At 41.2% G+C, this 144,179-nt stretch overlaps 3 protein-coding genes and 1 pseudogene across 4 annotated transcripts; 1 reads left to right on the forward strand and 3 right to left on the reverse strand.

Moving 5' to 3' along the window:
* Positions 1-18,080: 18,080 nt before the first annotated feature.
* On the reverse strand, positions 18,081-46,280 carry LOC121317854 (annotated as a pseudogene).
* Positions 46,281-60,809: 14,529 nt separating this feature from the next.
* On the reverse strand, positions 60,810-69,922 carry LOC121318642 (lys-63-specific deubiquitinase BRCC36). Its single transcript, XM_041255538.1, has 8 exons — positions 69,715-69,922; positions 69,137-69,256; positions 68,617-68,704; positions 67,306-67,394; positions 66,985-67,040; positions 66,493-66,624; positions 62,977-63,020; positions 60,810-62,265 (listed from the first exon to the last, which is right to left on the reverse strand). Exons 1-8 carry the CDS (start codon positions 69,817-69,819, stop codon positions 62,114-62,116), a joined length of 786 nt encoding a protein of 261 aa, XP_041111472.1. The 5' UTR covers positions 69,820-69,922; the 3' UTR covers positions 60,810-62,113.
* A 261-nt stretch (positions 69,923-70,183) lies between these two features.
* On the forward strand, positions 70,184-72,328 carry LOC121318645 (cx9C motif-containing protein 4-like). Of its 2 annotated transcripts, none has more exons than XM_041255540.1 (3): positions 70,184-70,209; positions 70,906-70,976; positions 71,677-72,328. In XM_041255540.1, the coding sequence occupies exons 2-3, from the start codon at positions 70,919-70,921 to the stop codon at positions 71,847-71,849; spliced, it is 231 nt and encodes a 76-aa protein (XP_041111474.1). In that variant the 5' UTR covers positions 70,184-70,209; positions 70,906-70,918; the 3' UTR covers positions 71,850-72,328. The 2 variants fall into 2 exon arrangements, with proteins under 2 accessions (XP_041111474.1, XP_041111475.1); XM_041255541.1 differs by lacking the exon at positions 70,184-70,209 and adding an exon at positions 70,210-70,291.
* Positions 72,329-72,417: 89 nt separating this feature from the next.
* On the reverse strand, positions 72,418-82,296 carry LOC121318644 (FUN14 domain-containing protein 1-like). Its single transcript, XM_041255539.1, has 5 exons — positions 82,027-82,296; positions 75,951-76,101; positions 75,519-75,594; positions 74,725-74,853; positions 72,418-73,619 (listed from the first exon to the last, which is right to left on the reverse strand). Exons 1-5 carry the CDS (start codon positions 82,043-82,045, stop codon positions 73,542-73,544), a joined length of 453 nt encoding a protein of 150 aa, XP_041111473.1. The 5' UTR covers positions 82,046-82,296; the 3' UTR covers positions 72,418-73,541.
* Between the last annotated feature and the right edge of the window lie 61,883 nt (positions 82,297-144,179).

Below are 144,179 nucleotides of genomic sequence, written 5' to 3' on the forward strand. Positions count from 1 at the left end.
TGGGAGCTCCATGCAACCCGAAGGGTATGGTCCAGAAATGGAACAAGCCATCTGGGGTAGAGAAAGCAGTTTTCTCTCTTGAGCTCTGAATGAGTGGAATCTGCCAGTATCCCTTCGTCAAATCCAGGGTCGAGATTAACCACGCCTTACCCAGTTGGTTGAGGAGGGCATCGGATAAGCATTAAACTTGGAGATGGCATTAACCTTACAGAAATCCAGACAGAACTGAGTGGATCTGTCCTTATTGCCATCTTCATGATCGGACTGCACCACTCGCTCCAGGAAGGTTCAATGACTCAAAGCCCGAACATTCTACCTCCCTGCTGACGGGACCCCTGCGACTCTCCAGGATCCGGTACGGTCTCTCTCTCAGACCCTGACACCTGATGGAGTAATAATACCATGTGAATAACATTAGTTCTGCCGGACAAGTCAGAAAAAACATGATTAACCCTTAGCGGTCAGTTTATTCAGCACTAGTCAGACACGTCAGGTCCAATTTATTTTCACACATGCTGTTTATTTTACATGCGCTGTTTAAAAATTTTTTTTCAGAGTAAAACAGCTTCAAAAGGCAATGAATCACAAAAAAACACTCACTACTGTATCTGCAGCCAAGCCCCACCCCTTGTTCGCTGTATTTTTCACATACCTCTTTATAGATATGCATATTGATAAATCCTTTCCTGATCACTCGTTTTATCACCACACTCCTCAATAATGTAATCTGAGTCATTATTACTATACCATCTCAAAAAGCTCTGCATATGTCCGTGATGTTCTTTGAGCACTGGATGCGGAAGCAGCTATCTCCTTTGTTATGTCCGTGTTATCTCTTTAATGCATGGGCTATGAGAAAATACCTTTTTTTTTGGTTTCATTCGGTAATAAATTTCTGTCTTATTTCGGCGATCGGATTGTCTAATTTCATAATTCACATTACCAATTCCCCGTATCACCTCATATGGCCCTTGCCACTTAGCATACAAATTAGACTCGATGTGGGAAGTAGCAACAGCACTTTATCACCTGGTTGAAAAGTCTGAATTTGTGCTAGTTATTGTACTGCTGCTCCTGGTGATGCTGAGCTAGTTTTAGATTTTCTTGTGCCAACCAATACTAGGTGGTCTCTTAACATTATTACATACTTAACTATGTTTTTGGAAGCTTCTGTTTGCTCCTCCCACCCTTTTTTCACAAGATCAAGGATACCCTGTGGTTGCCTCCCATACAGCAGCTCAACGGGAGAGAATCCGGTCAAGAACTGAGGCACGAACTGCCTTTGGATATCTGGTTGCGTAGTCCACCATTACTAAAATGCGCATATATCCAGAGTCAGACTGGCTCAATGGACCCACTGTGTCCATATTAATGTGTTCAAAGGGAACTGAAATCAGGGGCAGTGGGACCAGCAGGGCCGGGCAAACCCGCCCCGGCGCTACTTGCTGGAATTCCGGACACTCTGCTACAAATCGCATCACTTCACTAAAAACTCTTATTCAATAAAACCGAGCCAATATTCGTTCCCAAGTCTTATCGCTACATAAATTGCCCACACATGGGACATCGGGAGCCAACCGCATGATCTCATGTCGAAAAGACTGGGGAACAAGTAATTGTGTTACAATCTAACTTGTGGTCATGGGCTTGGGATACCCTAAATAGCAAATGCCCAACAATAATGTAGTGATGATATGTAATTCGCTGGCTATCCTCTACATTCTTCCCATTGATAGACCAAACCTGCCCCCAGATGTGTGCCAGTGAAGGATAGTTCTTTTCTTCCAATGCTAGGTCCACATCTCACTCCCAGAATTTCAGGATATCGAGCAGAGCTAAAGTAGCCTTGGCACTAGGGGGCTCAATAACCTGGCCCCGCAGGTCACATTGAGTCCCGATCCCCTTTCCCTTATATTTTCCCAATAGTTTCTCTCGCTGCTCCCATGGTCTTACCGGAGACTGGCTTTACCGTTTTGTTAATCATTTTAAAATACAGCCAGCCTTGATCTAAAATAACTGGATATGGAAACTTTGCAGCCACTGCCACGATTACATGGCGGGTATGACATCCAATAGTCAAATCTAATTTAGGTACCCCCGTCAATAGAGCTTTTTCAATTAAATGCGTGGGTACTCACATCACCAATCACTCAATCAATCATTCTTTATTTTATATAGCGTTATAGTGGAACACCACCACAAAGCTCTTGACACATACATCAGCAATGCAAGGCCCCTCCCAATCATTACCCCTGGACTTGCCTGGTGTGGTTAGTACAAAATGGGAGGCTGCGCCACATTCCATCGCCACCGGACAATTCCGGGCAAGTTGTCAGACCTCATGGCACCGGTAACACGTGGGTTGAAAGGGCACCCATGGAACTTGTATGTCCTGCTGATAGCTTGGCAATGGGGAGGGGTTCTCTGTTCTCTCGACCTTGCCCTCCATTGTTGCGGATAAAGGCTGCCCGTGGGGTGCCGATGAGAAGTGGATCCATGGGGGGAAGAGGTGAAGTGCAGTTGGTCGGTTGGAGGGAGGAGCGGGGGTGACGACCGACGGAGTTGAGCACAGCGCATCCTCATGGCCCTCAGCCAATCGGACTGCTGCATCCAGCGTGGTGTGCCGATGCCGGTTGACCCAATTCTGGGTGTCTGGACCCAGCACCTTCATGAACTGTTCAATAGCGATCAACTCCATGATTTACAGGCTCTTAGGCTAAATATTGATTTGAAGCTATTTATACAGTTCCAGGAATCAATATTTGAATCAGTTTTTAAGCAGATCAAAGAAAGAAAACCTCACAGAGGGTCCTCTCCTTTTATGACAGAACCCTTATACTGGCCCCTTCTCTCATCAGAACCCTTATACATGTTCCCTTCTCTCATCAGAACCCTTATACTGGCTCCCTTCTCTCATTAGAACCCTCATACTGGCTCCCTTCTGTCATCAGAACCATTATACTGGCTCCCTTCTCTCATCAGAATCCTTATACTGGCTCCCTTCTCTCATCAGAACCCTTATACTGGCTTCTTCTCTCATCAAAACCCTCATACTGGCTTCCTTCACTCATCTATATGCCTATTTTCTATTAAAAATTAACTACAATTCCACGCACCAAGCTCCAGATCTCTACTTAACACCCCCCAGCTACAGATCTCCACTTAACCACTGAATCCTAAAATAATAGTTCTTCCATTGATGTTAGACCGGATTAGACACATTAAACAAAGATGACATCGCAAGTACATTTCAACATTATTGATGACGTTCTTTGCATAAGCAAGCCTTAACAAGGATATTATTTTGAATGAGTGTACATTATAAATATCATAATTTGGTTCTAATGGCAGTTGTTTAGTCATTTTTAAAACCAGCTGTCACTCTAGGCCCCCTTGTGACTAAAAAACACAAGTTTGAATCATTTCAAATAAAAACTTGACTGCTTATTTCACTGGTCTAAAAATCATAATACCTCTGCTCTTAAAGCAGTAGGCCTGCACTAATGTAGTCCTTGTTCCACTGTTCTATTGTTATTGTGTTCAGTGGGGGGAATGCCAGCAGGATTAATATGGTGATCTTCCTCTCTGTCTACATTATTAAATGCAGCAGACCCCAATGGGAGTGTATTTTTACCTGTATGAATGAAAGGTGGAAATCTATTGTCCCCTGGTTGTTCCATTTTCTCAAAGCATAGATCGAAATAGTGTTACTGTGTGTGTTTCACAGCTTATAAATAATAATAATAATAATAATAATAATAATAATAATAATAATAATAATAATAATCAGACAGAAAAACAAAACATGCAATATGCAATATTGTGATGAGGTGTAGAATTGGTGTTAAAGTAAACAGCAAGCTCTAGTGGTTAAAAGTGAAATTGACACAGTTTTTGACCCATTAAATATGAAACTGTCATAGATTCCAGAATAAAAGATGACGAGAATGATTACTAGCATCGTTAACTTTGCTAATTATACACTTCAGAATACAGATATTTTCCACATTCACTGATCACACCATTCTGGCATTGTTTGGATGAAACACAGATTTAAGGACATCTATCTAACAAACTTATTTTCTTGATCGTACCCTTTTGTTGTAAACACATTCAATAGTTGCACACAGGTAGTTAATTTACCAGTATTTCAAAGTATATCCTGTATTAATACAGTTTTAATAGATAACCATATGTAAATTTAAATATAATAAATACTTTATAATAATGCTAGCACTCGATTTAAATGTGTTTTATCAGTTTGAAAGCTTGTGAATGAACCTAATTAATTGATTTAAAAAATATTGATGTTTAGTCTCCAATATTATTATTATTATTATTATTATTATTATTATTATTATTATTATTATTATTCTGAATCACTAACTCCCCATAATACCAGGGGTCCTAGTCACAAAACTGTTTAAGGAATGTTTCGTTGAGGACTGTATAATTAAATTAAGTTTAAAGTTTAAAATCCTTTTTCGAGTGTTTCAGAGAAAGTTAGAAGTTTATTGTATCGAAGCGCTGTTTAACCTCAGAGAAGAAAAACAGGCCTTTAAACAGTTAAAGGTGTTTATCACATTTACTTCAAGCAAACGTGTGGCAATGAAAACAGTGGTTGTATTAAGTGATCATGTTTGTACACGTTTGTGCTCAAATAATAAATGCATTATAATGTTTTCAGTGACCACTGCTATATTTCTATAAGTGGAAAGTGGAAACATATTGAAACTGTATGAAGTAGTGAATGTGCCTTGGTTAGAAATGCAGTCCCACTCCAGTTTTGATACACACGGCTCTCTATAAAGAAACCTTGAAAGCGTTCAGTTTCTGGAGTTTCAATTCATCTTGTTAGCTTTGAATCCATCTTGTTGACTTCACTACTTATTTTTTCATGAACACCACAAGATTTGCATTGAAGGCACTGAACCTTAAAAACCTTCAGATGTAAGAAACAAAAAGCAGCTGTCAGTTCAGTAGTTTTCAGAGTGCCCTACTTCAGCAGCTTTACAATAAAGCTTCCTTTCTTTCATGCTATGAGTGAGTCAGCTATGGTCTGATCTGGCAGAATCATAGACTGCTCTTAATAAAATTAGATCTGTTTTTTGAGACAAAAATAAACCTAAGTAATGGAAAGATACAATGCCTGTTAGATATTTTTCAATGAATATTTGGTACATATTCACATATATATGTTCTGATCTATTTCTTACATCACAGTGTTGGGGGGGGGGGGGGGGGGGGGCTGGTTAATGGTTACACTCTGGTGTACCAGCTGTGCTAAGAGAGAAGGCCCCATTGAAGCCTTAGGCTGTGATTGCTGAAACTGAGACTGATATAAGAAGTGACTCTAAACAGAAGAGGAATACATTCAAGATACTGTAACTGATGATGCTGAAATCTACCAAGACTTTTAACAACCACCTCCATTAAACACCCTCAGTGATGTGCTGCTGTTCTTACACATTGGGTGCTGCAGACTGGCGTCAACCTGCCTCTGCAGCTCATTTGTATTGAAAACACAAAATATTGTCTGGAGTTTAGTGTCTGGTAAACACCGGTGATAACATAGATGTAATTTTTACTGTATTTGAATACCTTGTAGTACAAATTATTTTTTTAAAAAGGCTTGCAAATCATCCTTTTTATTGCAGCCTGAAAACATGTCTCAATACGTACCATTATTTCCAGCAGCTGATTTAGAGTCTTATCATAAATGAATTTATTGACACGGGAAAGATTACAATACAAAATCCAATCTAAATTCTGCTGATTTCTGTAGCTGCAATAAATCACATTATCCAAACCTGTGACATGGATCTTCCACTTGGTTCCCCAGTCAGCACTATGCACATTGCTCAGACTGATCCCACAGATAAATTGCTCTCTGCATACACCAGTTAGAAACGCAGAGCTTTTATCTGCAGTATTAAACCTTTTATTAGCACAATGCCGTTCTGTTTCTTAAATATTGCATTAGACTACAAAGTGGAACAAAAAGTAATGAAACAAGATTGTATTTGTGTCCCTTTTTTTACGCAATTGCATTCCAAAATGTCTTTTTGATAAATGAAACTCGTTTTAAACACAGTGCTTTTAATCTCACCTGTGTGCAGCGGCTCTAGGCTGATTGTTTCGGGGGCTGTCGAGCCATTTGTCAAGTGGCAGTTGATAACGGAAACCTACAAAATGGGAGGGACTGAGAGGGAGGCAGAGTTCAGGGTTTGGGTCAAGCTTGTAATTTTATGAGATTGAAGCTCAACTGAAGGCAGATCAGTTTGGATCAATAGTGCTCCTGTAAGTAAGCAGCTCCAAGGAGTTCTTTTTTGTTCTTATGATGTTTCCAGTCATTGTGCTTCCTATTCTGATCACTTGTATGTTGTATTGTTGGATGTGTTGAGGTGCTTTCACTATAGATTCAAGTGCTGCTCTTCTGTTCTAGTGGTCTGCCATAGGCTACATCAGCCAAAGTGTCTGTATATTACTAAGCACCATCGCCATCTACTGTATAGCAGAGGTGTGTATTGCCAGAAAAACAAAACTGGATCCTTATATAGCCCTAGCTTTTCATTATTTTAACAGCAGGTTACTTCTATTGAGGCGAGCAGGTACAGTAAATCTTCATCCCACTATACAATACAGTGTCAGAGAATATATGTTCCCCCCGAATATTTGTTCCCCCTAGCTATCAATATTCAGGAATATTCCAAATATTTATGTTTTTGTAACAAAGTGATCTTTCTTTGCATATAAGTCTATATCCATTCAATTTCAACTAAAACTTTCCTTTTACAGTAAGTCCACTTTCTAAACTTATTTGTGAAACAGTTGCTTAATTTGCTTTGAATATAGTTTTACTGTTTGGTCCTATCCAATATACTGTAGATTTGCTTTCTACCTAACCCTAATCCAAAAACTAGCCCCTAACCCTAAAGTGGCACATTTGTTCCTCCACATTTAGTTGTTAATGAAAACACATTTATAATTCATTCTATATGTGTTGCATGTTATTACATGTACCTAACATGTACCATCCAGTCCTCTCTGACAGGCCCAGTCTCATCTACCATAATACTTGATAACAGCCTGCAAACATCGCTCCCTTTCACTAGCATTACACATACATCATTTATATGAAAATAGGAGAAATGGCAAACATGCATGTGGGGTGAAAAGTTGTTTGCTGGTGGGAACAAATATTTGTTCCTAGGGGGTGGTGGTGTGGGGTGGTGGTTGAGGGGACAAATTCAGGGGGAACATATATTCTCTGACATCAGCACAACTTCAAAGTGCTCAGTCATGTATTTTTTTTTTTTTTTTTCCCCCCACAGGATACAAAACACTTGTTCAGCAAATAGTCTGGACCCACATTCCAGTTGATAAAACTTGGGACCTATGATAATTCCAGATTGCTGAAAAGATTAATTAAAGCTTAGTTGTTCAGTGTACAACTGTCATTTCTGCTCCCTCTGCAACAACTGTGGCAATTTTGAGGTAGAATGGAAAATCCTTGTTTCCTGCAGTATTCTTTTTCATGTAAGTGTGCAATAACAAAACTCTGGGTGCTTTAGACAGTGATTAGCTGAATTACAATATCAATGTTAAAACATCCATTTCAATTTTTCAATTTTAATTAACTATTGATTCACTTAAAAAAGAAAAAAAAAAACTTTCAAAGTCAGCCAGGGCACACTGCTCTGGTTAGCTGAAAAAAAATCAACGTTCTGTTTGAGAAATAATATTTCATGCACAGGCTTAGTAATTTAAAACTTCAAGGCCTAAATCTGTCTCTTTCGGTAACATAAAGTTAGAGGTTAATCTATAAAAAGTAAAGAGGCTCAATCACTTTGTGAAGCATACATTATTATTTCACTAGCAATCAGTCAGAGGACTACCTTGGGAGGCTGGGCTCCATTCTTTTGTCAGTTATATAGTACTCTGGGCACAGGAGACTAGTGAAAGGTTTATTCAAATTATTCAGGATGATTCTGATAGATGGATGTTTTGCTTACAGGCTGACCTCCCAGGGATCGGGACGATGAGCAAGGCTGGATAGGAGGCCTCCAAAGAAGACAGTTCCAGCAATTCATGTGTTTATTTATTTAGAAAGGTGAAGGGATAAGAACGCATTGATAGTTACCCCTACACCTCAACCCTGACATCAACACCCCCTTTCTCAACAGCCCCTGCCTGCCATTCAGTTATGAGCCTGCCTGAGATTGGACAGGTGTAACAAACTGGGTGGTGTTTTGATTTGTGATGTGGACTGCACTCACGTCCACTGTCTGGGTGTAATGTTCACCCCACTGACACTGACACTGACTCTTACAGTTACAATGTAATTACCTGGCTATGAATACTCTGCATGCACTTCACACATAATTCTGAGATTGCTTTACTGCATGCACTTCACACACAATTCTGAGATTACTGTACTGCATGCACTTCACACACAATTCTGAGATTACTGTACTGCATGCACTTCACACACAATTCTGAGATTACTGTATTGCATGCACTTCAAACACAATTCTGAGATTACTATACTGCATGCACTTCACACACAATTCTGAGATTACTGTACTGCATGCACTTCACACACAATTCTGAGATTACTGTACTGCATGCACTTCACACACAATTCTGAGATTACTGTACTGCATGCACTTCACACACAATTCTGAGATTGCTTTTGTATGCACTTCACACACAGTTCTGAGATTGCTTTACTACATGCACTTCATACACAATTCTAAGATTGTTTGGATGGAACTTTATTAACAGAATGTATTTCCCAGTTATATAATGTTATTGTAAGTACACATATTAAATAGTATAACAAAGCTGTACAGGGCACTTACTCTAGTTACATTTTTAGTATATCCAAATCTTGAGTGATTTCTTTCAAACCCTGTACATAGAAATTAAGGTATTAGACTGTCCATTTGGGTAGAGTTCAAGACATCCCTGGGTCTCCAGTTTGAATCAAACCATCCAGTTTGAATGTGTGTTTATAACTTGCAGTACAACATTTCTTCTTTGTCACAGCATGTTGGGTAACTGATCCCAAATGAAAAGGATGTTCAGACATCTCGCTGTGGTGTCTAGCACTTAGAGGCCATCAATAAGTGAGGCAAAAAAAGGGGGATTTCAGAAGCACTTTGAATTACAAATGACAGCCTGCTTTTATTGATGTAACATTCGTATTTGAAACAGTTTTTTAAATAATAAAACAATTCAAGTTTGCAGCTCAAAGTAAAGAGCGAAAGGGAATTTCATGGTGATTAAATTAATTAATTCTCCTCACAGGTCAGGAGGGAGATTTATAAGCAAGATTCATTATTTTTCTGTCATATATCCCACCGCTCAGAGTGGAGCTGAAGGAACACTGAGCTAAATCTACTTTTCCTATTACACCTCCCCCGGGGAAAAAAAAAATCCTCAATTTTGGTGGTTTCCCTGCACTGTGAATCATATGATACATGAAGGGCTGCAATGCCAAATACCACGAGTTATCCGGGCATTGCTGTCCTTCATTGTGGTTAACCACTTGAATGGGGCATGGTCTATGACGGGATCAAATGAATGTCCCAGCAGGTAGTATCATAAAGAGAGAGTAGCCCATTGAATGGCCAAACACTCTTTTTCGACTATGGAGTAGTTACGCTCCCAGGGGGAGCTTCTTTTTACTGAGGTACATGATGGGGTGTTCTCCTCCATCTACCTTTTGGAACAAAACCACACCCAGACCAACATCGGTGAAGCATCGGTGTGGAGGATTAATCTTTTGTTGATGAGGGCGGGGGCCTGATAAAGCCTCTGCTTGACAGTGTCAAATGCCCCCTGACATTCTACTGACCATTTTGAGTGCACTTTCTAATGAGGTTTACTAAGGAATTGACGACAGTGGCATACTCAGAGATGAATCTTCGGTAATAATCAGCCAACCCCAATATAGACCTCACTTGGGACTTGGTTTTGGGGATTGCCGAGTTCATCAAAGCCTGGACTTTGGTGATAACAGGTTTCACTCGTCCATTTCTCATAATAGTTTCTACTTTGGCAAATGCACATTTTCGCAAGTTGGGTGTCAGCCGGGCTACCCTTAGAGACTGAAGGACAGCTGTGATCATATACAGATGCTCTCGTCAGGTGGAGCTGTAGATTACCACATCGTCAACATATGCTGCTGCATACTCACAATGTCGGTGTTCCAACAGTCTCTGAAAGGCATTAGGCGCACCATGTAGCCCAAACGGCATGGTTATAAAATGGAACAGCCCATCAGGAATAGAAAATGCAGTTTTCTCTCTACAGCTGCAAGTTAATGGGATCTGCCAGTATCCCTTCGTCAGGTCCAAAGTTGAGATGAACCTGGCCATTCCCAGTCTGTCGAGAATCTTGTCGACCCTAGGCATAGGGTACACATCGAACTTGGCAATAGCGTTTACCTTACGGAAATCAACGCAGAAGCAGTTGGTGCCATCCTTTTTTTGGCGACTATCACAGACTCCACCACTCGCTCCTGGAAGGTTCAATCACCCCAAGTTCGAGCATCGCCCGTACCTCTTTACTAATGCCACCTCGTCTACTTTCTGTGATCTTGTAAGGTCTCTCTCGAACCATGACACCTGGGGGAGTGATAATAGCATATTCAACAAGGTTAGTTCTACCAGGCAAGTCAGAAAAAACATAATTGAACTCCTCAGTTAATTTATGCAGCTCTCTTTGCTAATCTGGAAGTAACTATTCCTATATTGTCTCTGGTGCTAGGGGCCCCTATACAGGGTCCTAAATCATCCTCTACTTCACCTGGGACTATAACTAAGGCCTACCTTGCCTGCCAGGGCTTCAACAAATTAACGTAATAAATGTTGCGCTCATTTGGGCGATCTGGATGCTTAATTTCATTATTTACCTTTCCTATATCCAGAACCACCTCATATGACCCCTGCCATTTAGCACACAGTTTCGATTCCGACGTGGGGAGGTGCAACAGTACTTTTTCTCCTGGGTGAAAGGTTTGAATATGTGCATTTTTATTGTACTGTTGCTCTTGCTGATGCTGAGCCGATTTTAGATTGTCCTTTGCCAATCGATCAATCAAATCCAAGCAATCTCACTTTTTGGACAAGCCTCTGTGCTCCTCCCACCCCTGTCTCACCAGATCGAGGATGCCATGAGGCTGTCGGCCGTACAAGAGCTCGAAGGGGGAGAACCCTGTCGAACTCTGCAGCACCTCTCTAACTGCAAAAAGGAGGGAGGGAAGAAGCATTGCCCAATGTTTTCGCTCTTGAATCACAAAATGTCTCAGCATCTGCTTTAAAGTCTGATTTAAACATTCCACCAAACAGTCTGTCTGTGGAGGCTCAGATGGGACGTATTTTGAGTATTTTGTATACTTGCTGTAATCTTTGAGACAAGACATTCGTTCCATGATCACTCGGTATCTCTTTGGGGATCTCTACTCTGGCTATAATCTGTACTAGTTCTTTGGCTATCGCAGACGCACTTGTAGACTTAAATGGAACTGCTTCCGGGTATCGAGTTGCATAATTTACCACCACTAATATATACGTATACCAGGAATCAGAAGGTAGCAAAGGGCCTACAATGTCCTTAGCAATGCGTTCAAAGGGGGAGGAAGTAAAATTGGGTCAATATGTGTTCCCTAGTTTTATCGACTCCGAGGTGTCCCATGAAAGCAATGTTGTGTGCAAGCCTTATGACCTCGGTCCAATAAGACTAGGGAATCATTAATTGTGTTATAGGCTATCCTGTGCCCGTGGCAGGGTTCACCCAATATAACAATTGCCCTTTTATAATGAAATGTGGATATACTAGCCACCCAGTGCTTCAACATCCTTACCTTCAATAGACCAGACCTGCTCCCAAGTGTGCACAAGTGTGTGGAATTGTTTTTCTGGTCCCACACTAGGTCGGTGCTTCAGTCCCACATGTCCGGTATAATGAGAGGGGCTGGAGTAGCCTCTGCCCTGGATGGCCCCGTAACCTCGCCCACTTGGTCACACACCGTACCAACTCCCTTTGTTTGGCGTTTGCTACTATCAGAGCGTTCTCCCACCAGACTCCAGCCTCGTCTTATTGATGCTCCCTCCCATCTTTTGATCCATGTCTCTTTTTTTGTTTTTCTAGGACATACAATGTCCTAGAAAAACAATCGTTGTGCGACTACTCTGGGGCATGTATCCAACGATCATAAGTACTCCCTGAATCATACACTGTGTGTTTCCCCCGTGATGTTCAGGCGATAGAGAATGGCTTGTATTAGGTGGCTTCGGCGTTAGTCATGGCTTGGTATGCTGCCTGGGCCTCCCCGATCAGGCAGGGCCTTAACTGGCTAGCCCAGAACTCCCATGGCCATGATGCAGTTGTAGCCAACCGCTCAAATGATAAAAAAGTATGCCTCAGGATCAAACACAAACAAAGACACACACACAATCACAGTTCCAGATACAATTTATTAGTGCACAGTGGTGAAGTGTTGTCCGGGTTGGTGACGGCCTTAAGCGACAGCTCCCAGTACGTGTTAGCTGTCAAATAAGAACAAATTAGTACAATTAGAAACAACAAAACAAACAAACACTAAACACTCACAGTTACTTTTTATTTTCCTTCAGAGGCTCTCTCTCTCTCAACCATAACAAAGGAACAGACCACTTAGCCATGTTCCCTTTTGTACCGTCAGTCATACTCCCTTGGTAAGCGAGTGCAACCATTTCTCCTCCAATCCGCGGTTGCCACTTCGCTTCCCATCTGGGGCGATGACTTGGTGTACCATAGCTCCGCCCCCTTTCTAGATGGCCAACCTCCACCTTTCCGTGGAATGAATTGTCAAATCATCAAGTCCGGGGCATACTGTTCCCTTTATATAGCATCCTCACAGGTTGGGAGGGATATTTATAACCAAGATTCATTATTCCTCTGTGTGACAGAAATATAATGATTGTTCGTTGTAAATCACCCTACTGACCTGTGAGGGCACTAAGCAGCAAGAACAGAGTTCTTTGGATGGGCTGGCTTGACAGTTCTTTCCCAGGCTTCAAGGGAAGTCGGCCAGCCAGGAAGGGGGCGAGACTCTGTTGCAATAACGCAGTGACCTGAAGGGAAACAACATGGCAGCCCGCAGATTGGAGAGGTTTTTGCATTTGTTTACCAAGGGGTCATGTGTGATAGCATTAAAGGGGACAGAGAATTGTAATCTGTTCGCTCACTTTGGTTTAATGTGAATAGAACCAAGAAGGACAGTGAAAGTAATACAGAAACTGAAATCGTGAGTGTTGTGTTTTGTTTGTTTGTAATTGTCTTGTTTTGTACGTTACTAGACAGCTAACACAGTTCCAGAGCTGTTGCCAAGGACTAGGACTAAACCAGACAACACTGCTTCATTGTCACAAATATAAGCTTAATTATAATCCGGGTCTGGTGACCAAAAAGTGTAATGCGCGGAGCCAAACAAACGGGTTTACAGACCCAAACAATAAACGTTATCGGCCCCACAATACTAAAACACAGTCAACAGTCCCAAGTGCATGTAGTAGTGCTCGTGGTAGGTGATAACAGGCTATTTGGTGACAGTTAGTGCAGTGCAGTTCTGGCTTGTGCTGGCCCAAAAGCGACAGCTCCGGAATGTGTTTAGCCATCTGGTGATACAATAAACAAGACAATTACTAACACACAAAAACAAACAAACACTCAAGAATATTCTTCGGCAATTCCCTTGGCTAAACGATTCCAGCTGCATCTATAGTTTGCAGCTGCTACCTCGTTTACCTTCCGGGTCAATACTTTCCTGCAACAGAGTCTCGCTTCCATCCAGACTGACTGACTTACCGACCTCGAAAACGAACTTTCAGGCCAGCCCGTCCAGATACTTTTCCTTTCACTATTTAGCACCCTCACAGGTCGAGAGGGAAATTTACAATCAGAACTCATTGTATTTCTGTCACAGGCATATCGTTTATTATTTGGGACTGTCTGTTCTTGTTATACACCCTGTGCTGTACACATTGGTGTGTTTTGCCAGGAAATTATTGTTTGGTCGCCAGACCTGAAATCTCCAAAATAAAACATTTCCAAACCGGATTACAATTATCTCTGTCTGCTTCTTTCATGCACTGCATCACTCCTGCACCTGTTTCCAATCAGCCACTTTGTCACACTTTGTCACACAATTCTCTTGCCAAAATGTTCTTCTTCAACAGATGTTTGAAATAATTACCTAATTTTCTGGCTACTGACTTTATAATGCAGCTTAGTTACTGTGTAATGGTTTTAAATCAATGAATATATTGTTTAATTAGTTCTATTGCATTGCTACATCTATTATTTTCCAGAAATTGTGTTTTTTGGTTTTTTGTCATATTAATTTGTGGCTAATGTTCACTAAATGCTTATATTTTCTTATATCTTATATTAAGCGTAGGGGAGGCAGTACGTTTGTCTGCAACTGTATATTTAGAGCTACACAGGGTAAAATGACAAGCATTTCACCTGCAGGCAGCTAACTCTCAATATGGGCATGTAAAGGAGAGCATTACTGTGACAACTCCCACAGTCCTAGAGTAGAATACCTCTGTTTACTTCACTCATGTGTGTCTCTGAATGTTATTTAACTGACAGAGAAACCAAAAGCAGTAATGGCCTGCATACAGGTCAAATAAGGCACACTAAAAGCATAAGCGAGCACGCACCATTACACTGTCAAAAAACATCAAAGTCCTCAAAACAGTGGACAATGTCTTATAGATGAATGAAAAACTCCAACGAAACAAACGAAGAACAAAGAAAATCCGTAATTGAGGGAAACTAGGGAACAAAACACAAACTGCCTGCTTGTGTTTAAAGAGTGGAACATTGATTTATTTATCTAGCATTCTTTATTTATTTGGACTGAAGGGAATACTGTAGATTTTACTCAGCGGATCCCTTCAGTTAAAGAAAACATTGCCTTGATGGATATAGTATATACCCTGGCATGCTTTAAAATACATTGAGATACAGCAACAAAATAATTCCATTAAATCTTACTAATATGTATAACACCCACGTATAGATTGTGTTCCTTCATGAATGCATTGTAGTTTGTGGGTTCAATATTGACTGTGTTCCTTCATGAATGCGTTGCAACTTGTGGGTTCAGTATTGACTGCGTTCCTTCATGAATGTGCTGCAGCTTGTGGGTTCAATATTGACTGTGTTATTTCATGAATGCGTTGCAGCTTTAACTGAAGCACTGGTTGGTGAGGAAGTAAGCATGCCCCCCCCCCCTCCCCCGTAGGCTAGTAAGGTAACAGCAAAGCTATCAAAGAAACAGCAATGTGTTTCGAGTGCAAACAGCTCTAAAGGAATAGCTCTGCAGACAGACTGCAGATACACCTGCTCTCAATCCCCCTCCTTTTGGAAATAAACTCTTGCATATGTAATTTATTCCTAGCCTAGCATCTGTGGGATACAATAAGAAATGATAGCAATTTTAGTAGTACATTTTTATGATACAGCCCGAACTGCATTGAGCATTGCAAAGCACCTGTGTTCAGTGGGGTTCAGAGTGGCGGCTCGGGTGTTTGTAATGCAGCTGCAGTACTGAGACGGGAACATCCCTGCCTCGTGTTATTCAATGCTTTGCTCAGGCCTCTTGAGAGCTGTGAGGCTTTGCAAGGGGTTGTTACGCTGTATTGAGTTTAATTTGATGAAAGTGCTTGACACAGCAACATGTCTGCCATTTATGTGCTTCGTAAATCCCCTATCAAGTGAAGCTAAACCCTGGCTCAGCCTGTAAATGCTCTAGACGTCATCCTCATATAGCTGTGAGTCGTTTTGTTGTACTTCTGCAAAAATACAAATAACACAAAAATTGATTTCTAATTTCATAAAAGTATGCATCTGTTTTTTAATAACAATACCAGTTGTAAAATGATAAATACATTAAAAAAAAAAAAAAACAGAAATAAATGGATAAGAAGAATGGCTTTCTATTTGAACTTCAGTCAAATTTAATGACATGGTTTCCAGGCATTTTTTATTTTATTTGTTTTGCTATTTTATCCCTAACTCTAACCCAAGAGTGTCCAGTTATTTTACTTCAGTTTTCTCCCTAAATTAGAATGCCCTAAGCAATCCCACAACAGGTCAGGAGAACTGAAGGTTAGTGGGCACGCTCTTTAGTGGGTGCTGGCAAGCTACCGGCCTCTAGAGGACAGAGGCCAGCATGACTTATATCTGAAATAAAGGTGTCGGTGTCACTTAGATAGGATTGTGAATTAAACAATGTCACAACTTATAGAGCAGCACAGGAGAGTTTTGTTTTTTATGGTGTGTAACAGTATGTTTTATTTTGCATTGTATATTCTGTTGATCTACAGTTAACTAAATATTTATCTTAATAATTTTAAAAAGGTAAATTCAAATAATGGTGGTTAAAATCTAAATTATTTATTCGTTTATGTAGAAAAAGTTAAACTGCATTATCATTTTTTTTTAACTGCTCACTTTATGCCGGTATAATATTTGAATATTTGCAAACAGATAACTTTGATAACTTCGAACTTGCTTGGTTTTGATATTCAGCCTCACCTTTCGGGGGACTAGGGCCTCAAAATGTTGATTGACAGCAATCAGCTTTTAAAGAAAATGTAAAAAATATGACAATGCAGTTGTAAGTGCGGGTCTCTGGTTGGTGTAATAAAGACAACGTTTAAACAAGCTTTGCATTAGCGGCAAGTACACATCAATAACATTAACTGCAGCAAATATTTTTCTCAGGAACTAAATCGGAAACAAAACAACATAACAACATCCTGTTGGTTTATGTCAGTGATAACTCTTAATCATACATTAATAATAATAACTATGTGCTTCCAATATAGAATACGTTATCTAGAGTTATTGCACAGATATAGTTTCTTACCGAAATAGAAACTGACTGGAACCCTTGCATCGCCCTGAATCAATACAAGTACAATAGTCCATTAACAACAACAACAGCTGAATATGGCCAATGCCACAAAGAATAAAGCATATTTAACACAACTGTATTCAAACTAAGATGATTATTATTATTATTATTATTATTATTAGTAGTAGTAGTAGTAGTAGTAGTAGTAGTATTATAATGAAGGTTCAGTGGGCGTCCTCCAATCCCACGACCCAGCCACCCTCTTCTACAGCCAGGAACTCGAGAGCAGATGTCAGCGAGCTCCCGGCCTCTGGGAGACAAATGCCAGCCCTGCGGGTGTTCGCTTGAGCTCACTCGGTGTCAGCCAGTAGGGGCTGCTTAGCATGATGAGGAGAAACTGTCCCTGCCCATTTCCAATGCGACATTCCCTCCTGAATCCTTGATGACCGGCAAATTCGCACAGCCAGAACGCAAACCTGCATCCCGCATCTCACATGCATATACAATTGTGATACTGAAGCATATTATCTCACATACATATACAATTGTAATATTGAAGCTTATCATCTCACATGCATATACAATTGTGATATTGAAACTTATCATCTCACATGCATATGCAATTGTAATATTGAAGCTTATCAGCCTGCATTTCATTCTGGTGACATTGTTCACAGACTATAGGACTGCCTGGGTTGGGATTAGTGAGAACCTGCTGTGTATTGGGATTTTTTGGCATATCTGCTTCCACATGACTTTTAAATACATTTTCAGACATGTATAAAACTGTGAGATACAGTTTTGAAAATGTGCCAGCACCATCAAACCATCTTCATTGAGGGATAATTAATGATTTTTTGTTTTTCAAATTTCACAACTCAGTGCTGCTGTTTCACTGGTTAACCTTGCAAATTATTCAAAAATATGTATTATCTACTGATCCTGTTGGGTGCTGTGAAGACTGGGTCAACTGAACTCAACATCATATAAGCAAAACAACGGAAATCAACTTTGAGATGAATGAAAAAGAGATATTCTTGTTGATAATCACTTTATTTTCAGCACAAACTCACTCATCTTACATGACAGCTAGACAGTAACAGTTCAGTCAATATTGGCATTTAGCACAGACATTACATGGCATTGTGACAATACTGAGGCAAGGACATTTGTAGTTTTCTTTCCACACAATACAAACATGTATTTTTATGAATCACAGTAAATATATACTGTTAATATGTTATTTTAGGAGGGCATAATACCTTCACATCAAATAGCTATTCAATAAAATGACCATATTATTGATAAAAGCAGTTTTATATGATTAAAATGATAGTACACTGTACTGGACACTATGCATTATTCTGTTGTGATTACCTTGACTTTGAACGGCGGCAGGTGTATAAGTGTAGAGACGACATGCTGTGATAGCTTTTTTTGAAGTCGTTGCACTATTAATTGTACAATTTACAATAATTCATAGTGATTTGCTGTGCCAGTATAATGGTCAGTTAATGCACTTCATGGAAGTAATAGTGTAGAGTTCTAGAACATTATTTAGAAGTGTCCCAAACCTTGCCTGCATGCTTCATGATCTCAAGCGACCCTTAGAAGACACAAAGATTTCAAGTTCCAAAGAACTCAATTTCTCAGTAGCCTTTTCAAGCAACAAGCAATCACTGTGTTTTCTTACAGCTGTGTGATTATGTGACTGTTTTCTAGTAACCAGTAAATTGATGTGCTTAATTTTAGATTTATTTTCTAGCTTTGTAAAGTAGTAACAGGCTTGGTTCTCCTTTAAAAAGATCAGAGTAAAAATTTGAAAGCATGCTCACCATTGCTAAAAAATAAGAAAATATCCAACTCGTCCCCACGAACTGTGAATCACACTGCAATTTGTCCTCAAGCATTAAGAAGATTCATTAGTGTACCACAAACATCACAAATGTATTTTGTGGAGCATTTTATTTTTGTGGGGACATGCTAATTTCTACTACAGTTCAGAAAATGTTATCCTTAGGTGAAACAGACAGTAAACAAAACTATTTTTATGGCACATTATAAGCCAACTTGTATGTATGCTCCAGTTTAATGGCAGTACATATCAGGTGTAATAACTTATTTGGTCCCTGTTGTTTAATGTAAAAGATGTGCTTATAAAACCAGGAGATTACTGAAGACATCTAGAACCACTTGTGAATCTGCTGGCCAGTTCACTTTAACCTGATGCAGCATGGGTAAAAAGTGTGTCTCAGGCATTATGTACTTTTATAGCTTGAGAGAAAGAGAGGCAAGTACACAGTGATGCATGTGCTTCGAGGAGAGTGTGAATTAAGTCACAGACAGGAACTAAATAGTAGAATTAAACATAACCTAGTTTGAGGGTTGCTGGAATGTAACTGAAATAAAGATAACATGTTAATCTTGCTGGACATGATATTCCAATACATTACAACACAATCAGTGCACATGATGTGGTAAAATCAGATCCAATTAAATAGATGTAAATGTTGGTGCTTCTTGAATACAGACATGCCAAGAGCGGTGACTGTAGCAATGAGAATCATGGAGATGCCCATCACTGCAAGGAACGCTGGGACAGAGAGCAGGTGCTCCTCCAGAAAACTTGTTGTGATTGGCTGAGATGGAGCTTCCTGTGCAACAAAACAAACAGGGTTACAAGGTAATGATTCCCCCGGTGGTAAGAGCACCTTACTCTGGCATGCTATGTGACTGTTTTAGGACAGTCACTGTTTAGAAGTCAGCACTCACCTCCAGTGTGTAGTAATGCCTATATTGCGTGGTCTTGGCAGGGACAGAGTAAAAAACAATCTCTGCAATGAAAATTGATGTGTTCTCTCCTTCCAATTGAGTGAGACAACCAGACATGTACCACTATGTTTGTTTGGATGGGAATGACTGTGTTAGTTCAGTGGAGGGACCCATAGGGAGAGGATAACTGCTGCTGGTCTCTCATTGCTCTGTTACAAAGAGCTAGCTTGCTTGCCTGCCTGCCTGCTTAAAATGTTTTTGTTCATCAGGTTATACCAAACAATCTATGAGAGGCTAGCAGTGTTCAGACAGACAGGCATGATAGTGTATACGGTTTCACATTTTTGATTGAGGACCCTAACTAGTGAGAAACAATACTGCAGTATTTTAAGATGAAGAATTAGCTACAACAATATTAGCTAGTAGACACTGCCCTCTAGTGGGCATTTTTGTACAGCCGGGCACACCAAAATGAAGTAATTCATTTGTTATTCTTGCCAGTGTGCTTGAAAGAGAAAAGACCAGAGGAGTTTGCCATTACTTACTGTTCTCTATTAGAAGCTGATTGTACTTAATAATTGAGAAATGCCTGAGTCCAGACAGGTTGCCACCTAGCATTATGTCTAGACTCTTTCATACGTTCTTTACATGCAAATAATGAATAAGTGTACAATTTGAATAAATGGGAAGGAAACCATAACTGTAACCTAATGGATATCCATTTAAAAAGCAATTTTGTATATCTGGATTGAATTCTCCAGTTTGATTGATAACACAATATTTTATTTTAGCAATATACATACAGTAAGACGGTAAGTAAAATGGTAAGGAAGTGAGAGGTTGATTTTATCAATCTGCGTCCTGCCAGGATAAACCACAGCTGGATTTCTTAAGAGCATTTTACAGCACCAGGGAATCCACATGGATTGAATCTACCACCTACAAGGGTTAATAAACATGGATTGCATCTATCACTTACCTGAGGGGTTAATCCACATGGATTGCATCTACTGCCTACCCGAAGGGTTAATCCACATGGACTGCATCTACCACCTACCCGAAGGGTTAATCTACATGCATTGCATCTACCACCTACATGAAGGGTTAATCCCGGGGATATCCAAAAATAAGTGGTTCATGCAATTCTGTCTGAATTCCTAGTGCTGCAAGATGCTATTCAGAAATCCAGCTCTGGTTTATCCCGGCTGAGTAAAGTGGGTCTAATAGACAAACCCTTATGCACTGATGAGATCCGTCTGAACACTGAGTTTAGAAACATGAGTTTGGGACAAGGGTGTGAAAAAAAAATTAAAGAAATTATGTTATAATCCCTGGACTGGACTCTGTAGAAAGGAAGTAACACAGAATACCTTGGATTCAGGATCTTCAATCCAGATTTCAGCTTTTGGGATTTTTCCCATAGAATGTAGCACCTGAGAAACAGATATACTGAAATTTAGAGATATAAAGATTAGGGTGGATGTGGAGTAAGTTTTAAGACGCTGTTTGCTGTAATTGCCCTTCATGCAGATGGGATGAGTGTCATTGTGGAAATGTTGATCTGAGTCCCAGGGCTCTACAATGCCCCTTAACTGTGTTTCTGCTCTTGAGATGGTTGCAGGTTTTGAGACAGTGTGGTCAGCATGTCTGGACACATGCGTTCGAATCCCAATGTGTTATCAGTCCAGAAACAGAATATAAAGATATAGATAAATCTGGGATATCTACAAAAGGGGCCAAGCTGGGCCATAGTGTAAAAGTGGCTAAACTGAACAAGACAATTGGAGCAAACTTGCCCCCTCCCTTACTGTTGCAGTAGGAACTAGTAACGACATGAATAAAAAGTGGGGGCATGTTTACCCATTGTTTGAAAGTTACTTTTGTAAGCAGCCACGGGATGGTATAGAGTGTATGTCTCGTTACCTCTCTGGCAGCCCTCTCCCCTGCCTGCACCGCCCGTCCATGTTTCTACTCCACCTCGTCGCTGTCTCTGTGCTGGCAAAGTACAGTCTGCCAAATGGCTCTCGAAGAGGGGAAAACAAGAATACAGACACAACAAGTCTTATTCTGTATCTCATTAACCTTGAGAAAAAAACGAGAGAGGTCCCAATACAATGAAAAGTAGACGCTTTTTAGACAGCTGAGTAAGCAACTTCAAAGGTCATTTTAGTTGTCTGGCCTTTTTATGTTTTATCACATATTAATAATATTACATTGTTGTTCTCTGTATGGGAGGACCTGACAGATGCAGTATCATAGCAATATAACTGATTTAAAAGTCCTTGTTGCTTTGTTTGCTGAAAGTTAATCAGATACAACCAGAAAATAAATCTTTGGAGTGATGCCTGATTGAAAAAAAATATATATAACTTGATTCTATCCAGATTTAGACTTCCAAAAATAAAACCCAATTATATAAAAAAAAACCCTGCAGTTAAAATCCCACAGATTGTGATGCTCCGGGACAGAGACACTGGGAGGTGTCAGCTGAGCACAATGAGGTGTCCCGTCTGCTTGCAAGGCTTTCCCGGGGATAGGAGCCCAGCAGATCCTTTACTACTAGCCGAGCAAGCTGCTTAACAGAGAGCAAGATGACAAGATGTATCATGCACCTGACTACCAGTGATCTGACCAAACATGGAGCATCGCACCAAACTGATCTGAGCAAGCCTGGAGCATCGCACTCAACTCATCTGAGCAAACCTGGAGCATTGCACCTAACTGATCTGAGCAAACCTGGAGCATTGCACCCAACTGATCTGAGCAAACCTGGAGCATCGCACCCAACTGATCTGAGCAAACCTGGAGCATTGCACCCAACTGATCTGAGCAAACCTGGAGCATCGCACCCAACTGATCTGAGCAAACCTGGAGCATTGCACCCAACTGATCTGAGCAAACCTGGAGCATCGCGCCTAACTGATCTGAGCAAACCTGGAGCATCGCACCCAACTGGTTTGCTCAGACTACCAGTGATCTGAGCAAACATGAAATTTCATTTTTTTAATAAAATGTCCATTTGAGGTGCCTAACATAACATCAGTTATTTTTTGGTGTAAAGCAAAGGCTGCTATTTGCTTCATTTGGTGGTAAAGGTTTGTTGAATTGTGGTCCAAACACAGTATACATGAGATCTAGGAACTAACCTGCTGATCTGACTGAAGGTTCCTGGGGGGAGGCAGGCACTGTAGCACACCCCTGAGTATTGCTCTTCACACCAGTCCTTCTCTTCATAGTGCACAGGCTGTGGGTACATGTACAATGAAATAAGCAGAGCATTGCATGCAAACAACACAGCTTCTGTAAAGTGTGAAGTATTACATTGCTGTTAAAGACATTTTATTACATCTACATTTTCATAATATTTCATATTTCCTGATACTTATTTCATATGTGATCATTCTCTCCTGATTCTGGTTACATCAGTACATTCCGTGCTTATTAACTATTCCAGTAACTGATCGAATGGCTCACAGTGCGTATGTTACTGGTATCATTTCTGCTTCTCCGTCATTACATATCATAGCATGAAAATGTGAAACAGAAAACTATTGAAAATCACTGTATGAGTGGTAAGTAATATACTTACATGAAGTGCTTCTTTAGTGCCAAGAACTTGTGCATAAATCTGACAGAATCTTTCTTTTCTGTTAAAACATGTTTAATAAATGATACACTGTACATATATCAGCTTTTTGTTAAAGGTTAAACAATGTGTTGAAGAACGAGAATAAACTCGAATAAATGGGTTTCATAAAACTGCACATTTTATTTAAAAAGAGGCTTGAAAAACCCTTTTCATGTACAGCGACCTCATATGGAGACGGATAAAAACTTCTAGTTTTTATATGGCGACCTATGGCAGACCCAAATGCATGATGTTCTCATAAGGATGTCATTTTTCCCCATATAAAAGGAATGGAAATAAACTCAAAAACAACTATATGGAAAATATATTCATTATGTGTCCAAAACTCCTTTTTTCCAGGGATTTTCAATATTTCATGCATCAAAGTGTTAATAAAACAGTCCTTGTTATTTTCAGGCTGTTAAATATGTAAAGATGTTTTCGATTTTCTTGAAGGTCATTTGGAAAATAAATGATTACTTACACATAACTGTAATGTTATTATGCATAGTTACAATGTACTTAATGTGTACATGTTTTTGAATGATGTAATCCTAAATCTAACCCTAATTCTAACCCTAACCCTTTTCTGATACAATTGTGTACTTACATATATCATGCAAAAATATTTACACATTAGGGACATTGTAACTATACATAATAACATTGTAATTGTGTATAATTACATGTGTATTTATTATGTAACATCTATGTAAATACACAGTAATTAGAGGAGAAAAAAGCTAAACTAAAGCCCATGTATACCTCTCATCTTTGCTTAGGTGGATGAGATGCCTTGCCTTTCTGGCCAAAATAAATCTGCAAAAGAAGACACAGTACAAGTCTTGCAGCTCAATCTCATTTGCCCTGACAAACCACATCATTGTGCCTTCCCCAGCTTGCATAGAGTGAAGCCTCATCCTCTATGCTTCCACACAGGCAGAGACAGACTGACAGACTGACAGACTGACAACACTCCCTGAATGCTCTCAACACTTAGCAGACACAGGTGTCTTTTTTAATGATCTGTATGCTGCAGTGGATTATCAGACTACCTGACATTGTGCAAACCTTGTTTCCTTGTGGGTTTTTTTGCAGTAATATTTGTAAGTGGCTCTTTAAATGAACACACAGCAGGTTTAAGAGACATTAGAGGTAACAGCAGCAATGACTAGATCTGCCTCTGTTTAGATCATTAAAACAGAGCACACATGCAGGAAAGGCAAGTGTACTGTTTATTAACACATCATGAATCAAATGCAGGCGTACCACCATAATGTTACTCTATATGGGAGAGTCCTGTTTTTATATTTACCCCATGATACAAGGAAAAGATCCATCGGGTTTGGTGTCATCCAGTGTCACTGAAATGGGTGATTCCTTATCTTCAATCATCACTGTTCCACAGTACCCTGCACACAGACCATTCAAAAGGCATTACACCCACAGTGTGTGTGATGGGCCATTTGTTGAGTCGTTTGCTATGCAAGCTGAATCCCTGACAGACATTCTATAATGAAAAGCTGTATCTCCCTTGTTCAAGATGTTAGAGAAACACATGGGGTACATAGAGCACATGGCAGTGGACTTTTAGTCCACTCCCTTTAAAACTATGAATACAGCAGGCTCCTGTTCATCAGAACCCTGTAGTCCGAACTGATCTGTAATCCAAACCACACTATAATAATGAAATACAGTCTGCAATGTCTGGATTGTATCATGCATGTGTGAAGCATTAACAGCTGTGACAGGGACTGGTCCCAACTGGGACGGATTAGTGAGTTGCTCCTGCATTATTGTATTATTAGTGAGAGACTACTGAATTATTGTACATTTGTGAGAGTATCCTGTATTATTGTACAATTAGTGAGAGTCTCTTGTATTATTGTACAATTAGTGAGAGTCTCCTGTACTACTGTACTATTAGTGAGTCTCCTCTACACAAGGTTTTTCTATGGATTTACCATAATTTACCCTGGCTTGTCATGATTTTGAATATGCTTTACAAACCTCTCTGGGCTTTACCATGCTTTAGTCCACTTTACTATGGGAAACTCTTATATGGCAGTATAGGCTGCATGGCATCACAGTGCATGGCTCCTATACTGTTAGCAGTATGAACATGAGATCTGTTACCCTTCTCCCTCCAGAAGGTATGCTTGTAATACATTATGCATTTGATGATGGACCCCATTTGGACTCACTGGATCAGCTGGTTCCGCACAGGGGGCAGCGGAGGGTCGTAGTGGATATTCATGCTCAAGCCTGGAGGGATGGCACTAATGACATAGGCATCCTGGAGAGAAACAGCAAGCAGGTCAGACACAGCCATCCCCCACCACAGCTGAGATGCATCAATGACACGAATAAGCAAAACTGCATGACCTGCCTCCACTGTGTGCACAACGAAACAAGTTCATCATACAGACAGAGGGACAGTAGCCTTAACATACAACCGGACAAATGGTTCTCTAGCTATGTGCAAAACCTCCATTCTGTACCCTGACAGGCATTCCCATGTGGGGATATTAAGAGACATACTACATAAAACACATTGATTTATCATTAATTCTAAAAACTGGGTTTGCTGTTTCAGTACGATCGTCTTGCTAATGTATTCAGTCCAGGACCAGGCAGCTGACCTCGTCACTGTTCCTGTAGAATGTGTGAGGAGCGTGAAAGCACTCTATTGGGTTTTATACATGCTTGATTTCTGTGAGATTTTCTTCCAAATTATGTCAGGGAGGGTGTGAGGCGAGAGTGTATTAAATGGAATGTCCAGACAGTAATCTATGTGTACAGAAATAAAATAATTTATTTTTATCATCTATACACAACAAAATAATTAAATAACAAAAGAAAACAAAATGGTGTGAGGGAAGGAGTGCAGGGGTGAAATCCAAAACCGATCGTGATAACTCGTCTTTAATCGTCTTCGTAGTAAACCATACATAAACAAAAAAAGACAAAAGAAATGTTAGTGTTTTTTTTTTTTAAAAAGCCCGCTGCACCAAACTAGTCTCTCCCTCCACCCGTTACTCCTCCTATTTCACTTTCGGACCAACCCCGAACACAGTAGTACGTTCCCTTTAGTATGTAATGTCCCGCCTCTGTAGTCAGTGGAACACCAATCCCCAACCGACACGTGTCCTTCTCCTTCACTTGACTCCAGTGGCTGGAAGTTACATACTCGTACTTCCGCCCCTCACCAAGGTGCCGCCCCTCAAAAGATGACTTTTGCCATGGTCACGAGATCTTGGTAAGGGAAGTCCCGAGTTGGTTTGATGCCATCTACTGTCGGGAGGCTGAATCACAGACCGAAATCCCTTTGACGCATCACAGAGGGTCATAAAAATAGAAACCACGACTGAAGGTTTGTGCTTTAAGCTGTGAATAGATCACAGGACCCTGCTACCAAAGCTGTAATGTCACTAGCAGTGTCTGTCACATGATCAGATGTGTTCTCTATACTGCACAGTGTGATTGCGTAGCCTGCAGACAAACAAATTATACTTTTCAATACTTTTGACACATTTTCCTTAACCAAATCTAAGGTTTTAGAAAACACATTTTTAATTATGCTTTAAATGTCAATATTTCTCTGTGTGTGGGAGTCAAGGATTCTGCCACCTATACTTTCTGTCTGTGTGGGAGAGCAGGATTCTGCCACCTATACCTTCTATTCAACTGTAGTGTGCTGTGCGTGGGATAACAACTGTACACAGGACCAGACGTAGAGGAATCAGTAGCTGCTGACACAACGTCGGGTAAAAGACTTATAAAATACAGTCTAAAGCCAGTACTGGAAGAAGATTCAAACTCTGCAGTTTATTGAAAAATAAAAGGATTATATACATTAATAAACATGCATTTATCTTTGTGTTTACTTTTTTATGTATTTCTTTAAGCATGTATGTGTTTAATTATTTACAGAACTGGAATAATAACTCATATTCATCTGGGTCCCAAGGCAAGACAAACACAACCATTTGCATTGAACATAAAATCCTAAAAACCTAGACAAAAAAAAATACATGGTTTCATTAGCTCATATACGGTATGTAATGTAAATTAATCTGTGTTACTACTACTGGCAGAGATACATTCATACAGCTAAGATCTTAGATGTGGTTATCGTTGTGATTTAATAGTTGGAGAGTTTTTGAAACACCAATAAAGAGTCATGATTGTGTTTACCTGACAATATACACTTCCAGATGTAAGTGCCACCAATGATTCTTTATGGGATCATAACTGTCAGTAATATATAAACACGCCTCCAAGGAAACAAACCAGACCAATAGGAGGTAACCCTGATCTCCACACAGAGAACCCTCAAGAGCTTATGCTAAAGAATGGTTATTTCCGGGGTCTGCACACAATAGCATCTACAGTCGCTGGGAGACTGAGACTTCAAGGTTAAGATTAAGTAAAAGGTTTGGGATAGAATTGTGATTTAAAGTTATGATGACGTGTAGACATGCGTGTGTGGCCTAACTTCTTAATAAGGTAGCACACGTGTATGCAGTTCCAAACAGCTCAGCAAATCAGGTGTAAAAAAAAAAGACTAAGCTCCAACAAACCTGGATGAGTGGTTCTCAAACCATATCTAAAACATGTGTGCCTGGCAATGTGTGGTTAGAGTGGACCTGGAAACACAAGCAATACAAACTGTAGGGTGTAAGCCCCTCTCTTGCACCTACCTCATATTTGTCTCCATGTAGTTTCCACACAGACGACTGCATTGGTCTGAGTCAGTCTAACTGCAGGCTGGTTCAGCCTCACCCAATCCCCGAGCTGCTCTGCCATTCAATCACTGATCTGCCCCGATCTACCAACAAATTTTCTCTCCTGAGGATACAGAGCCACAACAAGAACGCTTTCATTAAGAAAGTCTGAGGATCCACAACAACTGCCATGGCAAATCCATTCTTAAAGGGCTACTTTAAATCACTGACATCTTCCTAATATGTAATTTGTTACCTGTAAGTTACCCTATTATGTGTGTTCTGTATGATTGTCTATGCTTAGATCAGTATTTGCCATAGCTATTAGGGTGTGCTTCTGAACTGTTCCAGCAAAACAGCTTAGGAAAAGATTTCTTGAGGCTGACAGTGGGGAAGCATAAAAGCGTTGTACAGGATTGAGTGCACAATACTTCACAGGACCATGCATGATGTTATAGGGTTATACAGGTTGGTTTAGGTCTGTGTATGAGGGGATATCAGAACAAATAGGACTGAACCAAGGCTGAAACACTAAGAGTGTTGTTATAACCTATGCGCAGATCCTCAGTCCTATAACTTAGTCACATACTGTTATTGTTAATATACCAGCTACATTGGTTTTCTGTTCCTGACCAACCTTTATTTAGTCCATTGTGATTTTCACTGAAAGAAGGGAAAAGACTGATTGAAGAGGATACACGAATGCCCTAGTATTTTAATTCACACTAGTATTTTAATACCGGTGTCACAGGAAATAAGTTAGCTGTGAAATAAGTTTGCTCTTTGCCTTTTTCAGCCTTTCTGCGCACGCGTGAATTTTAGAACTTAAAGGCAAGGTTCTGTGGAGCTTTATCCAAGATTTTACAGATGCCATTTGTATTTTTTACAGATGCCATTTGTATTTTTTTAAGAAATAAAAACAGGTATTGCAGACAATATTTTTCTGTCTTATTTATTTAAGTGTAAATGTACGTTTAAGTTTTTTTTTTATAAATACATTTTATTTATTATTTTATTATTTTGTCAGTATAATTTATGTTTTTATGCAGAGTTAAAATCACTACTTGCCAAATGTTTATTTCCTTTAAAAAATATTGTGTCATATCATACTGTGGCGTAAGCAAATATAAGCATTTATTCTATGTAGGCTCAAGTTTAACTAAGTTATTATTTTCGCGGTAAAATGTTAGGTTGTTTTTTTTTTTTTTTTTTAATAATAAATGTTATGGGGAAGTAGGTACAAACACTTTTATTGATACAGAGAATACCGTTTTTGATGTTTTAATCAAATCTACGTGTGGGAATATCTAAAGCTGTTTTAATATATACAGAAAACATACGTTATTAGTGAAAGATGTTTTAAGAGATAGATAGATAGATAGATAGATAGATAGATAGATAGATAGATAGATAGATCATTTGAGAAACGCACAAAACCATTAGCTGCCTATACATACTTTCATAAGATCATACCAAGAAATACCCTTCATATATATGGACGTGTATATACACACCTGTATTATGAATGATAAATACAAGTGCAGTACTTACAGATCGATGCTTGTGATGCGGTCTGGTTTTGTTTTTTGTATATTTTATAAAAATTAATTGTTTTAGATTTTGCGCCTTTTTTGGGGTGGGCCTGGGGAGTATACATTATTATAGAGGGGAGGGGTTTGTGACTTGACAGCTGTAATAATCTAATTGCACATAAAAATAAATCTTAATGCTTAATTGTTTCTGATATGTCATAACCAATATACAGAATATCATATTTACTTATCTTTCTGTAATATTTGTACAAAGAAAACCTATAAATATCCGGTGATTACAAACTTAAAATGACCACTCTGATGATGATTTAACTGGGAATGTTAAATAATAGATATTGTCATGTTATTTAAAAAGTGTTATTATAACGATTTAACACAAATATAATTGCAAATAAAAATAAATCGCACGACCACGTCTTTGTAGTAGCTTAAAGTTAACCACTATTAATAAATAAAATAGAACATGATACAATAAACGTCCTCCACAGGTTGTTGCAGTCCATGTAGACAATGGGGTTCCACATGGGTGAGAAGGCCCCCCGGAAAGGGTACGTCTTGCCCTGAAAGGAGACAGAGCAGCAGGTCACTCACTGACTAGCCAGACACACGGGGTTAACATTACAAACTCATTAGAGGAGTTGCATACAGTGTGTTTTCAATGTACACTATTTCCAAATATCTCAAAACCAGTTTAAAGGGCTTTTGCTTCTCCTGTTACTTTAGCAGGCCTTACACTCTAGATACAGCATACTTCAAGAGAAGTGCACTTATTTAACCTGGAACCTTTAACCCACCCCCTTCACTCCTGCTATTATTTTAGCAGGTTTTATACTCTGATTACAACATTGTTCCCACCCCCCCCCCCCTTTAATTTAAAGTGGTTGTAGCTAACAGAATAATTCCATAGATGGTAGATATTGTGCACTCTCTACATACTGTATGTCTATATTGGCAGTTTTGAAAGAAACACATGGTACAACAATCATATTTCCCTTTTCATGCTGGGAAACAGTAGTGGATCTACATACAGCTTCATGCAATAATTAAAATAAGTGGGCTTTGTAAAAACAAAGTAACAAAATAATCATTTCCATTACTTGGACCTACCTTAATACAACGATGGGCAGCATAAATAGATGTCTGTAGGTATATAGCCACATAAATTCTAATATTTGCCATAATATCTGTCATAGTTTATCTTGACCTTTACATCTGAGCAGATTTATATTTCAAAGTCCTTGTCTGTGTATAGAGAAGCACAACTAAATGGAGATGACAGGCTGGCTTCAGGGTTCTTTCTTTGGTTTCCATGGAAACAGAGGCGAAGGGAGAAGATACAAAACCTTGATAACTGGGGCAGCAACCAATTATCCTGGTATTTATAAAAACAAGCACAGAACTGGATAGCAAAAAACAAAGAATGCAACAAACATACATTTCGATTCAATTACAGTATCTTGCTAGTTAAGTAAGAGTAACAATGGCTGAAGCAACAAAGTATAAAGGGGTGCTGTCGCTGGTATCCATGTTTGGCGGTATCTAGCACAGACTCTTGTCAGTTTCCCTGACCCCAATGGATTGGCACAAGTTTTGGGTTCCACTGTCTCTTGGTTTTACCTCTGTTTTTTCTAATATGCAGCACCACCCCTCTTCCCCTTCTGTCTTGTCTGTCCCTCCTAAACACCCTAAACCCACAAATTGAGTATTCCTTTCTGTCGCTTGGGGCATAGTAAGCCAAGTTTCCGTAATCCCAATGATATCCTAGTTTTGGGCACCTGAAGTCTGAACTCTTAGTAAATGCTATACTCTCACCTTCACGTGATGGATGAGCTGCTTCTTCTCATTGACAAGGTAGGTCTGCACCCCCAGTTCCTTGGCAAGCCGCAGGATTCCATTCTGGGTGGGCCCAATATAGGCACCCTCAAGATCCACATACTGGAACTGAGGACAGAACAGAACACAGAACAAACATCGCAGTTCCATTCCAGAGCCTTTCACAGCTCCTATTTAACTTAAAACAGAACCAAACCAGAAACACTGGCACTGCAGAACAAAGTGGCTCTGATACCTAACACTCAATGCAAACAGAATGGAGATCTCAAATGACAGGTATCACTCAGCGCATCAGTCCCAAAAGGGGACTGAGGGGAAATGGGCAAGAGAAAGAGAACCCCCAGAAACAGAAAACAGCCGTGTGGCTGTGAAGGAGGAGGCTTCTATACAGCGGCATCCTCCTGCACTGGAGTCAGTCTGCTTCTCACTGCACTACTCAACTATGTTGAGTGTGAGTGAAGTCACTCCTATGCTCTTACCTTCACAGTGAGGGTTCTTCCACCCACACTTTCTCTGACTTCGAGCACCATCACACTCACCCCAGCCTCTTTCAGCAGCTTGGCAGCAGACAACCCTAAAAGAACAGCAATGAAAAAACACACAGGCTGTTAAAAAGTAATAAACAAAATGACCAAAGCAACCAACCTGAAAGAGTTATACCACTGTGTGGCAAAGTGCCCACCCCTGTGCTATTTATTTGTGTTTTATGCTGTATGTAGTGTGTTAATGTTGGTGTATAAGCATTGGTACACGATATATAATATGGGTTACAAGCACGAGTGTTTAAAATGTTTATTTGTATTTAGGCACAGGGATTGCACAGCACTTTACGTGCAGGTAAAATGTAATAATATGTGAGCACGGGAAATTGCACTTAATTGACGTGCAGTTGTACCGAGACTCCAATGGAATGACTGATTAGCAATCGAGTCTCGGTACAGCTGCTTAAAAGCAGCATGTTTTCACTCACTCAGGGTTGTGTGTTCATGAGTGGAGAATGGGTGGAGAAAAATAAAGGAGAGAAATAGTAATTGCTAAGGCGTGCCTGAGGGTCAGCAGGGTACTTGTTTGTTTAGTGTTCATCCACTTGTTTTGTCTGTTAGTACATTTTGTTTGTCTATTTATTTTGGCTGCAAGTGCCGTGTCCGGTTTTGGTATCATTGTTTTGTTGCAGCCTTTTTATTTTCTGTCTGTTTACCTATTAGATGGTGAGCGCAACCAAGCACTCAGCTTTACCAAACTCCACGTCTCTGTCTGTCTTGTGTGTTACTGTTCCGGTCTGACGTCATCCCACTACAGCCGTCTTTGTGACACATGGTCAATTGAGGACAGAGGAAAATGCAATATATATATATATATATATATATATATATATATATATATATATATATATATATATATATATAAAGTATATGTAATCACTTAATAAACGTTAAATTATTGCAATTTCAACATAATATAAAACGAAAAATTAATTGAGAAGTCTGTGTTGTCAAGGTGCTTTCAGCTGAGTTCAGGAGCTGCTCTTCAGTTATGTGTAACACAGGCTAGATCAGCCAACAGTGTCTTTATATCACCCTCTAGTGATTTGATACTTTGGATTAAGTATCTTTTTGTTTTTCTGTCAAATGTATAGCAGGCAAGCTGAACTGAAGAGCAGCTCTTGAGCTCATAATCAAAGCACAATAACACAGACTTCTATACAAACACAAATAAAACACTGAAATAATGCAAACAATATAAAAAGGTGACAGGACCAGAACACCAAGGGCTTCTACAATAGAGATAAAGTATGTGGCAAGTAAACTTGAATATAGAAATAATTCATGCATGTTGGTCTTTTGTAATAATTGCCCTGCAGTTGGTTTAGAAAGTATTATTGGTAAGTGCTGGACTTGTTTATTGATGCCAGTTTGCATAGTACATTATATTACTGTGTATAGTCTCCTACAGCAAATTAGCAAAGCTGCCTCCCACACAGCACTGATGTCTAAACACAAGTGTACACACACCTCTCAGTAGAATGGAAATCTGTTTTTCAGGAAATTGTTTTTCAATGAAGAACTATAAAAGCAGCTTGGTGACTCAACAGGATTATCGAAGAGAGGATCCGAAACAGGTGGGCACTGTGTTTCTATGGTAAAGTGGCGTTTCCAGGCAGCTGCTCCTATACTTTCTGCTGTATTTCAAATAACAAGAGAAAATCATAGTTTACTTTCATTTGTACTCTGCCTGCGATTTTTGTGCTGCCAATAAAACCACTCTGACAATTCTGGCTATTATCGTTTTAAATGTTTTAAACCAATTGTGAAAGGGCTTTACAACAGCTTTTTTGAGCACAGTTGTTACTAAAACCTTATATATATATATATACACACACACACACACACACACACACACACACACACAGTGCCTATAGAAAGTGTAACCCCCTTGAACTTTTTTCACATTTTGTTAGTGTCAGTGCCTCAGAGTTTCATGCATTTAAATGAGGATTTTTTTTTTCACTCATTTAAAACACCATACTCCACACTGTTAAGGGAAAAAAAAGTTTTTATTGAGAAAAAAATGTATATATTAAAAATACAAAATTGAAAGATCATAATTGGATAAGTCACCACCACCCTACTTGGTAGAAGCACCTTTGGCAGCAATTACAGCTGTGAGTCTGTTGGGATAGGTCTTGGGGAGTGTTGGGGAGTGTTGATGGACAGCAATCTTCAAGTGATGCCACACATTTTCGATTGGATTCGATTGGGTCTGACTGGGCCACTCAAGGACATTTACCTTTTTGTTCCTTAGCCACTCTAGTGTAGCTTTGGCTGTGTGCTTTGGGTCATTGTCATGCTAAAAGGTGAACCTCCGTACCAGTTTCAGCTTTCTTGCAGAGGGCAGCAGGTTTTCCTCAAGGACTTCTCTGTACTTTGTTCCATTCATTTTCCCTTCTATCCTTACAAGTGCCCCAGTCCCTGTCGATGAGAAACATCCCCATAATAAGATGCTGCCACCACCATGTTTCACAGTAGGGATGGTGTTCTTTGGGTGATGTGCTGTGTTGGGTTTGCGCCAAACATAATGCTTTGCATTTAGACCAAAAAGTTCCATTTTAGTTTCGTCAGACCACAAACTTTTTGCCACATGGCTACAGAATCTCCTGAGTGTTTTTTTGCATACTTCAAATGGGATTCAAGGTGGGCTTACTTGAGTAATGGCTTCCTTCTTGCCACCCTGTCATACAGGCCAGATTTGTGGAGTAATTGTTGTCACACGCACACTTTGACCAGTCTTGGCCATAAGCCTGTTGCTCTTGCAAAGTTGCCATTGACCTTTTTGTAGCATCTCTGATCAGTCTCCTTCTTGCTCGGTCATCCAGTTTGGAGGAACGGCCTGATATAGGCAGGGTGTTGGTGGTGCCGTACACCTTCCACTTCTTAATCGTCTTGACCGTGCTCCAAGGGATATTGAAGGCCTTTGATATTTTTTTTATACCCATCCCCTGATCTGTGCCTTTCAACAACTTTGGCCCGGAGTTTTTCTGAAAGCACCTTGGTGCTCATGGTTGAGTCTTTGCTTTAAAATGCACTACCCAGCAGAGAACTACAGGAACTGCTGAATTTATCCTGAAATCATGTGAATCACTACATTTAACACAGTTGGAGGCCACTTAACTTGATGTGTGATTTTGAAAGCGATTGGTTACACCTGAGCTAATTTAGGATTGCTATTACAAGAGGGTGGACATTTATTCAACCAAGCTATTTCAGTTTCAGTCACACACTGAGACACACAAACACACATTGAGACACACACAGACACACTGAAACATACACACACACACACACAAAGTGACATACACACACATTGAGACACACATACACTGAGAAACACACACACTGAGACAGACACACACACTCTGAGACACACTGACACACACACACACACAGATATACACACATTGACACACAGACACACACACACCGAGACACACCCACTACAACACAGTCTCAGTGTGTGTGTGTGTCTCAGTGTTTGAGTGTGTCTCAGTCACTTTCAAGTCATACAAAGAGCATTTCAAGTGGAGTGATAAAGTGGAGCGAAGCGATCAAAAAAAGGCGCCAAGTTAGAAGCAAGAATTGGGCCCCAGCACCGTTCCAATTGTGCCTATTTGCTTGATGTTTGACATAATTGGTCTAAATGCTTCTCCTAACTTGGACTTCTGTGTTTGATATCACCCCTTTAAACGTCTGTTACATTTTTCTAACTTGTTTTTTTTTTTTTTACATTGATAATGTTTTTGTTAAAGATATCACTTCTTTTTTTACTTGATCAAATAACACTGTGTAACAATTTTTTTTTTTTTTTTTTTTTTTTTGTTCCTGGGTAGTAAGTGTTATTTCCTAATTGCTTATGCCTCAAAAGTATAGAAAATGGCTATTATTCCCCACAAACTTTGCTTTTGTGACCAGGACAGTGATATTTCAAAATATCACTATTTCCAATGGGAAAATGGGCAAATGTGTATCTTTTCGTTCACATAAAGTCAGAAAAAAACAACATATGAATCCAAATTAACATGTATTTATACTAAAGTAATACAAAAATGACTACAAAAGATTTAGAAGTGAGTAGTTTTTCGAGATTTACGATTACACTGTATTTAGTAGTGAGAAACCAACAGGAAAAGGTGGTAATGCAATACAAGTTTAGGTGGAATGTCATGTTCCTTTTGTCCCACCACCCACAGTTTGGTTCCCAGCTACACATCTGCAGTTTAATACATTTACTTTATTTCTATAAACTTAATAGATCACAAACTCAAAAGATTTTAAAGTATATAATTCAGTGAATATATGTAGTACAGGGTAGCAACAAACAGGTACAGGAATGGTTCTATGCAATTATTCCCCTACACTGTTTAGAGTCTTATTCTGGCATTTGTGAATGATGACTGAATGAGCACCAATGACTGGGAAGTGCTCTCTAAACAATATAGACTCTGTCAATGATTCCAAACTTTGTGCGTAAACGTTCAAAGGTATGGGTGTCTCCATTGTTAAATTAGATAGTTATGGTTTTGACCATACTTGTGTTTTCCAGATAGTAGTAAACAGCTTCAAGCTTCCCTGGTTCCCATTGATGAGACCAGTGGCAATGTCAACGTTCTTGTGAAGAGCCAGTTTGCAGCCTATTTTGACTCGTATGGTAGTTTCCAGTCCAGCTTTATGACTGCAGTCAGCCATATAGGCGTTCATTTTTGTCAGCATATTTCTCTGGAAGTTAAAAGGGCAGTCCACAGTCCATAAGATGAATGTCCTCTCCAGGCATACGATCAAGCATGGCAGTCTGGATCTGGTTACAGGCATCAATAGTAGGCATGAAGCAGGTTGAGCCCTCGGGTTGAAATAGTTAGGTGGTTATTTTTTTTTATTCAGCAGTGGGAGAAAACCACTTCAGCAAGTACAATGGAATCTGCCAGAACTGATGGACGCTGTACCTACTATAGATACTAATGAGAGCAAAACAAATACAAAAGAAAAACAAGGGAAACGCAGATCTCTTCTAGAAAGCTGGGAGTCTTTATATAAATAGATTTTATATTTTTAAATGCTGCAATAAGAGTTCTGCTTGTGAAGCATTTGACAGAACAGGTGATTTATTTGCACTGTGAAGAAACTTATTTTCTCCCATTGGTGCTTGAGGCCTGCAACATTCACAGAATCGCCGCCTGTGCACCTATTATCAGTGATTAAAGGATGGTTTTCAAACAAACTGATTATTGCTTACCAATGCTGTATTGCTATAAGAAAAGTGTGTTTTTAAAAAAGTAATTTCAGCTTTCAATCACTTAAAATATGCTGAAGGCAATGTAAACAACATCAAGCTACAGACAGTCTCAAGCTTTAAACGTGTTACTGTTTATGAATAAGAACGCAACTTTATTATGAATATTGTGTTATTAAGTTTTAAGCAACATACGACGATAGTGTTCATTATGGTAATTATTTGTTTATTAGTTTTAAAATGTTTAGTAAAATGTGACCTATTTTTTGACCTCGTTAGTACAACAATTTCTAAAGATGCAACGTGTTTCTGTAAATAAAAACGATAATCTTCTCATTCCACACAGAAGGAGAACACAAACAGAAAACACTATTAAGTGGGGTTGGCATTGGAAGGGAGACGACGGGAAGTTTAACAGTTCAGATTGAGTGACAGTTTTCTAAGCGTTATTTGTGAATGTTTATTCACCATTGCTGCACCCTGTTAGAAAATTGACTTCTCTGCAATTTTTTTAATTATTCATCGCTTAATCATAAAATCACAATTTGCAAGATTAAATATGCTCCTGTATTCCTCCTGGGCTCTGCATGACAGGGTCACAAGACTGTGATACTGCATGCCGATTGACTCCGTGGATATGTCAGATTTTGCTAAATTAGAAGCCGTATAGCGAGTTATGGAAAGAAACGATCATTTGAGTTGTATTTATCTCAAATGTATATAGTGTTCTGAGGACAAATGACACTGAACATCTGAAAGTAAGCATTGTGAGATGAATGATCCTGCTTTTAGCTCAGTTTTGGTGCAAATAGCGTATATCACATTTTGCATCTAAACTCTTCATATACCTTGTGTGTGTGTCCATCTGTCTGTGGTTATTGGTCTTATACAGTTCTACGTTTATGCAGCATACAGCGCTATGAACAGTTTATATTTTCTGCACTCTTAGATTAAGGATTGTTCATACATTAGTACAGCCAGGGTGGTCCATCAGCCCTGTAGACTCACTAATATGTGTTTGTGGGTTGCTTTGAGCTCCATTTGAGATATATGGATACAAATAAGCCCTGTATGAAGCTAATTTGATACAAATCATATGCAAAATTTCAAATGTACGTATTTTTTAAGTACCCAACAATAGTGTCATCGAATTCAATTAGATAAATTTGTAACACCTCCCTGTCTGTGCCAATATTCTCTTTACCGTTAAACCTATAATATGACATCAGGTGTGTTATTCTATTTATTAAGCTTAACCCCGTTACTTTGACTATTACGTGGCTTACTTAATATAAAAATCAAGGAGTTAACAACAAATAAACAATTTATTTGTCTGTGTGTTTGGTTCAGCGCAGAAACTGGGAGTCACAAGTTTACACTTGGTTACATTCAATGAGACATAAACCCATAAAATCCCACTAACCTATTCAGTGCACTGATATCGTTAGTTTACCTACCGTAAACCCGGTTCCCTGAAAGAGAAGATGGCCACCAAAACATCTTTATGGGATACACTCTTTCCTATTGGTAGGTGTCACTGCGCTCTTTCTATCAAAGCTGCCAATAGGCCCTCTCCCCTCGGTGACCCGCTCGGTCCCGCCGCCTGAGGGTACTTAACCGTCATGCATAAGAGAATCGCTCTCTTTCGAGACGAAACCATGATGTCGACTGAAGCAACCTCGCAGTCGGTGGCCATCTTCTATTTATGGGATCCAGGTTTACTGTAGGTAAACTAATGTTTCCTTTCAATTCGAAGATGGCCACCAAAACATTGTTATGGGAAACGTGTACTAGAGCCATTGCGAGCGAGGAAATAACGGCAGCATATGAGGGACGCTAAGTCCTGGCTGACCAAGGTCAGCGGCATGAGCGTGCAACCTCGAGGACCCTAGTGCCCACAGAGGGCAATGAGGGATCTACCACACTCAGGCGATAAAACTTGGATAAAAGTGGATAAAACCACTGATTCCAGGAAAAGTGGCGAAGGCCAGCTTTCAGCACCAAGTGCAGGGAAACTACCAGAAGAAAAAAGGGCTCAAGCAACACAGAGAGGTATTACTGTGGTTACCTTTCAATTCGAAGATGGCCACCAAAACATTGTTATGGGATACACTTCTGCCTATTGGTAGGTGTCACTGAGCTCTTTCTATCAAAGCTGCCGATAGGCCCTCTCCCCTCGGCGACCCCCTCGGTCCAGCCTCCCGGTGGTACTTAGCCATCAGGCAGGGGAGATTCGCTCTCTTCGCTTCTCACGATTGGTAAGGTAATACCTCTTTGTGTTGCATTGAGCCCTTTTTTCTTCTGGTAGTTCCCCTGCACTTGGTGCTGAAAGCAGTTCCATCTCTGTAATTTCACTAAGTCCAGATTTAGGTTTCTTCCTGTGTAGAACGCAGTAATTCACAGTCACAACAGTCCACGAGCTCATTGAATGTCTTAGTTTAAGGCCTTTTTAAATATAGCAAACTGTCTTTTTCAGCTCCTAGTTTATTTAGTTACCCAACTCCTTTAACTGTGGCTCCTGAACTTCCCTGCCAACTAACACTGTCTCTGGAACCTTCCTAGCTTCCCTTTAGGGTGCTTAATAAACTTTAGCTGAGTTTGGTTGGTTTCACTCGTCTCTGAGACGGGGTCTCCTGCACTGCTCTGCGCTGCTTGTCTGCAGGAAGAGAGAGTGCACTCACACACACACAGTCCTTTTGTTCTGGTAAGCTGCCCTCTACCCTCTAGGGGTGGAGCCGGTAGGATCATTAAAGTAGCAGTCCTTTTCATTTTAAACACATAGTAATGCAGCTAATCTTTTAGCCACCGCTACAACTTCTCTGAGCACTTTATGTTAGATTTTTTGCATAGGTGTTTTTTTGTTTTGTTTTGTTTTGTTTTTACTTGGGTCAAGGTATGCAATTTATAAGGACAATTAAATGGTATTCTTTTCTGAATGAACAATACATCTTTTCATCTGCAATCGGCAACACGATGGGGGAAAAACAGCTTGTTTATTTACTTATTACTTATTACTTAAACCATTTTGTCTGGAGCAGGGGAGCGGAATGAAAGAAAGAGTGGAGCAGAGTGGCGGATATTATTATGAGTGGTGAACGAAATTGTCATCGCTTCTCTCCGCTCACATTCTCTGAACACAACACAGACGCTCACTGTTAAGATACATTGTCTTTAACATAGGATTTCACATCACAGAAGAGTAGAAGTGAGTAAACTCTGTATCCCTTATATGAGAAGTGGGTAAACGATATATTGCCCAAATTCAAAGTGGGTAAACACTGTTTACCTGCATATACCCTCAACGTACACCACTGAGTAAAACTCCAAAGAAAAGTTTAAAGTACCTGGTATTGTAAGGCAGTCTCACATCCAAATACTAACCAGGCACGTGTATTATTATTATTATGTTATTTTTTTTGTTTGTTTTGTTTTTTAGCAATCGTCTGCCTGTGAATAGGCCCGGTTAAGTCAATATGGACCCATGTATGGGGTAGCATATGTCGTGTATTACAGAGGATATTGGACATTAACTTGCAGCGTTGGGGAGGTTAGTTCGTCGTGTACCGCGATTGGTAATGATCTGTATTACTGGTCGTTTCCTCGTCGTAATATAACAAGTCTCGGGAGTTTCCGAGAAGTTCGAAAGGCTGGCATGAGGAATTTTCCATTCCTCTACCATTCCTCTTAATATATATACTTTTACATAAACCTTGTACTTTTTATATAGGTATATACGTGTCAATTACTGTGGATAAACACATCAGCCAAATCAATTAATATGACGTGTATTCTTTTAGCTTGCTATTTCTTAAAATATATATATATATATATATATATATATATATATATATATATATATATATATATATATATATACATTTATATAATATATGTAGCGAGCACCAGCATTATTGGAAACACACACAAAGGATCTCACGTTTAATGCAGTTTATTATGCGACTAACAACAAATCAGCCCCACACCCACCCACACCTACACCCACCCAATACATGCTTTTGTCAATATAACCTATAATACGCTATGTTGTATATGTATTCAAGTCTGTTTGCTATCTCTATCTCTACTGAGTTTACAGCAGCATGTATATGAATTAGAGAACTGCTGTCTGGCTGTCTACGTGAGCATATAGTCTGCTGTCTTATAATATTACTATTTAGAGAAATCTTGATATTTTTGCGTTTTGATTACACAGATGTATTTGCTTTGTCAGTAGGAATTTGTAACGACTTCACTGAAAACAGCATTGCCTGTTTCAAGCTAAACATAAAACAACACATGGAGAAGCAGCTGTTTCTGACAAAAGAACGGTGTCGGTGAACACAATACATGCCAAACAAGCCTGTCAAATTTGGAATCAAGTTTTGGCTGGCAGCGGACCATACCCCTACCTGTGCAAAGATGAAACTCGTCCAACTGGTCAGACTGGGTGGCAATGTGTTACTTAGGCTGATGTAACCGTGCTTAGGAAAAGGGATGAATGTTACCAATGACCATTTTTATTTCACTGTAATTAGCAAAACAGTTGAAGAAAAAAAACACAACCTGGTTGGAACAGTAAACAAAGCGAGAAGCGAGTTTCCACCATCTGCGCAAAACTTAGTTCTCTGTGAAAGCAATTACCGGTGTCCAGTTGCTGTATCTTACAATGTACTGGACATGGTAGCTGTCAATTTCTCCATTTTGTACAATTTATGCACAGGGGAAAATATCACGGAGCCACAGAGCTTTTGCAGAAACATTTCAATCAGAAACTGCAAAGCGACAGAGAAACACATCTCAACCTGGATACAGTGCACATCAAGTGACACACGAAACAGAAAACAATGACAAGTAACTAAATGCAATAAAAATAAAACTTTATGATATTACCATAACCCTGGTTCCCTGAAAAAGAATGACAACCATTACCGAATGGGAAGATCCCTCTCTGACCGTTAATGACTGAGCATATGTAAAAAAAGCTGCCCTGTCAGGGCCCTGCTGTGAGGAGGAAGTCCTTCCAACCTCCTACTGAAGTTTGACGTCCTCACAGTAGCATATCACCATTTTCTTTCGAAATCAGAGGTCAGCTGGAGACCCGACCTCGAAGGGTAATGGTTGTCATTCTTTTTCAGGGAACCAGGGTTATGGTAATAACCTAACGTTCCCTTTCAATGGAATGACAACCATTACCGAATGGGAAGCTGTACCAAAGCTGTTGTGGCTCCAGATTACCGACAGTACAGCCTCACGATAGCGATAGCCTCAGAGCCCTCATGACGCCTAAGGGCATGCCGCCTGCAACACCCTAGAGCTCAGAGAGGCTCTCGCTCTGTTTGCAACATCAAGGCAGTAAAAACTTGCAAATGCCTGACTACTTGTCCATATAGCAGGATTGCATAGCTCATCTAAGGAGGCACCATGAAGGAAAGCCCACGAAGTTGCCTGACCCCTGGTAGAATAGGTCATAATGTGAGTCTGTCTGTACATACACTAAGCGTATAGCATCTGCCACCCAGTGCACTAGACGTTGCTTCGATAGGGCCTGACCTATAGAGCGGGACCCATAGAAGACAAATAGCTCGTTGGACTGTCTCCAGGTCACTGTCCTATCCAAATAACAGCACAGAGCCCGAACTGGGCATAGCATGCGTTGTCTACGGTCCTCCTCTGACTGGTGCGGGGGAGGTCTGAAAGTTTCCAAAACCACTGGTTGGTTAATATGGAATGAAGATACCACCTTTGGCAAAAAGGCTGGATTTGTTCTTAATGTTACCGGCGAGTCATTTCCAGTGAAAGCCATACATATGTCATCGATGGACAGCGCATGAAGCTCACATTCTCTTCTGGCAGACATAATGTCTAATAAAAACGCCACTTTGACGGTCAGTTCTGGGCTATTGTGTCTACTCCCAGGGGGGCCCCGTCTCTCTCCATGGAGAATCATAGGGGGCAATGAGTGGACTCGGCTGTGGCAAAGAGGTCAACTCGTGCGGTACGAACCTCTCCCAAATCTGTTTCACCACTTGAGGATGCAGTCTCAATTCCAAGCTTTCTGGAGCTCTTCTGGACAGGGAGGTCTGCTGCCTTGTTGTCCACACTGGGGAGGTGATTGCCCTGATGGAACGCAAGTTTCTGTGCGTCCAGAACAGGAGTCTGTGAGCTGTGTGGTGAAGGCCCAGCGAACGCAGGCCGTCTTGATGGTTTATGTAGGCTACCACTGTAGTATTGTCCGTCCAGACCAGCACATGTTTGTTCACTAACTGCTGGCGAAAATGAGATAATGCCAGGTTCACTGCTTGCAGCTCTTGGGCATTTATGTGCGCTTGCTGCCAATGTCCCTTCCACTGACCTCTTCTTCCTCTTCCATTCCAGACAGCTCCCCAGCCCAGGCTGGAGGTGTCTGTAGTGACCACTTCCCTTCTGTGAGGGGATCCAAGGGGAGATCTCGAGGCGCAGACAGGTCTGTCTGGACACTCGCACCAGCCAGTACCGATCATGGACCAGGTGCACTTTTTGCATATTTACCCAGACTTGAAGTGGGTCCATTCTCAGCAGCCCTAGTGGAAGGATTCCCGAGGCGGCTGCCATCAGTCCCAACAACCTATGATATATTCTGACCTGTAGGAGAACATCCTCTCTGAATAGGGAGAGTGTGGCTTCCAACCACCAAATCCTGTCTTTCGACAGTGAGGAAAGCATGCTCACAGAGTTCAGTTTTATCCCCAGGAACACTGTGGACTGAAACGGTACGAAGTTGCTCTTTTGTTGATGTATAGAGAGCCTTAGCTTCGTCACATGATCTATGACCTGTTATGTGTGCGCCTTGGCGTGTGCTTTCGAACGTGCGAAAACCAATTATCCAGATAGTTCTGGATCCGAATACCCCGCAGCCTGAGTGGAGCCAGTGCTGCATCCATGCACTTTGAAAATGTGCAGGGCGCCAGAGAAAGGCCAAATGTCAGCATGCAGAATTTGTACGCGTTGCCTTGAAAGGTGAAGAGCAGATACTTTCTGTGTGTGGGACGGATCAGGACATGGAAGTAGGCATCTTGCAGGTCGATCGATGTGAACCAGTCACCCGGCTGGACGGACTGGAGGATATGCTGCGCTGTCAACATGTTGAACTTCCTCCGTTTGAGGAACAAGTTGAGGACCCTGAGGTCCAGAATAGGTTTGAAACCGCCGTCCCTCTTGGGCACCAGGAAATACCTGGAATAAAAGCCGCTGAGGGCATTGCTTGGGTTTACCAAGTGCATAGCGCTCTTCTGTTGAAGATTTGTGATCTCCTGTTGAAGAAGTAGAAGAAGCTTGCTAGTTTAACAATGGTAAGGAGCACACCCTTGAAGGGTGGCGGACCTAAGCGGAATTGTACAGTGTATTCATATCTCATTGTCGATAACACCCAGGAGTCCTAGGTGCAGCCTTGCCATTGGTCCTGTCCTTTGGTCCTACCTTGGGCTTGGGCGGGGGCAGGTCTTTCTTAGGCACTGGCCACGGTCTCCAGCCGGATAACCGGTTACCCCTGGCCGGCGGTGGTCCCTTGCCGCCAGCTCTTCCTCTGTCTGCTTGTTTGTTCTGGGGTGAAGGGTGGCGTTCAGGCCCAGTTGCCCCTGCAGGCTGTGAAGGCCACTTTGGGTGCTGACAATAAGCTGGAAGGCACGAAAATTTTGAAACGAACTCTGTGTGGCCTTTTGGGACATTTCAAGGCTCACATCAATGGTCGCCAAAAGTTTGCCCTGGTGTAATGGGGGCATCCAATAACGGTCTCTACTTGGTCTCTACCACCTTGGCCTGAGTTAGCCACAGGTGTCTTAGGGCGGTTACCAGCGCCGCTAGAGACCTGCCTGATGCCTGACCTAACTCCCCCATTAGGTCGGTCATCACCCTTGTTACCATCGATAGCTCCCCTGTGTCCGTCTCCGTTGCCCTTTCCTGCAGCTTCTCGGCTACAAGACCAGTATGGACATAGCATTGGCCACTGTGGTTGACAGTGTCACTAACGCGTACGCCTTTTTTAGCATCTGTTGTTCTGCACAGCTTGGATGGGCAGGTTGGGTCTTTGTCCCCTTTGGTGAAGGTAAACCCATGCACCAGTACTGTGACTGTGTCCCCGATGGTGGGGAACTTGCTTAGACCTGCTTCTTGGGCTCCTGCAGTGTGTAGCAGGGCCTCTGCTGTTCTAGAGGCTGAGGCGGCGGATGTTGGGTTGCTCCACGATGAGCGCACCAGCTCAAGAAAGTTGTGGCACAAGGGGAGGGCATGCTATGGGTGCCCCTTCTGTTTCAGGAAACGATTCCCTTTTCCCTCCTGCTCAGCTGGCCAGGGAACGTCCATGGCAGCATTTGCATGCTGCATCAAGGCCCGGAACTCCTCCCTCTGTGATACATGCGGAGGGGACAGTATAGAGTCCCCCGCTGTGGCATACCCAACTAACGTGGCGGGTTCAGACACGTCGGACCTTGAGTCTGTGAAGGACAGCTCGTCTGAGCTCAGAGGTCTGTGTGCTGGAGATGGAGATCGGGACTGGTGTGGTTGGGGTTGCGATGGTATGGGGAAATCTGCCCTAGGATTTTAACAGGGTCTCCAGCATGGTCTGCTGAGCCCTCACTGTCTCCGCCAGCTCCTGGAAACTCCACTCAGCCGAGGTATGGCGTTTCTGTGGTGATCCCGACAGAGAGTGCCTGCGCCTCCGTGGGGAAGGAGAGCGATACCTCTTGAGGGATCGCCTACCTCCTGGGTGAAGGTGATCCAGGAGTGTCCCTGGTCACCCTGGCAGTCAGGGTTTTTCAGGACCTTTGAATAAGGCCCTGAATTACTGATCTCATTCTCCCCTCCTATAGGGGGAGAGACTCTGCTGGGGAGAGAGCTGCCCTACTGCGTTTAGTTCTTCTTGAGAACTTGCAGCAGGGAGAGCAGTCCAGCTCACCCGACAGCGCCCTGACCACGTGGTCTGGCCCTAGGCATCTGGAGCAGGTCGAATACTCATCCTGCCTGGGGAGCTTTGCCGCGCATTGGTCGCATTGGTGGAAGCCAGCGGAGGACCCAGTGGAGCGCACTGACATGGCACGAGAAGACTGTGCCAAGCGATGCGTCGGTGCCGAGTGTTGTAAACTGGCGCCAATTAATCGGTGTCTGTGCCAGCGTCGAGGATGCACCGAACGGTGTCTGTGCACAGAGACCGTGGACGAAGCTGGGCTGATAAAAAGGGCATAGTATATCGGCTTCGGCATCAAGAACACGTGGTTGGTGCCGAGCAGTTGGTGCCTAGTCAATCAGTGCCGAGAGCGACCGCAGTCTGTGCCGAGTCTATCAGTGCCGAGTCTATCGGTGCCGAGTCTATTGGTGCCAAGGTCATGCCGAGGTCGGAGTAATGGCCGTTGCTAATCTCAAAAAGAGGGGTCGAAACCCGCTCTAGTCAGTAAACTGATAGGAGAATCAGGCAGTAGCATTCTCAGTAACGCTCAAAAGCATGATTTTACCCTGAGTATTTTTAAATTTGAAGGTAGAAACCAACAAATCCGCCAAATTCAGACACAAAAGCACGAGGCAATCTATGACCTGTCTCAGTGACGTGAGAGATAAAATAGCGACTGGGCCTGAACGCCACCCCCCACCCCAGAACAGACAAGTGGGGAGAGGAAGAGCCGGCAGCAAGGGACCACTGCCGGCCAGGGGTAACCGGTTCTCTGGCTGGAGACCGAGGCCGGGGCCTAAGAAAGAACTGCCCCCTCCCAAGCCCAAGGGAGACTGACCCTGACGGGCCCTGGCTGCCACCAACCCCCCTCACAACCGGACTGACCCAAGGCAATGACCCATGGCAAGGCTGCACCCAGGACTCCTGGGTGCTAGTGACAATGAGACACGGATGCTCTCTACAATTCCACTTAGGTCCGCCACCCTTCAATGCTGTGCTCCTCACCACCATCGAACCAGCAAGTGCGATACTCTTTCAACAGGAGTTCCCCAGTCTTCAACAGAAGAACGCTGTGCGCTTGGTAAATCCAAGTGATGCCTTCACTGGCTTTTACTCCAGGTACTTCCTGGTGCCCAAGAGGGACGAAGGTTTCAGACCTATTCTGGACCTCAGGGTCCTCAACTTGTTCCTCAAACAGAGGAAGTTCAACATGTTGACAGCGCAGCATATCCTCCAGTCCGTCCAGCCGGGTGACTGGTTCACACCAATCGACCTGCAAGACGCCTACTTCCATGTCCTGATCCGTCCCACACACAGAAAGTATCTGCACTTCGCCTTTCAAGGCAACGTGTATGAATTCTGCGTGCTGCCATTTGGCCTCTCTCTGGCGCCCTGCACATTTTCAAAGTACATGGATGCAGCACTGGCTCCACTCAGGCTGCGGGGTATTTGGATCCTGAACTATCTGGACGATTGACTAGTTTACGCACATTCCAAAACACGTGCAGAGGCCCACACATAACAGGTCATAGATCATGTGACGAAGCTAAGGCTCTCTATACATCAACAAAAGAGCAACTTTGTACCGTCTCAGTCCACAGTGTTCCTGGGGATAAAAATAAACTCTGTGAGCATGCTTGCCTCACTGTCAGAAGACAGGATTCAGTCATTGGAAGCCACACTCTCCCTATTCAGAGAGGATGTTCTCCTACAGGTCAGAATATAACAAAGGTTGTAGAAGAATCCTTCTATTAGGGCCGTTGAGAATGCGCCCGTTTCAAGCCTGGGTAAATACGCTCAAGGTGCACCCGGTCCGAGATCGGTACCGGCTGGTATGAGTGTCCAGACAATGCCGGAAGACACTGGAGTTGTGGCTCTGTCCTGGGAATCTCGCATCGGATCGCCCCTCGGATCCCCTCACAGAAGGGAAGTGGTCACTACAGATGCCTACAACCTGGGCTGGGGAGCAGTCTGGAATGGGAGAGGAAGAAGAGGTCAGTGGAAGGGACATTGGCAGCAAGCGCACATAAATGCCCAAGAGCTGGAAGCAGTGAACCTGGCGTTATCTCATTTTCGCCAGCAGTTAGTATACAAACATGTGCTGGTCCAGACAGACAATACTACAGTGGTAGCCTACATAAACCACCAAGGCGGCCTGCGCTCGCCAGGCCTTCGCCATGCAGCGCACAGACTCCCATCCTGGATGCACAGAAACTTGCGTTCCATCAGGGCGGTTCACCTCCCCGGTGTGGACAACAAGGCAGCAGACCTCCTTTCCAGAAGAGCTCCAGACAGCTCGGAATGGAGACTGCATTCCCAAGTGGTGCAACAGATTTTGGAGAGGTTCTGTATTGCACGGGTCGACCTCTTTGCCACAGCCGAGTCCACTCATTGCCCCCTATGGTTCTCCATGGAGAGAGATGGGGGCCCCCTGAGAGTAGATACGCTAGCTCAACCCTGGCCACAGGGGCTTTTGTATGCGTTCCCTCCACTACCATTAATAACCCTGGCACAGAGAGGATCAGGGTGGAGAGAGCACATGTTCTGCTGGTTGCACCCAGATGGCAGAGGAGCCCATGGTTTTCTCTCCTCTCCGGCATGTTGTTGGGTCAACCGTGGCAGCTCCCGCTACGCAAGGACCTCCTGAGCTAAGTGGAGGGGTTATTATGGTGCCCGAACCCAGCACAGATCCAACTTTGGGTCTGGCTGTTGAACGGAGCCATCTATTCAGATGAGGTTTGCCAGATGCAGTGGTAGAAACACTACAGTCTGCTAGGGCACTGAGCACTAGAGCCCAGTACTCATATAAATGGAAAGCTTTCCAAGCCGAAGGTCACGATTTTGTAACCTGCCCTATTGAGACAATATTAACCTTCTTACAACATCTGTTTGACAAAGGAAAATCAGCGTCCACTTTGAAGGTATACCTGGCAGCAATATCAGTTTGCCACGACAAAATTGACTCTTTGTCCCCTGGGGAACATTTCCTGGCAATGCAATTTCTTAAAGGGGCTTGGAGGTTAGTCCTGCCGTGCAAAGTTTGGTCCCCAAGTGGGATCTAGAAATGGTACTGTGGGTCCTTAAGGGTCTCCCATTCGAGCCCATGGTGTCAGCAGAACTGAGCCCTATTTCCTTGAAGGTGACATTTTTAACAGTCATTACGACTGCCAGACGAGTAAGTGAACTTCATGCGCTATCCATCGATGACACATGTATGGCTTTCACTGGAAATGACTCGCGGTTAACATTAAGAACAAATCCAGCCTTTTTGCCAAAGGTGGTAACTTCATTCCATATTAATCAGCCAGTGGTTTTGGAAACTTTCAGACCTCCCCTGCACGAGTCAGAGGAGGACCGTATACAGCACACGCTCTGCCCAGTTCGGGTTCTGCGCTGTTACCTGGATAGGATGGCGTCTTGGAGACAGTGCAACCAGCTGTTTGTCTGCTATGTCCCGCTCTATAGGTCAGGCCCTATCGAAGCAATGTCTAGCTCACTGGGTGGCAGATGCTATATGCTTGGCATATGAACAGACAGACTCCCCCTTACCGGGGGACATTACGGCCCATTCTACCAGGGGCCAGGAAACTTCGTGGGCTCTCCTTCATGGCGCCTTCTTAGATGAGCTATGCAATGCTGCTACATGGACAGGTAGTCAGACATTTGCGCGTTTTCACAGCCTTGATGTGGCAAACCAAGCGAGAACCTCTCTGGGTTCTAAGGTGTTGCAGGCGGCATGCCTTTAGGTGTCATGTGGGCTCTGTGGCTATCGCTGTAAGGCTGTACTGTCGGTAATCTGGAGCTACGACACCTTTGGTACAGTTTCCCATTCAGTAATGGTTGTCCTTCAATTAAAAGGGAACGTTAAGTTATTGCCATAACCCTGCTTCCCTGAAAGAGAATGACAACCATTACCCTTCAAGGTTTTGTCCCCAGCTGATCTCTGATTTCGAAAGAAAATGGCGATATGTTACTGTGAGGACGTCCCTCTTCAGCAGGAGGTGGGAGGGACTTCCCCCTCACAGCAGGGCCCTGATAGGGCAGCTTTTTTATATATGCTCAGTGATTGGGGGCCAGAGAGGGCTCTTCCCATTCGGTAATGGTTATCATTCTCTTTCAGAGAACCAGGGTTATGGTAATAACCTGACGTTTTCAGCAAAAGCTGATCAGGCATGGATGTACAGTGGCTTGCGAAAGTATTGACCCCCCCTTGGCATTTTTCCTATTTTGTTGCCTTACAACCTGGAATTAAAATTGATTTTTTGGGGGTTTGTATCATTTGATTTACACAACATGCCTACCACTTTGAAGATGCAAAATATTTTGTATTGTGAAACAAACAAGAAATAAGACAAAAAACATAGAAAACTATAAGCATAAGTATTCACCCCCCCAAAGTCAATACTTTGTAGAGCCACCTTTTGCAGCAATTACAGCTGCAAGTCTCTTGGGGTATGTATCTATAAGCTTGGCACAGCTAGCCACTGGGATTTTTGCCCATTCTTCAAGGCAAAACTGCTCCAGCTCCTTCAAGTTGGATGGGTTCCGCTGGTGTACAGCAATCTTTAAGTCATACCACAGATTCTCAATTGGATTGAGGTCTGGGCTTTGACTAGGCCATTCCAAGACATTTAAATGTTTCACCTTAAACCACTCGAGTGTTGCTTTAGCAGTATGCTTAGGGTCATTGTCCTGCTGGAAGGTGAACCTCTGTCCCAGTCTCAAATCTCTGGAAGACTGAAACAGGTTTCCCTCAAGAATTTCCCTGTATTTAATGCCATCCATCATTCCTTCAATTCTGACCAGTTTCCCAGTCCCTGCTGATGAAAAACATCCCCACAGCATGATGCTGCCACCACCATGCTTCACTGTGGGGATGGTGTTCTCGGGGTGATGAGAGGTGTTGGATTTGCACCAGACATAGCGTTTTCCTTGATGGCCAAAAAGCTCAATTTTAGTCTCATCTGACCAGAGTACCTTCTTCCATATGTTTGGGGAGTCTCCCACATGCCTTTTGGCGAACACTAAACGTGTTTTCTTATTTTTTTCTTTAAGCAATGGCTTTTTTCTGGCCACTCTTCTGTAAAGCCCAGCTCTGTGGAGTGTACGGCTTAAAGTGATCCTATGGACAGATACTCCAATCTCCGCTGTGGAGTTTTGCAGCTCCTTCAGGGTTATCTTTGGTCTCTTTGTTGCCTCTCTGATTAATGCCCTCCTTGCCTGGTCCGTGAGTTTTGGTGGGCGGCCCTCTCTTGCCAGGTTTGTTGTGGTGCCATATTCTTTCCATTTTTTAATAAGGGCTTTAATGGTGCTCCGTGGGATATTCAAAGTTTCTGATATTTTTTTCTCACCCAACCCTGATCTGTACTTCTCCACAACTTTGTCCCTGACCTGTTTGGAGAGCTCCTTGGTCTTCATGGTGCTGCTTGCTTAGTGGTGTTGCAGACTCTGGGGCCTTTCAGAACAGGTGTCTATATACTGAGATCATGTGACAGATCACGCTTAGATTGCACACAGGTGGACTTTATTTAACTAAATATGTGACGTCTGAAGGTAATTGGTTGCACCAGATCTTATTTAGAGGCTTAATAGCAAAGGGGGTGAATACATATGCATGCACCACTTTTCCATTATTTATTTTTTAGAATTTTTTGAAACAAGTTATTTTTTTCATTTCACTTCAACAATTTGGACTATTTTGTGTATGTCCATGTGGCAGGCTGGTGAGTGGATAGAGGCCCAGAAACAGTCTGCAGTTAAAAAAAAAAACTAATTTTATTATAAATAAGCACAAAAATGAAAGGGCACAAGGGCCAAAACTTTTATGTCAGGTGGCTGGGCGCTGATTGATCGTTAATTCAACTAATCATCTAATCAACCCCAGCCACCTGAACACAATGAACCCAGGCAAGTAGGGGAATTTAACCCCATCCCTGCCAATTTCTAAAGAGCAGAGCTGTACTCTGCCACATACCTCCCCCCATGTACAATGTACACCGGCCGCAATAGGCCAACTCCCCCCTTCCCCCCCACCCCCCAAGAGTCCAATTATGTCCTTTGGGTGGGCTGTTTTGGTGGGTGGTGGTGGGCGGGGTTGATGTCGGAGCCTCGAATCTCCAAGGTAGTACGGCGACAACGTCGGCCCGGCTCCCTCTAGTGGCGGAGGCGGCGATGGCGGCCCGGTTCCCTCTGGTGGCGGAGGCGGCGACGGTGGCCCGGCTCCCTCTCGTGGCGGAGGCGGCGACGGCGGCCCGGCTCCCTCTGGTGGCGGAGGCGGCGACGGCGGCCCGGCTCCCTCTGGTGGCGGAGGCGGCGACGGTGGCCCGGCTCCCTCTCGTGGCGGAGGCGGCAACGGCGGCAGCGGACCCTCGGGAGGCCTAAAAAACAAAAAGGAGACACCAGCAGCCCCAGGCGATGCGGAGCAGCAGGCGACCCCAGACGATGCGGAGCAGCAGGCGACCCCAGGTGATGCGGATGCGTCATCCCTGAGCGGTGCAAGGCAGGCATCCTTGGGCTCCTCCTCCTCTCTCTCGGGCTCTGGGAGTGGCGGCTCCTCCTCCCTCTCTCGGGCTCTGGGAGCGGCGGCTCCTCCTCCCTCTCTGACTCTCGGGACGACGGCAGCTCCTCCTCCCTCTCTGGCTCTCGGGACGACGGCAGCTCCTCCTTCCTCTCTGGCTCTCGGGACGACGGCAGCTCCTTCTCCCTCTCTGGCTCTCGGGAAGGCGGCTCACCCCTCTCTGGCTCTCTGGAAGGCGGCTCACCCCTCTTTATTGGAGTGACCGGGGCATCTTCCATGTCTACCGCCAGGTAAATAACCACCATGACGGAAACCTCTGGGAATGACTCCGGATGGTGTTGTTCCTTCCATTGTTCCCACCTCTCCCCATCTCGACACCACAGCGTGTTGATAACTATGGGAAGATCGTGGACGAGGTCTGCCTCAGGGTGCCTCAGGGGGATCAACCAGTCCCAGATCTCCTGGGACGGTGGTGAAGGTGGTGGTGCTGGAGGTAGTGGGGTAGCCCCTGATGCCCGGGGTGAACACTGCACCTCCTCCTGGGCTTGGTTGTAGGGGCATCCTGCCCAGTTGTGGCCGTCCTCCTCACACCGGCCACACCAGTTTGCCGGTGGCACATCTGGGCAGGACCGCCAACGATGGTCCTCCTTCCCGCACCAGGAACACCAGGGGAAGAGGCTGGCCGGGTCCTCCAGTGGTGGCTGCAGCAGCTTACATTTCTTCAGCTGCTGCTTGTCCTGCCTTTGCCGCTGTCTGCTCTTCTTTCCCATGTTAAAAAAAAAAATCCCAAAAATTCCAAAAAAATAAATAAATAAATAAATAAATACTGCTCTGAGCCTCTAGGTGGCGCTTTCCCATTTCTCACACCAAATGTGGCAGGCTGGCGAGTGGATAGAGGCCCAGAAACAGTCTGCAGTTAAAAAAAAAACTAATTTTATTATAAACACAAAAATGAAAGGGCACAGTTTTGTCACACAACACAATGCCACAAATGTCTCAAGTTTTGAGAGAGCATGCAATTGGCGTGCTGACTGCAGGAATTCCCACCAGAGCTCTTGCCAAAGAATTGGATGTTCATTTCTCTAACATAAGCCGCCTTCAATGTCATTTTAGAGAATTTGGCAGTACATCCAACTGGCCTCACTGCAGACCATGTGTAATCACACCAGCCCAGGACCTCCACATCCGGTTTCTTCATCTGGGAAATCGTCTGAGACCAGCCACTCGGACAGCTGATGAAACTTTGAGTTTGCACAACCGAAGAATTTCTGCACAAACCGTCAGAAACCATCTCAGGGAAGCTCATCTGCATGCTCGTCGTCCTCACCAGGGTCTTTATCTGACTGCAGTTTGGCTTCGTAACTGACTTCAGTGGGAAAATGCTCACCAACGATGGCCACTGGTGCACTGGAGAAGTGTGCTCTTCACTAATGAATACCGGTTTCAACTGTACCAAGCAGATGGCAGACAGCATGTATGGCGTCGTGTGGGCAAGTGGTTTGCTGATGTCAACGTTGTGAACAGAGTGCCCCGTGGTGGCTGTGGGGTTATGGTATGGGCAGGCATAAGCTACGGACAACAAACACAATTGCATTTTATTAATGGCAATTTGAATGCTCAGAGATACAGTAACAAGATCCTGAGGCCCATGTTTCAGCATGATAATGCACGGCCCCACGAAGCAAGGATCTGGAAGCTGAAAATGTCCCAGTTCTTCCATGGCCTGCATACTCACCAGACACGTCACCCATTGAGCATGTCTGGGATGCTCTGGATCGACGTGTATGACAGCGTGTTCCAGTTCCAGCCAATATCCAGCAACTTCGCACAGCCATTGAAGAGGAGTAGGATAACATTCCACAGGCCACAATCAACAGCCTGATCAACTCTATGTGAAGAAGATGTGTCACGCTGCATGAGGCAAATGGAGGTCACACCAGATACTGACTGTTTTTCTGAGCCATGCCCCTACCTTTTTTTTTTTTTTTTTTAAGGTATCTGTGACCAACAGATGCATATCTGTATTTCCAGTCATGTGAAATCCATAGATTAGGGCCTAATGAATTTATTTCAATTGACTGATTTCCTTATATTAACTGTAACTCAGCAAAAACTTTGAAATTGTTGCATGTTGCGTTTATATTTTTATTCAGTGTATGTGAAATATAAGTTATTTCCATATGGGTCCGAGTTGCTGTCATTGTTTGGGTGAATGTCCGTGTCTTTATAATGAATTTGTTATTTCTTCTCCATTGTACTATGCTTGTTGAAGTGAGAGTGACAGTGGCAGCAGTTTGTTTGTAAATGAAGCTGCTGACCAGGGAGCATCATGACGTATAGGAACATATATATCATAGGAAGAGATTTTTTGCACGTTCCTACATATAGTATGTACATAAAGATGACGAAGATATGTTTTTTCAATATAGCTTTCTGTTTCCATGGCAATGTAGAATACATACACATAAATGTTTATTTAGAGGAATTAACAATTAATCCTGCACACAAATTCTACGCAGCCTAGCAATTCTTTCTGTCCTACTTTAACCAGCTTACATGTTCCACCCCTGCTTGACCTCACCTTTTCTCCTCTGGCAGGTATCCTGACCAGAGCTGGTTTTAGGGGCTAGCAAACAGGGCAACTGCCCGGGGCCCTAGGCCAGGGGGGCCACCACTAGGTCCTATCTACAGAGTAGTGAAATAATGCAAGAATCCATACTAGCACCGCATGTCACCTTGAAGTGTCACAGTCTAGTTCACGACAGCTTAAATTTACACCAGACGTTAATATAAAATGGTATCATTACCTTTTAACAGGTACCTAACAATAATTAGGCATATTGATCTTTTAGTTTACATTCTGAATGCTTAAAGAGCTTTGTTTATTTCTTATGTGAAATGAGGGGCCCACTTCTTCACCTCTGCCCAGTGTGTTTATTATTATCTTTTTTCTTTATTGTCTTTCTTGTCTCTGTTCTCATCTCCCTTTCTTTCTCTGCATTACTGTTGGATTAATCTTATAAATTTCTTTATAATACTTATCTTAAGATTAATGTATTTGACTCTAAATGTGATGCTGCTGTCAAGGCAGTGGCTCTCAGTCAATCCTAAACCAATCAATATATTACTAACCCACTGATAATAACCCAGCACTTACCTTCTATGTATAGAAGGGTATTCTTTCCTTCTTCATCTCCGCTTATGCATGACAAGAGCCTGATTTACAGTTCTTTCCTGGTTTGATTGGACCTTGGAGACCCAGCATCGCTGATGTCACCGGTTGCACTGTGGCACTGAGACTCTGCCCCTATTGGATTTGATAAGCTAGCACGTCTGCAGAATGTATAGCAGTGGTGTTCAACCCTAATTCTGAAGTATCCTAAACATTTGGCTTTATTATGTTTTATTTGTAATTGTATTGCAGCCTAGTAATGTCTGGAGGAATTCCTACAGCTACAGTCCGTCTGTAAGTGCTGTCTTATGTGCACTGGAAAGCAATGCACGTTTAAAACAAATATTGTATTCCTGAGAATTGGGGACAGGGTTGAAAACCACTGGTCAAAAAAAGAATGAATAATATAATACAATAATAATATTTTTTATCTTCACTTGAAAGGATACATGGAAGCAATCTGGATTTGCATTCAAAACCAGGAAACAAGATTGTGCCCTTCAACGAAAAAAGGCAATAAGTGGCAGTTTTGCACATTAACAATGAAGCCTTACCACTACTCTTTATTAAAAGGAAGCTGTCAACTAAAATAAAAGGTGGAAGGTCTGTAGTAAGCCAGTAACATTCACTTCTCAGAATGCTATGTATTTTATACTCTAGCCTTGTTGTGTTTCTGTGGATCCATATGCACTGTGCTCTTTGCATGTGTGTGTGTGTGTGTGTGTGTGTGTGTGTTAGGGGAGGAGTATATCAATGAACAGCATATTGATGAGATTAGCCCCTTGTGTATTGAACACTTGTGATACTTTGTTTACATAACATATCATGTAAACAAATAGAGATATGTATAGTTTATATCGTGATACAAGACCAAAAGCACCACATAGCTCACTGCAGTTCACCAAGTGGTTCTGAATGAAGAAGTGTGTTTTTCAGTTGGTATGTATACAACTCTCCCTAGCTCATTTATTAGTCAAAATAGTCCATCGTCAATTCTGCAAGTTTCTTAAAGCTTACAGTATATTCAAATATTACTTGTATGAACCCATTTAGGGAGATTCTCATCAAGACTTAGTAATTAGAAATGCCAACATAGTTGCCAACAAAACTTCCAAAACATTATTTGATAACAATGCAAGTTATCAAGTTATGAATAGCACACATACAACATGTGCTAAAATAAAACCGCCAGACATTTAACCTGTGTTTTATTGATTACATTCTAATGTTCCCTGACTTTATGATTAGTTTTAAACTCACAAATTATAGCACTATAACATAGTATAAAAACTATAACACTGTAGCAAAATCACTGCTAATAAACTAGTACCTGCCATGGATAAAACACGCTGCTCCAAAAGACAACGCAAGTATCTACTGCATGACAGCAGAACTAAATGAAAAATGCATTGCCTGGAGTTAAATCTAACTGGTGTGTAACTAAACTGACAAAGTAGGTGGAAATAAAGCAGCTCATCTGACAAACCCCCGCCAATGATAATCACGTCTTTTTTGTCAACTGGTGTTTTCTGCCATTTATCCATGTCTGCAAATTGAATTGTGTTTGGGGAGCAGAAACAGACTGCTGCTTATGAGATGTCTTTGTCTGTGGACTGTCTCCAGCAGTGACTGTACCAGCTCTACAGTGTGCTGATTATTAGCAAGGGGCTAATCTCATCACCAACAGCACCATGCCAAGGTGGGGCTTATCCCTCTGCTCCCTCATAACTCATTTCAAATACGCAATTCATACAGGTACTTCAACACTTTGATTTACAGACCTTTAATATTTATATTTAAAGCCTGGGCTCTCTTAAAGGAACCATGTCCTCTATTATTTTAAGAATACATACAGTGGCTTTCAAAAGTATTCACCCCCCCCCCCCCTTGGACTTTTCCACATTTTATTGTGTTACAACATGGAATCAAAATGGATTTAATTAGGAGGTTTTGCCACTGATCAACACAAAACATGTCCATAATGTTAAAGTGAAAAATAAAATCTACAAATTGTTCTAAATTAATTACAAATACAAAACAGAAAATAATTGATTGCGTAAGCTTTCACCCCCTTGAGTCAATATTTGGTAGAGGCACCTTTGGCAGCAATTACAGCCATAAGTCTATTTGGATAAGTCTCTACCAGCTTTTCACATCTGGACACTGCAATTTTTACCCATTCTTTGCAAAATTCCTCAAGCTCCGTCAAGTTGGATGGGGACCTTTGGTGAACAGCAGTTTTCAAATGTTTCCACATATTCTCAATTGAATTGAGGTCCGGGCTTGACTGGACCACTCAAGGACATTGACGTTATTGTGTTTTAAGGCACTCCAGTGTGGCTTTGGCTTTATGTACGAGGTCATTGTCTTACTGGAAGATGAATCTTCTCCCAATCTAAGCCAAACATAGCACTTAGCATTGAGGCCAAGCAGCTCTATTTTGGTCTCATCAGACCATAGAATCATCTTCTACTTGGTCTCAGAGTCTCCCACATGCCTTCTGGCAAACTTTAGCTGAGATTTGATGCGAGTTTTTTTCAACAGTGGCTTTCTTTTTGTCACTTTCCCCTAAAGGCCAGTTTTGTGAAGCACCCGGGCTATTGTTGCCGTATTCACAGTGTCTCCCAGCTCAGCCATAGAAGACTGTAACTCCTTTAGAATTACCATAGGCCTCATGATGGTTTCCCTGACTAATGCCCTTCTCGCCTGGATATATTTTTTGAGGATGGCCTGTTCTAGACAGATTCACAGTTGTGCCATATTCTCTACATTTCTTAATAATGGACTTTACTGTGCTCCGGGGGATATTCAATGCCTTGGAAATGTTCTTATATCCTACCACTGATTGGTGCTTTTGAAGAACCTTATTCCGTATTTGCTTTGAATGTTACTTTGTCTTCATGATGTAGCTTTTGTTAGGAAATGTACTAACCAACTGTGGACTTCCAAGAGACAGGTGTATTTTACCTGAAATCATGTGAAACACCTTAATTGCACACAGGTGGACTCTATTCAACTAATTATGTGACTTCTAAATACAATTGGTTGCACCAGAGCTTATCTTGGTGTGTCATAGCAAAGGAGGTGAATACTTATGCAATCAATTATGTTCTGTTTTATATTTGTAATTAATTTAGAACAATTAGTAGATTTTATTTTTCACTTTAACATTATGGACATTTTCTGTGTTGATCAGTGGCAAAAACTTCTAATTACATCCATTTTGATTCCAAGTTGTAACACAATAAAATATGGAAAAGTCCAAGGGGGGTGAATACTTATGAGAGCCACTGTATTTAGGAAGCCTGTTATAAAACACATGCTCAGAGTCCTGTTAAATGCCGCACAACAAAGACACTGCTTTTCATTTTGGCTTTGCTTCCTAGAGGTTGCAGGATTAATGTCTAAACCCTCCTGCTCCGCCTGCTGCATGGCTCACAGTGATGCTGTGGCTAGCAGGATTGAGGAAAAGGGGCTTATAATACTGCAGCTAAAACAAACTTAAAGAATGTAAACAAACTGCCTGAGTGTTCTTCCGGGTAAAGTTGAAAGCACAAAAGGCTTTTGAAGAATGGTGGAAGCAAGCATGGCTGTATTTGTGTAAAACTGAAGACAATTGTGGAATGCTGCAGCTCTCAGATGGTATACAGCAGGGGTGTCCCTCCTGGTCTTTGTTCCCACTGTGCCATATATATTGTTATAATTAAGTAATTTAGGGTACAGCTGGAACAAAAACCAGGAGGGACACGGACCTTCAGGACCAGGATTGGCCACCCCTGGTACAGAGTATGCCATGAATGTTGCTATAAACTTTTATATTTCCAGTTGTTGTGTTTCCATACCTCCACTTATGACAAAAAGTGAGGGAAAACACCATATACACAATAATTCCTGTTAATAATACCATTTTAATTTGAGGGATTTCAGAGAATATACTACATGCACTAGTATTACTAATGCATAGGAATCTCTGCATTTGTAATACTATCTAGCAAAATGCCATATGACAATGTACCATGCATTTGTTGGTTCTTGTCTATCTTCCTCTTGCAAGCTTTGAAACTGGTTCAGTGCTTTACGATATTTCCATTGTTCTAATAAAAGCATGGCATCTGAACTGTGAAGAATTGCATTTGAGAACAGTCAGGGCAGCATACTGCCCTCATGAATGCTTTCCTTGCATTAGCAAACTGATCCATGCAAGAATACAGAAAACTGCCTACAGCAGCTCCATATAAAGACCAGTGTCTGTCAGTCCCTTACAATTAGGAGAGAGTTCCTCTATCACAGCCACTTCTATAATAAAGACTTCTCGTGCTTTTTAATGACACAACAAATGCATAGAAGTGAATGCAAAACTTCTGGTTTTTACAATCACAATAAGAAAGTTATTTTGGTGGTTTTTAGGTAGTTTTGTAAATACAATTTTGTCTTAATTATTGTTCAGGTGCTGGGGACCAAAGGTTTAAAACCTTGGTACAATCTGTGGGTTGGTTTTGTAGGTGGGTTGGATTTTGATAAACTCTTTGGGATTTTAGGAAAGATACATACATTTTTTTAAATATTGTGACATCTCTAAAGTAAGGGTCCAAATGACTACAACCTTATAAAAACTCTCAGAACATGTATTGGAACGTGATCATCTTTGCAGGGAAACATTTATTAGCTAGTACCTGCTAAATAGGATGTTGTTTTTTTCAGATCCAGTGTAGATTAGGTGGATGGTATTATGACCTCTGAAAAGACACAGTTAGTAAAATCTGGTTAAATATCAGATAAACAGCCTTGTCTTTCAAACTTATTTAGCGTTTACATTTAGGCTGAATTTTACGGTCTCGTGAAGAGACACCTACAAACCCATTGCCACAAGCTGAAAGTGTATGGTTTACCTGAAGTAACAAACGTTAGCGAGGTTTGAACAGAATATAGTGTACTGTCTAAATCACCAGTGTGGTGCAGCACACAGAGCACAAGCAATCCTGCACAGCTTAGGACTTTATTTTCCATAAAAAGTGTTCAACTTTTACAAATCAAAAAAAAAAAAAAAAAACATTTAACAAGCTTACAATGAAATACTAATTTCACAACCAGCATCCTATTTTACACGTCACTGTTTCTTACCTTTGAAAGTATAGGTGTTTTTTTCTTTTTTTTTTTTTTTTTTTTAAATGATATGCAACAAAAGTACTGCCACCATTGTCTGCAAGTTCATGTGAAAACTCATTAAATTAGTTAACAACTAATTCTGAGTTTGTTCAGATTACAAAATTTGGATACTGACTTCAGAGTCGATTTACAGTATTTCTGTTTGGCTGGAGACAAACAACTTACCCGAAAACAACCAGAATTCAGAGAATTCGAATTAAAAAAACAACCAGCATGACCAAACAATCACTTGTAATGTCAAAACAGAAGACATGGGGCCCAGTTTTCAAAGCCAACACACCACTCAGCAAGGTCAAGAAACGTTAACTAACATCTACTCACACCCTGTAGATTGGATTTCAATAGTTCATTCAGTGAAGATGCGATTTAAGTACAGCAGCTAGCAATTAGGATATGATGACAGTGGTAATGGACCTGGCTCTGCTGTCAATTTTAACTTTAAAATAAATAATAAAAAAATCTTAGGAGCCATGAAAACTGAAGTGTTCAAATCAATAGATTACCCATTGTACCCAAAAAGCGAAAAGAGCAACATTACCATTATTTTGTTGCTTAGAAATATTACCCTGGAGCAAAACCTTTCAAAGCTGGGCCCATGGTTCTGTTGATTACATTTATAACCTTTGGAACAAACATAGCAGTTCTAATAGGATAAAACTAGAAAGAAGCATAGAGAACTTCACAGCACTCAAATCAGAATTGTAGAGAAACTGTCTTGTAGACAAGTGTTTTGGCTAGTACACTGAAGACGACTGAAATGTTTGTCTCCTTGCTTAGTTTCTTATTGAAATATGCAATTAAATTATTGTTCAGAGTAGCTTCTCTCAAAATGTATGTTAATCCCATGAAAAAACAAGGCAATTTGCTGGCAATTTTTTTCTGGAAACTTATGAAACTTGTTCTAGGTGACAATTCTAAGCTAATTTCCCTCATGGCTGAAGCTACTAAGTGAATACTGCTTACAAAGTACTACTAGTCTCCTGAAAGTTGCCTAGTTTTGCATTGGCTTTAGTCCTAGAACCTTGCTGCTCCTCTGTTGGAGTCTCCTGCCCCTGCTCGGAGGCGTTTTGCACAGCAGCATTATAGTGTCCTGCTAATTTGTACATGTCCAGCATGGCTGTTCTGCTCAGTCCAGGTCTGTGAGCTCCAGTATCAGCCTCTCCTTCTCAAGCTGCAGCTCAGCAATATTCTGCTTGTTCTGCTCCACCTTGTCCTCCAGCCACTGCAGCAGGGGCCCACTGATAGCTGACATCTGGCTGCAAAGATTCTTCGTGAAGACTACCAGGAAAGGGCAGACAGCACACAAGGGTTATGTTAAGCAAGTGATTAACATTTAGTTTCAGTCGATTTTAAAACAGGGGGTCACACTAGAGTTCCACAAAGGCTTTTTATAAAACCATTATAACAGCAAAACCAAATTTCCCTTTCACATTTCTTCCTAACTGGACAAGCGGTTCTCAAACTTTGTCTAGGTGGGAGCCCGTTTAAAGTGACTTACAGAAATACCTAAATGTAGATATAAATCGAAAACAAAATGTAGTATCTTCTTTCCATTGAAGCCCAACTGCTGTAATGCACTGCAGCCATGGCGTGCAGTACAGGGTTAATTGTGATGTGGTCGTTTCACAAACCCCCTGAAAACTTTCCACTACTCCCAGAGGGTCCCCACCCCAAGCTCGAGAACCATTGCCCTAAACAACTGGTCAGACAGACAGGCTCCACATGGACCCAGAGTATGACAGACTCAATAACTTGTGCTACAGTGTACCCTTAGCATGTTTCATCACAAAAGGACAAACGGCTCTCTACATATGTGTAAATATGTGTATGGCAGACAGACAAATAGCTGGAAAGATGCCAAATTTCCATGTCACAATTTCTAGATATCAGAGTAGTAGTTTAGGTCCTGAGCATTTTAGGTACAATAGAAATACAAAGCATTACTTAAATTCTTCTGCTAATACAAGCCGAAAAACATTTATAAAATACCTGAGCCATTGTGAATCTTTGTTATCGGATCCAAGTGAGCAAGACTGAAAGAGAAAGAACATGATATGAATATGTGTTGCAGAAAGCACATTATGAGACATATCACACAAGACTATACCCCTTCCAGCTTTTGGAAATAGACAGAAACACAACAGTGTGGTTACATTATAAAAACTTCACCAGTGTATGTACAAATCAATAGAACTGCAAGTATGTGCCTAAATGCATGGTTACAGCATACGCTACAGCTTGCATTAGCAATACAGTGCCACCCTATTACAATGCAACCTCTTCTAATGTGGAATTGGTTATAACATGGTACAGTCCTGGCTCCCGTTTCACCCATAATGCAATTTGACCCACAAACGTTGGGTTTTATTGTTGTTTTAGATTATCGTATTGAAACCCATTTAAGTTGAAACTGGGTTATATAGTACTTAAAGTTCCTGTGCTTGAACTGTATTTTTTTTAAAGTAAAACAAACTGTTCATTAATGTTACAAAACAAGTACAAAACAATACACGTGTATAAATGTCCTTGGATTCTATGTTATTTATTTACAATTTACAACATTTATTATAAAAAAATATACAATTTAAATAAGAGTGATGTAAACTTTAAACTAGTGGAATAGCAATTCTATTACACTGCATATATTGTAACGGCCCTGGATTCAGATTGTTACTCAACTGGCCTACGGACCCTGTGTGTGTTTAAGCATGGAAGCGGTAAGCTTCCCTCAGCAGGGATTGATTGACGTCCGGGTAGGCAGGGACATGAAAGTCCATCTCCATGCAAACAGAACTGAGAGATGAGGCAGACAAGCTGCTATGTAAATGTGCATGACTGTTTGTTGTTTTTATTGTGGCCCAGGCTGACAGGGGCCAGGAATAATCGTCCCAATAAACCGTGGATTCAAGTACCTGCAAATTGTGTGCGTCTCCCTCCTTCATTTTCCATGGTACACCACAGTATTAATGTGGGCATTGTAAATCATTTTGGGAACAAAACTACCAAATAACACAGTCTCCAATTATGGACCCTGACAACCGCGTTATAACGAGGTAGCACTGATAATATATATTTATTTATTATACAAAATCCATTTCACTTATCAGGCACCAGAGTTCCAGGGTGCTAACATTTGCAGAATAAAACAAACAGATTTGGGAGACACTAAGCTCTAGAGCAGTGGTTTTCAAACTTTTCAGGCCCTGTACCCCTTTCCCCATCTCAGATAGGGTCATAATATACCTATGAAAACAGAAAGAAATAAAAAAAAAGTATTTTCTAATTACTAGGCTATATATATATATATATATATATATATATATATATATATATATATATATATATATATATATATATATACACATATATATATATATATATACATACACACACACACACACATACACACAGTATATATATATATGTGTATAATATATGTATGTATATATATACACAATGTATATATATATATGTATATTATATAGACATCTATATATATATATATATATATATATATATATATATATATATATATATATATATATATATATATATAGATATAGATATAGATATATATATATATATATATATATATATATATACACACACACATATACACACATACATACAGCTCTGGAAAAAATTGAGAGACCACTGCAAAATTATGAGTTTCTCTGGTTTTACTATTTATAGGTATGTGTTTGGGTAAAATGAACATTTTTGTTTTATTCTATAAACTACTGACAACATTTCTCCCAAATTCCAAATAAAAATATTGTCATTTAGAGCATTTATTTGCAGAAAATGACAACTGGTCAAAATAACAAAAAAGATGCAGTGTTGTCAGACCTCGAATAATGCAAAGAAAATAAGTTCATATTCATTTTTAAATAACACAATACTAATGTTTTAACTTAGGAGGAGTTCAGAAATCAATATTTGGTGGAATAACCCTGATTTTCAAGCACAGCTTTCATGCGTCTTGGCATGCTCTCCACCAGTCTTTCACATTGATGCTGGGTGACTTTATGCCACTCCTGGTGCAAAAATTCAAGCAGCTCATCTTTGTTTGATGGCTTGTGACCATCCATCTTCCTCTTGATCACATTCCAGAGGTTTTCAATGGGGTTCAGGTCTGGAGATTGGGCTGGCCATGACAGGGTCTTGATCTGGTGGTCCTCCATCCACACTTTGATTGACCTGGCTGTGTGGCATGGAGCATTGTCCTGCTGGAAAAACCAATCCTCCGAGTTGGGGAACATTGTCAGAGTAGAAGGAAGCAAGTTTTCTTCCAGGACAACCTTGTACTTGGCTTGATTCATGCCAAAGCTGCCCGATTCCAGCCTTGCTGAAGCACCCCCAGATTATCACCGATCCTCCACCACATTTCACAGTGGGTGCGAGACACTGAGGCTTGTAGGCCTCTCCAGGTCTCCGTCTAACCATTAGACAACCAGGTGTTGGGCAAAGCTGAAAATTGGACTCATCTGGGGGTGCTTAGCAAGGCTGGAATCGGGCAGGTTTGTCTTTGTGAAGGATGCATGAATCAAGCCAAGTACAAGGTTGTCCTGGAAGAAAACTTGCTTCCTTCTGCTCTATGCTCACTCACTGTCAGCAGCCAGTTGGGTGTTTATAGTTAATGTCGCCCAACAGAAAGGAAACGTACACCAGTACAGTTGTGGTTTTATTTGAAAGGAGATTCAACATTGTTAAATAAATAAAAATCTGTTGTCCGCCATTACAGGATTTTTCTCGCCCACCCTTGAGGAGTGCTCGAGTACCCCCAGCGGTATGAGTACCCCAGTTTGAAAACTGCTGCTCTAGAGGATAATCAGCTGATATCACAGGCTTCGTTGAATAACCTGCTTAACTCAATTGCAGTAATTCGGTTTGCACTGATTTAGAAGAAACTCAGACAAGCCTTTCTATTGATGTAACCTCTAATTAGCTCAAAACATAATTATTACAACAGCAGATTTAAAAAACTGAACCAACAGTGACAAGGTGCACCGATCACGGTGGAAATATGGTTGGAAAAAACGTAAAATGGCCCCTGGAGCAAATCAGTCCTGAGAAATGTGAGAGAGCAAAGCAGTTAGCTAATTTAATCTTTGTCTTCTTCCAAAGAAAGCAAAAGTTATGTTATATGTAGGGAATGAAATAAATGAAAGTCAAAGTGTTATAGAACACCCTGCAAAAGGTACACGGTGACACATTACGATATCTTTGCTGTGTCCCGTATTGTCCATATCACTACGTTATATTTTAAAACATACAGTACCACCAACACACATTATTGGTCATAACATATCTGCGCAATACATTTCTCATCATTTTTTTAAGAAAAAAAAATGATTTGCAGTGTCTCCAGATCACGCTCCTACCTGAAACAATGCTGGATTTCTGTTCTCACAAAAGCTAGGAAACAGAAGCTTGTCGTTTGACCCCACTGTCTCCGGCTCCTGTGCTGTGCAGAAGGAGAATGCAGTGATAGGATGGCCTTACCTGTGGATTCTCCTGTAAGCATCCTGCTCCTCCTGACACAGAATCTTGGGAAGCTCCACAGCAGACTCCAGGCACACCTTCCCGATTGTTTCATGAGGGACCACATGGACTGGGATCTCAATTCTCTCGTACCTTAAAAAAATTAAAAGAAAAAACAAACATAAGTTTTGTTAGGTGATAATAAACAACAGGCTGGTTTGCTGTAATCCGTCCCGGAGTACAGAGTATCGGTTTCTCTATCTGTAGTGCTGTTACACTTTTTCATGAACCAGGCCTTGTTTGCTTACCAGTTTGGTTGTTAATAAACATTGTCACTCTTTGAACATGCTTTTTATATTTAGTTCCGCCTCTGTTTAGATCATAATCAGAACTCACAGATTTACAACAGAAAAAACAATGATTTGCACGATTTCAAAATCCATAAGAATGATATTCTGTACCATAACATTTCAAACATGTTGTCCAGCTTGACTGTCCCATTTATTTACTTACTCAGAGCCCTTCTGTGCCTGCACGGACTGAAAGCAGGTGTAGAGCACCCTCCCGGTCTGAAGAAGAGAGGAAACAAAGAGTCACAACCCTTCGAAACACCTTCCTCAAGCTCCTCCTGACACCTACTGTACAGTTGCAAGCAGTGCAGTTCAGATGGCTGCATGCTGATCTGTCTTTAATGTATTATAAACAGTAAGACCTTTAAGCAGTTATTAACTGTTTAAACGATAAAATAGCAATTAAAGCAACTCATTCTCAGCTGACATTTCTGTTTATTTCCCATCACCCCTGACCCAGCCTGCACTGTAGGACATGCTGTACCTTGGTGTTCTTATCCTCAATGAAACAAGAAAATATCAGCCCAACAAAACCCTGGTCCATCATTTGGTACATTGCCTGGGTCCGCACATCTAGAAGCAAGAGGAACAAGTACATTTACAATACAAGCACTGTAGAAGGAGAACGTTTAATACAGTCAAGGCAACTCTCCCGATTTAAACATTTGATAATAAAAACAGCTGACAGTAGCCTGTATCGCAGCATTTTGACGAGTCTGATTCTGGTGCTCAGTCTAGCCTTTTGACACACTCTGTGCTGCCTTGATGTTTTTAGATAAACTCAGACTCAAAACAAGTGTTGTGCATCAGGCAGACGATGTCAACACAGTCGTAAGCGGGCCCTTTGGTTCTTGTAAGGATTCTTCACTTGCCTTTCACTTTATTGGACGCAATGTGCTTTTAGCCGCCTGATGATTTCTGAGGAAAGATACAGTTAAGTGCAGGATTGTAAAGATTGGGTATTCACCATTATATAGAGCAGCACAGTAAATATCAGTCACTAAGTGGACCTCTGGTGCCACATTCAAGCAGATAAAAAGCATAGGACCTGTCTTGATTGCTGTTACAACTGTCTTGTGTCTACTGCTGTATTGCCCCTGAATGTGAATATGAATGGAAACAGCCCTCAATGTAAAGGTGGAAAGTACAGTTCCACTGTTGATTGCTGAACCACAGAATGTGTACTGTACACAGGACCAGTCTATAATATCAGTGCTTTACAAACGCAGCAGTGTTCAGCACATACACATTTTCTGTCTGTTTTGTTTTTAGTTTTTTTCTGAAGCACAAGTAGTCATACAATAAATATTAAGCTGTTTTTAATTTAACTTCCACAAGATGGCACTGTTGTATGCAGTGGGGAAAAAAAAGTATTTGGTCTGCATGGTAAAAACAGGGATCACAACAAAATATCAGAAAAACTAAATTACATGTTACATTATGAAAAAAGAGGACCTGAATATAATCATATTTATTTTTATTAGACCTTAACACCAGTCTGCAGTGTTGAAAGCATTAAAATAAATATATAAATAAAAATAAAAATAAATGTTGTCATTTATTAGTAAGAGAAAAAAAAAGGCTACACCCGAAAGTTTAGAATTGGCTTGTTAAAGTTATGTAAAAAATACATCATAATTACACTACATTTCTTGCAAGACTGCTGGACTTGCATCTGTAGTGATATGGTCCTTAAACATGAAGAAAAATGGATACGTGAAAAAGCATGTGATCAGTATCAACAAAAGCCTGTAAGATTCTCAGCACTGTCTGGCATTATGTACCCACTGCTTACCAACATGCGACGGCCACACTGTAATGTGTGGGTGGGAATGGTACCAGCCCACCACTCGCATTGGCCGTCCAGTCATTTCAGCTAACCTGTGACAGGTGTTAAGGAGAAAGGATCCTCCTGGTTTGGGTTCATTTAATTGAAGTCATCAGCCACCACCTTTTTTTTCTCTGATTAACACTTTCTTTATAGAAATGCATGGAGGATTTGATGTGATGGGCAGCTGTTGGTTCTGAGGATGATAACACCAAGGGAAAGGTCAGGGCAGGATCATAAAGTTACTCATTTCATGACCATTATTGCAACAGCAGAGTACATTTTGCCAACAGATGGTACATACAAAAGTAAGCATTTACCAAACTCTCAACTTATGCACGCAGCACAAAATATTTATTTTGACTGCTGTGACAATGGAGTTACCTCGCACTCTGCAACCTCCAGAAATACACTTAAAGACATAACCTTCCAATAGAAGGAAAAAGAAATACAAAGGGCTATGTATAAATGATTAGGGAAAGGATATCTCAGCTTCAGTGGAGGCAGCAGACAGCTGTTCTGGAGAGATCTCCACACGATCCTTCCTCTTGTCTGACCGCCGCAGGATGATTACTGAGTGGATGTGCACAATTCTGTCTGTGTCAACCTAAAGGGAATTATGTAAAGGGTGAAAATAGAGGACATGTTCGTGGATAGACAAAACGCATCACAGGCAATGCATCTGAACTGTTAAATGTAAGTCGGTTTTGGGGAATCTGCTTTGCACAATCAGTAGTATACATATCTGTCTCAGATACTGTGTTTTATTCTCAACATCCTACGGAATCGTATCACACATACAAATAATTTAAACCTGAAGATAAGCGATCCGCAGTATCTCGCTCTCTCAAAAGTATAACAAAACACAAATGTTAGACAGGGTTTTATTATACTTTTGTCATGTTTAGCTTATCAAAGGGTAAAGGTTCTTAAGTATAATGTAAAAATTAAGCCGTATTGGGGTTACAGTTAAAACACTACAGTCTGGGTATTATAAAACAATTAGAAAAAGATCTGCCACTCTTCCATCAGCTGGAAGATGTTTCTCTTAACCCCATAGCCTACCTCTCCAATGCAAAGCCCCATAACTTCTTCCTTCTCTGTACTCAGCGCATGATTCATGCACACCAAAAAAGCGTCTGATTCCAGGTGCACCGCATTCACAGCCATTGTAAACCCCAAACACTGATTTATTCTAAGAAATAAACAGAAAACGATACTAGTGTATATCACTGTTAAAGTTCTGCGATATCAAACTCAAACACTTCAAAAATTCCTTCCAATAAACTTTTCCGTACTCAAACAAATACCGCTTTGAAAATTGTTCTGGGTCTTTATCAATATCATACCATCTTATAATTTGAGTTTAAAAATAGATTTGGAACGATATATATATTTTTTAAATATACAACTTGTGTTTGCACAGGGATGCAAGTAACAAAGAGAGAGGTTTTCTTTTTTTTTTTTTTTTTTTTTTTTCGCCCAGGTTTTTTTCCTCCCAGTCGGTTACACTTGCTCGGGTTCTACACGGAGCTCTTTCTTGTGAACACCGCTGTCAAGGTAAGGTTGGGCAAACGAAACCTAAGAAACAGATTGCAGTCCTACTTGTATTGGATTTCGAGTTTGATTATGAAGTGATAGAGTAAGAAAAATAAAAAAGTACTTTAAAAGTAGTTTGTACACGCTGAAGGGGCTTGTCGTGGCGATACTGTATTTTAATTTGTGCGTATCATCAAAACATTATATCCAAATGCAACGAACAACCATCAATGTGTACACTAAACGCATTGAGAAATCTCACTTTAAAAGCATAATCAGAGTGCATTAAGAGGCATAAGAACAATAACCGCAGACAGATGGATACACACACACACGGATGACGTTTCTCACATTGTTATATGGCACAAATGCAGCTCCACCATCGGGAATGAATATATACACTCACACACACACACTGCGTGTATAATTGTATAATCTTAAGTTTCCTATCAATAATGCATGTTTTTTTTTTTGTTGTTTGTTTGTTTTTTTCAATGTTTGGCAGGGCAATTTCTCGAACTCCATGGAGTTCACACAAACTGTTTTCAAATTTCTAAAAATGTAATTTAAAAATCGTCATCTAAGAAAAATGTCAAATAACAGACAGTAATATACATCAGTGATGAACAAAATAATACAGCAGGCAAGTAAACAAAAATCTGATCCCATTGTTGTGTGGTTTTCCTTATTCAGTTTGCCATTTCTTTCTTACTGCAGCGGTATCATAAGCATGTCTCAGAAGGATCCCTGTCAGAAGCAAGCCTGTGAAATCCAGAAGTGCTTACAAGGTAAATAAAGCGACAGAAATCTGTTTAGAGGTGGTTATAAAACGGACTGCAAAGTTGTATCTTTTCTCCATGCATTAAGAGTTAATTATTCTTTTTCACATTTATTGTGACGGGTCCCACTTTTTTCTTGTTGAATATCTGCTTCTTCATTTGGTTTTTATTCTAAGTGGTGATTTGCATATATTTCAAATTAAAACTTTCTGGTATCTTATTATTTCCTGTGCTGTGTGTCAGTTTAAATCCAATAGTCTAGCTTCAATCGTACAAGAGATTAGGTACCAGGAAGCAGTTAGGTAATATATACATTTCTAACTATAGTGATGTCTGGGATTCTCTTACTTGTCTTATAACAAGTAGGAAAATAGTTTTTGTCATTTGGGTCACTGTGTCACTTTGAAAGAAATAAGGTGTGTAGGGGTGAGAAAGTGTTATAGTAACAGACTACCTGACAATAATTCTTGCAATTGGAGAGCCACCGTTGACATGTATGGTACCAGATTTACACGTTTGCAGTAAGGGATATGGGTCCCTAACAATAAGGATTTTACTTGATTTCTGTAAATCTCAGAAAATATGCAGTCTGGGAAAGGTTTTAGATCATTGTATTAAATGTGCTTTTTTGAAACTGCACATGCAAGACCTACATTTTGACTGCAAGTGCACTAGTTGTTATTTAGGGGATGTTTGTTTTCTATTCTAGCTAACAAGTACATAGAGAGCAAGTGTGAGGACGTGATCAGAGCAATGTGGAGGTGCTGTGAGGTGCACACTGCTCAGAGATCAGTCTGCTGCTCAGGGTTTGTGAAGGAACAGGAAGAGACCATCAAGAACACATCACCTCCTATAACACTTGAGAAGGCTGCACAGTGTTAAGATATTGTTGATGTACAGTGTTAAGATATTCAATAAATTATGTAAAATAGGCAAGATGGTTTTTGTTTTAAATTAGTTTAAGGTAACAGATGTTTTCTATTTTCAATATTCTTTACAAAGAAGTGTCTCCATACTAAGAACCATCACTATTTTAAGCACATGTTAATAATGACACTTGTGTACTTTAATTGTTCTTCTATACTAGGTTTCACAGATGAGCTATGTGGTTAAGCAATGTTATTATTGTCCTGGGTAAAAAACAAAACTAGTGACATAGACTTTGAAAACAATTAAGCAAAATAACTGACAGCATTCCCACTCCCAATTTCCAGTTTCCCTGTAGCGAGACAATCTGGTTTTGAGTAGAGTGGTCATTGTCCCACAGAAAACTCCAGGAATTTGTAATCTTGAAAAACGCTGGTAACAAAAAAAACATTTTAAAAGAGATTGAAAAACATTAGAGGTTGCAAAAATTGGGTGTACAAAATGAAATAATTTTCTACCCAGATATCATTCATGGTATTTGCATGCTTATTTTTAAAAAGTTTGAGCTCAGCAAGTTTCATAATTTTTGTTTTAAGTTTTATTTTCCACTGTGGTGCATATTTATAACAAACACAGCAGTGCATTTCAATAATCTGAACGAGAAAAAAAACAATACAAAAACAACAACCTACACGTCCTGTTATAGTGAAAACATCTGAACACCCAAACATCTGAAATTGTCTGTATGTTGTGATTATTGTAAAAGCAAAAGCTTTGTAATAAATAACTGCAAATCTCTTTGGCACAAGCTACACAATTTCTCACATACATAATCTGCAGAATTGTTTGCAGTCTGAACTATTTGGCCATTACATGCATACTTACATACTTCATAAAATTAGGTGACTTGTGAAGCTCAATCTTAAGTAACTTTTCTTTGTAAATCAAAGACTTAACAGAGTAGCTTGTGCTGGGCTTTTAGACAAGTAGTTTATGGTTTTGTTGTGTACTAGATAAAGTAGGTTCAGGGACAATAAACTGAAGTGCCAGATGTCTTCTTCATGTAGACTCAGTCACATTCCTTTTTAAACAGGAATAACAGTAAGTTACACCCCCAGTTCTTCACAAAGCAGGCTAACATGCAGAAGAGGCAGCTTGACTTCACTGTTCTCCCTGTACTGTTTAAAGTAACTATTAACATGAATACATATACAAATAAAAGCCACATGCTATGTGGTACAATCCTAGTTACCCTGTATGTGAACAGCATCCAATCTCTATTATAAGACCCAGTCAAGTGGTCTGACGATCGAACAGGAACATCCTAATCGAAATGCCCAAATTCTAAATGCAGATTGTTTTTATTAAACATTCTTTACTGAAGTCTGCATTAAACAAAAAACAAAACAAAAAAAATCTAAGAAAAAAGTTCAACACAAGAACAACTACATTCAATCGGCACGCAAACTGGTTCTGGAGCAGAATTTTCATGCGCTGTATAAACCTAGACACATTTTTTTGTCACGTTCAAAAATCATAATCATACCCCAAACTCCTATAGTAATAGAACTCAGCAGTGGTTCCAACACAGTGCAGTTACTGTGCCTTTTTTCTACCTTGCTATAACACCATCACCTTCCTTTACATTGAAGAGATACATTTTGTGATACACGAAAAAGAAAAAAGGCATTTTATAAAATGAGATTTCTAAGATGCCAGTCCAATCAGAAAGCCCCCGGCAAAGCCCCCGGTCAGCACGATGTTCTTCTTTACGAATGTGGTCACCTGTTGAGAAAACAAAAACAAAGTGTAATTTTATTATTTTTAGGAAGTGTGACTAAAATATGAAGAACACGGTATTTAAACAGATAATCCGAGATCAGATCATTTACAGCCTTAACTGAACCTCGGCTAGGACAGATGAACAAATGCAGAATGGATGATGTGACATTCTGTTTAATTTCCAACTGTTTCAACTTTACAATTAATCACATTTACACTAGCTCTTTATTCAGCTGGTCACACAGACCCTGGTCTTGGAATACCTTACCCAAGAACAGGTAACATTACGTAATCCAAGATTAGTGCTAATTAAGGTATGTGAAACCAACCCTTATGGATACAGCACCATACTTGCCAGGCCGTCTTTTTTCACACTGCAGGTCCACAGCGAAGCCATCAGACCTACAGTGCCAGAGGACAATACAGATCTAAATGGCTCCACTGCAGACCCGCAGGCGCCCTGTCGGCCATAGGAGTCGCTGGTGCGCGGTGAAACGCGGATTGCCCTGTTGACTTGAGCCCTATCCGGGCGGTGCTCGGCCAATTGACACGGTCAGCAAATGCCACAGCCTGGATACGAACCAGCAATCTCTTGGCTATAGGGCCCATCCTGCACTCCACGCGGAGTGCCTTTAATGGATGCGCCACTCGGGAGCCCCCTGATATAGCACAATACTAATGTGTACCTACTCTGTTAATGTGGAACAGGCTGAGTAAATACTGCTGCATAAAGCTTCCTCATACATGCATTTTTAACAATGGATAAACGTTTAGGATAAGTTAAATGTTTATTGTCATACCTAGTTGGGGCATGTGTTGTTCCTTTTACCCCTAGCTTAATAAATACAGTATCTCGGTATTCCTGTCCCCTCTCCAAATACATTAAACACATTATAATGAAATCTATCCCCCAAGGGCATATATGAAACATTTACTATCCCCTAAAGATGACTGGGTGGGCACTTGTTATTCATTATACCCCAGTGTGTTTCTGCAATGAGTGGCTGACTGAAGACTGGTAGGGACTGACAACAGACTTGGTCTTTACATGGAGCGGGTTACAAGCAGGGAGTTGTTCTGTAGCAGAGTGGACATTCAGCCTCCCTACCTCATCCACTTTAGTTCGCACTTCTTTTGGTGGCTTCTCAGCACCGAGTTTGAGCTGTTTCTTTGCCTTCTTCACATCCTGCTCAACTCTCTTCCAGTCCACTGTAATGTAACCTGTGTGGTTTGCAATCTAGGGAAAGGAATTGCAGTGATTTCAATTAAGTTTTCACAGGATAGTAAACTATACTTTAGAAATACAATTTCAGTCACAGTATACACTTGAAATGTGTCTGTCAAAAAAGTTAAAAAAAACTTTAGAACTGGATTTTATTTTGATTGGAAAACACCTTTTTGAGAGAATCACAGAATACAGCCATGTACCAGCTGTAAAAACTAAAAGTGTACTGTCAATACAGTGCAAACAAGTCACAGCACCTAAAGTCTGCAGTCATATTAGGGTACAGGTCAATGTCAAGGTCACAAAGACATTCGGCATAGTGTTAATATAACCTTGCAAATATGAAATCAGCAGGGTCTAGTCAATCAATCTCAACCAAAGCAAACCTAATTACCACCACGGCTTAATATTAAATTAGGACCAAACACGTTACTTTACAGCAATGGCAGTGTTTAGATCTGCTGTCGTTTGGATCCGCTGAATACACCCCAGTACGTCATAAGGTCTCTGATATGAGGCTTTGAGATATTCAAGGTAACTGAAGTAGAAACATCTTCAGAATTACAACATAAGGATGCTTAAATATGCTAAATGAACACAACATAAATCCTTGATGGAAATGGCCCAAAACAGCATTCCTGAACTTGCCAAACAAGTGTAAGCATGAAGCTTTATACCTGAAGCAAGAAGAATCCCCCGCCCACAGCAGAAGCAGCCACCTTTCCCACTTTCTTGAAGAGGAACCCAGCGCACCTGCAACACCAGAAAGCACAGGGGTGCATTCGTTATGTTCAGCACTGCTTTCAAACTTCCATCCTATTCAGGAAAGCAGTTTCCTAGCTTTGAACAGCTTGGCCATTCACCTACCATATAATGTAATAAACCCCCAAAATGTTACAGTGCAGCATGTCTACTTCATTGCTTTGGTTTCATTCTGGACATAATATCTGAACCACGCCAATGCAACCTTGCACTGTGTATGGCGCCACCATGTGACAGCATCAGGTAGCTGTTTCTAGTGAACGTCTTGAAGAATGTAATAGTGGCTGTAGAATGGTTACTGATCAGCCAATCAGAATACAGGATTTTGAAATGACAGAATCACTGACCAGCCCGTTACTCCTCCGATAGCTATCTGAGTTGCTACAGAGTATTTCTCTGCAATCGGTCCAGAGTTCTGCCCAAAGACTCGGTTCCACCATCGCTGTTTCTTGGCATACTCTGCAAGGTCCATCACCTCGAATGTATCTTCACCCTTTTCTGGAAAAGCAAATTAATGAAAATGTGTTTTTCTGCTTTAGAGACACAATTTCACGTAGTTTCAGGAAACATTGAGCAGCACTATATAGTTGTACATCACTTTAGAATTTAGGATTATAAAAAGTAATAAACACAGGACCGAGTGCTTTACATTTAAACTAGAAAATGGAGCACAGATTTCCTTTCATCGGATTGGTCAATATGAGGGCTTTAATCTCTGGTAAAGAACCACAAATGTTATCATTCTAACTATGTATAACTAAGGTTCCAAATCAATCTGCCTGAAAACAGTGTTTGCTGTCAGTGGCAATACAATTACCACAATAGCAACTAGTCTCCCGTTTGAATGACGAGTTGAAGGAACCAAACAACTGGATGCAGTCTGGTTACTTTCAACAACTTTATTATCACAGCAACAACACAGGGCAGTGCTCTTCTCTAACACAGCCAATAGGAGGCTTTCAATGAGCTTTATGAACACACGCTGTGAACAAGTTACTGAGCAAACAGCATGATCAGGATAACACAGGCAACCAGACAGTTTTAATTACTAAAACATATTTTTTTAAATTTATTTTGCTAATAAATGTTAGGACCTAACGGTAACTTAAATAGTGAAACTTGCACAAAAAATGCAAACATGCACTCAAATCCAAATACATTTTCACAGTTCACAAACCATGCTTGCTTTTCTGTACAAGGTACCTGAACTGAAGAACGGCTCTGTGTAAGTAGAAGTTTGTTTTTGTTTTTTAGCAATTGGAAATACCCATGAAGCGTCCATCACTGGGTTAGTGGAGCCTAAGTGAAGGCTACTAGACCTCAGATGAAATGCTTAGCATCATATAATGAGAAAAACGCTTTTATTCATTAGCAACAAAAACTAGTCCTGCAAAAAATCACGAAAAAACAAACAGAAAAACTTAAAATGTTATTTTTTTTAACATATGCATTTTATAATAGCAATAGGACCCTCATACTGTAAAAGGCTCGGGACATTTAACAACATGCGCCCTGCCTTACCAGACAATAAAGCCCTCTTCGGACTGCTTAATTAAAATGTTTTAACTTTTTTTTTACTATCATTTGTAATGCAAAAAAATATGTAAACTAATTTAAATATCATATACCAGATCTCAAATTTCAATAATCACAGAATAAAAATGGTTCTACAATCAAAAACTGTCATTTTTTTATATTGTGGCAACCTTAATTCCAAGTAAGAGCACACCCCTATTTACAACCATTCTGAGGGCCTTTCTTAAATAAAACAATGCTGTTGTAAAACCAGCTCCTTACTGAAGTTGACAGATGAGCTCATTTCTCTTGCACTTCCCTTAGGCAACTTTAGTATGAAGCTGGGCTTCTCAAAGCAGCTCAAAGCACTCCCCCAGGTCATACGAGAAAAAGAAAACAATAAAACTGACCACTGAAAATGTCAGAAAAGTGTAAGGGAAAGAAAAATACTGTTAAAAAGTCCCTCGATGCTACTTGCTGTTCATGTCATGTTTATAGTTAATTGCTTAGCTTTACTGCCCCATTTTGTAAGCCTGCTGCATTTACCATTATTTGAAGTCTGCTAAAGGGTAAAACAATGTAATCTACCACCCAGACTAAATAAGGGACTAACATAGCTTCCATATGCTCTGTTTCATTTACAAGTCTGGAGCTGTGTATGTGCTATAGCATAAGATGCACTGAGAAACTTAACCGACCTTGACCACGCCAAACTTCTGGCAACACTCAGTTTAAAGGTGACCAAAATAGCTAATCTGCTGACAGGTGGCAAAGGGGTTTCATTTTCAGTCTGACAGATTTATAATGGACACGCCAAGATCTACCTTTAACTTTATTTAAAGAGAAAACTACAGTAAAATATAGTATTCTTAGTAAAACATACAACCTACTGTACTGTCATTATAAAGATACTCCCAAACCCACTACATCTAAGAGCATGTCTAATTAATACATATGTTTGATTTCTTATACTGCACGTCATTTTAATGCATAAATGCTACAAGCTCAGTGACAAGGTCATTTAGTCTGAGCTTCAACATTGGCATTGATGCTATAGCACAGTATACACAATTTACCATGGGGTTGTAAATAGGGAGATATGAGCTAGTGGATAAATAAACTGTAAAGCAAACCAGGCCAAATGATGCCAAGGCACACTTTACCAGCCACATTTTAGAATACATGTAACACCTTTTACATGACAAGAATGCGCCGCACTGCTGGGTTTAAACCAGCCCTTTGAAGCTGGTTAACCAAAAAAAAATTAATAAATAAAATAGCAACGACCTAGTTAGTACATTATCAACACATGACTCAAACACTATCCACAATTCAAAAGAAATGTAACAGTACAAACATCACGTGTTCCAGGCTGTAGAGCTGTGCAATGCTATATTAGTTCAGACAGTGATAATAAGAACATAAGAAAGTTTACAAACGAGAGGAGGCCATTCGGCCCATCTTGCTCGTTTGGTTGTTAGTAGCTTATTGATCCCAGAATCTCATCAAGCAGCTTCTTGAAGGATCCCAGGGTGTCAGCTTCAACAACATTACTGGGGAGTTGATTCCAGACCCTCACAATTCTCTGTGTAAAAAAGTGCCTCCTATTTTCTGTTCTGAATGCCCCTTTGTCTAATCTCCATTTGTGACCCCTGGTACTTGTTTCTTTTTTCAGGCTGAAAAAGTCCCTTGGGTCGACACTGGTGACCAGAACTGCACACAATATTCAAGATGAGGTCTTACTAGTGCATTGTACAGTTTTAACAATACTTCCCTTGATTTAAATTCAACACTTTTCACAATGTATCCGAGCATCTTGTTAGCCTTTTTTATAGCTTCCCCACATTTTCTAGATGAAGACATTTCTGAGTCAACAAAAACTCCTAGGTTTTTTTCATAGATTCCTTCTCCAATTTCAGTATTTCCCATATGATATTTATAATGTACATTTTTATTTCCTGCGTGCAGTACCTTACACTTTTCTCTATTAAATGTCATTTGCCATGTGTCTGCCCAGTTCTGAATCTTGTCTAGATCATTTTGAATGACCTTTGCTGCTGCAACAGTGTTTGCCACTCCTCCTACTTTTGTGTCGTCTGCAAATTTAACAAGTTTGCTTACTATACCAGAATCTAAATCATTAATGTAGATTAGGAATAGCAGAGGACCTAATACTGATCCCTGTGGTACACCGCTGGTTACCACACTCCATTCTGAGGTATTTCCTCTAATCATTACTTTCTGTTTTCTACATGTTAACCACTCCTTAATCCATGTACATGCGTTTCCTTGAATCCCAACGGCTTTCAGTTTGAGAATTTATCTTTTGTGCAGGACTTTGCCAAAAGCTTTCTGGAAATCTAAATAAACCATGTCATATGCTCTGCAATTATCCATTATCGATGTTGCATCCTCAAAAAAATCAAGCAAGTTAGTTAGACACGATCTCCCTTTCCTAAAATCATGTTGACTGTCTCCCAGGACCCTGTTACCATACAGGTAATTTTCCATTTTGGATCTTATTATAGTTTCCATAAGTTTGCATATAATAGAAGTCAGACTTACTGGTCTGTAGTTACCTGGTTCAGTTTTGTTTCCCTTTTTGTGGATCGGTATTACGTTTGCAATTTTCCAGTCTGTCGGTACCACCCCTGTGTCAAGAGACTGCTGCATGATCTTGGTTAGCGGTTTGTAAATTACTTCTTTCATTTCTTTGAGTACTACTGGGAGGATCTCATCCGGCCCAGGGGATTTGTTTATTTTAAGAGCTCCTAGTCCCTTTAACACTTCTGCCTCAGTTATGCTAAAGTTATTTAAAACTGGATAGGAACTGGATGACATGTGGGGCATGTTGTCAGTATCTTCCTTTGTAAAAACTTGTGAAAAGTAATGATTTAATATATTTGCTATTTTTTTTTCTTCATCTACGATTTTGCCATTTGTATCTCTTAAACATTTAATCTCCTCTTTGAATGTTCACTTGCTGTTGTAATATTGGAAAAACATTTTGGAATTGGTTTTAGCTCCCTTAGCAATGTTCATTTCTATTTCTCTCTTGGCCTTTCTAACTTCCTTTTTGACTTGCATTTGCAGTTCTGTGTACTCTTTCTGCGTACTTTCTTTTTGGTCCTTTTTTAATGCTCTGTAAAGTGCCTTTTTTCGCTGAATATTTTTTTTTAATTGATCTATTAAACCATTTTGGCAATTTAGTTTTACATTTAGATTTGTCTACTTTAGGGATATAATTGTTTTGCGCCTCTAGTACTACATTTTTTGAAGAACAACCATCCTTCTTCTGTGGGCGTTTTCTCTATTTTACTCCAATCTACTTCTGTTAGTCTCTGTTTCATACCTTCATAGTTTGTTTTTCTAAAATTGTAAACCTTAGCTTTAGTCATTACTTTTGGGGTTTTAAAAAACACTTCAAATGAAAACATGTTGTGGTCTGAGTTTGCCAGTGGTTCTCTGACCTCTGTTTTAGTTATTCTATCTTCATTATTTTAAAAGACTAAATCAAGGCATGCCTCCCCTCTAGTCGGTGCCTTGACAAATTGTGTTAGGAAGCAGTCATTTGTCATTTCCACCATTTCTATTTCATCCTTCGTGCTACCCACCGGGTTTTCCCATTTTATTTGGGGGAAGTTGAAATCCCCCATTAGTATGGCTTCTCCTTTGCTACACGCATGTCTAAGGTCATTGTATAACAGATTATTGTGCTCACCGTCTGAATCTGGCGGTCTATAGCATGCTCCTATTATTATGCCCTTTGAATTTTTGTCCGTTATTCTGACCCATATTGATTCGGTTTCATTTTCTTTGTCCAGGTTTAACACCTGGGCTTCAAGACTGTTTCTTATGTGTAGCGCTACCCCTCCTCCTCTTCTGTCCTGCCTGTCTTTCCTATACAGTGTATACCCACAAATATTATATTCGTCTCCATCACTCTCAGACAACCACGTTTCTGTAACACCTATCACATCATAGTTACCTGTTAGTGCAGTAGCTTCAAGTTCTAGAATTTTGTTTCTGATAATTCTAGCATTTAAATAAATACATTTAATGGTTGTCTTACCCGAGTTGTTGTTCTTGTTTTGATGCGGTCTCCCTTCTGTTTTTTTGTTGATTTCTCCCCCCTTCCTTTCTAGTTTAAATGCTTCTGAACCTGCTCGAGGATCTTTTCTCCAAGTAGACTGGTTCCCTTGTTATTTAAGTGTAGTCCATCCCGTCTATACAGATAGTCCTATTTAATGTGTGACGTCAGCATTGATCATTTATTTTAGATCCCAACACAACTTGAAATAACTACAGTTTGCCCCGTGTAAATTTGGTAATCACTGATCTCTTTTCCAAGTTGTTAATTATTTAATTGAAACAATTAAAGCTCCACCCAATTAATTTGCATGTACTACCTATTGCAGAGGTGCGTCGGACCGGACTTTCCGTCCCAGCATACAAAACCAGCAGTAATGAAAATAGCCTTCATAATTACAAAAAATGAGCTCAAAACATAATATTTATTTATGGAATGCATAACATACTGCCCTAAAACAACAGTCAAAATTAATTTGCCCGACCTATGGGCTCACTCACTGATAGTCTAAGTCGATTTAGCGCTAACTGTTTAATTGCATGAATTCTTACTTTGGTAAAGCGCTGTGCACTAGTAAGCAGAATTCTGGAATTCGCCTAAATGACACTAATGTATTACATTAGCTGATATATGTAGTCGTATAGTAGAATTTCTAGTACAGTACCTTAAAATTGTTTCACTTTTGTTAATCTTGACCCTTGAAATTAAAAGGAAAGTATTTATCATCGCTTGCCTACTTTATTGTCCATTAATAAATCGTATGCATGACAATGGAAAACATAACGGTTCTAAATACTGCAAGTCTGAGTAAAACTCACCTTTCTTCTTCTCTGCCATTTTTCAAGCTCAACCGAAACTGGAAATAGATCCGGGAGATCAATTCCGGTTCATCAATTGACCGGGACGCGTTTTTTTTTTTTATATTTATTTATTTATTTATTTACTACCAGTATTCCTGAAGAGACGAGAAGGCTATTACTGCAGCCTTCAGCTGCTGCATAGCGGAAGCTGAAGTTGTCACATATATCTACGTAGGAAATGTTAGTCTTGAACACAGACATACAGAACTAGGCCCTCCAACAGCTGACTTAAGTGCAGTCGAACAAGATTTCGGTCCGCCATCTTGGATGCTTATCTGTCTGCCACGACCTCTGTAAACAGGCAGTTGTGCGCAGTATCTTTTGGTGTTTAATTAATTCAGCTTCAATAAAATTGTATTTTAAAACATGGATATTAAACTATTACATTATTTTCCAAATCTTGCAATGTCTATTTCATTTATGTATTTAATTGCAAAAGCGAAAATCAAGATATCATAGCCTACAATTAAGACATAGACCACCACCAACCCGCCCCCCCTGACCACCAGTACTGCTTTCCAGTATTCGTTTACAGCGTATACATTACAATGTTACAATAGTATATAGTAAATTACTGGTATATAATTACATTACAAAAATACACACACATTATATATATATATATATATATATATATATATATATATATATATATATATATATATATATACACACAAGACCAAAACTGTGGTATTTTATGGGATACTGCCAGCACCTTGCAAAGGACCATATGGGCAGCTGGAAATAATTAATCTAAACACATGGCTGAAGAGGTGGTGCACACAGGATGGCTTCACCTATCTTGAACATTGAGCCACATTCTACAACAAGGACTATCTATATAGGCGGGCCGGACAGCTCTTAAATAAAAAGGGAACCAATCTACTTGGAGAAAAGATCCTCAAAGAGTTTCAGAAACATTTAAACTAGAAAGGAAGGGGGGAGAAATCAACAAAAAAAACAGAAGGGAGACCACATCAAAAGAAGGACAACAATTCAGGTAAGACAGCCATTAAATGTATTTATTTAAATGCTAGAAGTATCAGAAACAAAATTCTAGAACTTGAAGCTACTGCACTAACAAGTAACTATGATGTGATAGGTGATACAGAAATTTGGTTGTCTGAGAGTGATGGGGACGAATATAATATTTGTGGGACAATGTATAGGAAAGACAGACAGGACAGAAGAAGTGGAGGGGTAGCGCTATACATAAGAAACAGTCTTGAAACCCAGGTGTTAAATCTGGATGAAGAAAACAAAGTCGAATCAATATGGGTCAGAATAACAGAAAAAAATTCAAAGGGCATAATAATAGGAGCATGCTATAGACCGCCAGATTCAGATGGTGAGCAAAATAATCTGTTATACAATGACATTAAAAATGTGTGTAGCAAAGGAGAAGCCATACTAATGGAGGATTTCAACTTCCCCCATATAAAATGGGAAAACCTAGTGGCGAGCATGACGGACGAAATTGAAATTGTGGAAATGACAAATGACTGCTTCCTAATGCAATTTTTCAAATAACGAAGACAGAATAACTAAAAAAAAAAAAAGGTCAGAGAACAACTGGCAAACTCAGACCACAACATGGTCTCATTTGAAGTGCTATTTAAAACCCAAAAAGTAATGACTAAAGCTAAGGTTTATAATTTTAGAAAAGCAAACTATGAAGGTATGAAACAGAGACTAACAGAAGTAGATTGGAGTAAAATACAGAAAACAGCCACAGAAAAAGGATGTTTAAACAATGGATGATAAACAATTACATCCCAAAAGTAGACAAATCTAAATGTAAAACTAAATTGCCAAAATGGTTTAATAGATCAATTTAAAAAAAATATTTAGCAAAAAAAGGTACTTTTAGTGTTTAAAAAGGACTAAAAACAAAGTACACAGAAAGAGTACAGAGAACTGCAAACGAAAGTCAAAAAGGAAGTTAGAAAGGCCAAGAGAGAAATAGTAATGAACATTGCTAAGGGGGCTAAAACCAATTCCAAAATGTTTTTCCAATATTACAACAGCAAGAGAACATTCAAAGAGGAGGTTAAATGTCTAAGAGATACAAATGGTAAAATCATAGACGAAAAAAAATAGCCAATATATTAAATGATTACTTTTCACAAGTTTTTACAAAGGAGGATACGGACAACATGCCCCACATGTCATTCAATATAGTAGATAAGGTGGGGCAAGACCATGGAGACATTTATACACAAGGGTAAGGAATTTGGCAACGATAATAGACAGGGAGCCAGTGAAGATGGAGTAGGAGAGGGGAAGTATGAAAGGAGTGGTGGAGGTTAAATATGATAAGGGCAGAGGCGTTTTGAATTTGTTGCAATGTTGTAAAAGTGAAATGGCAGGTGCATGTTATGGCCGAGATATGATCAGAAAGGGAGAGGGTGGAGTTGAAGATGACGCCGAGGTTCCAAGCAAAGGGGGATGGAATGATGGACAAGGGACGCAATGAGATAGTGGGACAGGGTGGGGATTTCAGTTTTTAATGGATTGATGAGGAGGTATTGGCACGCCATCCAAAATTGGATAGCAACCAAGCAAGCATATATACGGGGGGCAAGGTCAGGGGTAAAGGAGGGGAACAAAAAGAAAATCTAGATGTCATCAGAAAAGAAATGATGGGGGTAGTTAAAAAAAGAACTTCAAGCAGTGAGGTGTAAAGGAAGAATAGCAAAGGTCCCAAGACAGAGTCCAGGGGGGCACCAACAGTTGGGATGTTGAAAGCAGCAGAAAAGGTGCGTGTATATAGGTATGACTGCAGCCAGCCACGGGGTGTGCCAGAGTTGCCAAGGTTAGAAAGAGTGGAGAGAGGGATGGGGTGATCGACTGTGTCAGAGGAAAGGTCAAGGAGAATGAGAATTGAGGAGAGGCCAGCATGGGAGGAGTTGGCCAGATGATTATGGACAGCGAGAAGGGCGGTTTCAGTGGAATGGGATGGACGGAAACCAAATTGGAATCAGGGGTAAAGTGAATTAGTGGATATATAGTGTGAAAGGTGCAGGTGGACTAAACACTCAAGGAGCTTAGAGAAATATGGGATGAGAGAGATTGGGGGTAATTAGCAGGGCAGTTAGGGTTGAGAGATGTTTTTTTAACAGAGGGATGATGGTAGCTGATTTGAAGATGCCAGGACAAATACCAGTGGAGAGAGAGTAGTTAAAGAGGAAGACTAGATAAGGGAGGATAAGATGGAGGAGTGGGTGTATGAGGGAGGCAGGGACAGGGTCCAGGGGGGAAGACGTAGGCGTAGACGTAGCCTTGTCAATAATGGAGGAGAGTTCAGGTAAGGATGTGGGGAGGAAAGCAGTAAAGAGGACATTAGGAGCAGGAGGAGGTGGGATGGGAAGCTGGGGGTGGGGGCTAGTCTGGGGGAGAGTCAGGAGGTGTAGGCGAATAGTACTAATTTTGGTGGTGAAGTAATCAGAAAGATCAGTAGCAGTGAGGTTTGGGAGGGATGAAGAAAGGGGACGGAATAACTTATTGAAGGTAGAGAAGAGCTGATGGGGATGGGGGGCCAGAGCAGATGAGGGTTAGGAAGTATTTGTGTTTGGCTAGTTCCAGAGCAGAGTAAAAATTGCAGAGGAGGAAGCAGTAGGCTTTGAGGTTCAAAGGTGAGGGGGAGGACTTCCAGAGTCACTCCTCCCGACACAGGAAACATCGGTCATTTTTAAGGGAAGGGGTAAGCCATGGTTGAGGAGGCCTAGATGAAGGAGAATAAGGGTGTGGGGGTGCTAGGAACAGGATAGCACAGTAGACAGGGTGGCAGAGGCTAAGTCCAGATGAAGGGAAGAGAAGTGGAAGCAATGAGGAAGAGAGGGAGGTCAGGGAACCAGTGTCTAGGGTACGGAGATTACGGCGGAGGACAGGGAGTGAGGGTAAAGGGGTGAAGGGAGGGAGATGGGGTAGGGAGACAGTGAAGGTGAGGAAAAAATGTTCAGAGGGAGGTCGAGGAGCAGTTATGATGGATGTTGATACCTTACAACTGGAGAGGAAGATAACGTCCAGGGTATTACCAGATGTGTGAGTAGGGGGGGGGGGGACAAGCAGGAGATTAAACAAGTTGGTGAGAGGGAGAAGAGCAGAAGCAATAGGGGAACAATGTAGGTGGAGGTTGAAATCGCCAAGGAGAATGAAAGGGTGGAGAAGAGGGAGGAGAGATGAAAGAAGGCAGTCAAGATGGTCAAAGAATGAGGAGGGAGGGCCGGGGGGACGAGAGATGACAAGCAAGGTAATGCAGAGAGGGAAGACAAAGGAGGTAAGTTTGTCCTCAAAGGATGGGAAGGTGGTAGTTATTGGGGGAGAAGGGGCATGGGTCCAGGAGGAGGGCATAAGTAGACCAGTACCACTGCCTTTACCAACTGGTCAGGGGGTATGGTAGAAAGAGGTGGCTGAGGAGGTGAGCGCAGCGGGAGTGGCTGTGTTATGTGGTGTGATCCATATTTCTGTGAGTACAAGGACATCAAGGTGGAGGGAGAGGAAAGCATCTAAGGTGGCTGCGGACTTGTTGCAGACTGAACATGCTTCCAGAGGCCTAATTTGATTGAGGAGTGAAGGGAGGGAGGTTCAGGGATTGGGGAGGTCGGTGATGACGAGGGGAGGTTTCACTGTAAAGCCAAGGTAAATCAGGTTGATAGGAGTGGAGCGATGGGGGTTAATTAAACTTTGCAGCGGGGAGAAATTGGAAGGAGAGGGATGTGAAATGTAAATGGAGTGCTGAAAGGCATGGAGTCTAGAGTAGGGACCAGGGAGAAATGGTGATCATAGTAGCTGAAGATGCGAGGGGCAAGGAGAAGTTGGATGAGGAGTATAATAATAAAGGGAAGGGGCATGGTAGGGAGGGGTACAGTGTGGGGGGAGGAAAGGGAGGGGAAGTAGGGTAGGGGCATTAGAGTGAAGGACTCGCTCTCACAGAGCAGGAGGAGTTGGGGGGGGGGGGGGGGGTAACACAGACTCACTCACACTGAGCCTAGGAATTAGCTATAGGGGCTAAACTGCAAGCAGTGTGCAGGGGAAGACAGAAAGCAAAATACATTTGTTGTTTTGTAGTCGTTCCAGAGCAGGAGAAACAGTCAAAAACAAATCTGGGTGGTGGAGGACAAGGCACGGACTAGCACAGACGAGCGCCGCTCGCCGTGCCGCTACGCGGTGACCTCCGATACAAATAGCCTCCCAGCCGCGGGCTGATGACGTCACCTGCTCACCTCCAGCAAGTCAGAAGCTGCTGGTCTGTAAGTCAGTTGTTTTGAACAGCGAAGTCAGGTGAGCAATAAACAATTTATAGAGCTTAGCTGAATGTAGCCACAGACACCTGTAACAGGAACACCAGGGCACAGAACAGCAGATGCAGACGGTAGACAACAGGTAGATATGCAACTTATAAGACAACTAATATATTATTAAATCCATAATATATTATACAAGTAATACATCATGTAATACAATTGGGTCATTTTAGAGTTACCAGATTTCCTGAGTGATAAAAATGATTTATAAACAAATAACAACAACAGCTCTAAAACAGTATTAAAAATATGTTGTTAACTGCAGCACATTTATTACAGTAATTTATTATGTACTATTATAACATTGTAATGTATAGGCTGTAAATGAATACTGGAAAGCATTCTTAATAAAAGTTTCACTCATTGTCAAATATCCACGATTTCATTTAGAAACTGATACAGATTGAAATGTACGCATGTTTTCAGTACCAAACAATAATAATGAGAAAGCGTCTTCGAATTCAATTAGATGACTTCTCGGAGCACTTTATATTGGCTTTTTGGCATAGCTGGAGGTCAAGGTATGCAATAATAAGGACAATTAAATGGTATTCCTTTCTGAATGTACATTACGTCTTTTCATCTGCAATCGGCAACACGATGAGGGAAAAACAGCCAGTTTACTTATTATTATATATCTTTTTTAATATCATTATGTCTGAAGCGGGGGGAGCAGAGCGAGAATCACAAGGAGTGCAGCGGGATTTTAGAAAGAGCTGAGTGGAGCAAAGAAAAAGCGGAGGATATTATGAGCGGGGAGCGGAATTGTCACTACTTCGCTCCATTCACATACTCTGAACACAACATGGATGCTCGCCGTTAAATATATATTGTCTTTAAGACAGGATTTGCACACCACAAGAGAGTAGAAGTGAACAAACTGTGTATACCTTACATGAGATAAGAACATAAGAACATAAGAAAGTTTACAAACGAGAGGAGGCCATTCGGCCCATCTTGCTCGTTTGGTTGTTAGTAGCTTATTGATCCCAAAATCTCATCAAGCAGCTTCTTGAAGGATCCCAGGGTGTCAGCTTCAACAACATTACTGGGGAGTTGATTCCAGACCCTCACAATTCTCTGTGTAAAAAAGTGCCTCCTATTTTCTGTTCTGAATGCCCCTTTGTCTAAACTCCATTTGTGACCCCTGGTCCTTGTTTCTTTTTTCAGGCTGAAAAAGTCCCTTGGGTCGACACTGTCAATACCTTTTAGAATTTTGAATGCTTGAATTAGGTCGCCACGTAGTCTTCTTTGTTCAAGACTGAACAGATTCAATTCTTTTAGCCTGTCTGCATATGACATGCCTTTTAAGCCCGGAATAATTCTGGTCGCTCTTCTTTGCACTCTTTCTAGAGCAGCAATATCTTTTTTATAGCGAGGTGACCAGAACTGCACACAATATTCAAGATGAGGTCTTACTAGTGCATTGTACAGTTTTAACATTACTTCCCTTGATTTAAATTCAACACTTTTCACAATGTATCCGAGCATCTTGTTAGCCTTTTTTATAGCTTCCCCACATTGTCTAGATGAAGACATTTCTGAGTCAACAAAAACTCCTAGGTCTTTTTCATAGATTCCTTCTCCAATTTCAATATCTCCCATATGATATTTATAATGTACATTTTTATTTCCTGCGTGCAGTACCTTACACTTTTCTCTATTAAATGTCATTTGCCATGTGTCTGCCCAGTTCTGAATCTTGTCTAGATCATTTTGAATGACCTTTGCTGCTGCAACAGTGTTTGCCACTCCTCCTACTTTTGTGTCGTCTGCAAATTTAACAAGTTTGCTTACTATACCAGAATCTAAATCATTAATGTAGATTAGGAATAGCAGAGGACCTAATACTGATCCCTGTGGTACACCGCTGGTTACCACACTCCATTCTGAGGTTTTTCCTCTAATCAGTACTTTCTGTTTTCTACATGTTAACCACTCCCTAATCCATGTACATGTGTTTCCTTGAATCCCAACTGCGTTCAGTTTGAGAATTAATCTTTTGTGCGGGACTTTGTCAAAAGCTTTCTGGAAATCTAAATAAACCATGTCATATGCTTTGCAATTATCCATTATCGATGTTGCATCCTCAAAAAAATCAAGCAAGTTAGTTAGGCACGATCTCCCTTTCCTAAAACCATGTTGACTGTCTCCCAGTACCCTGTTACCATATAGGTAATTTTCCATTTTGGATCTTATTATAGTTTCCATAAGTTTGCATATAATAGAAGTCAGGCTTACTGGTCTGTAGTTACCTGGTTCAGTTTTGTTTCCCTTTTTGTGGATCGGTATTACGTTTGCAATTTTCCAGTCTGTCGGTACCACCCCTGTGTCAAGAGACTGCTGCATGATCTTGGTTAGCGGTTTGTAAATTACTTCTTTCATTTCTTTGAGTACTACTGGGAGGATCTCATCCGGCCCAGGGGATTTGTTTATTTTAAGAGCTCCTAGTCCCTTTAACACTTCTGCCTCAGTTATGCTAAAGTTATTTAAAACTGGATAGGAACTGGATGACATGTGGGGCATGTTGTCAGTATCTTCCTTTGTAAAAACTTGTGAAAAGTAATCATTTAACATATTTGCTATTTTTTTTTCTTCCTCTACGATTTTGCCATTTGTATCTCTTAAACATTTAATCTCCTCTTTGAATGTTCTCTTGCTGTTGTAATATTGGAAAAACATTTTGGAATTGGTTTTAGCTCCCTTAGCAATGTTCATTTCTATTTCTCTCTTGGCCTTTCTAACTTCCTTTTTTACTTGCGTTTGCAGTTCCGTGTACTCTTTCTGCGTACTTTCTTTTCAGTCCTTTTTTAATGCTCTGTAAAGTGCCTTTTTTCGCTGAATATTTTTTTTAATTGATCTATTAAACCATTTTGGCAATTTAGTTTTACATTTAGATTTGTCTACTTTAGGGATATAATTGTTTTGCGCCTCTAGTACTACATTTTTGAAGAACAACCATCCTTCTTCTGTGGGTGTTTTCTCTATTTTACTCCAATCTACTTCTGTTAGTCTCTGTTTCATACCTTCATAGTTTGCTTTTCTAAAATTGTAAACCTTAGCTTTAGTCATTACTTTTTGGGTTTTAAATAGCACTTCAAATGAGACCATGTTGTGGTCTGAGTTTGCCAGTGGTTCTCTGACCTCTGTTTTAGTTATTCTATCTTCGTTATTTGAAAAGACTAAATCAAGGCATGCCTCCCCTCTAGTGGGTGCCTTCACAAATTGTGTTAGGAAGCAGTCATTTGTCATTTCCACCATTTCTATTTCATCCTTCGCGCTACCCACCGGGTTTTCCCATTTTATTTCTCAATATACCAGGTATGTGGTACTCAAGCACGGACATAGTGTGGGGCCAACACAATGACCTGGCAGGTTCAGTCTGTTGAAGGTAAGGGTGTTGATGGAGCTGGGGCACTAGTATATCCACATTTCAGTATCAAGGGGCAATTACTGTATAGGGTAAATCTAGCTGCGGGCACAGGAGTGTGCCCCACCCCTTTGGTCCCACTGCTGATTATTTCTACTCCTTTTGAATGCATTGCAATGGACATAGTCAGCCCTTTCCTACCTTCTGACTCGGTGGGAATACGCATAAATTAGTAGTGGTAGATTATGCAACGTGTTAGCCCGAGGCAGTCCCATTGAGATCTACTAGTGCCGCTGCAATAGCCAACGAGTTAGTACAGATTATGGCCAGAGTAGGGAAATCCTAAGAGATCTTGACTAATCCCGGAACCAGTTTTTTTTTGTCTAAAACATTACAGCAGGTATATAAAATATTAAAAATACGTCCCATCAGGACGTCTGTTTATCATCCACAGGCGGACAGTTTGGTGGAATGCTTTAATCAGACCTTGAAGTCGATGCTGAGACGGTTTGTAACACAAAAGCTTCTTCCCTACCTCCTTTTTGCTGTGTGAGAGGTGCAGCAGAGTTCGACAGCCTCGCGGCATCCTCGTTCTGTTGAGAGAGGGGTGGGAGGAGCACAAAGGCTCATCCATAAATGTAGTGAAGCATGTGCTCCTACTAAGAGATTACTTAAATTTGGTCGGTCATTTGGCCCAGGACAACTTAGCACTGACAACAGCAGCATTACAACACAAATGCACTAATTCGAACCTTTCAACTAGGAGTCAAGGTAATGCTGCTACTTCCCTCATCAGAATTGAAATTGTGTGCTCAATGGCAGGGGCCATATGAAGTGATTCGGGCTATAGTGAAGGTGAATTATGAAATTAGACCGATCGCCATAATGAACGTGAAAATTATCATGTATAGTAAATTTATTAAAGCCCTGGCAGGCAAGGGAGGTCTTGTTTATAGCCCCAGGCAATATAGAGGATGACTTAAGCTCCTGTCCAAAGACTCAAAAATCATTTTGATGGGGGAAAATTTTTTCCAGATCAGCAACAGGAGCTGCATAAGCTTATTGAGTTCAGCGATGTTTTTTCTGACTTGCCCGGCAGAACTAACTTAGTTGAATATCACATTATCTCTCCACCAGGTGTCACCGTGCGAGAGAGACCGTACTGGATCCCAGAAAGTCAATGAAATGGCATTTTCAAAGAAGTATGGGGTATACTCGAGCTTGGGGTGATTGAACCTTCCAGGAGCAAGGGGTGCAGTCCTATTGTCATAGTGGCCAAGAAAGACAATACGAACCGCTTGTGTGTAGATTTCAGAAAGGTAAAAGCTATTGCCAAGTTCGATAAGTACCCCATGCCTCAGGTCGATGAACTTCTAGATAGACTAGGAAAAGCAATGTTTATCTCCACTCTGGACCTGACAAAGGGATACTGGCAGATCCCCTTAACCCGCAGTTTTTGAGAGAAAACCGCATTTTCAACACCTGAAGGGCTGTTTCACTTTATAACCATGACATTTGGGCTACATGGTGCGTCTGCTGCCTTTAAGAGACTGGTGGACCAGGTTTTACACCCACATCATGAATATGCAGCAGTTTATATTGATGGCGTGGTTATTTACAGCTCCACCTGGCGAGAGCATTTAGCTAGGATTATAGCTGTCCTTCAGTCTCTAAGGGTAGCCCGGCTGACAGCTAACTTGGGAAAATGTGCATTTGCCAAAACAGAGACTCAATTTGTGGGATTTTTAATGAGGAATGGAAGGGCGAGACCCGTAGTCAGCAAAATCCAGGCTTTGGTTGACGCGGCGATCCCCAAAACCAAGACTCAGGTGAGGTCACTACTGGGATTAGTCAGTTATTACTGCCGCTTTATCCCCGAGGTATGCCACAGTGGTTAACCCGTTAGTTGACCTCACCAAAAAGAGTGCGTCAAATTTAATTAAATGGTCAGCTGAGTGTCAGGGGGCGTTTTATACTATTAAGCATAGACTTTGCTAGGCCCCCACTCTTATCACACCAGATTTCCCCAAGAGATTCACCCTCCACACCGATGCATCGGATGCAGGTTTGGGTGCTGTCTTGTCCCAAAAGGTAGCTGGAGTAGAACACTTGAAACTGTACATCAGTAAAAAGATGCTACCTCGGGAACGCAACTACTCCGTAGTCAAAAAGGAGTGTTTGGCCATTAAATGGGCTACTCACTCCTTATGATACTACCTGCTGGGGCACTCATTTGATCTTGTCACAGGCCACGCCCCACTCAAGTGGTTAAGCACGATGAAGGACAACAATGCCCAAATAACTCAATGGTATCTGGCATTGCAGCCCTTCATGTACCACATGGTACACCGTGCGGGGAAGGACCAGCAAAATGCAGATTATTTTTCCCGGGAGGGGGGAGTAATGAGAAAGATAGATTCAGCTGAATGTTCCTTCAGCTCCACTCTGAGCAGTGGGATATGTGATGGAAATATAGTTCTGGTTGGAAATCTCCCTCCCGACCTGTGAGGGCACAAAATAGCGAAAGGGAAAGTCGGCACACAGCGCAGCTTGACTGCACTTATTGCAACTATAACGTTGAATTTATTGATATAAATATCTATATATATATATATATATATATATATATATATATATATATATATATATATATATATGTGTGTGTTTTCTGGCAGTCAGCTCACAGTGGCTGTTGTAAACACTCTTGTAAACACGGTAGCAAATTCGTAAATGTTTTTTACTAATATTATTAGTAGTGTTTTCCATTCTGATTGCCCATGAATTTTCTGGACTATCTGTGGCGCAGAAAAAAAAATGATTATGAGCAAGACCTCCAAAATGATTTCAAGCTGCCTATAAGCACAAAGGTTAGTGCTCCAGTATGTAAAAACAAAGACCTTTAATGTGTAAGGGCCTGTTTTAGAGTATTAGAGCAAAATTAATGAAAATATTACAGACATATTATTATTATTATTATTATTATTATTATTATTATTATTATTATTATTATTATTATATTATTAAGTACCGCGATTAGCTTTCTTATCCTTCAAATCTGTAAAACACTATGCAGTTTTAAAATAATGCCTCATAATTTTAACCTTTTCATGGAACGTTTATGCCTATCTTCTTCACCGGAGTGTGCTTATACTCAGATGACAAATGTGAGATACTATAGCAGTCATTTTCGTTGAAAAGGAACAGCATCCAATTATAACCCTATGTGTTTATTTACACATCTATATGGTATGACAGTAAAGACCCCAAGGTTGTCCTTCACAGTGCCATTTAATATCCCAATCATGCGGTTTCTAAATGAACCATCTTCAAAATAAATTAACCATATTGTTTATGAATTAACCATGCTGCTATAAATTAACCATCTTGAAAATAAATTAATCATACTGTTTGCAAATGAACCATACTGGTTGTAAATTAACCATTTAAAAAAAAAGAACCATCTTGAAAATACATTTACTGTATAATGTTTGTAATAACCATCCTGAAAATAAATTAATTGCCCATGAATTTTCTGGACTATCTGTGGCGCAGAAAAAAAAATGATTACGAGCAAGACCTCCAAAATGATTTCAAGCTGCCTATAAGCACAAAGGTTAGTGCTTATATAATGAATCAGTATGTTAAAAACATAAATTAACCATCCTAAAAATAAATTAACCATACTGTTTATAAATTAGCCATACTGTTTGCCCACCCTGAAATTAAATTAACCATACTGTTCGTAAATGAATCATCTTGAAAATAAATTAACCATTCTGTTTATAAATTAACCATCTTGAAAATAAATTAACCATAATGTTCGTAAATTAACCAATTCATTATTTCCAGAACGGCACTCAAGCGCAATTGTTTTTTTTTAACACGTTTAGAACTATGTAATATTTTTTGCAAAGCAAGGGGCAAGCCGTATTCACTAGAATGTAGTTTGTGGTATAACATCAGAAAACGAATCCTGTACAGTCGTGTTATACTTTCCACAAGATGTCACTGCAGCAGTGGGACGGCATGATCACTGTACAATACTGGACCAAGCGAACAGTTAGCAGCACATAAATTAATCACCCTGCCAGGGAAATGAAACAGAATTTGCTTCTTAATTGTATCACATTATTATTTTGTACTTTTCTGAATTGAGAACATGACTAATTTGACATAAACAATTGAAATTGCTTTTTGAATCAGTAAAAGTAAAATAAAACCACAACATTGTTTCAATCTTTATTTCAGGATCAGTAGAGATGCAGTTTGTCTTTTTCCCCCAATAGTTAACAAACCTCAACTCATTAACCCTCAGCATGTACATATACTTTCTGTATTACTACATTCACTACGCACACAATTTAACACACTTACTTGTTTCTGATCATATCATTTTATGATTCTGTTGTAATAATTTGTAATAAATAATGCAACAAACTTATTTTTAATAAAGTATGTTTTTTTTTTGGTTTTTTTCTCTTTTTTTTTTTGATTGCTTGTTTGTTTGTTTTTAACCTAGAGAATCAGGGCTTTCATTATCCAAATCACAGAATAAAAAAACAACAAAATAAATGTTTTATTATAAATATGATTTCAATCAGTCACGAGTACAAATTAAAATATATTAAATGTTTTGGATACCGTAATTAAATCCTGTATTCTCTATGTTTTTAAAAAACAAAAACAAACAAAAAAAAAAAAACATTTAAGTGTAGAAAACAGCTGATTAAAAATCATATGCATATGTATAAAAAACATTTTTATCACCTTATGGAATTATTAACTAATTTATTGCAAAAGTCTACCGGAAGCCACAATAATAGTATAGTATTTCATGTTAGAGTTTGAAATGTCACATTTTTTAATTTTTGTCATTTTTCAGAGTATATGGAAAACTACAAAGTGTTGTGTAATTCTTTATGTTAAAGAAGCATTATTCAGCAGGTTTCATTCCACTTTATGAAGCAACATTAGTTCATTCTTAGGGTGCTGCAAAAATTTTCACTATAATTATATATCCACTCCTAGGAGCTCGAAATATATTTTTCTATAGCTAAATCATGAAACTAATGGGCAATCTTTAGTATTTATATATTTATGTATATGGGGGAGTTACAAGAAAAATAAACAGTTTTTATCATTAAAAAATAATATATGGCTATTATTTACAAGCAATGACCGCTTAAGAGGATATTAACGCTTTTAGAAACATTTTGTATGAGAGTACAAATCTATAAAGGCCTTTTAGCTGTAGAAAGAATCTTGAGAGTAGACTGGTCATTATCTATAGAATAGTGACTGCTCTACTCACTGTAAGCTTTTTAGCAGAAGAATACATGCACATATTTATTTATTTGTTTGTTTATTTATTCATTGATTTTTTTTATACAGTTTCAGGCACCATCACCATTTTTCTTTTTTAGACTCAAAGCTGCTCCACAGCGAGATGAAGAATGAAGCATTTGGCAGGAGATTCATATGTCATTAATGACCCAGTAATCAGATGTAGCTGTGCAATTATATCAGACAGACCCTACACTGAATACTGAGCCACCAGAGACATCCAAACAGAAGGGGAGGCCTAGGAAATCTGTCAATGAAACTGAAAAAAACAAAGATCCATTCAGAATAATAACAGCTATTCAGCATAGTATTCAAGACATGACATTGCGTATGCTAGTACCACATGATGATGTTCTGAAACTCCATGTTCTGAAAATGAAAGTCTGCGTTAGTCGAACTTTGGTACCATATACTGTTCCTAGCATGGTCTGGCAATGGTTAACCATTGTAAATCATGTTTTTTACAAATATGTGTGATTGCTGCATGTTTTTTTTTTTTTACATTCCTCTTGCCAATCACCCTATAACAGCGGACAATACCCCAGTAAACTTGTGTATTGCAATGACACACTCACCATGAATACAGTCTCTTAGATGCAAACTGTGATTAAACTAACCCAGTTTCCTGTGGAAAAATATTACTATCTTGTTCCAGGACATATTTATTAAAATGTACAGTTTCTACATGCAAAGCACTCTTTAAAAAATACAACACACATCTTTTATGTAACTTGACACCTTTATAAAAAGGGACTAGTATTTATGTAATTTTAGTATCACCCATGATAAAAGCATTAGCCAGGATTTAAATTTCAGTCTGTTTTTTAAATCATACATCCCCAAATATTACACACATACCAGCAGCACCTGTGTCTCACAGTATACCTGGTACTATGGCTTATACAGCTGTCCTTGTGCTACCAGTGCCCCTCAGTATAGAAACCTTGCCACTGCAGTGCCACTGTCTGTCTGCACTACCACTGAAGATCATTTGATCAGAAGAAAAGACAAGCAAGCATAGTTTTCAAATAGGGTGCACCGAAACCCTACATGAGCTCTAATCTATTTGTGTTGTGCAGAAGGGGAATACCACATTCTTTGTGTTGTTCACGTGGCTATTTCCCCTGTCTCTGTGTGACCTGGAATATTGCCAAGGTTCTGTCGGCCTGTGTTCTTCTATTCATGCTGTGCATATCTGACAATGGGATTCCTAAATTAACATTAATTACATTGGCTGACGCATGCTACACCATATTTTTATACCAAAAACGTACCATGGGTCATCATTTCCAGACCATGCTTGGTTCGTATATGCCACCACAGCCGAGTCATCTCAGGTCACAATGGTCATTGCTGTACCATCAGTGACAATGAAACAATCATGGACAGTTACTGAGACACTGGGATTATCCAAACTCACATATTGCTGATATGACTATGCTATATAGGAAATAAATAAATAATTAAACATATCCACGATACATTTAGGTCATTTTCAAATATATTCAAAATGTATCAAAGTGGCAGATAGTCTGGATATGTATATTCAAATTAGGGGTTTTATTTTGTCTAAATAACAATAGAAAAACTAACATCTAATAACATTTTCTGCCTCATTTTACCTAACATTTTACATATAAATAAAACATGAACAAAGATGAGAAATGTTTTGTTTAAACTCGACATGATCAGGAATGAAATTGTACTTGGAATTAACTAAAACACTTCTTGACAAGTTTTATATAAATATGCATATGCAATATCGCATATATATTTTAGAGGTATTTTCTAAAAAAAAATATTTTAGAAAAGCAGCAAAGTATTCAAAATGATGGAATGTGAATTTAATTGGAATGTCAATGTAATTAACTTAGTAATTATATTAAAAAGCATTTTAACTCAACATTCATTATGATAGCCAAGGTTGCTAATATAATCAAGTGCTGAATTAATCATTAATTGATGTTCAGGTCATATAAGTGCAATATGTAATTACATTGCTATTAAAGTAACTTAATATACCTGAAAGGTGCTTAACATATGGCATATCAGATTTCCTGGTAAGTTCTATATCCTGAAGTAATAAGTGCCTGGGGCTATAAACACTACATTATCATCTACATTTACAAGTTATGAAATAAGATTTTCAAAACCATGAACAACCACTCTATCAGAACCTAACCACTATTCTAAAGCTTAAACAATTATAAAGGATATCAAAAGGCAAAAGTGAAATGTTTATGGACAATTTAAATAATCCATGAATGGCTTCTTTAACTGGTGAAGTTACACAGGCTGGGCTGCAGCACTGTACCCTGGGTTGTTCTGAAACATAACGACCATATGTGCCACAAAAGTAGTTCATGAACAGTGAATATTAACACAGTGAATATGTGTTAGTCCGACACAAGCGGTCAATTGCACCCGAAGAAAAAAGCATAATAACTGTAAGCAAACCTCAGTGTGAGCATACTATACCTGCTCCAACGAACCTCTCCTCTGTTCTTCAGAAGACAATGTGGATGCATACCTCAGTTTGAGCATACGATACCTGTCTCAACGCACCTCTCCTCTGTTCTTCAGAAGACAATGTAGCTAGTACATCCTTCCTGCTTCATGCAAGCCAGAATTCTAAGAATACTTAAAGTTACTTCCTTAGCCAAACATTGTAAACTACAGCCTGTTGCCTCTTCATAGATAAAACCCAGGTCAGAATAACAGCCATTAGGCTTTGCTTCAATCAAAAATGCAATTGGTGTGCGTTTGAGGAAGTAATAGAGCAAGCACTGCTATTAGTACTGCGTACTTTGAATTCCCCTGAGTCTCCACGCCTTCATGGGAATTATGAAGCATGTTACTCACCTTGCAGGGACAGTCCCTAAGAGAAACACTATAATATTAGTACACATCGTTAAGACTCATATATTTCATTATCAGAAACGTTGGATATTTACCCTTACACCCTCCAAAAAAAAAAAAAAAAAAGCATTTGAAAAAATTATAGGTTAGACAGATTCATTCCATGCAAGTGTAATTGTCGTAGATTACAGGGACTTTCTTACCAGAGCTGGGATTTTTCATGACCGGCAATGTGAAAGTGCTAGACTGGGTTTCCCACAAGTAAAAACTTTACTGGTTTACTTTCTGTCTTCCCTCACCCATCATTTGTCAATGGGGATTTATGAAGGAAGGTGTTTTTTGTCTTCTCCCATTTTCATAATGGTGAATATTTTGTCTTCCACTGGGGATGACACAGTTATGCATATCAGTACATCACACAGGAAATACAAAGCCTGGGAGGGGCATTTGCACTGGGTGCAGCTGTGTGCCACTGGCACTGAATTGAGATCAAACAGGGTTGAACTGGGACTGTCAGCCCAGTTAGGATTGGGACTCACGCAGTATCACTTTACTATTTACCATAAGGTGCAGAAGGAGAAAGGAGGTACAGCTCAAATGAGTCGTTTTTGTTAAATGAGAAAAAACTGAAAAAATGTTATTATTTAGCAATATTATCTCTTCTTCCCTTTTTTCTTCTGCATTAAAAGGTATTTAAAAGAAGAAATTCAAAGACACTTCACCTACCAGTCAGACCATGCCACCTAAAAATAAGAAAATCTAAAAAATAATCAAACAAACTTCTACACAATGGAGGGAGGACCTGTGTTTGGTTCGGATTGCACCAAGGAGAAAAATATCTTAATATTAAAGATCTAGCAAGAATCAACGTGGGTTCAGGGTGAAGCATTACACTGATGTTCTGGGTTGTAAGAATCAGCGTGGGTTCAGTGAAGCATTACACTGATTTCTGAGTTGTAAGAATCAGTGTGGGTTCAGTGAAGCGTTACACTGATGTTCTGAGTTGTAAGAATCAGCGTGGGTTCAGTGAAGCGTTACACTGATGTTCTGAGTTGTAAGAATCAGCGTGGGTTCAGTGAAGCATTACACTGATGTTCTGAGTTGTAAGAATCAGCGTGGGTTCAGTGAAGCGTTACACTGATGTTCTGAGTTGTAAGAATCAGCGTGGGTTCAGGGTGAAGCGTTACACTGATGTTCTGAGTTGTAAGAATCAGCGTGGGTTCAGTGAAGCGTTACACTGATGTTCTGAGTTGTAAGAATCAGCGTGGGTTCAGTGAAGCGTTACACTGATGTTCTGAGTTGTAAGAATCAGCGTGGGTTCAGTGAAGCGTTACACTGATGTTCTGAGTTGTAAGAATCAGCGTGGGTTCAGTGAAGCGTTACACTGATGTTCTGAGTTGTAAGAATCAGCGTGGGTTCAGGGTGAAGCGTTACACTGATGTTCTGAGTTGTAAGAATCAGCGTGGGTTCAGGGTGAAGCGTTACACTGATGTTCTGAGTTGTAAGAATCAGCGTGGGTTCAGGGTGAAGCGTTACACTGATGTTCTGAGTTGTAAGAATCAGCGTGGGTTCAGGGTGAAGCGTGATGTTACACTGATGTTCTGAGTTGTAAGAGTCAGCGTGGGTTCAGTGAAGTGTTACACTGATGTTCTGAGTTGTAAGAATCAGCGTGGGTTCAGGGTGAAGCGTTACACTGATGCTCTGAGTTGTTTCTTTAGTTTTGTCACATTTTGAGTTTGGACGATACTGGATAGTCCCAAGTCTTTGCCATTGCAGTATCTATAACAGAAATGTGTCTGTAACACAAGTGCTGTCACCAAACGCAGGCTGTTACTGAAGCACATGGGATGTGTACACCTGTACAATCAGATAAGGAGTTATGCTAGAAGGTAAGTAATACAATGCTGTGCAGGAGTGATAAGCAGACAGCTGTGATTCAGTGAATAAATGCTTTATTGCTCTGGTCTGGTGACCTCAAGATGTAAATCCCCCCACAACAATGTGTAAAGCACGGGGATAACGAAAAACAGGGCACCGTCCTCAACAAAACAATGACACGGTTCACCAGTCCTGGGTGAGTGCAGCAGGTGTTAGTGCAGTGGTGCTCCCGACAGTGCTTATTCCTAGCGACAGCTCCGGAGGTTTGCTTTAACTGTCTATTTGTGAGACAAAGAACAGACAATTACACTGACAGACAAAAATAACACATAACACGTATTTGTTTTTTTAAACTCTGAGAGCTCCTCTCTCAGTCCTTCTCTCTCTCCCACTGTTTAACCCAAACGAAGGAAAAGATCAGCATTACCCTGGCCCCTATATGTACTCCCGCATGACATCTAGGTAAATGATTGCAGCTGCCTTATTACTTGCAGCTGCCCCTCATTTACCTTTCACGTCAAAGCAGTCTTACAACAGAGTCTCGCTTCTTTCCAAGTTGACCGACTTCCCGGTCCCAGAAACGAATTATCAGGCCAGCCCTTCCAGATACTTCTCCTCCCGTTCTTTAGCGCCCTCACAGGTCGGGAGGGAGATTTTTCACCAGAACTCATTGTATTTCTGTCACAGTGTATTACTTAATTTATAATATCTGGGTTGCCCTTCAAATAATAGTCCTGTTTTTATTATAAATACAGTTATTTGTGATACAAGTGCAGTGCTGTTCCGGGTTTGTGCTGGCCTTTGGTGACAGCTTTGAAACACGTAACAAATAGAACAAAACAAGCTCTCATGATTATCCACAACAATACAGGTCTTTCCAGGTCACTTAATAACAACCAAAGCGAAGGAACAGATTACAATTCTCTGTCCCCTTTTATGCTTTTCACACATGACCCATTGGTAAATGAGTGCAACCGTCTCTCCAATCTGCGGCTGCCGCGTCGTTTCTCTTCCGGGTCAATGTGTTCTTGCAAAGGAGTCTTGTCTTTGTCCAGACTGGCTGACTTCCTGACCCTGGAAAAGAACTGTCAGACCAGCCTATCCAAAGAATTCTGCTCTCGCTGCTTAGTACCCTCACAGGTCGAGAGAGAGATTTACAACCAAGAATCATTGTATTTCTGTCACAGGTGTATATTTAGTTTCAGAAACAACACTGTCAAATCCTAATTAGATACATTCAAGTATATAACCATTTTTTATTAAACCTTGCTTTTAAAATGCATCTTGTGATTTGTTAAAACATCATAACGTGACATGTTATAGTTTCTACTGCAGCTTCAGAAATCCTTAACAATGGTACACATATATAGCAACCAGTCATAGCAACAGTGCATACACATAGTAACAGTATAGCTATGGTACATGTTCATAGCAAGAGTATATAGGCTCAAACGAGGCATGCGTGAGAGCCTTCAGTACAATCTCACGGCTCCATTCGGAGAAAGTGGCCCTCCTCGGGTAGCCAAAAAATGCGCCCCCGTTGACTCAGTATCCCCGGGCGCATGACAAGCAGAAATAACTGCTAGGTAAACCTTCAGTGTGGAAGGTGATCTACCAGCCTCAAGCAGATCTTGCAGAAACTGCAAGATGGCGGGCATGGGACAGGAGATTGGATCATGCCGTTAGAACGGCACCAATCTTGAGACCGTTTCCACTTATAGGCATACAGTGACCTAGTGGAATGTGCCCTAGCATTCTACAGTGTACCCACAACTGCGTCTGACAGCCCTAAGGCTGACCAGCGGTCCCTTTCAGGGCCAAACCCATAGCTGGAGCCTGCCCGGATCCAGGTGCCAAAGCATGCCTCTCGCCTGACTGAGAAGATCCCAGCGAAGCGAGATTTCCCAGGGTGGGCCGTTCAATAGCTGGCACAGGGATGAGAATCAGATTCTCCTGGGCCACCTGGGAGCCACGAGGAGAACTGACGCCTTCTCCGACCGGACCTTTCGAGAAAAAGGGGCTAGTGTGGGCGGGTGTCTAGGGTGGAAACCCTGGAACTGCCGTTGTGGTTGTTGCTGCGTGGGCTGGCTACGGCCACCACTCTGAGGGAGGGTCCTGTCTCTCGCCTGAGATGAGGCCTGTAGACAGTGCCTAAGGTCACCTGGCAGGGCTGTGGGAACCGGCACCTTTCGGGTGACCGTACACGGCTGCGCCGAGTGCCAGCGGCTTGACCTGACCCGCACCGGAGCAGGGGGAGGGAGCAACGCGGCTACCTGCCTTGACGCCTTGTGTTCCCGAAGGCTTTGTTGCAGGATCTCCTCCACTGCTGGGACGAACGTGTGGCCTGGAGATATGGGCACGTCCAAAAGCGCGGCCTTATCAGCGTCAGGCACCCGCGCCTGCAACAGCCACAGCTGTCTGCGCGCGACCACTAGGTCTGCAGGCCAGAGATCTGGAGCAACGTGTGCAACAGAAGTCGCAGTTCCATGGCCACTGGCTCTGGTAGCAGGGCATCATGGAAAACTCTGTCCAGGTATGCAGTGAGCTTGCTGGATGTGTTCTCTAGGCGGGTACTTTGGGCTTCCACTGCAGGTTAGGGCACACAGGTCCATGGGCATACCTCCCACCTGCTGAGCCTTAACCAAGGCCGCAAAGGTGGAGTCCACAGGGGGAAACCCGGCCAAGCCCAGCTTCTCCACCCCTTCGAGCAAGGCCAGAGGAGAACTATGTCTCAATTGTGCCGGTGCTGTACCAGGGTGGTTCCAAGAGGAACGCACCTCCTCCATAAAATCAGGGAACACTGGGAAGGGTTGACCTCGGGGAGCCACGTCATGCGGTCAAAAGACGGAACGGCGTGGCTCTGTTTGTGCTGTCCAGGGGACCTGCAGGTACTCCGCCGTGCGCCCCATAAGCACGGGCATGGACCCTGCCAGTGGCGGTGTGCTAGTAACCGAGGCAGCTTTGGAACTAGTGGCCATATCAGCCTGGAATTCAGGCTCCGCCTCAACCTCCATATCCGGAGGGAACGCGGACTCACCCCACAAGGCAGTGATGGAAAGCGCGTCCTAGTCTGAGCAGAGAGCCCGGTCAATCCACTCACCCTGTACTCCCCCGGAGGGGTCAGGGGGCGGCACAGAGATTGTGACCAGCACAGCGAATGGGAGGGATGCCACACGGGGGTCTACAGCTGAAGCCGGTGTGGTCTGCCTTTCCAAATACTTCATGATGTGACCGATCTGAGCTTTCATGTCCATTATATCCTGCGCCTACCGAGACTTTTTCACCCATCTAGCCAAAGGCGACAGGGAGCGGCTGCGGGTTGGAACGGACACCTGAAAAGCCGCGCAGATGTTGCAGGCGTCATTTAGGGCTGACACAGTGTGATAGAGGCCAAGGCACCGCGCACTCATGCTGTACCTGTCCTCCTGTGGGATACTGGTCCCACAGGCCACGCAGGCATGGAAGCTAGCCGTACCAATCATAGCGCCGGGTTACAAATCACTAGCTGTAAACACTGTGTGCGCTGCATGCACCGAGCACTGTGAGCACTGGGAGTAGTGTAGCACCAGGTTAAGAGCACCAAGTACGACGTGCACCGCGTGCACTGAGCACCGTGCGTGCCTCTTGCAATGGGCACCGCGTGCACCGTGCAGCACCGGTCTAATATGCACTGCATTCACCGCTTGTACCGAGCACCGGGTTACCGAAGTAGCACGGGCAGAGTCTTATGCACCGCAGTATTAAAAAACAACGGGGCAGCTGTGCAAGCTGCCTGCCCTGACCGTGTGGTCACATGTCTGAGCAGTGCATAGCGTACAACAGGGGGACAGAGCCAAAGGCGCGACGGGTGATTGACTTAGACACACACAGTAATAAAAACAGTTTTTAAAATATAAAATCAGTTCAATATTACAGGACAGATGGGGAAGAGCACTCTGTTTATTCATTGAGTGTTTATGTCTCAACCCAACAACGAGGGAAGCCTTGGTGAGCAGCTAGCGCTCTACTCGAGTATGGGGATGCGTTTAGCTACAATCAAAACAAGGCCCAACCACGGCCCGCAGGTGGCTGGTGGGCAAACTCAACAACAGGATTAAGGCAAGCCCGGTCCCATGGAGTAGTAGTGCTCTCCGAAGTAAAAAGGGGTGAAAAACACACACAATTCTTAACAATAATACTTACCGTGCTAAGTTGGACAGACAGAAAGAAGTAGCCTGATACACAGAGCGCATAGGTGCTGATAGTCAGAAACAGAATAAAAAGGCTACGAATTTTTAAACTAGTTTTTAAAAAGTGCAGGGGAAGTAGCAGTAGCTTACGCGGCACTTTTTATAAGAAGACAGGGCTCAATGCAACACAGAGGTCTTACCTTACCAATGTGAGAAATGAGAAGTTCCTTCCCCTGCGTAATGGTTAAGTACCATCTACACTGTTCAGTAATGATAAGGCAAGTTTAATTTAGTAAGGTCATAAAATGATGCGATAATCACCCTTTGTGTAATTATACATGCAGCAGCTCTTACAATGATTACACTCATTCTTATATTGCTCATCTCATATGCCATACACTTGTGTAATTAACCTAACTGAAAGGGGCATTTTCATCAAGTGAATCAGGGAAAACCAAGTCCACTGTCTTCAATGTTTTACTGAAGCAAATTCCAGGAACAATCTTGTGGACACTTATTAGGACCTTTATCTCTTATTGGGCTGAGCCTCCATTTACCTTGATTACAGCCTTGACACTATGGGGCTGGAAGGTGTCTCGAGGGATGCTGATCCATTAATGGGGTGTATATTTGATTAGAAAATAAAGAGGAATAACATACTAGTAGAAAACAGGAGGTGGAAACAATGCAGTGCTGAAATAATGTGCATGGAATGGGTTGGCATTATAGACTCAGCCTGACATTAACAGCATTTATCATACAGGGCAGTGAAATTCAAGTGTTGCTTTCAATAACAGTCAATTCATCTTAACTGTGTATTTGCGTAGTAGCTACTTAGTAAATATATGTGTACTTACACAGAATTACAATGTTATTAAGCACAGTTACAACCAGCGCTCCAGATAAGGTTCTGGGTCTGGGAGTAATTTACTCTCCAATTTTAACACTGAGAAAGTAAAATGTATTTTCAGGGGGTAACATGCAACATTACCTTGAAGACATGAGTAATCTGTGATCTGTACTGTACAATCTGTAATGGTAATGGGGTAGGCATTGCAAAAGAGCCTTCCATTTTAACTGCAATGTTACTTTGAACTACTGTAAAACCACACGTGTGTGCTACAAGGTTCTTTATTGGCTGACTGCAAATTAATTACGGTACTTATATTTTTTAACATTAAATTCTTAAACTCTGTAAACATGTTTTCAATATAAAGCCATACAGGTAAATAAAATAAGGAAATACAATAATAAGTTATAAAACAGTTTGTTTAATATTATAGGCACCTTTTTTTAACGGTTGCCTCTGACGATCGTTCCAGTTGGATTGCAGCTGAACTGGGCAGCTTTTCTTATTCTTACTGTAATTGGCTGCAAAGACAACAGAGCTAGCCAGAGACTGGATAATGTTTGTTGGGTTGGATTTTCTTCTGTACAGTTTCTTAGTAACTGATGACATTGTATTCTGGGAGATGTAGTTGTTAGTGGAAGTTTTAGGGGAGGCAGACAAAATGTGCAGCAAAATTGCTATGTGTATTTTTACAGAGTAAATTTAAATTTAGTGCATATTTCTGATTCTGTAATGCGTAAAAACGGCAGGTACGCAGCATATCTGGACTGCTGGTTACAACGTACTTAATGTGTAAACCTTTTTGCATGATATAACCCTAATTCTAAACCTAATCCTAATCTCTTTCTGATATGATTGTGTACATATCGTGCAAAAAGATTTACACATTAAGTGCATTGTAACTGTGCATGATAACATTGAAATGATGTTTAAGTATACATGTGTTTATATGTAACTACTATGTAAATACACAGTGATTAGAGACACTTAATATAAAGTGTTGTTAACCTTAATTGTTAATATCGACTATTAAGCTTCTAAACACACACTTACTATCACTTATAATCAAGGAGCATTCAATGTATTTCATAAGGTATATTTGGAAAAAAAAAAAATAACTGCATTCTTACCGTAAACCTTTGAATATCTATAAGGGGCTCAGATCGGTGGGAAGAATGGATGTTAAACCAGCCAAGCATTGTCTCCTTGAATGACATTGAAATCCTGTATCTGTACTACAGTGTTGATTTTGATATTCTAGCTGCCCTAGCGGTCTGGCGGTTGCGCAGTAGGAAAACAAGAAATATGTTTGTTAGACCTGCTTTGTGCGCTTGCGGGGAAAAAAATTGATCTTCGCTCACAAATATTTTTTGTGTTGATTAGAACAATTTCTTGTGAGGGTTTGGGCAATTTATTTTGGGGAGGCATAGTCTTGCAGGACGTGACCTGTCCCTCACAGAGACGCTTTCCTGGTTTCTCTGGACTAGTCTGCTGATTGTTGAAGCAGAACATCTCATTCTCCAGGCAACTTCTGTCACAGACAGACAGCCTTCAGTCATGCTGATAGCAACCAGGTGATCTTCATTACTCAAGCGGGGCATGGTCTTTTGCTGTTCTTGCGATAATTTAAATCATGTCTTTTCGAGTGGCTATTTCTACAGATTTTTAATCAACTAATTTTGGCAATTTTAACTCAACTCAAATACCAAACCCTGAGCACCTGGCATTTTTATGAAATCACATAACTTGAGCTCAGTATTTTGTTATCCCAAAGCACAATATTACTCAAACAATCAACAAACCTATCTGCTCACTGTTTGATATCTAAATACCATTATGTATGTACTCAATGAGCTATTGATGTAAAACTTAGATGATTGTGTTTTCATTGTGCATCAGTATGAAAACCTCAGTTGCATGTTCTTACAGTCATTATATTGATAAAAGCCTGTCTTTAACTGTCTAATACTATTTATAACACCCTTTATAATACATATATAGAGGCATTATTGGTCATTTATAACAGCGGTCAGCTTTAGAATTCATTGATGACACTAACCCTGGTAAATTGAATCACATTTTAGAAAATGTATAATTGGTTGTATATTTATTTGTAAGCCAGGTGTGACAGTCCAGCAGCTGCTGTTTCTAATCCTGTAGAATGGCATCAGTGACAGCAGCCACAGTGCACTTCCATTAAATGTGTGTTTTTTTATAAATAATTGGTAAATTAGTGGCCTAAGCTTGTGGGTGGTTTATCATTCCTTAACCTTTTCATATTGCACACACCAATTGTAAATGTATTCTTGTATTTTACGTAACTGATTTTTGTTACACTGCAAGTGCAAGTAAACATGAGTTGGTATGTATATTTAATTTAATGAAATGTAATACTTAGTAAAGGTTATCTCTTTATAATGTACCAATTTGTATCTCAGGACAGGTCTGGTTCCTTTGTGTTGGCCACAGCACCGTGATGGTCTCATTTGAAAGCATGCCACACTAGACTAAAGAAACCCCCATTCTGCATGTCTCACTCTTGAACAGTCTGTTAAACTTGCACTTCCTAGGTCGTTTGCCGTATGAAATTCTTCAGCCCCTTAATGTCTTCTTTCCTGTTATTAACCAGCTGTTTCCCCGAATGACTAGCATGCTTTGCAGCCAGTGACATGATCACAAGGGTGTTGCTGAGGTGAAAGGACCTGTTAGTGCAACAGGCAAGCTGAAAGTAAGGCATGCAAACTGCACCACCTAGCATGCTACCGGAGAACATGACAATATATGTTTGCTCTAGCGTGTACTTATTTCTGGAAATGGTGCAGATATGTATTGAGTTTACTTACAGCTTTGGTTAAGTTTAGAAACAGTGATATCATAAATGGGGAAATATACACAACTATCTTTTCGTTTTAGAAATGTTAAGCTTCATTTACATAAAGAGTTTGGTGAATCATATTTCTATTTCCCTCTCAGGTGGGGAAAGTTTGGGCTGTGCGCAGAGAGTAAAAACAACACTGTGGCTTTCCCCAGAAGTGGGCGAGACCTTTGTGCTTGCCTGGGGTATGCTAATGAAGGGAGGAGCCTATATATATTGTTGTCAGGCTGTATCTAGAAACTCTACAGTTCACCAGGTATTCTAAACTATAATGCTGGGGATATTAGATACAGAATTAAAAATAAAAAACAAAATCACCCGACACCTGTAGCACACACTTTTGTACAACTTGGATCACTTGAACACTTGTGACACAAATGTGATCCCTTCCTTGCGTTCTGTAATGTGTTGATTTACCAAACAGGGCTATAGTAGGCGCTTGGTTGGCAGGTGAAGTATTGGGAGTATCATTGGCTTGGTTTACATGCAAAAATAAAAATAAGAATCACCTTTTTGTCACACTATTTTGGTAGTACATCTCAGGCAATGTAGTTTTCTTTCAGGGAGAAACATTCTCCTCCTAAATCCAAATGACCTAATTAATGTTAACATATGGGAGGGTATATTTAAAGGACTGCTATGAGACTGCTCATATCGTGCAGCTTTCTTAAACTGGGTTTCCACAAAGCTTTTAGGTTGTGTTGAAAAACCACAAGGGCAGCCTGACTCATTTGACCACCAAACAAATAAATAAAATAAAAATAAAAAAGCAAAAGAAACAAAGAAACAAAACAGAAACTCAGACATAGCGAGCACTTTGTACTGTCGATAGCGAGCACTTTGTACTGTCGATGTATATATTTACTAAATATATATATATATATATATATATAATTTGAAATGTTTTTAACTTAATAGAAAGCTGATATTTTGACCCATATTGTCTCGCACTTGTCCAAATTCGTGGAAAAAAGCAGGTGTGTTTTTTTTTATGTGTTTCTTTTCTGTTCATTCTTCTGAAACAAATCTTGCTCTATGAATTAATTTTAAGAAATTTCACACAGAAATCTTTACACAGTCAGTCAGTCTTGGTGCAGTCGGTAGCCCACAGCAATAATATAGGAGACCACTGGCACGAATACCCAGCTATACTAATTTAATATATTTTTGGGGTACAAACATGTCTTTTTAGTTCTTGGTAAGTATCCATGACAGATGCGTACCCATGACAGAAAGAGGAAGTAGCGGGGTTCCTAAAAATATAGCGTTATACGTCTCCACGTGTTGCTACAACTGTTTAAATAGTGTACCTCTATTTTTTCTTTTTATTGTTAACATCCTGACAACTTTTTACACTTTAAAAATCTGTTTCAAAGCTCTTTTTATAATGTCTGCTCTAGTGCACTCAGGTTTGAGATCTGTCCTCTAAATCAGTGGTTCCCAACCCTGGTCCTGGGTTCAAGTTACTTATAAAATGTTATAGCTACCTTGAAATCTGCAACTGTTTAAGAGCTGAAAACAATTGAAGAGGTCTAATTAAGCAAATTATCAGTTCAACTAAGGGAATAGTTAAGTAACTGAGAGCTCAGTTGGAATGAAAGCCAGCAGACACAGGGGGTCTACAGGACCAGCAGACCCAGGGGGTTCCCAGGACCAGCAGACACAGGGGGTCCCCAGGACCAGCAGACACAGGGGGTCCCCGGGACCAGCAGACCCAGGGGGTTCCCAGGACAGGGTTCGGAAACACTGCTCTAAATCATTGCAGGAGGAGTGATATAAAAAATAACAAAAAAAACATAACAAGTGCTCTGGCTTTTCTGTTCTGTACCACATCTGTAAAGTCCCATTTTCATTTTATATATGCATTAGATGCAGTCTCCCGACCTCATTTCACCTTAGTGGTTTGATCATGTAAACAGCCTGATTGTTGGGGGAAATTCTGACAACTTTACACAGAGAAATGTTTTAATTGTTTGTCATGTTTGGCTGTCAGCTTACAAAAAAACAAAAAGCATGACACTGCCTCCTTTCAACCAGAAGTTTCTAAGAATACAAACATCTTTCATTTGTATTTTTTTTTTTTTTTTTTTTACAAGGAAACATATGGTATCTTTCAGTTATTGCGATTAAATCACGTGCTTTTTTTTAACCCATTAAGCTTTATTTGTATAATTTGATCAAATCTAAATCAATATTTCATCACAAAAAAAATGTAATCGTTAATTTTGTTTAGAATCTGCTGCGTTTTGTTTTGAGGACAGTCAAGGTTGACGTGTCCCACAATCAGACCAGTGAAAACACACAGAACATCTGATGGTCTGTATTTGCAGAATTAACAGTAATCTTTAAACTTAACTTTTACAGTTAACAAAATTTGAATAAGTTATCATAACAATAACATAAAATAAGAGGTAGATGCCCGTCAAAAATGTACAAAATAATTACAAAGTAGCTTGTCCTCAAACGAGGAAAATGGTACTTAATGGATTTCTGAAGTCCTCAGTATTATATCAACAACGTACAGCAGATGGTGATAAAGAGCTGATTTCTAGTACTATAAAAATGAATATATTTTGTGCTTACCATGAGGGAGTGTGAACAGAGACAGCTGAAGAGGGACTTCTTGCTAACGCAAACGAAGGTTTGGGATGTGAGCGTGCAACCTCAAGGACCCTTGTGCCTAATTGAGTTGGTAGAACCTGGTTAATGTATGCAGAGTAACCCAGCTATCCGCAGTACAAATATCAGCCAATAAGGCTCCTTAAAAAGGGCTCATGACGTAGCCACTCCTCTGGTAGAGTGTGCGGACACACGCCCAGATGGGGGTAAGTCGGCATTAGCATACGCAGTCGAAACTGTGTCCACAATCCAGTGGGACAGTCACTACTTCTGGAAGAGCTGGTCAGACTGACGCAGTGCTCTCATCCTATCCACATAACCTCTCAATGCCCAAACCGGCAGAGGGAATTTAATCTCCGATCATCCTCCAAAGAAAAAGGAGGGGGGTGGAAAGCCTCTAGTTCCAATGACTGGATAAATTGAAATCTGTAACCACCTTAGGGAGGAAAGCAGGGTTCATGCATAACAATACTATGTTTCCATCATCCCAAACACGCATACAGTAACTGTGCACTGACAGAGCCTGCAGCTCACTAACCCGCTTAGCAGAGGTGATGGCTAACAAAAAGGCTGTCTTCATAGAGATATTTCCACTCTGTGGAATGTATAGGCTCAAACAGGACCTTAGTGAGAACCTCCAATACCACATCTAGACTCCATTCGGGCAGTGCTTTTTAGGAGGATGTAACCGCGAAGCACCCATAAGAAAACGGGTCACCAAAAGATAAGTGCACGGGGATACTAAGTCATTGGGGATATGGTATGCAGATATTGCTGCTAGGAACATTTTCAGCGTAGAGGGGGACCTGCCCGCCTCTAGAAAATCTTGCAGAAACTGTGTAATTATTGCTATAAAGCAATAAATGGGGTCATGAACTCTGGGCATACAATGCTCTTGTGGAGGAGGCCCTAACATTCTGCGGTGTACTGATGACTGCGTGTGAGAGCCCAACGGCAGACAGACGGTCCCGATCAGGGGCCAGACCCACAGTTGGAATCTGCCTGGTTCTGAGTGCCAAAGGGTGTCTGTTGCCTGAGATGATCCAGGTGCAGCGGACTCTCCCAGGGCTGGCCTTGCAGCAGCTGGCAAAGGTTGAAAAGCTGAGCCATCTGGGGGTCGCCAGGAGAATTGTCACCTCTTCCCCCTGTACTTTCTCCAGGAAAGCCAGGAGCAACAGTATTGGCAGGAATGCGTACAAGAGTGATGAACTGCTTGCAACTGCGCACATTTATGTGCTGGGATGTCAAATGGCCCAACCAGGACCCACGGACTCCTCTGCCGGATCAGGCTGCATCCCAATCCGAGTTAGCATCCGTCGTCACCACCTGATGGCAGTGGATATCCTCCACCCTTACACTTTCGCACATGCGAGAGGCTCGCCTCCATCAGCGCAGGGCTTCCCAGCATATGCGTGACATGGTCAGCCAATGGCATGTGTCACATTTGGGATGTAGCTGGAAAGCATTGAGTCACACCTAAAGCTGGTGCATATGGAGTAACTCCAGCTGGAGGGTTGACCATCAGACCCAGCAACTATTGAAACAGGGCTACGCAATTTTGAATGTCAGCCACTCTGTCGTCTGACAGATAGGCTCACACTGAAAGGGGGGCCAGCCAGAGTCCCAGGTAAACTGTACCTTGCACCGAAATTAAATAGCTTTTGCATCATTAGGACGAGACCCAGCATTGACAAATGCTCAGTCACTATTGCTACACTACACCACTGTCCCTTCCTGCGACTGGGGACAGCTCAACCAGTCACCCAGGTAGTTCAACACCCTGATCCCCTGTAACCTCAAGGGGTCCAGGATGGCATCCATGCACTTTAATAACGTGCGGGGGCTGAGGAGAGGATGGAAAACTTGAAGACACTTCCTTGAAAAGCAAAACGGAGATATTGCCTGTGCATGGGACGAATATGAATGTGTATATGCGTCCTTTAAGTCAACAGTAGTAAACCAGCCACCCAGCCAGACAGACTGGAGAATGTGACGGTGTCCATAACAGGTATGTACGGTGGCGAGCACCCAAGTGTCTGAGGTGCAAATGTCTGAGGTACAAGTGCACCTGAGCTGCAAGCCTTCAGGCACCTTGCTGGGGCTGCTGAGGCTCAGGCAGAGCCCGTTTTTATGTTTCCAAAAAGCTGACTAATATGTGGTGATATAGGTATTATTAACTCACAGCCATGATGAGTTTATCCATTACAGTATGTTATTAAAATGTATTTTTTCTGATTTTAAATTTGCCTCTCATTTGTGTTTGTCCAACAGTGGTTTGAGGTGAAACCCTTGAGATCAGATTTAATGAGGAGAAGACACAATTCCCAAGCTTTTCTCTGGGAAGAGATAGAGATGAAAAGCATGTTTTCTCTCTGGATATTTTCTCAAATACCTTACTTACTTTACTTACTGTCTGGTAGCAAGAGCACACATGGGCATCGTTCACTGCTGTTCTCAAGCTCATTAATGAGAACTTGTTTATTTAAATAACCAGATGGATCATTTGTCTACTTGACTTTATTGTCAAAGCATGACCTACGCTGTGTTGATTGTGAAACTGGATCTATTTAAATGTAACAAAGCCAGGCATTTTCTCATGATTATACTCCAATGCTCCTCGCAAGTGAACTGACCTCCTAATGAGCTGTGAACCCCGTCTCTCATCAGCAGCCTATAAATCCTAAGGAAGCACATTCTGTTTAACACCATTAACAACAAAGCAATACATCCAGATTGGTTGTGTTGTAACAATCACTCTGCACAACTGAGAAGCAGTTGTACTGTCCTCCCTAAGGAGATACTACTGGCCCAATATCTATAATTAAGACAGCAAGAGTGACAGACAGCAAAAGCAGGGACGTCAGAGGTATCAATTTCACAAACAGTTTATTGTTGTAAACTATAATGTAATAAATGAAATATAAGGACAACAACTTATTGCAGAGAACATTTAGTGGAAATTGATTTTTAACCTGGCCAGGCTACTGACCCTAATAAAAGGGACAGGTGGGTGAAACTTACACCCACTTTATGGAGCAAGTGAATTGCTACAGTGTGCTTAAACAGGATGCAATAAATCTGCTATGGAATTGGACGTAGGGGAAATATCATCCAACAACAACAGATGGGGTTATTGGTCTGACCCGATCCTTCAGTGCAATTGAAGATTTGTATCTGCTGACTTTGAGTACTGTTCTGTTGAATTCTTCCAATCTTCAAAAACGCCCAGGAACCCAGTGTTATGGCTAGTGCCTTTATCAGTGCACAAACCAAAGCTGTGACATTAAACATCACAGAAACACTATAAGCCAGAAATTAGGATAAACTGTTTCCTTTATCCAGGAATACTTTTTCCCGGTCCTAAGAAAGCCGACATTCTCATTACTTGGGTAACCTGCACTGTCTCATTATTAGAGAAAAGTTTCTGTTATCTGGATAACCTACCTTTTCCATTTTGAGGAAGAAATGTACCCTTTGAATAGAATCTGTTTATACAGAATAATATTTCAATCGTCCTGCTGGGAATAGCAAGTTTGCAATCATACCTTTAAAGTGAGATCTTAGGATTAGGTCTGTGTAGATCCAGGAAATTGCCTATTTCAAGGCAATTCATGGTCTAAAAATAGGTATTTCAAGATATTTCACAATTAAACATAATGAGCAGGAATTTTAAAAGGTTATGAGTGATAACTCCAGTATTAATCAACAAATCGGTATTTAGCATTGATTTTGGCATTTTTAAGCGGTCGTTATGTCTATTTCATTATTAAATAATCATGCTAATGTGATTTAGAAATTATGTTGATTTATGAAATAATGTTAATATCTTTAAGAACGGTGTTTCTTGGGACTATTTCTTTTGTTTGTGTGGGAATATAAAAGAAAATCTGTGTTAATTGTCATAATTTATCAGCACTTGGAAAAGGAGTGTTTTACTTAACAAAAGAGTATATAACTCACCTTGAAACAGAAATTTAACAGTCCACGGTTGTGACACTGCCGATATAGAGAGTATACAGGACCAGACTACCTAGATAATTCAACATTTTTAGTTTTGAAAATATTTAAGACTTTTCTATACTTGTGGTTATGAATGAGATGTATTCACTTGTTTTAATCATTTGTAATCTTACGGAATGTGTGTTGTATTGCTAAAATGATATACCGTTATTTGCACTCAGTGTAATGTTACTACCAAGAAATTATCAATGCAACTGTAGCCTGAACTCTGGATATGTACATTATATGACAACAGACCTCTACTCTAAATTTTATTTGAATTATACAAATAAAAACCTCAGAGTAAATAATGAAATCTTGGTATAGAAAACGACATATTGGATACAATAAAGTTTCCTTACAGGCAAGAGATCATTAACATGTATTTTTCCTAAATGTATTTGTAATGTTGTCAGACTCCCCCCACAATGTACACTTTCACACGTTTGTATGTATATAAAATGTTTACTGTACTGGCTACTTTGAATTATGTGTTTTTGTATCGCAGAGAGGAGCAAAGAGTACCAGAGAGAATGCATGATTAGAGGAATTCACCGAACAATTATAAACAAATTGTGTGTTGGTTTAGGGAGTTCTATCAATTTTAAAAGATTAATAAATATATAATGAAGTGTTACATACATGGTATAGATGTATAATAACTAACAACTACAAATACAAATGACACTTCAAATGTATTTATTTCTAGCCTACAATCGTACATACTAAAATACATACAATAGTAGATGTCAACATAAGAAAATAAATTCCAACCAAGCCTACATAGATGGTTTACCCCCGGTGAGTGTAGAAGAGAAGGAAGAGAGGAGCGAGTGGTAGAGATCAAGACAGCAGGGAGATTGGTTTACCCTCGGTGAGTGTAGAAGAGAAGGAAGAGAGGAACGAGTGATAGAGATCAAGACAGCAGGGAGATTGGTTTACCCTCGGTGAGTGTAGAAGGAAAGGAAGAGAGGAGCGAGTGGTAGAGATCAAGACAGCAGGGAGATTGGTTTACCCTCGGTGAGTGTAGAAGAGAAGGAAGAGAGGAACGAGTGATAGAGATCAAGACAGCAGGGAGATTGGTTTACCCTCAGTGAGTGTAGAAGAGAAGGAAGAGAGGAGCGGAGAGGCAGGGAGCTCATGTTAGAGGAGTTCAATTTGTAGCGGCAGGGAGAAGCCAGAGGACAGGAATGAGAGGAGAGGATTACAGGGAGGAAAGGAAAGGAGCAATAGAGGAAAGGAAGTAAAATGGCTATGGAGAGGATGGTGCTGAGAGGGATTGAATAATAAAAAGAAAAGAGAGAAGTGTATGCAAACCTAGTCTGGAGTTGGAGCCTTCACCTTAGATGCTTGGATAGAACATTTTGCAGGTGTCTGTTGGCCTATCCTTGTTTGGACTATGAGGACAGGCCAACGTGACTGGCACACTAAGTTAGCGACAGTGCTCATATAATGCCCTGGAGGTCAAGAGCTGTGTGCCTCAGACAACGGCTTGTAAATTACTCTAAATCGAGTCAGCCACCCCCTGCTGCAAAAGCACTGGGAAAAACAATTAAGAACAAAGGGCTGGCTTTCCAGCCTCTTTTCAAAAGCATGTGGCAAGGGTTAATTGATAATCAATTATTTAATTAACACCTGGCCACCTGCAGCACATTCAATTTCACTTAGACAGGGAGGGAAGTCTAACCTCCCAGCCATGCCATATGTAGCACACACTTTGTTTTTACAAACTTAAACAGATCTTATTTATAAATCAAACAAAACCATATTTTATTTACAAATATCCATTGCTTACAGGGGCAGGTCTCACCCTGCCACACTGCTAGAATGTAATTTGAAGCTACTTGTCCTCTTGTTATTAAAGTGGTTATTATGGTTAAAGTGGTTACATTTCTATTCCAGGTCATATTCAAGAATCTGACCTCCAGGCCATACTCTTTCAACCTGTATGGTGTGTATGACTGGGCAATGAATCCAACTCTGTACGATTCACAGGACGGAACGACATTGGGTGTCAAACCCAATGAGATGCACAAGTACTACTGGAAAGAGACCAAGCAGGAGGGCCCTACTGACACGGAATTCAACTGCAAGACATGGGCCTACTACTCCAGCACCAACCCAGTGTGAGCCCTTCGTCATCACAGTGTCACATATTGATCTATAACCCAGTGCGATCCCCTCATCATCACAGTGTTACATATTGATCTATAACCCAGTGCGAGCCCCTCGTCATCACAGTGTTACATATTGATCTATAACCCAGTGCGATCCCCTCGTCATCACAGTGTTACATATTGATCTATAACCCAGTGCGAGCCCCTCGTCATCAGTGTTACATATTGATCTATAACCCAGTGTGAGCCCCTCGTCATCACAGTGTTATATATTGATCTATAACCCAGTGCGATCCCCTCGTCATCACAGTGTTACATATTGATCTATAACCCAGTGCGAGCCCCTCGTCATCACAGTGTTACATATTGATCTATAACTATAATCCAGTGCAAGCCCCTTGTCATCACAGTGTTACATAAGAACATAAGAAAGTTTACAAACGAGAGGAGGCTATTTGGCCCATTTGGCTCGTTTGGTTGTTAGTAGCTTATTGATCCCATAATCTCAACAAGCAGCTTCTTGAAGGATCACAGGGGGTCAGCTTCAACAACATTACTGGGGAGTTGGTTCCAGACTCTCACGATTAAAAAAGTGCCTCCTATTTTCTGTTCTGAATGCCCCTTTGTCTAATCCCCATTTGTGACCCCTGGTCCTTGTTTCTTTTTTCAGGTCGAAAAAGTCCCTTGGGTCGACATTGTCAATACCTTTTAAAATTTTGAATGCTTGAATTAGGTCACCACATAGTCTTCTTTGTTCAAGACTGAATAGATTCAATTATTTTAGTCTGTCTGCATATGATATGCCTTTTAAACCCAGAATAATTCTGGTTGCTCTTCTCTGCACTCTTTCTAGAGCAGCAATATCCTTTTTGTAGCGAGGTGACCAGAACTGAACACAATATTCAAGATGAGGTATTACTAATGCATTGTACAGTTTTAACATTACTTCCCTTGATTTAAATTCAACAGTTTTCACAATGTATTTGAGCATCTTGTTGGCCTTTTTTTTATAGATTCCCTACGTTGTCTAGATGAAGACATTTTTGAGTCAACTTTTTCATAGATTCCTTCTTCAATTTCAGTATCTCCCATATGATATTTATAATGCACATTTTTATTTCATGCGTGCAGTACCTTACACTTTTCTCTATTACATGTCATTTGCCATGTGTCTGCCCAGTTCTGAATCTTGTCTAGATCATTTTGAATGACCTTTGCTGCTGCAACAGTGTTTGCCACTCCTCCTATTTTTGTGTCGTCTGCAAATTTAACAAGTTTGCTTACTATACCAGAATCTAAATCATTAATGCAGATTAGGAATAGCAGAGGACCTAATACTCGGTGGTACTCCACTGGTTACCACACTCCATTCTGAGGTTTCTCCTCTAATCAGTACTTTCTGTTTTCTACATGTTAACCACTCCCTAATCCATGTACATGTGTTTCCTTGAATCCCAACTGCATTCAGTTTTAGAATTAATCTTTTATGCAGGACTTTGTCAAAAGCTTTCTGGAAATCTAAATAAACCATGTCATATGCTTTTCAATGATTCATTATCAATGTTGTATCTTCAAAAAAATCCAGCAGGTTAGTTAGTCAAGATCTCCCTTTCATAAAACCATGTTTACTGTCTCCCAGAATACTGTTACCATATAGGTAATTTTCCATTTTGGATCTTATTATAGTTTCCATAAGTTTGCATATAATAGAAGTCAGGCTTATTGGTCTGTAGTTACCTGGTTCAGTTGTGTTTCTCTTTTTGTGGATTGGTAATACGTTTGCAATTTTCCAGTCTGTCAGTACAACCCCTGTGTCAAGAGACTGTTGCATGATCTTGTTTAGCGATTTGTAAACTTCTTTCATTTCTTTCAGTACTATTGGGAGGATCTCATCCGGCCCAGGAGATTTGTTTATTTTAAAGAGGTCCTTGTCCCTTTAAAACTTCTGCCTCGGTTATGCTAAAGTTATTTAAAACTGGATAGGAACAGGCTGACACGTGGGACATGTTGATCTATAATACAGTATGAGCCCCTTATCACAGTGTTACATATTGATCTATAACCCAGTGCGAGCCCCTTGTCATCACAGTGTTACATATTGATCTATAACTATAAACCAGTGTGAGACTCTCATCATCACAGCGTTAAATATTGATCTCACACTCAATAATACAGCGGCTCACTGAGGCCATCAAAAAGCAAATCTTTGTTATCTCGTGATCACAAGCAGAGTCTAACCAGAGCTGGCATTCTACCGAGTTACACTCAGGTTTCAAGCTATAGCTGCAGTATTTATATGACTGCTTGGTATTTCCTATTCAACCTCCAAATCTATGTTACACATACCAACAGAGAACATTAAGGAGTCTTTTGTATTTTATCAATGGTCTTGTAGTCTCGACAGAGCAAAGATTTATTTTTTTTAAATACAAGAGTGCTAACCATATAAATATTTTCAATGATAAACACTTAGACTAAAAGTCTGTTTCAATGTCTTCAATGTTGACACATTTGCCATTGAGTTTCTTTAGTATTTCTGAAAATGTTTAAGCAAAACAAAAATATTTTTGGAAATTATTAATTTAGAAAAAAAAAGTTGTGTGGCTCCCAAATAAGAGTTTATAAGAAGTTTTATTAAAGATTTTGCAAATAACAGTGCTTAGATTTAAATTTGTTTAACCCTGCTGAGCATATTCAATATTACCATCTGGCCTGCATTTTACACGTTCCCTTCTAAATTGTGTTGAAAATCCTGTTTATTCAAGGTAAATATCCCAGTTTAAGGTAAGCAAAAGGTAAATAAATGTAACTTAGGAGTAGGAGGAAATATGAAACAGGTGACCTTACTAAAATTCAGCTTTATAATTTACAGAGCATCAAATAGCCATCAGCGTTTGAGAATGGATGAAACACACCCAATACAATTACAAAGCAGCAACATTGCATGCAGAGGCATGTAGATAAGTGGGTTCTTATTACCTTTACAATTGTGACCTTACATACAGGACTTGAAAAGCTCAATTGCAACTCAACTGCAGCATGGTAAAGTGGGAACAACATGAATCACACGTCAGTGGAAAGCATTCTATTGGCATTGTGTTTTATTTAATTTTAAATGCATTTGCCAGCCCAAAATTAAAATGCTTTAACAATGAGTTAAGGGTCATCTCTAACTGTATTTGGGAGGGGTGGGGGTGGTGTTACAAAATAGCTGAACAGCCCTTTAGAGTACTATAATATATAGGCGAGGCTCTAAATAGGGATCCAGAGAGAATTCGTCAGTGAATGTTGAATTGAGCCAAGGTGATCAATAATCAATTAATCAACTAATTGTCATATCTCATGCAAAGTACAGAGACATTCCCATTGGAAATGCTTTGGCATGCTGAAACCCAGGTGTTTCTGTTTTCTCCCAGGAGAAGGATATGAACTCGAGTTGTGTAACTGCACCCCCTGCTCTGACTATGTCTGTCTGCTGTTATCACATTGTAACAATCACCCTGCACAACTGAGAAGCAGTTGTACTGTCCTCCCTAAGGCGATACTACTGGCCCAATATCTATAAATAACTAGGTCAGCAAGAGTGACAGACAGCAAAAGCAGGGATGTCAGAGGTGTCAATTTTATGAACAAATGGTTTATTGTTGTAAACTATAATGTAATAAATGAAATATAATGCCAACAACTTATTGCAGATAACAGTGTGTTAAGTGGAAGGTACAGGTGAGTAAGAAAGTAAAGTGAATTAAACAAACATCCAAACTAACACTAAAGCGAAATGAATGCGGTGTCCGGTGGGCCTCCAATAAACCCCCACACACAAACACCACACCAATACAAAACCAACACACCGACAGGCAAAAGAGACAAAGGTGAATGAATAAGTATATGGGGAAAACAAATACAAAAAGACAGTCTTGATGGCAATGGATGATAAATGAAATTTAGGCCTAACAAGTCCAGTGAAGTAATGCAGATGAAATCCAAAGTAACAAAAGAACAAACCAAAACTACAAGATCCAAAGTATCAAAGTAAAGTAGAAAAAACCAGCAAACAGAAAAGGAATAATCTCACCAAAAATAATGAAGTCCCAAATAGAGTCCTGTACTGATGATGGTGGATGAAGGTTGATGAAAAAATAGCGATTGTTGAAAATGGTGAGTCTGTTGAGTAGTACCGGATTGAGTGGTGAACAGCTGTTTGGAAAATATCAGGAACAAAATGGAGACTGTACACACTAACAAAAACAACCCCTAAACAGCAACTAAACTTAAACAAGTAACAGTGGAAACAAAAAAGAAAGGTTTAGACAAAGTATTCAATTTTGGAAAGAGTAAACGGATGCACCAGTAGTTATCTAAAATAGTTAAAGTTACACTGTTAATTAAGTAATATGCTGTTTGTTTGTTAATTTTCTCTTACTAAAGAGAAAATTAAGTCTTTTCCTGGCCTAGCCAGCCAGCTTAAATACCAGAGCTGGCTTCCAAGAAGTTCTGAGATTGGAGGAGTGGATATCTGAATGAGCCAATGGGGGGAGAGGATGAACGGAGGGTGAAAGCAAGGAAATATGGGAAATGGATTTTAACCTGGCCAGGCTACTGTCCCTAATTAAAGGGACAGGTGGGTGAAACTTACACCCACTTCATGGAGCAAGTGAATTGCTACAGCATGCCCTTTACCTTTTTGTAGTGTTTACAATCATTTTGAAGGGTTCTAATCACACCACTACTGGGTTTGGACTGAAAGGTATTGACATAATGTAGGCTAGATCAGCCAGTGTCTTCATATTAGGAAGCACCATCAGTAGATGATCACTAGATGGCGCTGGCTTTTACTTCTGGAAGTGGCTGATCTAGCCTCTGCTACATATATTTATGGCAGGCAATAGGAATTGAAAAGCAGCTCCTGCATGTTGACGCAAAATTAACAAAAATAAATAAGAATCCCTCAGAATGATTGCATACAGTTAAGGGAGCATGTAAGCTATTTAACCCAGAGCCTCTGTGGATATCTGTTTCTCACAAGCTATCAATGGATATGTAGCGGAGATGCTGCCCGGGCTGGTGATGGCTCAGCACCACCTGGGTCGCTGGCACCTCCTGAATTTGGGCAGCGTAGGGAGGTCCACACTGTTCATTTCAACGGGCAGCCATTCACAGTGCGGACAGACCAAGAGCACAGGATGGGCATCTACACCCTGTACCCTGGTAACAATCCTACCCTTATTTTACATGGTTGAAGCTTACACAATAATTAGAGAAGCAACAATTAGTAGATTATTGATTGCTTTTATTTTGCGAGCCTTGGTTAACCCTTCATTGATCGATTGATCCCTGGATCCTCACAGTATACTATACAGTATACTATACTGAGGTTTTCTGAAGAGTCTACACTTTTTTGTTTGCTTCTTGCTTTTTAAATAATAAAGTTTTGTCCCTGCATATATTATGCTACAATGTTTAATAATATGCAGCAACATGTTTTCTGTTGTATTTGAATAAAAAAAGGTTCTCATTGCATCAGTGATGATTGTCAATTATTGCCAGTTCAATGCTTGATTAGGAACGTGGTTGCTGATTGAAAAGAATTCCAGTTATGTTACCTGTTATTGTTACACAGTAAAACAAGGCTTTTCAGTCTAAAAATAGGTATTGAAGATATTTCATGATTAAACAATTCCTGGTGAGCAGGGGTCCCATGGTTTACCTCTTGCTTGGTTTGCCTGATTTCGCCAGGCACCTTCGGGACAGTGGAAATGAGACCTGGGAAGGTTGGGTCCTGGTTGGTGGACTGCATGATCGGGGAGTACCAGCTGTCTGGGATGAGGGCACAGTTCTTGGTCTACTCTCCAAGTAGGTACTATCTGCATTGTGTACCTTTCCTGTTTTAATGTATTTATACATGGAAGATCAATGCTGTACTGGCAGGTGAGTCTGCTCATAAATCCTCCAATTTTTATTTAACATGTTTGTGTTTCAGAATTGCACGACCACTCGCGGGAGAATAGCAGACTTGCAGATTACAAGTTCTCCTCCCTATGGTGAGAATAGCACTCACAGATCACAAGATCTCCTTCCTATGGTGAGAATAGCAGACTCACAGATTACCTCCTATGGTGAGAATAGCAGCAGTACTGTAGTTCACTTCACTGCAAAGTTGAGTGTAAGTCTATTTCACTGCAGTGAAGATATTCTAACAGAGCTGAACTGAACTCAGAGGAGCTGGTGTAATGTCTCTGTGTGTGTTGGTACTGTAGCAGTGCAATGCCTCCTTTATAAAAGTTTACCATGGTGTGTTTGCAGGGTAATTTAGCAGTGAGCAGTTTTCCCATGCATTTACCATAGTTTAGAACAGGGAGGGGCAACTTTGAAGTAGTAGAGCACCACACAATTCACTAAAAACCTAGCCATACATTTTTTTAGCAGGCTATATAAAGAACAACTCAGTATGTCAACAAAAAATTATTGTATCATTGAACTGTAGTTTCCTGGGTATCCATAGGACAGTTTGTCTTGTAATCAAGGCTTTTATTCTTGGTGTTTACACATTCTGTGATTTATAGGACAGTAGCTACCAACCCAAAAGTTGGCCCACTCAAACGTGTGAAAATACTGATTTATGCAAGGAAAATCCATGATATTACATTCTGTAGATATACAATAAAATGGAAATAAAGGGGCTTGTCTGTAATGTAGTAAAGGACTGCCAAGATAGCTGTCATTATGTCACCTAGTGGTCCTTTTACACGTTACACAGGACACACAAAAAAATGCATGCATGCAAAAACAAACCTGTGCTAATTTCTGCACCCCTGACCCTACACACCCTGAAACAATGAAACGAAAGTCTGCCTGACAAGAAGTCTGGGCCTCAAAGGCTCGTTAGTAAAATAAAATCTCAAAGACCAATGCGGAGTCTCAGAGTCTCATTCTCCCTCAGGTGGACCTGCTGAGGCTAATGCTGATTCATGGCATTTGCACCCAGGGAGCGAAGCTGAGGATCTCACACTATTTCATCTCCCAGTTCCAAATATCTTACAGCACAGACCAGGAGTCCTGGAAGAGGTACAAAGGCAATGTCACACACTCTGAGAAGGTTAGAGTTCAAATATCCATATTCAATGAGAGACAAAAGCACGGTCTACCCCTTTAATTGAGCTTCATGTTTGCTGTGAATTGGTACCCCTGCAGTCACAGCAACTGAAACAGCCCTTTGCGTACACAGAGAGTGAGTGCAGTTCTGAGTCACCAGAGTACCAAGATGACCCCACTTGCAAAAGCTCCTTTACCTTCTTCATGCTAGGTGTGCACACCAGTTGGGGCATGGAAAGGTCACCATATCATGTGATTTCTTAGGCATCAGGAAATACTAAAAAGGCAGTCAGTGAGCAGAACAGGGCTTCCCAAACCCAGTTCTGGGGAATGCAGTGTCTTCTGGTTTTCATTCCGACTGAGCTCTCAATTACTAACAAACCCTTAATTGAATTCATCATTTGCCTAATTAGACCTTTTTAATTGTTATAAAATGTTATAGTTAACTTAATCTCCATTTGTTTAGAGCTGAAAACAATTTAAAAGGTCTAATTGAGCAAGTTATTAATTCAGCTGAGGATTCAGTTAAGGCAGAGAAAACGTTAAGAGATCCAATGAAAAACCATTCAAATAAATAACTCACCCCTGTATTGCACTTAATTAATTCGCACCCCTCAGCCTTCCTTGTAGCTGCCCCTTGGTACTGTCTGTTATGAGGGATTGCTGCCTCACCCATCTGGCCAGGCAGTGTGAACCCCAAACCAAACGCGTTTGAGGCAGTTATTAATTTATGTACATCACACAATCATCCTTAAAGCATGATTATTGAAATGTCTGTGTTGTGTGGGGTTATCCTGATCTACTGTACCATGTGTCCAGATTCCTTAGTGTTTACAATGCATTTTTACAAGTCTCCACAGCACAACTCATTGTTTTTCTGTGGTTGTATTTTGAAGATCTTCGTCGATGGTTGTCGATGGCACTGGTACAAAAGAGAACACACTTTCTCCGATAATTGCCCAGTATATCAGAGTTCTTCCCTTGTCATTCAACAACTTTGCATGGAGCTCATTGGCTGTGATTTGAACAGTACGTCTTTCCTTGATGACACACTTTAATGACAGGCCCCTTCCTGGGATGACAAACTCAGTCCCACCCACAGAGGGAATAAAACCGTCACCAAAAGGAATTCATTTCTCTTTTTCTCTCTCAAGACAGTATGGTAAGACCTCTGTGTTGAGCTGAGCATGTTGACAGAAAAGAGCTTCTTGAGTCGATTCAAGTCGTTGTATTTCCCTTGCAATAGTGCTGAAAGCTGGCTTGCCGCTTTCCCGGAATTAATGACTTAAAGGCAGAGCCTTTTTGTCTTTCTGTCTTTCAGCGGCATCCCCACTTGTGTGGTTGGCCAGTCTTTATATCTGTCTGTCGTGTGTGAGCGACTGTCTGTGCAGACATCCACAAATGATTGTCTATTCTTCCTGAGAGTACACCTTCCCTCGTTGAGGCTAGGCTTTGCGTACCCCTGCTGTCAAGTGACTCTTCCAGTACGCAGTGTCCGGGGTGCTCAGAATGCACTGTGAACGCAGTGCACCTGTGCTTGATACCTCCACTACGTTAGTGCGGTAACGCAGGGTGCTGCACGGTGCACGGTGCATATAGTGCACGGTACTTGGTGCGCGCGATGCACGGTGCAAGCGGTGCACGTTGAGTAATCACTGCCTCAACCTAGCGTACAGCTCACGGTGCTACACGGTACCCAGTGTCAGGATACTCGGTGCACGCGGTGTACACAGTGCACGGTGCACACATAGATTGGTACTATACTAGTGCACCTACGGTGCTGCACTGTTCATGGTGCCCATGGTACTTAGAGCATGGTTTGCAGTGTTAATACCCTTGCTGTAACGCTAGTAAGTGTACACACTACGTTAGCACTTAATTAGTGCTTCAACGCATTGCGAGCAGTGTTTTAATGAGAATGTACGACGTCAGGCCCGTCAGGAAAATCGTGGTCCCATCGCTGCATGGCCTGCAACATCAACATCCCACAAGAGGACATGCATACCCTCTGCGTGCGGTGCTTAGGCGTTCAATATGCCACCTTGGCCCTCGAGAGGGACTTGGCATGTAGTATTTGTGAGGCATTTCAACCAAGAGTGAAAGAGGCTTGTTTAGAAAGAGCCATGAGGGCGAGCTCTGTGTCCTCCATGGCCAGACTGTCAGTGGCTCTGGGTGCCCCAGACGTCCTTTCCTGGGGCGCCTGCTGGACATTCCAGTCGCTCCCCATCTCAGCAAGTAAGACGGGTAAAGTGTTCTAAGCAGGCGAGGAACATTACGGACCTCTGTGGCAGGCTGGCAAGTGGATAGAGGCCCAGAGACAGACTGCAGTTCAAAAAAATCCTAATTTTATTATAAATAAACATAAAAATAAAGTGCACAAGGGCAAAATAAAGATCTTTAAACACAAATAGAAAGATAACAAAACAAAACTTACAAAAATAAGGTTTCCAGGCTGGGCAATGCCTTCACTGGATTTAACAAAATTTCAACCACAAAAAACCACCAACCTGCTTCCTCAGCTCCCTCCTCCCAAATGAGAAGCAGAGGCCTCCTTTTATGTCAGGTGGCTGGGCGCTGATTGATCGTTAATTAACCTAATCAATTAATCAACCCCAGCCACCTGAACATAATAAACCCAGGCAGGTAGGGGAAATTAACCCCATCCCTGCGAATTTAAAAAGGGCAGAGCTTTGCTCTGCCACATACCTCCCCCCCTTGTACAACGTACACTGGCCGCAATCGGCCAACTCCCCCCTTCCCCCCACCCTCCCCACCCCCCTCCCCCCAAGAGTCCAATTATGTCCCTTGGGTGGGCTGTTATGGTGGGTGGTGGTGGGCGGGGTTGATGTCGGAGCCCCCAAGCCTTCTTTGGTTGAGGGGGCCCCGGATCTCCAAGGTAGTACGACGACGGCGGCCCGGCTCTCTCTGGTGGCGGAGGCGGCGACCTGGCTTCCTCTAGTGGCGGAGGCGGTGACGGCGGCCCGGCTCCCTCTAGTGGCGAAGGCGGCCCGGCTCCCTCTAGTGGCGGAGGCGGCCCGGCTCCCTCTAGTGGCGGAGAGGGCCCAGCTCCCTCTGCAACCCTAGAAAACAAAAAGGAGACACCAGCAGTCCCAAGTGATGCGGAGAAGCAGGCAACCCCAGGCGATGCGAAGCAGCAGGCAACCCCAGGCGATGCGAAGCAGCAGGCAACCCCAGGCGATCCAAATGTGTCATCCCTGAACGGAGCGGGCGTGGCATCCCGGGGCAGTGCAAATCAGGCATCCTTGGGCGGTGCAAGGCAGGCATCCTTGGGCCATAGCTCCTCTCCTTTGGGCTCTGAGAGCGGTGGCTCCTCCCTCTCTGGCTGTGGGAGCGACGGCAGCTCCTCCTCCCTCTCTGGCTCTGGGAGCAACGGCAGCTCCTCACTCCTCTCTGGCTCTGGGAGCGACGGCAGCTCCTCACTCCTCTCTGGCTCTGGGAGCGACGGCAGCTCCTCTTCCCTCTCTGGCTCTGGGAGCAGCGGTTCCTCCCTCTCTGGCTCTGGGAGCGGCGGCTCCTCCCTCTCTGACTCTGGGGAAGGCAGCTCCTCCTCCCTCACTGGCTCTGGGGACGGCAGCTCCTCCTCCCTCTCTGGCTCTGGGGACGGCAGCTCCTCCTCCCTCTCTGGCTCTTGGGACGGCAGCTCCTCCTCCCTCTCTGGCTCTCGGGAAGGCGGCTTACCCCTCTCTGGCTCTCAGGAAGGTGGCTCACCCCTCTCTGGCTCTCGGGAAGGTGGCTCACCCCTCTCTGGCTCTCGGGAAGGCGGCTCACCCCTCTTTATTGGAGTGACCGGGGCATCTCCCATGTCTACCGCCAGGTAATTAACCACCATGAGGGCAACCTCTGGGAAGGACGCTGGGTGGTGTTGTTCCTCCCACTGTTCCCACCTCTCCCCATCTCGACGCCACAGCGTGTTGATAACTATGGGGAGATCATGGACGAGGTCTGCCTCAGGGTGCATCAACCAGTCCCAGATCTCCTGGGACGGTGGTGAAGGTGGTGGTGCTGGAGGTAGTGGGGTGGACCCTGATGCCCGGGGTGAATATTGCACCTCTTCCTGGGCCTGGTTGTAGGGGCATCCTGCCCAGTTGTGGCCGTCCTCTTCACACCGGCCACACCAGTTTGCCGGTGGCACATCTGGGCAGGACCGCCAACGATGGTCCTCCTTCCTGCACAAGGAACACCAATTTCTTCAGCTGCTGCTTGTCCTGCCTTTGCCGCTGTCTGCTCTTCTTTCCCATATCCCAAAAACTATCCCCAAAATTCAAAAAAAAAAAAATACTGCTCTGAGACCTTTGCTGAGGAAGAGCCTGGCTTTGAGAGTACCTCAGAAGCCAGTACCACCCCCTTGCCCAGCTCAGTCTCAGCACTCATGGGATGTGCTGCAGGCTTCCTGCAGGTCCCCTGGATGCCAGCGGCAGAACCACGCTGGTCTGCTTTCTGGACACAGGCGCTGGCTCCTCGCCCTTAGAGTTTCCCAGCTTTCCCAGACTTCATGGAGGAAGTGCGCTCCTCCTAGGACCACCCGGCTTCGGGTCCTAGCATACTCTACCTGGTAAAGGGCCCCCGATGCCCAGCGTGCCCAAACCCTTAATGCAGGGTGACGGAGATGCATTTAAACCCTCAGATTGTGCCAGAAACTGTTGGGTCTGATGGCCACAGCTGTATCGGCCATTCAGCTGGGTCTGCATCACATGCACCTGCTACAAGCGTGGCTGAATGCATTCCACCTTAATGCCAATCACGACAGATACCGTCAGCTGACAGTGTCTTATACATGCTCAGCAGCCCTACGCTGGTAGAGGATTTTCTCTCACCTGTGCAAACATGTGGAAATGGGAGTAGTATTGAACCACGAAGTGGTGACGACAGACGCTTCCAACCTGGGGAGTAGTCTGGGAAGGTAGAGGAGTATGCGGATCCCTGAACATAAACATGCTGGAGTTGCAAAAGGTATCCCTTGCTCTCCACCATTTCCTCCCAGTGCTGGTGGCATATGTCAACAACCAGGGAGGCCTACGGTCCCTGGGGTTGCATTACATGGCCTTCAAGCTATTGATATGGGCTCAGAGTAACCTGCTGTTCCTACTGGCGACACACATTCCCGGAGCAGTGAAGTGGGCAGCGGACCTCCTCTCCAGTAGCAGCCCGCATCCGTTGGAGTGGTGACTCTACCCTCAGACAGTGGAGTGCATTTGAGAACGGTTCTGGAAGGTGCAGGTCGATCTCTTTGCTTCGGCAGAGACGACACATTGCCCCCTGTGGTACTCCCAACACCATTTAGGCTGACCACTTGGCCTAGATGCCCTAGCACACAAATGGCCCAAAGCGTTTTTGTACACTTTCCCGCCTATACTGCTGCTACCGGCTTTTCTCGAAAAAGTTTGGTTAGAGAAAGCGTCAGTTCTCCTAGTGGCTCCCAAGTGGCCCAGAAGAATATGGGTTTTGACCCTGTGTCAGCTGTTGCACGGCCAGCCCTGGGAGATTCCACTTTGTTGGATCTCCTCAGTCAGGTTAAAGGCTTTCTTTGGCACCCGGAACCAGGCAGGTTCCAACTATTGGTCTGGCCCCTGAAAGTGACCACTGGCTACCCCTAGTGCTATCAGACGCGGCTGTGAGTACAATGCAGAGTGCTAGGTCAGACTCCAGTAGGTCATTATATACCTGTAAAGGGAAGTATTTTCAAGCTTGGTCTGGCTAGAAACCATGACGCAATCTCTTGCCCAATGCCAGTCATCTTGCAGTTTCTACAAGAACTGCTTGATGCTAGAAGGTCACCTTCCACTTTGAAGGTGTATTTAGCGGCTATCTCTGTGTGTCATGCCCCCGTAGATTCTATGTCTCCAGGTACGCATTTTTTGGCTACCCTTTTTCTTAAAGGCGTGCAGCGATTACACCCTCCTAGGAGGACTGTTCTCCATGAATGGAGCATTAATATTGTATTAGAGGCTCTCAAGAAGGCCCTGTTTGACCCCTTACACTCTATAGAGCTGAAGTACTTGTCTATGAAGACAGCCTTCCTCTTGGCTATCACCTCCGCTAAGTGGATCAGTGAGCTGCAGGCACTGTCTGTGTACTGCTGCAGCATTCGTATTTGGGAAGACGACAGCAGGGTGTCTCTGCACACCAACCTGTTTTCCTCCCCAAAGTGATCACAGCCTTTCACATTAATCAATTTGTAGAACTGGAGTCCTTTCATCCGCCTCTGTTTGCTTCGGCTTCCTCTGCTCAGTACGGGCATTGAGATGCTACTTGCAAAGGACAAGAGCGCTGCATCAATCTGACCAGCTCTTTGTATGTCATGGAGCATGGACCCTAGGACAGCCCCTCTCTAAGCAGCATCTGTCGCACTGGATTTTGGACACAGTCTCGACTGCGTATAATGGTGCTAGCTTGCCCCCTTCTGGTACGGTAGCCACACACTCCACTAGAGGGTTGGCTACATCTTGGGCCCTTTTCAAAGGTGCCTTAATGCGACTAGCTTGGCTACGCTGCATACTTTCTCCAAGTTCTACCGTATTAATGTGGTAGACCCTGCCTTGCCTTCTGTGGGCACAAGGGTCCTTGAGGGTGTAAGTTCACATCGCTAACCTCTGGGCTAGACAGTGTTGTGCCTCATATGCTGCCGTTCTTTCTCCCTCACGATGGCTTTGGTATACATTATCCCATACCTAATGTAGTGGTAATCATCTTCAAACTGAAAGGGAATGCTAGGTTACTTACAGTAACCCAGGTTCCCTGAAAGAGAAGACCACCACCATCTGCGAGGTCACTTTGGTCGCCCTCACGGGTTTGAGGGAAAAAGAGTAAAAGCTTCCTTTGGGAGTAGTTTTATTCCCTCGGTGGGTGGGACCGAGTGCGTCATCGAAGGAAGAAGCCTGTTGGCAGCTCTGGTATAGAGAGCTCAGCAATAATGTAGTGGTGGTCGTCTTCTCTTTCAGGGAACCAGGGTTCCAGTAAGTAACCTAACATTTGCAAGCCTGCCATGTCACATTATGCCTTGTGTTCCGTGTCCTTCCATGTAAAGCTATGCTCTGTATTCCTTGTCCTTCTGTGTCATACTATGCCCTGTGTTCCATATTCTTCGATGTCATGCTATGCCCTTTGTTCCTTGTCCTTCCATGTCATGCTATGTCCTGTGTTGTACTTTCCTGTCACGCTATGCCGTGTTTCATGTTCTTCAATGTCACGCTATGCCCTGTGTTCCATGTTCTTCAATGTCATGCTATGCCCTGTGTTCCATGTTCTTCAATGTCACACTATGCCCTGTGTTCCATGTTCTTCAAGGTCATGCTATGCCCTGTGTTCCATGTTCTTCAATGTCACACTATGTCCTGTGTTCCATGTTCTTCCATGTCATGCTATGCCATGTTTCATGTTCTTCCATGTCATGCTATGCCCTGTGTTCCTTGTCCAGGCTGTTCTATCCCATTGGGCATGGAGAGAGGTCTGATCCAGAACAATAAAACCAGCACGTCTTCATTTCATGAGCGTTGGTATTCGTGGAAGTCTTCACTTGCTCGTCTCAACCTGAAAATGACTATTAATGCTTGAAGACGAAAGGTAAGCTCTTACTGTATTTCTACACTCATTCTCCCTAACACCCTAATTCAGAGACAGTTTTAGGGGCTAGCAAGGCCATGGGGGACCCCACTAGGTTTGTTAGGTCATATCTACAAAGTAGTGACAAATAAATTTATCACAAAAAATCATAGTAGTACCACACCTTAAAGTGACATAGTGTAGTTTATGACACAGTTTAACTGTACGCCAGTCGTTAATATAAAATGGTATCATTACCATTAACAGGTACCTAACAATAATTTGTTTATTTCTTATTAAATAAAAGAAAAACGACACTATAAAGCGTGCTTAAATGTTAGTTATTTGCAGGTATGTTTTACATGCAGTGAATGTGTTCCATGTGGATTTTGTTGCCACATTTGGATATTATCCACATGATCACAGAACACAGCCAACACAGGCTGGAAGGGAAAGCACCACACAGCTTTTTAAATTACTTAATAAAACACAATTCTGTTTCCCCCACAAAACCCAGCAGTAAATCAAAATGTATGATAGCAATAACAGAACACAGCAAATCAATCCCAGATTCGAAACGGTTCTCGTGTGCTGAAAGAAATGGGGGCAAAATGAATTATTAAGAAATGTCTGTTTACTGACAACAAAAAGAGTGAAAACAAAAAGAATTCTAGTTATAGATCGCAATAGCTGTGGTAGAAGTAGAGGTAAAAAACAAACCACAAAAATGCCAACAGATTTGTATAAAACATTAATAAAAGCAAGTGTCGTGCTATGTGTTTAGGAGGAACTCATAATTAGGGATCTACTTAAATCGCAGAGAAATTAAAAAATTTTCGCATGTTGGTCAAGACATAAATAGCAAATTCCACTAATATTTTCTGCATGTGTTCATATACTATATAAAACTAAGTAGAATATATGCAGAATAGTACACAAAGCTTAGAAATATACATTTCTGATTGCCTTAATAAAACAGTCCACTTTATTTGTTAAACGCCAGTATGCAGCACCATCAGCACTTGCAGCTGCCATCTTCTATCTCTGGTGTGAATACCTGTCCATACATTGAGATGCACTTTCTGCATCCACGGAACTGGTTGAAATTGTAAGGAAGTGTTTTGCCAATTTGTAGAGATTTGGAAACTGATTAGAAAAGTCCCAAAACTCAGTTATTTTTAACAGCATATGGACAGATGTCAATTGTTGTCTTGATATATCTGCCATCCAGGGATTGCTTTAATTAGCTCAGGGTCAAAACACAGAAAAGGTACCTGATTTGGGTAAAAAATGCGAATAACAGTAAAAAAAAAGTAGGCAGCCGGTTGTTAAACCAAGGTGGTAGTGACTGATCATACCTGTAGTAGTGATTGAACTTCTGAACACACCCAGAGTCACGTTGCCACATAAAAAACAATTTACCCAGAGTGTAAGGTTCCTACTGGAAACTGTTTCACATGATCCAGAACTTAAACGTATTTTGCTTGTTTTGTTTGTTGTCGGTCATCTTCAGTTAGTCTACATCATACAAGTGTACAGACACTCTCAATCAGCGATCCACTGTGATGACTGGTGTGCTATCACCTGATTTTAAAGAAGTAAGTGATCAGTGGCACTGGAACAAGTTTTAAAGTGGGGGTGCTGAAAGCCTTTGAACAAAACTGTAACCCCGGTATGTGATGGAAGCCATGCAAAGCTGCCGCATGCCCAGCGCCCCTAGTTCCAGCACCCTTAGTTCCAGCGCCGCTGAAGTAAACTGTTTTTGCTTTGCAGTAACCACTGAGAAATTTAAACTGCGTATTTTATGAATAATACACTTTTTATTTTGAAGGTTAATTTTGTGGACAATCCCATATTTAAGTAGACCCCTACTCATAATCCAAGCAGTTCTGTGCAGAGGGATTTAGTTTTAGTTTAGTGGTTACTACTTACAGTTAGTCACTGTGTTATTAAAATTGTACTTCCATAGCGGGTTGTTTAATGTTAACGTATTGTTTTCGGATACATTATAAAATGTTTTCGTGCTACATCCAGATTTGGAATACTTAAACAGCCCTTGCTGCCAAGCACAGTTCTTTTAGTTTATTTCTTTCAGTCACAGGTATGGTACACTGAAAGAATAAAGTCACTACATGTTCAAACGTTTTTAAAAGTGAAGTTGTCGGTCGATTTCAAATAGTCACGCATTCAACGTCACACTTCACTTTACTCTATACGTGTATAAATAAAAAGGGCTGTTTATCAAGACACAATTGGACTAATTTAAAAGGCTGACATGGCTGGTGGTTCTAGCAAGAGAACATTATTAAAAACGAGTTGTTTTATTTTATTTTTGAATGGCGCTAACACAACCTAACAAATGACTGCTGTTAACTTGCTGAGCACACTGCTACAGTTCTATACTTTAAACAAAAAATCTAAATACAATAGAAAAACCAGGACGATTTAACAATTGTACTGTTATCAACAGGACAAAAAAATTTAAGAAGAAAACTGGGACAATCATAGTTTTCCCGAGACATCTGGTAACCTTAACCATTCACAATTCAGTGCTACCAGCTAGTCGACTGCTGTAATCCAACAAGAAAGTGACAGTCGACCCGCCAATTTAGCAGCAGCAGCAGCGCAGCATTTTACAACCAGTTATCATTATACTATTCTGTGTGTCCCTCCCAGGTTTCCCAGTTAATGAAATAATTGAATCTGTTTTCAATCACATCTACTGAATAGATAAATGACTAAAAGTTCTGTACAGAAAATAAACCCAAGGACCCATTACAGCATTATTCTCCCTAAATTATGAAACACTTCGATTGGATGATAAACTAATCCTGGCAGATTAGATCAGACATGCTGTCACAAATCATTAAGGGAATCATTTAAAAAGTAAAGGATTTGTATGTCTTTATTTTTTAATGGAATAGGCAAACAACCCTCAAGTGGCTGAAGGTGGACTTTGGAGAAGCGAAAAGAATCACAGGAATAATAACACAAGGCCCTAAGAGCCTGATGACCCACATGTTTGTGACCGAGTTCACTGTCTCGCTCAGCAATGACGGGGTCCCATGGATAGCCGTTCTGGAGAAGCAGGTGCCCTGGGTTCAGATAATTTCATTTTCACACTGGCATATCAGCATGATGTAATGAACTGATTTTAAAACTAGTTGTTAATAACTCAAGGGTTGGATTCAAATTGGGGAGTTAGGGTCATTGAATACTGTAGTACAATACTTGAAAAAAAGAGTATTTTGGAATCCCCAAGAATTTCAGTGACAAACAACAGAGGAGGGACTTTTATTGATGTTAACGGCAGGTAAAACAATACATGTGATGAATAATAAATATATATGTTGTAGGTCTTCCAAGGGAACACAGATTATAATAAATAAACTCTGAACACTTTTCAGCCTCCAATATTCAGCAGATACATCAAGATTCACCCGAAAAGCTGGCCGAATGAAATTGCCCTGTGCGTTGAGTTCCTGGGCTGTGACACTCAGCAGTGACATTGAGAGCCTAATACTAGAGAGACCAGGTTAATAATCAACAACGGGAACAGCCAGTACAAATATCAACAATAATTCAAGGGGTTATAACCAAGATTTAAAATCTATTGTCTTACCTCTTATCAGCTTTAGTAACAATAGCACAAGCCACCTCTTTCTTGGGTTGCTGTTTACTTGTTTTTTTTCTGCTTTAAGAGCTTCACAATGAACACCCTTACTATAGTGTGATGCTAGTTCTGGGTTCTGGTGCTCCAGTATTGGCTCATTTATTATCACTTTTCTCTTAGTCTGTCTTTACCTCACTTTGAGCATGTCTGGAAAATCTTAAATACTATGACTAAGTCTTCCTCATTCCAATCAAATCATGTGACGATTTGACCTTTCAACTGAGCAGCCACACACTGTGTATATAATATCAAGTAGGTGGGGCTGACAGTGTTGACAAGCTACATTGCAAGGCTGTCGCTAGACACTGGATATTGGAGTAACAGAACACAATACAATAGTAAGGGGTATGCAACACAGAAATACGGTGACATTGAAGCTTCTTATTTGATATACAAAGATTCCAAATACAATTTATGTCTGGTGGTCTAACTGCACACAGCTCACCCAAAAAGAAGCAGGTCAGTGGATTTTAAAGTTCTGACTCCCCTCCTGTTATCACCTCTGAAATAATGAGCACATCATGTTAATGGCTATTATTGTGCACCTACTCTAACAATCACACACAATGTTAATTTCTTCAACTCCTATAATATTTCAATTATGAGCATTCATATATTAAAGTTGTTTGATACTTCTGGGAACTTTACAATGAATTCTTTTTTTTATTGTGTCCGATCATAGGGGATGAATCAGAATCAAATAATAGCTCTGTGTGCCATGAAGATCCACTGTTACCACAAGTGGAACTTGATATTGTTTTATTCATGTTCAGTGTTTTCCATCAATGTGTAACTTGTCTTTGTAACGATCCAGTACAAACAAAGGACAATCCCACGCTCAGACAGTAATGTATGAAACGCTGGGGTTTCTAGTTCTATACACCAGCATTCCTTGTGTTCTAATTACCAGAAAGTAACAATCACTTTCTTCAAAAGTGAAATGAGGTCAATATTATACAGGCACCCTTATAAAAGTTCACCACTGTAATTCTGTTGTTTTCCCTTGGTAATACTCTGCATTTATTATCGTTTACCACGGTTTGCCATGATTTTTAATATAGTACAAAATGTACGAATGAGGGGAGACCATTTGGTCCATATAAGCTTGTGCAGCTCAGAGTAGCTGCTTCGATTCTGTTTAATGTCCTGTGGTCATTTGTCATACTTCTCTGTGCTATACAACAGCGAGAGCTTCATTATACTGTCACAATGCTTTATTGCACCTTGTTGTGTTTTTACTATAGGAAACATTTATAAGGGTGTGTACAGAGCTGGTGTTAGAGCAGAGAGAGGCGGTCTGGGTTTATCACTGTGTTGTCATGGCTTTGGTATATCGCATTTTAGCACAACCATTCTTATTGCACTAGTAAAGGGAAAGTAGCTTCATTTCCTTTTCAAATGAAATCTTTCTCAATGGTTATTTTTCAATTACTCAAATTATGTTTTGTTTTTGTTTTGTTTTTTTAAGTGTTAAGTTGCTCTTCCATTCTAGCTACTTGTCTTAGATATATGCAACTAAAGCTTGATCAGCCAGTGTCTTTAAGCCAAGGAAACACAAAGTCACTTTTGCAGAAACAGTGGATTCAAACCTGGTTCCAGGAGACAGGGAGACCTACTTTGTTGCAACTTTGTTGTATTAACCCCCAAGTCTTCCCTTGTGTGCCATGCAGTGGCCTAGTCTCCTGAAACCAAGTTCCAAGCCACAAAGTGGCTTCATGTTCTCTCAGCTTTATAGGCGTAAGAGCCAGCGCTATATATTGTTTTCATATGCATACATACATTTTATTTGATACCAATTTTAGATCAAAGATGGTTTTATCCAGTGTAAGTTTGACCTGTATAATAACAATCACTAAGGGAAATGGGTGACTGTGACATCATTACTGCTGCACCCCATTGTTTATGCCCAGTCACAAAGATTTATGATGATGTCACAAAGTGTTTTGATGCGGTCATAAAGCTCATCAGCTTAGGAGGGAGAGTCCATACTGAATACAGATTTAGTCATGAGATCAGCCTTGAGATTGGGTTTGCTTGTTGTTATTTTGACCTTGCCCAAAGCCAAATGAAAAGGGGACGGGTTTGTGCAAAAAAATAAACCCAGAAAGGAATGCAATACCACCCCAGCCAGCGAAGGAAAATAATATTCTTACTGGTAGCAAGCATATCAATCTAGGTGAGGGTTATTTGTTGTTTGTTTTGTATCACTGAGGGTGGTGTAGGAGATGACATTCTGCATTAAGTATAATTATATATTTGATTATAAGTTTCTTTGCTTCTATGTTAAAGTTTTATTTTCATATTTTGATACAGCTTAAATCACATGTAACTAGCTAAGCAAGACATTTGCAGTCTCTAGTATCTTGACGTCTGGGCAGAGAGCCAAAGTTAGCAGGTCTCTAATAAAGATGTGTGGAAGAGTGGAGACACAGTGTGAAAACAGAACACCACAAACAAAGGACTGGTATGAAACAGTTTCTAACAGATTAGGTTAAGACAGACTGTAAAATGTTTAAATGTGACGCACTATAGAATGTTATAGATTTGAACAAGGTCCCCCCCCCCCTTATCAGGAGGTGTGTTGAAGGTGTGTGATAGCAGAGTGGATCCATACGGATTGGAAGAGTATAAGAAATGATGTGGAAATACTAATATATTCATAGTATTTAATGTAACGTTTTTGTTTGAATCGTTAGTCAATTCTTTGATTTGACTCCACGGACATCTGTGTTATGATACAAAAATATACATTAGGGAATGCTGTGACCTGTGCATCTTTGTTTGCTTGTATCTTGTATTTTTAATAAAAAAAACATTTGTCGGATCTATTTCCCTACATTGGTTAAAAATGACTTGGCCAATTCACCGATATCCCAGAGAATGAAGATTAAGCATTCCTGAAGTGCAGTAGTTATCCCACGAATAAGGATATCCGTGGGGTTGTTTCTCAGTGAAATAACCACAGTACTCTATGAACGCTCAAGGAGTATTCTGTTATAATACCAGTACAACTATAGAAAATAAAGGATTTTTTAAACTAAATTAAATGGCTGAATTCTGAGAATGATTGCTTGGCAAAGCGGTACGATTTGGAACAGTGTAAGTCATCCATTCGTTCTGTCGTTGGATTTGAATAATGCAAGAAACAGAGTCCGAAATGAAATCGGGTCAGCGGTGTAAAAACATAGATACGTGTTGTATGATATTAAATATGCAAGAAAAGCAGGAATCTGGCAGGATCAGCGGTCACCCATGAAGAGGATGAAGGTACTGTATAGAGTAAAAAGTATCAAACAACAAAACTAATAATGAGAAAGATCACTGATGTTTGTTTTTTTTCTATGCAGTGTTCAGTAGACAATATTGGTATTATTGTTTCTGCTATCTTATACTTTTTAAAATTCACTATATAAGTACAATGGCACCATCATTAAAATGTCATCCTAAGGTATAGTGCCATGCTGGTTTCACACTGTTACAATGTTTCCATTCTCAGGAAACTTGCCTTTGAACTTGCTTCAGATTAGAACAGTGTTGGTTGTGTATAAAGCCCTTGCTTTGCCTGACTGTGCTGGATATTTATTTTTGTAGATTTTTCTAGGGATAAAAGAGGAGTAAGGCAAAGCCTTTTCGACACATACGAACATTACAAAGCTGGGATTCCTCGCTCGGCCATCATTGCAGTTCCTATCTGTGTGGTTTTCATTGCATGTCCCTGTTCCCAGATTGTATGTCCTCTTCGACTCTGGTGAAGCTGGGTTATCCCCCTGTTCCCTCCGAGATTGTATGTCCTCTTCGAGTGGTGATGCTGGTTATCCTGTCACCCACTGTAAATTCATTAGGACCCTGCATAGTGTGCTGCACAGGAAGTGATTGTCCAGTACAGTGTGGACAAATAGGCTTTGCCCAAAACAAAGAGAAAATAAATTAGGGACACTGATACTATTTCAGTGCTAATGAGAGACAAAAAATTAGGTTAAAGCCTTGATTATCCCTGGAATGTCCTGTACCGTTCTGTCTGGGAGTCTGTAACACCTTGTGACAAAAAGCGAATGAATCTGAATCAACAATCTCCCTCTCGACCTGTGAGAGCACTGCACAGCAGGAATTACGTGCCCCGTACTGAATGGTCGTGCAGTTCATTCCGGGGCAGTCAGAAGCCAGCCATTCAGGAAAGAGTCGGCATCACGGTACCAGGAGTCATCACGGTAGTACGGTGAGCGAAGTTTCATTCATGAATTGGAGGAGACGTGATTGAACTAGCTATCGGAGGGGGCGTGATGTTGTGATCGGTTCCTTTGTTGTGGTTGATGGGAGGAAACGAGGACTGTTTTGGGAAACAGAGTTAAGTGTGTGCTTTGTTTTGCAACCATGTGTGTTTTTCTGTCTGCAGACTGATCAAGCACGGGGCTGGGAGCTGCAGCATTGGGCCAGCGATTCACCTGAACTTCACCGCACCTGCACTTAACCAGCATCACCTTTCCAGCACCGCACCTACAACTAAGAGCACGCATTGTCCGGAGACGTGTCTGTTTGCGTTGTGTCTGTATCTTTGTAATTATTATTTCTGGACTGTAACCCCTTGTTTTGGTGCTGGCAATACCCATTTTTGGGTAGAGCCAGCTTTATTATTTTGATCGGTGAAAGCGGTTTAAGGAGAATTAAATAATCAACTTGAACCGTGAACTTTGTGTTTGTCCTTGTTTGGAGCACCTGCATCACCCTTTCACTACGCACAGCAACCCACTCATTCACACACCTGTACTTGATGTTTATTGTAAATTAAACAGATCATACTGTATTACAGGAATTCCGCTGTGTAAGATCATTACACCTAGTTAAACATTAATGCTATTGCTACATTTCAAATGGATATGCTTGCAAAAGTCCTATTGCAGCGGTGCTGTTTTGTAGTGTTTTCATAAGGACATCAAAAAGACAGGCCATTTTGGCCCACCAGTGTTAGTTTAGTTTCTAGTACAGTATCTACCTGGGTGGAGGCTGGGCTGAGCTTTTAACTTCATCTTATATCACGGAGACCGGGCAGAATGTATAATAGCAGTGCATCACACAATGCTGCCCATTACAAGTCCACTGTCATCCACTCTGTTCAGATTAGTGAGGAATGATTGTAACCTGTACCATACCAACAATGCCAGGTCTAGTCTTTGTTTTGTGTTTTAATACCCATATACAGGTACAGGTTTTACACACATATCACAGCATTATGATACTGAAGCTGCTGTCAGCCTGCATTTCATTATCATAGCATGGTTCAGATTGCAGGTCATGGCTTAATAACCAGTTCTATAAACCCACAATAAAAACACAGCAGCGACACATTGTAACTGAAGTGGTGACGCAACAGGAATATAAGCTAAATGAACATTTTGACAGCTTACATCACCTTTGCTTTTTACTGGTACCGCTGCTGTAACTGAGACAGTTACTTTGTGTCACCTACAGTAGGTCCAACTTTCACTGCATATATTGATGTTTATATATTAGTCTGTGTTATCCAGAAAGCTGTTAGCGGCTGTCCCAGCCTTTGGTTTCCCAGAAGATAACAGCAGTTTAACAGGAGTTTTCAGTAACTCAGCTTGTTGAATTTTGCAGGAGCTATCAAAGCTTTTCTACATGTTTTGACAGCCTACTAGCTTTTGTCATTTATCAGAATGTGTTTATTGCACTGGTGTGTTTATATAACCCTGCTCTCACAACGTTCTGTTCACCTTGTGACAAAAAGCGAATGAATCTGAATCAACAATCTCCCTATCAACCTGTGAGGGCACTGTACAGCAGGAATTACGTGCCCCGTACTGAATGGTCGTGCAGTTCATTCCAGGGGCAGTCAGAAGCCAGCCATTCAGGAAAGAGTCGGCATCACGGTACCAGGAGTCATCACGGTAGTACGGTGAGCGAAGTTTCATTCATGAATTGGAGGAGACGTGATTGAACTAGCTATCGGAGGGGGCGTGATGTTGTGATCGGTTCCTTTGTTGTGGTTGATGGGAGGAAACGAGGACTGTTTTGGGAAACAGAGTTAAGTGTGTGCTTTGTTTTGCAACCATGTGTGTTTTTCTGTCTGCAGACTGATCAAGCACGGGGCTGGGAGCTGCAGCATTGGGCCAGCGATTCACCTGAACTTCACCGCACCTGCACTTAACCAGCATCACTGTTCCAGCACCGCACCTACACTAAGAGCACGCACTGTCCGGAGACGTGTCTGTTTGTGTTGTGTCTGTATCTTTGTAATTATTATTTCGGGACTGTAACCCCTTGTTTTGGTGCTGGCAATACCCATTTTTGGGTAGAGCCAGCTTTATTATTTTGATCGGTGAAAGCGGTTTAAGGAGAATTAAATAATCAACTTGAACCGTGAACTTTGTGTTTGTCCTTGTTTGGAGCACCTGCATCACCCTTTCACTACGCACAGCAACCCACTCATTCACACACCTGTACTTGATGTTTATTGTAAATTAAACAGATCATACTGTATTACAGGAATTCCGCTGTGTAAGATCATTACACCTAGTTAAACATTAATGCTATTGCTACATTTCAAATGGATATGCTTGCAAAAGTCCTATTGCAGCGGTGCTGTTTTGTAGTGTTTTCATAAGGACATCAAAAAGACAGGCCATTTTGGCCCACCAGTGTTAGTTTAGTTTCTAGTACAGTATCTACCTGGGTGGAGGCTGGGCTGAGCTTTTAACTTCATCTTATATCACGGAGACCGGGCAGAATGTATAATAGCAGTGCATCACACAATGCTGCCCATTACAAGTCCACTGTCATCCACTCTGTTCAGATTAGTGAGGAATGATTGTAACCTGTACCATACCAACAATGCCAGGTCTAGTCTTTGTTTTGTGTTTTAATACCCATATACAGGTACAGGTTTTACACACATATCACAGCATTATGATACTGAAGCTGCTGTCAGCCTGCATTTCATTATCATAGCATGGTTCAGATTGCAGGTCATGGCTTAATAACCAGTTCTATAAACCCACAATAAAAACACAGCAGCGACACATTGTAACTGAAGTGGTGACGCAACAGGAATATAAGCTAAATGAACATTTTGACAGCTTACATCACCTTTGCTTTTTACTGGTACCGCTGCTGTAACTGAGACAGTTACTTTGTGTCACCTACAGTAGGTCCAACTTTCACTGCATATATTGATGTTTATATATTAGTCTGTGTTATCCAGAAAGCTGTTAGCGGCTGTCCCAGCCTTTGGTTTCCCAGAAGATAACAGCAGTTTAACAGGAGTTTTCAGTAACTCAGCTTGTTGAATTTTGCAGGAGCTATCAAAGCTTTTCTACATGTTTTGACAGCCTACTAGCTTTTGTCATTTATCAGAATGTGTTTATTGCACTGGTGTGTTTATATAACCCTGCTCTCACAACGTTCTGTTCTGTTGCTAGCTTCTGGATTCTCTAACCTGGGATTCCCTTTCAATTCGAATGACAGCCATTACTGAATGGGAAGAGCCTATTGACTGTCAATCACTGAGCATATATAAAAAAGCTGCCCTATCAGGGCCCTGCTCTGAGGGGGAAGTCCCTCCCACTTCCTGTTGAAGAGGGACTCCCTCACAGTAGCACATCGCCAGGTCAGCTGGGGACACAACCTAAAAGGGAGGTTGCTTTCTTGAACTGAAATTGGCTGGTTTATTGGGTTTTTACCCGCAAATTTATATAAATTCCATGGTAAGCATTACTAAAGAGTAATGAGCATTACTAAAGAGTGCTCTCACCTAATTCTCATGTCAGTTTACTGACTAGAGCTGGTTTCGACCCCGTCTTCTGAGATTGGCGGCGGCCATTACTCTTTTTCACTGCACAAGGCCTTGTATAGTTGATATACCGTGTGAGGAGCTGTTGTGGTGCTGTAAGGAGACACCGCAGGCTCGCGGAGTCGTCCTTAACGCAGATTTAATTGGTCACAGCGACCAAAAACAAAAACAAAAAAAAATCAGCTCGGGCCTAGCACACCTCTCAAGCCTAGAGCTTTCCTAGCATGGCTATGCTTGCCCTCGGCGACCACGCCGACTGAATCGGCTGCGACCACGGTTTTTCACGCCGATCACGAGGTTGAGAAAAACAGTGTTTACCGGTGTAAACATCTTCGGCTCCACCTACAGCCTGGTACTGACCTTGCCTACCATTAGCACTGACCTTGGAACAGGTCCACTCAGCACCAACTGTTCGGCATCGACAGCACTTTCCTCGATTGATTCAGCACCGGTGAACCTCTTCGGAGCTGTCTACAGCTGACACTGACCTCGGCACGGATTGACTCATCACTGACCTTTCGGCACTGACTGCGCTCTTTTTGATGCCGATTCTGGTACTGATTGATTCAGTACCGGTGAATAGCTTCGAGGCTG

This window comes from Polyodon spathula, chromosome 7 (assembly GCF_017654505.1).
Source record: "Polyodon spathula isolate WHYD16114869_AA chromosome 7, ASM1765450v1, whole genome shotgun sequence".
Classification (NCBI taxonomy): Eukaryota; Metazoa; Chordata; class Actinopteri; order Acipenseriformes; family Polyodontidae; genus Polyodon; species Polyodon spathula.

Coding starts and splice junctions, on each gene's coding strand:
- LOC121318642 (XM_041255538.1), bottom strand. CDS start 69,819: ATGGCTGTGAATGCGGTGCACCTGGAATCAGACGCTTTTTTGGTGTGC. Junction 67,395..68,616: donor AGTGTGGCCGTCGCATGTTG/GTAAGCAGTGGG, acceptor TCTTGCTTCTAG/ATGTGCGGACCCAGGCAATG. Junction 62,266..62,976: donor AAAGATTCACAATGGCTCAG/GTATTTTATAAA, acceptor CTTTCCTGGTAG/TCTTCACGAAGAATCTTTGC.
- LOC121318645 (XM_041255540.1), top strand. CDS start 70,919: ATGTCTCAGAAGGATCCCTGTCAGAAGCAAGCCTGTGAAATCCAGAAG. Junction 70,977..71,676: donor AATCCAGAAGTGCTTACAAG/GTAAATAAAGCG, acceptor TTTCTATTCTAG/CTAACAAGTACATAGAGAGC.
- LOC121318644 (XM_041255539.1), bottom strand. Junction 74,854..75,518: donor GGGGATTCTTCTTGCTTCAG/GTATAAAGCTTC, acceptor TCCTTTCCCTAG/ATTGCAAACCACACAGGTTA. Junction 73,620..74,724: donor TGCGAACTAAAGTGGATGAG/GTAGGGAGGCTG, acceptor TTTTCTCAACAG/GTGACCACATTCGTAAAGAA.